We start from the raw sequence: 105,855 nt of genomic DNA on the forward strand, positions 1-105,855 counted from the left end.
TTCATGAGGTTAACCAATTGCCTTTTCCCCTCTCTGATTTATATTTCCCGCCCCTTCTTTTGGATTTGGTAAGGTGGTTTTAGAGGTGCTTAGCCGTTCGCTCCAGCAATTCACTGGACTTTAAAAAAAATTATTCCTTTTATGAATCTTATGTGCAATATTATATAATATTTTGGTAATTCTGTGGCAGTGAGAAAGTGCACTATCCCGAGAGCGTGTGAGAGGGAAAGTCCCGACCGTCGATTGATAGCGAAACAATATTGACATTGGGATTTCATCCGTATAGTGCATCGACTTCGCCTCTTGTGGGTTGACTAAGTATTGTTGGTCGAGGGAACCAAAAAGATCGATTTTCATTGTCTAAATCAATATAAACATCTCAAAAAAAGTAACTAACCCCTTAAATAATGGCCATTATTCAAAAATGGGTAAATCCGTAAAATGAGTTGGAAGCAGAATTTATTTCTGCACATTTTGACACCTCATTTGTAGCAATTGACTAAATATTGACGTCACAGCGTACATTTAAATCAATGTAACCCAAGATTTGAAAGTTGCAGTAAATTGTATTGATTTGTATTCAGTATGGAAGGAAATCTGTGTGTGTAATGATATCTGTGTTTTTGTATTGTTGTAAGTGCAACTTTCAAATCTGGACCTCATTACATTAAATTGACCGGTGTTTTATTGTTTTCTGGGCTATCGTATCAAATGAGGTGTCAAAATGTGCAGAAATAAATTCTGCTTCCAACGCATTTTACAGATTTGTAATACAATAGCCCGTATTTGAATAATGGCCATTATTTAAGGGGGTTAGTTACTTTTTTTGAGATGTTTATTATTGAAAAAATAGCACCTTGATGTTCAGTTTGCAGAAGTTCAGCCTACAAATCATAGGCTTTGAAAACTTGGTTGATTTATTGTTGTTAATAAGTTATGTACGTTTTACAAAGGTGTTGTTGTTCCAGCCCTCTTTACAACATAACTCAAGACCCACAGGACCTACAAAAGTATATCCGTGATATTTGAGTCCTTCTATACGCTCGCTATGAAATGATCAATGCAATTTTTGACAAAGCCAACTGCCATTCGCAGGATGCTGTGAACTACCAAATCGCAACATTTGAACATAGTTACTAAACCTTAACTGAAACAAACGCTTCATACACGGGCATCAAGTTTAAGGGTATAGAGCCTCAAACTGGCAATTGAACCATTCATTTAGTACCAAATCGTATGCCAAATATTTCCAGAATTTACCCACCCATGAATAAAGTTTTTATTCCTATGTATAAGATAATAAGATCTTACTCAATCGATAGAATGTGCCCTTTTCATAAATCAAAATTTAGTTTTATTGGTAATTTGTCATCAAATAATATAGGCAAATTATTAGCCAATTAGGTAAATAGTGGTGAAATGGTAAGGTTTTGATAAGCTTATAAGCTAGTGGCATAACATGTAGTCCTAGCTCGATGCATGAACTTTAGAAATCTAATGATGCACTTAAAGTGTTTGTAGCTGGGAAGAAAAGCCGTCTATTGTTAAATATGAACATATCATAAAAGACCTAAACATTTTGGGTCTTTTGGGAAATTTCATATATATCTTCAATACGAAAGGTCAAACTTTCCACATGATGGATCATGGACGGCTTTTCCTCCTAGCTAGATACACTAAGTACATACCATAACATTTGTATTATATTGCGAAGTTTCAAAAAATCCAAATTATTTGATATCAGAAGGACATTTCGCGTATTCAAAATGCCATTTTGTGTTTATCTGGTGTGTTCTCAGGCCTCACAAAACTACTGTGTAAAGGTAAGGTGGGTGACCGACCTCTTAACGGATCAACCTACAGTAAAACAAACAAACAGTTGCTTTTATCGACTAGCCTCCTTTAATGTCAAAGATACTATTCACCTTATTAGAACCTCGTTTAAAAATATTTAGCAAGATGACGATTAATTTTGATGAAATTCAATCTTCAACCAAAATCTTATGTTATAACAGCTATCCGTTCTTTTAATTGTCCATTGGTATGTACCCTATAGTGTGAGACGCATAGGGTAAGGAAGCTCATAATCCCTCATTTGTATCTTCCCCAAATTATCATTATGCGCTCTCTCACACTAAGGGTAAACCTGATGTTGTCATTAGTTGGTACCCATTAGTTGACATGAAGTACGTAAATTAAAAGTAAAGAATAACTTGAACTCTGTATTCAAAATTATCGGTGCATTACATCCAAGGTGACTCGTAGATTTTAAGATTTCAAAAACTGTTCAAATTTAATCATGTGAATAGAAATACGTGACCGAGCAAATTAGCTACATTGAGTTAGCTAAACTTGTTCATAGTGTTATTCCTTTTACAATGCTGTATCCGGAACTACCTATAGTATTAGAAAATTCGGTTAACATCCGAACTAGAAGTAATACATATTTTCTCTTAATTACCTATTAACATAAATTATACTTAATGGATCCTATACTCTACTACGCATGAAAGATATAATATGCACGCTATATATCAAAATTATTTTTTCCAAAGTAGTCAATACGTTTGAACATCGTTTTTGTTACCATGGTTATGCATATCGTATAATTTTGTATAGACGAATCCAACGAGCCAAGTCATGGTCAGGATTTGGTCGGCCATATTTGGGTACCCGCATGCACCAAACAGGTGTTGTGAGTACCCAATTGGGTGGATTAAACCCGCTTAAAATTTGATGTTATATTATTTTGTGTTAACTGTCCTCATTCTTTTGTCTACGTGTTACACGGGTGATAGAATGCAGTTTATAATACCCTTCAAGGCCGCATTATCCCACATTTTAGGTGGGATAGTTGGGTATACCCGTCGCGGCGAATGGTTGCCATTGAGGAGTAGGAATGCGTGAAATTGGATTCATAAGATCCAAATAATTTGTAGATTAATTGTCATAAACTATACATTCTGAACATTTTGAGCATATCCAATGTTGGAAGAGGCAGACTTTTCAATAAACATCAGAAAATTGATGGGTATACCAGTTGATACAGCTTGTTTAGTATATTTTGGACACTAAATGCTTACATAATGCACCGCCAAGTATTACATGTCTTAACTTGAATAAGTCATTAAAATTGCCATTAGGTGTTTTTGAAATGAAACATTTTGGCAAAAAATGAGAAAAACAGCAGTATTAACAAAGTTGAAGCCCCATACATGTAGCTAATTTTCTCTACTTCAGTACAGAAATTACAATTCCATGTAAAATGTCCTATTATGTCTTTATTACACGGCTTTCGACTTAACCACTATCATGACTATAGTACATCATTTGAACAAAAATCCACGTGTCTATGATGCTTGAGATGTGTTTCTTACATGAATGAAAAAGCTGTGGTCGGACATTTCGGAGGGAGAGTTCTTCATGTTCTTCGGTGGTCTTATTATACATTCTAGAAAAAAGCTATAACTGCCAATGTTCAGATTTGGAACGAAATGTTGTAGTTATCCTGTAATGACGTAGCCGAAGGAATTGAATTCAATGGGAGCATTGGAATACGTTAAAACTGCTTCCTAAAATCACAGGCCTCAATGCATGACTATTCCGGCGTCCGAGTACGCGTTCGCGATTATGAGTAGCGTGGATGAAAAAGTCTGTTTTCTTGGCCGTGATTATTCAAAGCCATTTAAAAACAATTGAGTTAAAGTATAATTGAAACAATAGGGTCTTTGAACACGGTAAGTTAAGTTTCAGTGAATAACACGTCGCCCATGACATGCTAGTGGTACGGTATAGTATCCATTGCTGGTTTTGCCAGAGATAAAAGTTACGATAATAGTGTATGAAAGTAACTGTTGTCCAAATCACGTACAAAAAGTAATCATAATTCTGGAGAGGTCGAAACAAATCCAGTTCAAACTTTTAGTTCAATGCTTTAACAACGTACGTTAGTGTCTATTTACGAAGGTGTAAGACCAATTCGCAAATGCGTAAAATCTGGGTAACATAATTAGCGGTTACAACAAAAGTAAAATGAAAACCATGTATAGACGGTTTATTCCCTTGCCATAGATTCCCCAGCTCCAAGTGACACATCCATTTCTTGAGCTGATTGCATTATGACACATAATGGACAAAAAAATGGTGACAAGACAATCACCAATAGCACTGCCTTCTATACCTTTCTGCTCTCGGACTTTTCCACGAGTGCTGCAAACAGCGTAAAGATTCAGGAGCGGGATAAGGAGTGCCAGACCACAGAGTATACACGAATCGCCAACAGCTTCGGCTGTTTTACCCTGTGTGTAACACGGGATAAAATACGTAACGATGCAAAGACCGAAGTTGTTGAAGCAACCACATAATCCATTATTCCATTCACCCATTTTTCCTCTTGTTGGTACTTTAACTTTTGATTAAAGTCAGAAGTTCCTATATGGTCAGGTCTATAATCGTATAATCTGCAATATAGATGTGAAACGGCTTGGTAGATACATACCAACTTTGCAAATGGGTGTGTTCAGGAGCGTGCGTACATGTACCACCAGTTTATTCACTCGTTGCAGAGAAGTTCAAACTTGTGGAAATAATAATTCTAAGGTGTACAATATATTTCATTATTCATGCTAGAGTGAACATCGGGAATCTTTAGTATTGACTGAGTAAACATTATTGGTGACATAATGACCAAAAATAGACTTTAGCCTTGGGATTTGAATTACTATTGAAGGTTAAATGTGAGTCTTGAAGTCAGGGCGGTTCAAAAAAAAAAAAAAAAAAAAGAAAAGAAAAAGACGCTCGGTATTTTAAATCAAAGTAATGTAAACTATAATAAGTTAAAGGTAAAACCATAAAGGTCTAGAACCGTGGAAGCCGGCGCGGCAATGACAGCATGGAATTGAATCAGAAGGATCACGATGAATGCCGTTAAAGACACATACATTGAGATGGATCTGATGCGTGCACAACTTCTGACGCAGTCTATTCCGAACTTAGATGGTTTATGAGTAGGTGTCAAGTAGGTTCAACTGGTGGCTGGGTTGTTGGTATTACATATTTTGGAGGATGGAAGATCTGTTACGTGTTACCCATGAAAGAACCTCTGGTACTCCTGCTGTGGTCTCACTCCTTAGAACATGAAGGTACTAATAAATGTTTCTGTCTGCTCTCCAAATAACCACTTCCAGTCATTTAATACGGCTCGTATACCATTGCAGGTATACCAAGGTCGTCGTGAGAGACTCGCTGAAGGGTTCCACCAGGAATGTAATATGGAATTCTGGGGACCAATGATCTTCGAGATGTCATTAGTTATAGACATCGTAACACTCCTCACTGACTCCTCATAATACACTTCTTAACTTTGAAGCTCATCAGCCAGGTGTTAGTGAAACAGATGAATTGGCCTCGGTAGTGCAAATGGGGAGTGGAGTTTAATGCAAATGGGAGTGTTGCAATTCCATCAAGTGTAGCGTGCCGAAAGTTTATGCATGGTATAATGTCTAGTTGATGTTCATGCTATATAGTGCGAAGTAAAATGTATATAGCATTGTGAAAGTTGGGTTACGTGGTTTAAATCACATGAAAGTGAAAGTGAAGTGTTAATGAAAGTATAGAGGTGTATAACCGTTGCCAAATAGTTTCAAACATAAAGTTTTAACCGGATTAATAACAATGTCGAAAGAGGAATAAGCTAGTCGTATAATCTACAGATTAAACATATAAGCACTTGCATCAGTCTCATAAAATGTTTGCGATATTAATGGTTTATTCCCTTGCGATAGATTCACCAGCTCCTCCAAATGACACACCCATTTCTTGAGCCGATTGCAATATGACACAGAATCCGCAACATATGGTGGCGAGCAAATCCCCAACACCACTGCCGTCTATGCCCTTCTGATCACGGACTTTTCCACGAGTGCTGCAAATGGCATAAATATTTAAGAATGGAACCAGGAGAGAAAGACCGCACAATAAACAAGAATCGCCAGCAGCTTCGGCTGTTTTACCTTGAGTGTAGCACGGGACAATGTAAGTGATGATGCACAGGCCGCAATTGTTGAAGCAACCAAATAATCCGTTTGACCATTCACCCATTTTTGTTGTTTTTGTTGATCCTTCACTTTTATAAATTCAGAAAAGTTGTTGCAGTGAAATCTCCTGCTCTGGTAACGTCAAACGTATCTGCGATGGTGAAAACAGTACACAGATTTCCAGAATGGGTGTGTTCAGAGGAATGATATGTGCAGAAGTGAGCGCGTATCGCTATCACTAGCTTTGTCCCGGGTTCCTCGTTTATATATAGCACGATAAAATAGAGTTTCCGAGGTACCGGATAGATCATCTAAAGGAAAGCAATCAAAGAATTTATTTCCGACACCAATCAGGAACTGATCTCAAGAACTGAAGCAATAAAGTTGAACTTTGCCATTCTTGAATCAATACCATGGTCACTTCAGAGCCAGTGTGTTTCAAAAGGACTATATAGCAAGTCTTTATAGTCATTGATTTCTCATACGAAGTTCAAATTCTTTTTCAAAATAAAAGTATTTTGTGGAAAGTAAATGGGACAGGACTTTTGCCAAGGATATTGGAAGCTTGAAATAACTCAAACTGTTGTGACGTTTACATGCGTGAATAACGAATGATTATACTTGTTGGAAGTATGTTTTAGTGGGTTTTTATTTCGTTTTGGTCTTGCTTATGATTCACATTCAATGTTACACATGGTAATCAAGGTATAGAATCTGGCAAGAATGCATTCAATCACATACAAAGTGAAGGCCTCATATCGGATCTCTCGAAGGGGCAAAGTTAGCATAGCAGATCAGTGTCTTCGCTTTGCATCACTAAGGTCCCGAGTTCGAGCTCTGGCTGTTCCCAGACGACTTGACGTATATTTGATTTCGAATTTCCACTCTATACTCGCTCTCGCAGGTTTCCTCGCCGGGTTCTACGGTTTTCTCTTGCATGAGTATATTGATCCGCCTTGTCTCCCGTATATTAAAATATGATAGGTATTGGGAAATGGCGCAAATGGTCTGGTGATTTGGTTTTGTTTTGATATATTATTTCTTCTTTAACCTGGGCCACTTCAAATCAATTGAAAACACAATCATCTGTTATTCCTTGAAGCCAAGGGAAATAATTATATCCCTGATATTAAAGCGCCAATACGGCTTGAAATCATTAGCGCCAATCCGGCTTGAAATGTGGAGCCAAAATTGACAACCGGCCAAAATTGTTAAAAGGTTCATTTTGCCAAATTAATTTTGTCAAGTAAACAAAGAATTACATGAGGAAGCGCATTACAATGGAAGGATCACACAATCGCAACAAATTTGGGCGGTCTCTTTCTATCACAAAATGAGATTAAAGACACTAGCAAACTTTATTGTTTAAACAAAACGCTCACTGTGACATGTTCAGATAAGTATCTTGCTTGAGAAAACACAACTGAATATTTGGTGTGTCCATCTCTTGCCAGCTCAAGATCATGATCGCGTGGCATTCCCTCGACCAGGGTTAACAAGGTTCCTTGTGGAATATCTCACCAGCAAGCAATGAGGGCGTGTCTATGTTCCTGCAGGGTGCTTGGTTGGTTACCCATGTTACCTAACCTGCGGGATACTTCTGCCCATAAGTTCTCTATAGGATTCATATCTGGGCTCAAAGCCGACCAGTCAAGGTGATCTACATTCTCATTTTCAAGGAATTCCCTCAACACCATAATCAGCAGTAGATGGCTACCTTAGAGCCAATGAACAATTGAAAGCTTATTCATCAACACCAATATCAGTAGTAGCTGGCTACAATCGGCAACAATCAGCAATTGGTAGCTACTTCATCAACCCCAATATCAGCAGTAGGTAGCTATCTTAGCGCCAATGAACAATTGAAAGCTACTTCATCAACACCAATCAGCAATAGGAAGCTACTTCATCAACACCAATATCAGCAGTAGATGGCTAACCCAATAACAATCAGCAATTGGTAGCTACTTCTTCAACACCAATATCAGCAGTAGATAGCTAACCCAGCAACAATCAGTTGGTAGCTACTTCTCAACACCAATATCAGCAGTAGATAGCTAACCCAGTAACAATCAGCAATAGGAAGCTACTTCTTCAACACCAATATCAGCAGTAGCTGGCTACAATCGGCAACAATCAGCGATTGGTAGCTACTTCATCAACCCCAATATCAGCAGTAGGTAGATATATTAGCGCCAATGAACAATTGAAAGCTACTTCATCAACACCAATCAGCAATAGAAAGCTACTTCATCAACACCAATATCAGCAGTAGATGGCTAACCCAGCAACAATCAGCAATTGGTAGCTACTTCTTCAACACCAATTATTAGCAATGGCTACCTTAGCGCCAATGAACAGCGACATCAATTGAAAGCTGCTTCATCACCAGCAATCAAGAATAGGAAATTACTTCATCAATGCCAATATCAGCAGTAGATAGCTAACACAGTAATATTCAGTAATTGGTAGCTATTTCATCAACACCAATATCAGCAGTAGATAGCTAACCCAGCAGCAATCAGCAATAGGAAGCTACTTCATCAACACCAATATCAGCAGTAGGTAGCTATCCCAGCAACAATCAGCAATTGGTAGCTACTTCATCAACCCCAATATCAGCAGTAGGTAGCTACCTTAGCGCCAATGAAAAATTGAAAGCTACTTCATCAAAACAAATCAGCAAAAGGAAGCTACTTCTTCAACACCAATATCAGCAGTAGATAGCTATCCCAGCAACAATCAGCAATTGGTAGCTACTTCATCAACCCCAATATCAGCAGTAGGTAGCTACCTTAGCGCCAATGAACAATTGAAAGCTACTTCATCAACACCAATCAGCAAAAGGAAGCTACTTCATCAACACCAATATCAGCAGTAGATGGCTAACCCAGCAACAATCAGCAATTGGTAGCTACTTCTTCAACACCAATATCAGCAGTAGATGGCTAACCAAGCAGCAATCAGCAATTGGTAGGTATCCAGCAAACACAAAAACGTTTTAAAAACGTTTTAAATAAGTTATATTTTGGCTTTTGGTTTAGGTAAAAACGTTTTAATAACATTAAAATGTCGGGTTATATAAAGGTAATAATAACGTTTTAAAACGTTTTGTATGAAAACACACTACAATAATATTTTTAAATGTTTTCACAAAATGTTATTGTAAACTATTTTCACAAACATTTTTGCCAAATATTGTGTCAATACTTAAATAACATTATGTTAAAATGTTTGAACCCAGCAAACACAGAAATGTTCTTAAAATGTTTTTTTCAAAACCTTTTAATAACATTTAAATGTCGGGTTATACAAAGGTCATGAAAACGTTTTTAAAACGTTATTGAAAATATTTTGGGCAAACATTTTTCTCAAAATATTTTTTTCAACCCCAAAATAACATTCTGTTTAGAATGTTTTTTATTAAGTTTTCAAGAATGTTTTTGAATGTTATTAAAACGTTTTTATACCCTTTATATAACCCGACATTTAAATGTTTTCGGTAAAACATTTTTGTTTGCTGAGCAGTAGATTATCAAAAAATGTTTTTAAGGTTATGAAAACGTTTTATACTCTTAATATACCCTTTATATAACCCGACATTTAAACGTTTTCTGACAACCTTTTATAACCTTTTGCGAATGATGTCGAAAACGTTTTGTGTTTGCTGGGTACTTCTTCAACACCAATATCAGCAGTAGATGGCTATCCCAGCAACAATCAGCAATTGGTAGCTACTTCTTCAACACCAATATCAGCAGTAGATGGCTAATAAACCAAGCAGCAATTGGTAGCTACTTCTTCAACACCAATATCAGCAGTAGATGGCTACTTAGAGCCAATGAACAATTGAAAGCTTATTCATCAACACCAATATCAGCAGTAGTTGGCTATAATCGGCAACAATCAGCAATTGGTAGCTACTTCATTAACCCCAATATCAGCAGTATTTTTATTTAATCATCTTTATTAACAAAAGAAGAAGAACATATAACCCCAAGATCAACTGAGATCCATACCGATCTCAGGCAAGGGTAAACACTATTACAAACAGCAAATATACACATAAACAGTGAGGAAATACATCATGGCGGTGAGAAAAATGTTATATGACTTCTTGGACATTCCACTTTGGCTCATGTCTTGAGTTGAAGATTGAGTAAGATGACATGAGAACAGATTTGGTAATTTGGTCTTTCAATACCTTGAATTTTTTTTGGGTGTTACTGTTAAGTTGTTTTGACAAACGAGTCAGCCTATTTTTGTTGTCGGTGTCAATCAAGCCTCTAGAGCCGACTTCGATGGCAATTATTAACGAGCAATCATACCAGGCGTCGGTAATGTCGGAAACAAGGGAAGCGTACCGATCATGTTTGATAGAGTTGGCTTTATCAATGTTCGGCTCGAATGGCACCGACAGTTCAAATAGAATGACTCGTTTGTCTGCCGGCCAAAATAAAACAATGTCGGGTTTTGGGGATGTGGCAATTATGTTGGGTGGTATTGTACCGCCACCGATGGTACTATTTTCAATGTCGGCATATACTTGTAGATTGCCACACTTAAGGGCTGGGGTATGAACGTTTGGACAGTATTTATTTTGGGACATTAGAGCACATCAGACATATCGAATTGCATTCTGAATACGAAGAATATCATTCTGATATCAAATAATTTTGATTTTTGAAATTCGCAATTTAATACACATTTTATGGCAAATCATTAAAATTGATATTTTTGATATTTAACAGTACTTGAAGTAAACTTTGTAAATCTGATGATTTATACTTAAAGTGTATGTAGCTGGGATGAAAAGCCGACGATCAATTGAAAATTTTGACCTTTCATATTGAAGATATGGATTTTTTTCCCAAAACACCAAAAAAAATTAGGTCTTTTTGGGAAAAAATCCTTATCTTTAATACGAAAGGTCAAAATTTTCAATTGACCGTCGGCTTTTCCTCCCTGCTACATACACTTTAAGAATATATCATTAGTTTTATATAATTTACTTCGAGGACTGTTATATATCAAAAATTTGAAAATATCAAATTTTTATAATTTGTCATAAAATTTGTATTATATTGTGATTTTCAAAAATGAAAATTATTTGATATCAGAAAGACATGCTTCGTATTCTGAATGCAATTCGATAGGTCTGAGGTGCTCTCATGTCCCACAAAAAATACTGTCGAAACGCAATAAACGCTCATTTTAGATCCCTTAAACGATTCAGCCTCTTTGAATGTGGATAAAAATATAAGAATAACATTATTATGTCTCCATAAGTATCGATCTAGCATATTTTGGCAATTATTGAGTATGTGCAGTAAGGTACCTTTACCCTTACAGAGGGGACAGGTGTCAAAAAGTCTTTTGCCCCAGCGTTTGAAATTTCTAAAGGAAGGCAGGGTATCTATGGAGGCGTTAATAGCGAATTTTAACACACCTTTGGGTAAAGAATATATCAGCGATTTCCAGGTTAAATCGGTTTCACATTTTTCCAAGAGGGGCTCAACAACAGATTTCCAATAGTTATCAGTTTCAACCTTCAGATTTTGTTTAACCTGAGGTTTGATTTTACCCCAAATGGTATTTTCGGGGTTACTGATAGCCAGGGAATGGATGTTTTCACATTCTTTAGTGATGGAAATTTTACGAACCCAGGAAGATTCACGTTGGAGCTTAACAACATGCTTAAGGTCCAGAGCCAGGTTTGTTATTTGATCAGCTTTGCATCTTGATCTACTGTATGAGGCACAATGAGCTTGGCGATATACATCCGAAATACGTGGGATGTGAAGACCTCGTGACATGTGCAACAAGGCTGTATTAGCACCAAGTTTTGGAATCCCTAGCTACCTTAGCGCCAATAAACAATTGAAAGCTACTTCATCAACACCAATCAGCAATAGGAAGCTACTTCATCAACACCAATATCAGCAGTAGATGGCTAACCCAATAACAATCGGCAATTGGTAGCTACTTCTTCAACACCAATATCAGCAGTAGATAGCTAACCCAGCAACAATCAGCAATTGGTAGCTACTTCTTCAACACCAATATCAGCAGTAGATGGCTAACCCAGCAACAATCAGCAATTTGTAGCTACTTCTTCAACACCAATTATTAGCAATGGCTACCTTAGCGCCAATGAACAGCTACATCAATTGAAAGCTGCTTCATCAACAGCAATCAGCAATAGGAAGTTACTTCATCAATGCCAATATCAGCAGTAGATAGCTAACACAGTAACATTCACTAATTGGTAGCTACTTCATCAACACCAATATCAGCAGTAGATAGCTAACCCAGCAGCAATCAGCAATAGGAAGCTACTTCTTCAACACCAATATCAGCAGTAGGTAGCTCTCTTAGCGCCAATGAACAATTGAAAGCTACTTCATCAACACCAATCAGCAATAGGAAGCTACTTCATCAACACCAATATCAGCAGTAGATGGCTAACCCAACAACAATCAGCAATTGGTAGCTACTTCTTCAACACCAATATCAGCAGTAGATGGCTAACCCAGCAACAATCAGCAATTGGTAGCTACTTCTTCAACACCAATATCAGCAGTAGATGGCTATCCCAGCAACAATCTTCAATTGGTTGCTACTTCTTCAACACCAATTATTAGCAATGGCTACCGTAGCGCCAATGAACAGCTACATCAATTGAAAGCTGCTTCATCAACACCAATCAGCAATAGGAAGTTACTTCATCAATGCCAATATCAGCAGTAGATAGCTAACACAGTAACATTCAGCAATAATATTGGTAGCTACTTTATCAACACCAATATCAGCAGTAGATAGGTAACCCAGTAACCATTGGTAACAATCAGCAATATTGGTAACTACTTTATCAACACCAATATCTGAACAACAATCAGCAACTGGGAGCTAATACAGTAAACCCAGCCCCAATCGGTAATTGAGAGCTACGTCATCAAGCTACTCTTAGCAATCGTATCATTTTTTTTGTTTGGAGAATCTCCTGGAATTAATCCTTTTACAAAATTACTGAATATGATTAGATTAGTTGTTGATCTTGGAGTTGGAACCTCGACTGCTCAGTGTCAGAAGTGGGTAAGTGCAATAGCTGCCATGTGTAGCTGCCATGTGTATATGAGTACAATATATATTGCCAAATGTTCACAGGACAGGTATTGCACTTACCCACTTCTGGCACTGAGCAGTCGACATGTTTATCAGGAGTAGTAGTACTACTTAGGCCTGGATACTTCTTGTGTTTAAGCAATAGACATGTCGTTGATTATATATAGTGTCATTATTGATGCCATATTGAAAAAGCGCCCTCACCACCTCACCCACCCACCGCTGGCCAATGTGAAGGCAAGCGGATCTCAAAACCTCATGGCTGGAATCATTGATCACCACAACACGGGCATATGGGGCAGAGACATGCTCCTTAGAGCCTCAAACGACTGAGATATAGGCAAAATTGATTTTAAATGGCAGCCATTTTGAAATTCAGTGGCAGCCATCTTAGAACTTGGTGTCCTGGGCTGTTCTTAGTGATTTTATTGGACTCCTTGACCCTACATTGACATCAAAATTATGCTTGCAGGAGCTTCAGGGAATGAGATATAGGTAATTTTCATTTTATGTCGGCCATTTTGAAATTTTGGCAGCCAATTGACCCTAAAAACATGGGTGTAGACATCAGAATGCTGCTAGGAGCTTCACTGGCCTAGTTATGTTGATTTTTGTGATTTTGGCAGCAATTTTGAAGAAAAAAAACGCCCACACTGCCTCACCCACTGCTGGCCAATGTGCAGGCAAGCGGATTTCAAAACCTCAATGCATTAGGGTCCCAAAAATACCTGCCTCCAAAATCCCCCTGGGGGAGGGGGGTTGAGGGGGTTTGGCATAGCCCACAGATAATAATTCAGTGTCAGAAGAATTAACAGACAGAAGCTCCGTTGGACAGATGGAATCAAAGAATTATTTATTTATTTATTTATTTATTTATTTATTTATTTATTTATTTATTTATTTATTTATTTATTTATTTATTTATTTATTTATTTATTTATTTATTTATTTATTTATTTATTTATTTATTTATTTATTTATTTATTTATTTATTTATTTATTTTTTTTTTTTTCTTATCCATGCTTTCTCTATTTATCAAAGTAGGCATATTTACTAAAGAAAAAGTGGCAGTTAAGAAAGGAGATGGTTTCTGAGAATGAAATACTAGTATGATTTTTCGCTTACATTCAGTCCAGATCTTGCCCTTTGAACCGAAATAGGCTACTTTGAAACATAGCAAATGCATTTGCTTTGTTATCATTAAAATGATTTTGCAGGATAATGCATAGTATTTAAGTATGGATCTGCAGGCTACTAAAGTAACCTCACTCACCATGACAAAATTCATACAACTATATTCAGCAGTGAACACTTTGACTTTACCCAGGGAATGGGTGGAATAGTAACCTCATTCCCCATTATTCATAAAGCGGTTCGGTAGCCTATGGTAAAGTTATTTTTTGACCTAGGGATGATGTTTTAATATGAAAGTTGACAGGTGAATGTGTGGAAGTTTAAAAGAGGTCACTAAACCATCAATAATTACCATGGTAACAAATTCATGAACTTGGATAGCTGGCTAGCTGACATGGTCTGAGGTCAACTTCTTAAACATCCATGAACTTTAATGAATATACAAACATAATTACGAATTTTGTTTATTATAAACATCCTCGTACGTATCATTGGACATTACTTAAATTTTATTTCCACCAATTGCACAAATAGCACAAATAGCGCTTGCTTGAAGCAACTCAGATTATTGGACCAGCAATATGAATATTGACCCAGGTCTTATGTGGAGTGTTACCCCCGCGGACGTGGGGAAAATATTTTTATTTTTACTGTTTCTCTTTCATTTGACACTACTCGGGAGTCATACCTTCTTGGGATTTCGAGATATGAAAGGACTCAAAATATAACTAGAGCCGCTGTGGCTCTCGAGCCACATATATCGTAGGTTTTTTCTGTGATGGCTGTTGTAACTGTGGATGGGGACGGGGATGAGGTGGGGTTGGGGCTTGGTTGTTAGGATGTTGGTGGTTAGTTGTGCCTAATGCCCTACCAAAGGCTGATATCCTTCCCAAAACCTTTCCTATTGCACCACCAACTGCAAATTAGGTGTGTTTAGACGGTAGCCTACAAGCAAGCGGGCAATTAAATTATGCTGCAAGCGAGTGTGTGTCCACACTTACTTGTAAGCCAACTCAAAAGTAAGAGTGACCTTCACTGGTAAATTATGCCATGATTATGCACAATCAGAATATAATTGGGTCATCAAGGTCATGCTTACATGCGAGTTTACAAGCAAGTCTTGTTCACACTGGCCTTATATTCGAATGTAGCTCGCTACCCCGGGGTGGGGGCACTTCAATATGAAATGGATATAGGTGTATGGCTGGCACTTTCGCAGTAAGGGGCATTTGGTGTGAGCAAATTGTAAAAAATATGGGGTCATTGGGTGAGAGCATGATTTTTGGCATTCGGGGGGAGCAAAATGTAAAAAATATGGGGTCATTGGGTGAGAACATGACCTTTGGAACCTTTGGGTGAGAGCCGAAACAGCGTCAAAAGAACCTCAAGAATTTTTAGTTCAAAAAGGCTTAAAATTTCTTTGTTTTTTCAATAATAGGTAACAAAATCAGTGATAAATGAAAATTGCTGTTCAAATTGAAAAATAAGGGTCTTTGGGTGACAGATCAAATGGAAAAATAAGGGCCTTCTGGTGACAGAACATGTGTTCGTAAAAAATATGGGGTTTTTGGGTGAGAGCGACGCTGAAAAAGGGGTCTTAACCCGGGGGCACTCCAACTTTGGAGGTGACGCGTATGTAGGGCTGTTAAGACCCCTTTTTCAGAATCGCTGTCACCCAAACACCTCATATTTCACGAACACATGCTCTGTCACCCTAAGACCCCTATTTTTCCATTTGATCTGTCACCCAAAGACCCTTACAAGTTCAATTTGAACAGCAACTTTCATTTATCACTGATTTTGTTACTTATTTTAAAAAACCAATGAAATTTGAAGCCATTTAGAACTAGAAATTCGATGTTCGAGGTTTTTGTGGCGCTGTTTCAGCTCTCACCCAAAGATTCCATTAAAAAAATGGTCATGTTCTCACCCAATGACCCCATATTTTTTACATTTTGCTCTCACCGAAAGCCAAAACTCACGCTCTCACCCAATGACCCCATATTTTTTACATTTTGCTCTCACCGAATGCCCCTTAGTGCGAAAGTGCCAGCCCTACATCTATATCCATTTCATATTGAAGTGCCCCCCCGGGTCTTAACAGCCCTACATACGCGTCACCTCCAAAGTGGGAGTACCCCCCGGCTCGCTACATGTAAAATATCTTACATGTAAAATCGTCACTTGTAACTTGCATGTAGCTACATGCGAGTGCGTTTAGACGGGCACGACATGCAAGTTTACATTTGAATGTAGTTACAAGCGACTTTACAAGCGATCGTCTGAACAAGCCTATAGATGGGCAGTCGAGTGCCACAACAGCTTTGTTATTATATGGTTTACTTGGGGGCCAGAAACCAATCACTCCAGTGATGACCTATTAACTTGTTGCTTGTTTATAAATACCAATTTTTTTTTTTGGCTAGATGCCCAAACCTGAGATATTTTCCCCAATATTCAGAACTTATGAGTTCGTTCTGTCAATAAGAACTAGCGATCTTGAATGTACTTATCATTTCCCCATTTCATTCTGATCAATAGGCCTACTGCTGAAAATTCTGATCAATCAGTAATGTTGACAATTTTTAGAATGATTCCCTCAATTCATACTACATGTTCCATTGGCATTCATCAGTTCAAACTTGGTTCAGAAGCTTACCTTTTCCACCAACACAACTCAAAAAACACACCACGAATAGCAAAAATTACAAACACAAAACACCCAACAAATCTGTCCAAATCCATCAAAATATTATCCAGTTCCGATGAGAAGACATATTTAATAACATTGTTGCAATACCTCTTTATCTCAAACAAAGGTTCATATATAAGTTGTTACATCAACTTACATCATAAAACTGGTTTCAAAAAGGCTTATAATTGTTTGATACAATCAAGATAATTGCACTATGATCATTTTGTTCAGATATCTCCCTTTCGCACTGAAACAATACCATAATATGTTTTGACAGAGAAAGTCACTGACCTGGTCAAGTTCATATATACCCTATAATCTGTGGGTATGTACAGTGCAGTGACACCATCTCGGTAAAGGCTATCTTCACCAGCATAATACCAATCATTGCTCAAATTTGACCTCATCTTTTGGAATATGAGTTTTGTACCTAGCACATTCAAAGGTCATTCAATTATTGTACAGATATATTGGGCAAAAGAACTGGTGCGATGGGGATTGATGTTAGTGTTACTACGGAATATTAAACAGACTCTCCCAATGGTCACCCATTCTTACGGGGCCTTCTCCTCTAAGGTTTACTATCTCCCGGGTACTATCTATACCCTGATGAGTCAAGCAAATGGTTAGTGACATGTTCCTCAAGTACTAGTAATATCTGTCTTTAAAGCTCTTAAACAAACGTTTTGTAATGAGTCAATGGGGTAAGCCTACAGTACCACACGCTTACCACAACTGGGCACTTTACTCGAGGTATAAATACCCAGTTTACTCAAGTTAAATACCCCCTCTCGCAATACAGCCAGTGTGAAAGTCCCTTCGCATACTTACAACTGAACACCCCTTAGCTAGTGTGAACACCACTCCCTTCATTATAAAACAGCCACACCAATCCTGCCACTAATATAACAGCTGCTTTAAAACAAACGTCCCATATTACACACAATTAAGAATAACACAAACAGCACCCACTCACCTTACAGCAGCTATACATCACACAAGTCATCTACAAAACTTTCTGAGTTCAAAGTAACTAAATTATTTGGTTACAACCTCCTACAACCTTGAACTCGGTTCAAGTGCATTCAATCAATATCACATTACTTGCTGCACTTAAAACTCCTAAAATCACTACTGGTATTTCACTTCCAGTAAACAGCTTTCACTACTCCCAAGGGATCATTGTGCATTCACAACTTCATCAATCCATATGTTAATGCACTCTCCATTAATCTCCATCAACCGAAAACAATTTGGCCAAGTTCAACTAAACAAACTTAACAATTCCCACTGCAAATTCCAATTAATATTAACCCTTGAAACTCCACAAAAACCAGTCCAAACATTCATTAACACCACATTCATTAAATCATCAACTCTTCCCAAAACACATTTTCCTACCCTGTCACGCTCCACTACACAAATCGCAATTGAAAAAACAATTCAATATCCATTAATTACTACACTACCATTTATCGAAACCTAATACCATGTACCCAAGCACTCACACTATTTCACTGACAATGAAGTAAGCTCGTGGCCACGTACAAACTCAAGAATCGTAGGAGGATAGCCTCCCTACGATATAAATATTGACCCGGGTCTTATGAAAACTGTCTTCCCCGGTGGGGAAATTATTTTATTATATTCTTTACTTTTTTCTTTTTCTTTGACACTACTTGGAGGGTAATTCCTTCTTGGCATTTGGAAATACGAAAAAGACCCAAAATATGAATATTGAAGTAAGCAAGCAGCAAGCAAGCAAGCATAGCAAGCAAGCAAGCAAGTAAGATCTTTCCAGGATCTGTGGTATTGGCTGATACTATTAATCATGGTTCAGCAAAAATATTATATGGCAACCATTGCGTACAACCAGGGATAGATTTGCCAAAATACATTTACAACTTCTTGTAACGGTATTTGTATACGTGGGCGACAAATGAATCTAAGATCATTGTCAACGTATAACAATATACTTCCTCCAGGGTATGTGTACTATTCTGAAAGAAATAACAACTCGATTCAAAATTGAAAAGACAATACCAGCTAATATATGTGGTGACGTTGCTATGGAAATAAGAACAAATAAGTAACCCTATTTTAGTAAAATTCGTTTGATTATTATCATGAACTTTCTGGTATAGGCCTACGGCAAATCCCTGATCAGTGAAGTGGGTCGATCCTTCATGTAATTATTTCGTGTAATCTAATCCTAACTCTAACCCTAATCCTAACCCTAACCCTAACCCTAAGCCTAATCCTAATCATAACCCTAATCCTAACCCTAATCCTAACCCTAATCCTAACCCTAAACTAACCCTAACTCTAACCCTAACCCTAACCCTAATTTCGTGTAAAATTACATGAAGGAATAACCGTGAAGTGGGATAATTATGTAGGCCTAAAAGCCTATACAATATCATGTCTAACTTTAAAACAATAAGTTCAAGTTGTACTAGTTGACACCAACTGACGTTGACTACGTTGACCGAGTTGTGAAGCAATTCTCTTCATATTCTGTTCACGTTGTCCAATTGCATCAAGTGTTGGGTTCATTATACATCTTGATTATTCTACTTTTCAAATATGTTTCACAATTTGGGATTCAAATTAGTGAAAAGTACTAACATGTTAACGAAGATAAACCTGGTGAATAAGCTGTTGTGGATTAAACGCGGTATGTACAATGTGGAGACATGATATCTTTTTGAATTTTAAATTACATCATTGCCAAATTGTGTGCTATATACATGCAAATCATATCTCAAATGAAAGCTTGTTCATTCATTGTTCATATTCAGCTAATGATTTTATATTTCATGTTTGCAAGTACTCACTGAGAACACTCACAAGAACCACACCTTTCCGTATTCACCACACATGCAAATGCCATGATTTTCAGTTACAACACAACATAACATGCATTTTGGCTTTAAATTGTTGTACTATCTTGAGAATTCAGATTTTTCCAATTTTCGAAGATTTTTCCACAGGAATCCAAAATACGTGGTTCAAATAAATGTAGGATACACTCTGAAAAAATTATTTTCAAAAATGTAACAAACATTCGGTTCATGAACTTACTTCATTTTTTTTTAGATGTAAGTTCAATGCGATAAATTATCTACTTTAAAATCGGTTGTTTTTTTATGATTTCACCCTATATATTTTTTACACACCCTTACCTCACCATATAACGAATGTGATTATGACACATGACCATAAACATTGCACATGGGTGCAGAATAAAGGAAAAATAGATCCATTGATGCCTCAAAATAATTATTGGCAATGACTTCCTCTTCCCTAAAGTAAAGTATTCCATTTACGTTATACATGACAAAAGAGTATAACAATAGTACGGTATGTCGCAATTAGGTCAACTTTTCCTGATGAATGAGTTGGTATGCTTTTTAACCAAATTTGAGGAACTTTGAAATTTGACCTCTATGTTGACCTTTTGATCTTAAATATGGCCGGAGTGCAGTGCCGCTAACTATTCTTTGTTACATCTTGAACATTTTTAATGTGTTTTAGACCAGAAAAGGAAGCTAAAAAGGTTGGGTTAGTAGAATTATCAGAATCCTGGGGATGTAATAAAGGGGTTGTACAATAATTATGACCCCCCCGACAAAAAATTGCTTTCCCCCATCGATCTGCCCAAATTGCTTGTCTCCCCCTCTCGGCATGCCAAAAAATCTTTGCCCCCTCCCCCTTTTTTGTTTGTTTTTTGATTCAGTCATTATGCAAAGGTTCTAATAAATGGTCTAGATATATGATGCTCAGTTTCTGTAGTGGCTAGTGTAGCCTTTTAAAACTTTAGGTACTAGGTACCTCGTCAATGTGTGCCAAAAATTGCTTGCCCCCACCCCTTTCGACTTGCTAAATTGAGTAAGATAATAAGTTAAAGGTGGGTAACCTGATTGACAACCTCATCCCCTCACTTTACCCCATCAAAATGCTGATTTTGGTATCAGGTGAAAGCTCATATTCCAATTGGTATATTTCCGGAGAAATCATCAAAAAACTGTCGAATTTAGTCTCAAATGTGGTATACCATATTTTAGACTAATTCAAAAGTTTTTTGATCATATCTTCGGAAATACACCGATTTGGAACTCCTAATTTCAATATGTTAATGAGACAAATAGGATCTCTCATTTGATATCCCTTTATTACATGATCATGATGATTATCATTAATAAAAACGCTGTTGACTACCAAAATCATGCTGTATAAAATGTCAGTAATTCCATTAGGAATTAGTCACATTTACAAGGAACATTTACATGTTCTTTATGCATGAATGTTTGAAAGGGACATTTTATGTTATAGGTAGGTGGCCTAAGTTTTTTTGATTTTCCAAATATATCAGGTCACCTTCCTTTAAGACTAATATAGGTTCAGCAAAAACCAATACAAATACCCGACAAACACGTCCAATGTCTTTCTTCACACAAATATATTACAATAATTGAAATCATACTTTTATTTGTTCTTTTCTCATACATTGATCATTCTCATTCTACATGTATATTGTTCTACGTAATTCTACAATAAATGTATTTCTTAATAGTTCCACGTTCAGTACACAAACTATAAATACCAATATAGATAAGAAATATTAAGAAAACTTAGTACCTCTTTAAGCACCATTTTGAATGAGCTTCTGCTCTGGTAGTTGATTATACCGAAAAAAAATCTTGGCATTCTGTAAAACATTGTACATGTAGTTATGTACGTGCACGAATATACCATGCCAGCTTCCCATAGTTCCCCAAGCTACAAGTATAGCATAAGGTCACAAAAGGCCAAAATTTGACGTATAAAGTAACCATGGCAACGTATCAAATACACAAAGTCAACTTTCAAGTTCAACAGGTGCCTGGCGACCAAGGTGATGGTTCCCCGGTCAGCTGTGACGGCGCGTAAAAGCAAATCTCAGCAAGTTTTACCCATTTTTGGTAATGGAAAACGTTTAAGTGATGGCGAGAGACCATCTTTAATACCTAAATTGCCAATATCTGTGATTTGAATGGTATGGCGTCTCACGACGTGACGCCTTAAATTGGCCGTCGAGTGAACTTGGAATAGATTTGAAGTACAAACATTAATTTACAATGGCAAATTTGAATTACACGCATAATATCGTGCAAATAGGCCTTCGTTTTGACAGATTCTTTCTTTTCTATCGTATACTGTTTAGCCGAAACGTTGATTTTGGAAACTTGGAGAGTTGTATACTTGTTCATCTTGAAAAATGACTTTGGTGAACTTTTGTTTTAAATCAGCCTCTAATGGTTGGAAGCTTAATATACCGTACGTGACATGCATGGACCCTTCAAAGAGTGTAAATAATGACAATTAAACAATATATTACGCCATTTACCCGCTTTCAATTTATTGATTGAATTTGTCAGTATTTAAAAATAAAAAGTGGTTGATTCTTCAAATATCCTTATCAAAAATAACCACAAGGTAGGCCTACGTAAATACTTTATGTTGCTTCCAGTTTTCAACCTATGTTTGATTTCATCATTTCAATATCTTCATTCAAATTCGTTACTGCAATTGTTTCATCATTTTCAATCATTTTCCAATGGAAGACCCAATTTTGATTACTTGTTGTTTCATTTTTCCCACAATTAGTCACCAAAATCTCGAACATCCCCTTGCATACTTTTAAATATTATTTTCAAAAAAAATCCCTGATTATAAAAATCTTACAAGACACGAGCCCACTGCTATAGAGGCGTTGTTTGATAACATATACATGCACTGATTATTGTTCAACATTAAAATACTGTCACCTTTATAAAGTTACTGTTTCACGAAAGTATTATCAATTACAAAATTACAGTAGATAACTATATATTTCCACGATCACAATAGTTTCTTAATTTTAGAAAATGATTACTGTCTTTAGTATACGATATAGTACTCTATAGAACTTGCTACGTGTATAATTGTTTTATGACTGATTGTCTAACCAACACGAATTCAGTCAAATATGGTCAAATGGAAAGTGACCCAAACCCCAAATACGAGTTCAATGCATTAAAGTTCGGCAAACTATGTACCACGTACAGTTCTTGTACGGTATTAACCCAGAAAAGGGTGGTTTGGGCCTCAGGACGGGTAGTTTCCGTAGTCAAGAAGGCCTTGATTGGGGCCCGTGCATGCAACTTATCTATGCTCATCAACCCCTAATAAATCCTATGTAACTATAAAAGCTACCCTTACTGAGGCCAGGAACGACCTGTTTTTAGTTGAGTGTGAATTTCTCAATGCGTGCGCATCACTCATTTGATGCTGACACCATTCGCGGTTGCAGAATTACAAATATATACACATTGTACTATTCGAGTCAATTGTTACTGTAATTTTATCCATTTGTTCTTGAAACTATCCTGACTGTTATTTGTTTGTTCTAAGTCTCAAACTTGGGAACAAAATACTATGAAAATATTCAACGGAGTATACAGACGTAGATCTGATTCTGATTGACCAACTGAATTTTGTCTGATAGTGATAAACATAATAAATGAACACAAAGGGAAAGAAGTACAATGTACGAATATAATTCAACCTGTTTGATAAAGCAGTATGCACCAAAGTATCAGATTCTGAAAGTTAATATAATAGACACTTCATGACATATACAAGGTTCAAAATATAAATAGATACAGATAAATTATGAAATTATGAAAACAATAGTCGATAGTTTTTGAAAAATAATTGCCACAGTTCGGTATAATTAAATACCAAACAAAATAGAGAGTGTTTGGTATACGTAACTAAGGCAACGTTAATAAAGATACACGTAGCAGATATTTCTTTGGTGCATTTATATGATCGGTATAAAAAGTTTCAAAACGTTTAATTCGAGCTCTTGTACACTTAGCACTTTGCTGTGGTTACCATTTGGTATTACCATTAAGGCCCTTTACTGCATATTGCAATTACTAAGCAATTTATAAAGCAAGCTATTATAGCATTTTGGTGGATTTATTCGTATGGCATGGCATGGAAGCGTTATTACTGTTACACTATGTATGTACTGTGTTAGCACTACATTTTTGTCATGTAGATCCGGAGATCGCAGATAGCAAAAATGTTTAAAACAGTGATGAGATACACGCATTCCCACATGCATGACATGTAGCCTAGACCTAAATGGTTTTGAAATATGACTCCGCGTACCCGAAACATACACGCTGGGTAAAGGTTCTACGGCTGCAGCTCATATGTTTCAATCAATTTATACCTCACTAATGCGAAAAACACTGCATACAATATATGAAATAATGAATAAGTATTTAAAAAAATATTGTTATATTCAGCCAAAGTACAGCCTAGGTATAGCGTACATGGAGCGTACACTAATTAAATATAGAATTGCAGCCTATCTTGCTTTGTTAATGTTATTAATGGAATACTTCTTGAATATCATTCAGCCATGGGAGTAAACTCCCGAAGTATCTTCTTGTAGCTAGCTATAAATATTTCTTTCATGTGATGATGTTCAGCCATATTCATAAAGTGGGAAGACGAAACAAATATAAGCGATTGTATGTCAGTGGGTGAAGTATTTTAAAAACAGTTGCATAAATAATGTCGATTTTCCTGATGCTGGAACACAACAGATGATAGCAAATTAACGTGTGTATAACATGTGATAATTGAACACAGATGCGCATTTAATATAGATGATTCAGTGATACATCAAAGTATAATTATTATAATGCTAGATTTATATTTATGTTTTTACCGAGGTGTGGTCGTTAGAAATAACATCGGCGGCTGGGTGGTGGGAATAGATGACTTGGCATTTCGATTTAAGTTCAGCCACTGATTTTCAAATGTCGACTTCTCTCCCAAACAAATGACGTGGCTCATGTTTATTATAAAGCAAACTATAAAATTTCCACACGGCAGGCAGTGCTTTTATTTTAGTAGACACCATCATCGTGATTGAGGTCATACAGTCATCGAAATCAGCTTTAAATGTCAAATGCCGACATCCCGCACCGACGACGAATAGCTTCCGATTTTAAAAATTTTGATGCATATTGCAGACAAGGGGTTAAAAATTAGATGCGGAGAATTGCTAGATGAACTATGATGAAATTCAAGCTTGTGTAGTCCAGCGCACATAGACTCAAATCGACGTTCGCGAAGCAAGCGATGACATAGCAGCGTGGATGACACACTTTCGATTCATTGTAAATTACAAAATGGCGGGAACGAATATAAGTTGGGATATATATTCAAGTTGCAATAAGGTGATGTTTATATAAGGCAATATACTCCATAACCAAATCCCGAAATGAAAAAAATGTCAATCAGTACCATAGTAGTTCGTTAATATGTACAAGTAAGTCATTTGAATAGACAGAACATTATTTTAAAAAATATGGGCGTTGCCAGCCGATGTAAGTTCGCCAGTATAAAAAGAAAGTAAATAGTGTTACTGTCTGGCAATAGATTCTCCGGCTCCAAATGGTGTAGAAACTGCCATTTCTTGCGCTGCTTGTATTACAACACAGAATGGACAACACCAGGTAGCGAACAAATCCCCCACAGATCCTCCTTCTATGCCTTTATTTTCCCTCACTTTTCCACGGATGTTGCAAATGGCGAACAGATTCACGAGCGGGATAAGGATGCAAATACCACATAGGCAGCATCCATCACCGACGGCTTCGGCGGTTTTACCGAAGGTATAGCATGGAATAAAGTATGTGAAGATGCACATGCCGCAATTGTTGAAGCAGCCACAGATTCCATTTTGCCATTCACCCATTTTGGTAGTAATTTATATCTTCGATACTAGTTGACACACACAAGAAAATTGGTAAATTCTTGCTAATTCAATCTCAGTCTGTTCAGCTCACAGTGAATGCTCCCGGAGAACGCTGTACGCTTAGCAATAGGGCGTGTATTTGATTGCAAAAATATTAATAAGCCTCGTACTTCGTACATGTTTCATACAGCTTATATAAAGTGCGCATTGGTTTTAGTCATTCGTTTACTAGCCATGAGGTTGAAATTCCGCAGGCCCTGGATGACCGTGGCCGTGGATGTTGTTGCTCTGTAAAGTCGCTAGGGGTAGACAGACGCGGCGCGGCTGTTGTTATTTTTACTGAGAATCGCGGTCAACATTATTTGCACCAATCAGAAAGCTGTTTTTGAAGCCTTGACATTAAAGTCAACATTCTTGTCAAATATATTTTAACAAACTTCTCCAATTACTATGTGCTCTTTTCAATAAAAACAATGGAAGTACATTTACTAAATACTCAGACAAAAGCAGAAACGCACGCACAGCCGGATACAGGAAAAAGCGCATTAAGAAAGAAATTAATCAATGCGTAAAAACTTGTGTGTGGGTAATATAACTTTAATTTTGAAAATGATGAGGTTCTCTCACCGTCAAACTGAAAATGTTTTGAGGGCATTAGTCTCACTTATCTGACACAATTTTTTAACCCCAGTCATGCAGTATAATTTTTACAGAATGTGTAGAGTACAAAAATTCATACTCAACAACGTGAGGTCAAATGTTGAGCCATGTTGTTGAATGAAGGTATTGAACTATGGTTGTATTGAAGGAGTATTTCGTGATCTTAGCATCCTCTTTTTGTGACATTTTTCAGTAGATATCCACGAAAAAAGCTATTTCCCAAAATTTCAGTTGATTCCAATTTTGCATTTGATGCATGATGATTATGTGTTACAATACTCCATAGACAATGTGTTTTAATTTCTTTCTGGTGTACCAAAACGTAATTTAAATGTCACGATACTTTTGCTAAAGGAATAATATTAATGTGCAAAAAATCTCATTAAAAAAAAAAAAAAAAGGAGGGGGGGGGATGATGCTGTGGATCACGAAATGTCCTTTTAAGGAGACTAGGGGAAGTATGGTGGGGCACAATGATTTGGAAATTCACGCGGAAGAAGATGTTTAGATGATGTTATCATGTTTATCGGAATGAAAATAAACGTAAAGGTTGGGATAAAGAATGTGCAAAATGAAGAATACGGAGGAAGATCAACAATGGTGATTTGGAAAGGTCGGGTGTGTATCATCATATCCCTGACACTATGACCTCATCCCAATGTCTCAGTTCAATAACCTCAATTAAACACTCATAGTGCAAAATGTGATCTCAAGTTGCAGAGTATGAGTTACCCAAATTTTCAAAATGGTAATTTTACACAACTTGGGTAAAATTGTACCCTAGTTGGATAAAAGGTCATTTACCCAACCGCTGGGTAGACTACCATAAGACCAACCCTCATGGGTTGGGTAAGGTTTTTGCCCAACATTGGGTAAATTACTGAAAATACCCCGATGTTGAGTAAAATTTACCGAATGTTGGGTAAAAAACATTACCCAACTGTTTTTTTAACCAGTGTTCTAACAGTGTACCCTATCCTTAAACTTCACTAATCTTACAATTACCTAAGCCCTAACCATGCTAACCCCTAAACCGAACTCATAATCCTAACTCCGGCCCTTGTCTCACTCTCAACCTTGCATGGAAAAATTTGGGTGCCAACTGCTAAATTGTTGGTCTTCTCTGATGTAAATCCAAGTATGCATGAATGAGAAAAACTTGACATGTCAGCTTCACCAAAAATGGTTGAAATTTGGACGAAAGTCAGGCTTTTTTTGTTGTTGCAAAATTGAGCATTTTTGGTGGAAATTTCTCCAAGTTGGTCAAAAGTAAACAAAACAAAACAACACAAATGGTTGAAATTTTGACGAAAACCAGGCCTTTTTATGATTTTATTTGTTGGAATATTGAACATTTTTTGACCATTTTTGGTGGAAATTTCTCAAAGTTGGTCAAAATTTAAAAAACAACAACAACAAAAATCAACAAAAAAAAGATCTTATATCTAGTTCTTCAAAACTAACTTACCAACCAACGAATTTTTAAAAGTCCTATGAGCATTTTTGCCTACATTTTACCTCACAGATTCTAAATATAATATACTTCTATAACTTTACACCCACAATTTGGCTATGAGGTCAGAAGTTTACATAAATCCTGGATTAAGACCAACCTTAACACTAATCCTATAACATGAAGTGCCCTACTAATTCCAGAAAAATACAGTACTAATTTTTTTGAATAAAAAAAATATTATCCTGTTTTGTCACATGAAATATAGCTAAATCCTAATCCTAGCGATAAAAATCAAATTTTAATATTTAGCCAATTTTTGGAAATAAGGGCCAAAAACATAGGTTTTTAGGGTGTTTTTCCGTATGCTGTGACAATCAAGCCCAAAGACTTGTACTAAGACTAATTTCAGTGTATGCATTCTAATTTTTGGAAAAGATATGTTTCATTCTTATAACCAACCATTTATTTAAGTAACACAAAAAATTGAAAATTAGAGCAAAATTTCGGCATATACTCAAGATTTTTAATGCTTAGTCTTGTTCCAAGTCTGTGATTTTTGTGACTCGATTGTCAGAAAACATGCCGAAAATATATGTTTTTGGCTCTTTCTTCAAGATATTAGTAAAATAGTGAACTTTTTCTTTTATCTCTAGTTAGGACGAAATGAATGATTAGGATTGAGCAATGTTTCATTTGGCAGAACTTGATAATAATTCTTTAATCCCAAAAAATTAGTGCTGTATTAGTCTGGAATGTGTAGTAAACCCTACTAAGCATTTTCGGACTAATAGTAATGACCCTACCGACTAATGGGTTTTACCCATTAACTTATACCTCACCTAATTACACAAGTCATTCTACTTTTGTCCGACTGAATGCACAAGTCGTGTTAAAAGCGATACAGTGAGCCAATGAAGCAAATAATTTTACAGTATTTGAGCACGGAATCATTTTAATTTTGGTGTTAAATGTGCCACAAAGAAGATGAGCATGTACTAGCACACAGCAATATTGGAACAGGGAAGTGAGACTAGGACAGCCTGATAAAGCCATCTTACTCCACCATTCTGTCCAGCTTAACTTGCCACAGGTATCTTCATATATCTACGTACAAAATATTAACTGTCAAATTTTTTCCTTAGGATATAATCTCTAGGTTCCTCTATCCCTTCTAGATTTGGAACATATCTATCTAAAGTAGAACAAGTAAAACACTGAAAAAGAAAACGAGACAAACACCTGTAGTATTACCTTTTCCTTAGCATGCTTTTAGTTCATGATTTTATTATTAACAAAACTTGGGTGACAATTCACATTGGTGGGTGAAATCCACATTGGTTTAAAGAGGAAGCCCCACCAGAGCAGTTATTCTGGGGTGAACCAAACCTGCCTGGTTATCAAAATAATCAGTGACAAGGTTGTCGCTGATTGATGCAATAACATTATAACATCAATTAGCACCTGTCAAATTCAGAGATAACCTTGTCACTGATTAATTTGATAACCAGGCAGGTTTGGTTCACCCCAGAAGAACTGCTCTGGTGGGGCTTCCTCTTTAAGAAAAAATACATTTCAATTTACTAAACTATTAGGTTTTTAAATTTTAATTTACATTCAGTTGCAGTAAATTATGTATATAATTTCAAAAGTTCACTTTCTTTAAGGATGCACGCAAGATTAGGGAGCATACCCATATTGAATACTGCCGTCCTATTAACTGTGTATGCCATGCTTCGAAAAGGCTAACGGTAAATCGAACGCTGCGTCTCCATAATAGTCCATTTGGCTTCCTCTGGACAGGAGGGACTGCATGATCTATGATGGTGTATCTTGCAGGGCGCAGTCACTTTGCGCCGCACAGAGCACTACAGAAGCAAAACATTTGCGTCCGTCTGTATCGCACACAGACACCACTCTCTGCAGTTGAGAAAGCCAAATGGATCACTGTAAAAAAGACAGTATCAGTTTTGTAATTTGTTCACAAATACTGGGCAGAAATATACAGTGCCAGAAGTGGGTAAGCTGCCATGCTTAGCTGCCATGTGTAGCAGAGTACAATATACTGTGTGTAAATTGCCAAATGTTCACAAAGCAGCTATTACAATTACTCACTTCTGGTAATGAGAAGTAAAGTATAAGGCGCTCACTGACAGCATCACTCACAAACAATCTGTTGATGAGGTACCATATATGGCATGAATATCATGGAAGTCACATGATTCTTACACCCCAGGATTCTCACATGATGAACTGTTAAGGGGTGGGGTATGAACGTTTGGACAGTATTTATTGTGGGACATTAGAGCACATTAGACATATCAAATTGCATTCTGAATACGAAGAATGTCCTTCTGGTATCAAATAATTTTGATTTTTTGAAATTCGCAATGTAATACACATTTTGTGGCAAATGATTAAAAATTTATATTTTTGATATTCAACAGTACTCGAAGTAAACTTTATAAATCTGATGATTTATACTTAAAGTGTATGTAGGTGGGATGAAAAGCCGACGATCAATTGAAAATTTTGACCTTTTGCATTGAAGATATGGATTTTTTCCCCAAAATACAAAAAACTAGAATTACGCGGTTCGTAATTAAGGTGGCCCCCACATAACTATACACCACATGAGGCCACCATATACTATCACAATACCAAGTTTGAAGTTGATTGGTGATTGCGTTTAAGTGGAGAATGGAAATGAAGGCAAAATATGCAAATGAGCTCATTAATATTCATAAATATGCAACTAATGCGACACAAAAGTATACAGCACATGAGGCCACCATATACTATCACCATACCAAGTTTGAAATTGATCGGTGATTGCGTTTGTGCTGCAGGGTGGATTAATGACAATGTAGGCAAAATATGCTAATGAGCTCATTAATATTCATAAATATGCAAATAATGCAACACAAAACTATACAGCACATGAGGCCACCATACCCTACCTCCGTACCAAGTTTGAAGTTGATCGGTGATAGCGTTTAAGCTGGAGAGTGGATTAATGAATTTGCTTCCGCCCGGACAAACAAACAAAGAAACAAACAAGGGAATAGGCAAACAACCATCTGGATGATAACATAAGCCCCACATATATGTGGGGGCCAAAAATTAGGTCTTTTTCGATAAAAATCCATCTCTTCAATATGAAAGGTCAAAATTTTCAATTGATCGTCGGCTTTTCCTCCCAGCTACATACACTTTAAGAATATATCATTAGATTTATAAAATTTACTTTGAGGACTGTTATATATCAAAAATTTGAAAAATATCAAATTTTAATAATTTGTCATAAAATTTGTATGAAAATTATTTGATATCAGAAAGACATTCTTCGTATTCAGAATGCAATTCGATATGTCTGATGTGCTCTCATGTCCCACAATAAATACTGTCGAAACGCTCAAAACGCTCATTCCAGATCCCTTAATGTTGCAAATTCTGTTTTCACAATATTTCAACCTTTAATAGGCATCAATGGGATAGATTAGTCACTGAAATGGTATTTGTATCTTATAAATAATAAAATTATCTATTATCTAAGACAAAGCTCCAGATACTACTTTATAGTACTAATATTTTCCCACTTAGGGGAAAGCAGCCTACGGTCTAATACAAAACAATAAAAATATATAAAGGTTTCAACTGCTTTCTCTCTCTTTAGCATATTATAATACACATTATTTATATATAATACAAAGACATCATTATTCATAACAGTGCACCAAAATTGTTTAACATCCATGTACAGCTGCCTTCTTGTGAACTGATTAGTCGACAAAATGATCATGAGATCAAGATGCATACCGGTATTATTATTTTTTCTGAATAGATACTCCATATTTTGGGTGTCCCCTGAAAATTTTTGTTGTTCACAAAGTGAACTTCTGATTCCACTTCCACCCACATCTCATATGCACAGTTTATCTCTTACATACAATGTGTCTTGAATAGCTATTGTAGCCCACCAACCCTGTGGTTAAGAAGAGGCTAGGAAATAATTCCTAATATCTCATACCCTCGTTTGTATGCCTTTTTCTAATCCTGCCTCGCATGTCAAGGACTATTAGCCCATTTAATTGTGCAATGAGGCTGTACAGTGTATGAAAATGTGAGCCTTTTTTCTAATCATGTTTGCTATTGGATTCTGGCCATCACATGATTATAACGGGCTTTACTGATTGGTGAACATTTATTGACAAAGTGATAAGGCTGGGCATATAGGGAAATTATACTGTAGATTACACTACAACCAATTTACTACCAAAAGCCAAAGTTACCTCAGAGCTACTACAATTATTATTTTGGCTAATTCTGTGGTGTAGCTATTTTCCTACATTGTATAAACACAATGACTTTAGCTGAATCCATTTTAAGGTGCAAGTCTGTTTTACAGACCGCGAGCCACCAACATGTTCAGGACATCAACAAATTGCTCTCGCTGCGCCCTCGTTTTGGGCCTTTAGCGTGGACCCCTTTGGGCCCCCTCCCAAGTGTCTTTGACAAGATGTGTAGGCCTAAACATTTCAAATATGCAAAAAAAATCAGGTTTTGGAAAAAATTATTAATTTTACAAAAGAACATACAATATGGTTTATATAGTCTATAAATTCACCATACGGCTGCCTAATAATAATAATATTGTGCTTTAATTCTGTGCTGGCTTTATGAATTACTTTCAGTGAATGGTTTTATTATTGAGAAGCCATGTGTAAACCTCCGATCAGTTTCAAGTTGTCAGAATCCACTATGGACCACAATGGCCTCATCCCAATGGCATAGTCCAATAACCTCAATCAAACAATCAGAGTGCAAAATTTGACCTCATGTTGTCGAGTATGAGTTTTTGTACTCAAATTTTCAAAGGTCATTCAATGATATGTGCAAATGTATTGGGGTTATAGAACTGTGCCCTGATAGATGAGCATATTGTGGATCCTAGTGACTTCTACTGAATTATTATCAGAAACTTATTTTGCTTGCACATGTACATGATAAACTGTAAAAGTGGAAACTTTTGCGCGATTTCTTTTGCACTTTGCCAATTTTTAATGTTTCACTTAATTGTTTTGAAACTCGCAATTCTGAATTTCCTTATATTTACCTGTATAGGCCTACACAAAAGGAATATATTTGCACTTTGCTATTTTTGCGGTCGCAGCTTGGAGCCCAAAAAGCGGAAGAATAAAAGTAGCACGAAATTTTAACTTTTACATTAAATCTGACAGTCTGCGCAATTGATGCAAATTGCAATTTATTTAATCTATAATTAGCACACCTGGTGCTTCAACTACATAGAAATATGTAAAGGGACTTTCAATGAAAAGTCCGAAGTTTCAAACAGGCACATAGCCAAGATTTTTCTCATGAGAACTAAAAAGTTGCACATTTTTGAGAAAATTGGTTTCGTGTACAGGGCGGACCTGAACAACACAAGTGAGCATTTTTTACACATTTGGGGTAGGCATATATATTAGCAATGTCCACAAAAATGTTCGATAGATTTGGGATGTGTGTGTGACTTTCCCTGCACCCTTAGCTATGGGGCTGAGTGAAACAATGGTGCAACACAATGCCTGATACCAAACAACGTCAATAGTACAACACAGGATAAATCTAGTGATTGTATTACCAAGGTCAAAATCATTGAAACTAAAAACGGTGATTTTTTTTCCCTCAGTCTAAAGAATACTGACCCAATTTGCCAGTACGAGCACTATTAAAGTAATATAAGTTATACAATGTATAGGAAAGTTAGGAAAGTCCACGGGGTAATATAATAATAACAGGGGGAGGATCATGCATGGGTTGGAAACAGCACATTAATCACTTGATCCATCCACAACATATTCTCATGTTCAAGAACATAAATATATACATACAGACTCATAATTCAATTATTGTATATAAACATATTAATATATATCCCATGCACAGAGTGGCAACAAAACACAAATCATTAGTGAAACATGAGACAAATCATGTCCATGTCAGACATTATCATGATGTCCTTATGTGGGCAGTACTACCAGGCCTGTAGCAAGGGGTGTGGTGGGGCAACACCCCTCCATAAATATGCAACAGGTTTGTTTTGTCTGTAAATAATAGCAAAATTGGGCCAAAAATTTCCAAAAAAAATTAAATAAAGGTACCTAAAATCATTATTTTTTGTGGAATTTGTTTAAAAAAAATCAATTGCAGTTAAGTTATCTCTTGAAAAGGTCTGCATTTGGAACATCTGCACCCCCATGAAAAAAATCTGGCTACAGGCCTGACTACAGCACTACCCATGTACTGTAACATTAAAAGTAATACTGAGTATAACGAATACAGCATTTGTTTTCCCTGATAGGGTAAATCTATTAAATAATTACATCTCATATACCAGATTATCAATGTTTCAGTTTATACAACAAAGTATCATTTTTGACACCTGGATTTTGCTATTTTCAACATGATTCAAAAAACCTGATGACATCTGCACTGAAATACAATGTCAGGATTATTGCCATAAGTATTGTTTGGTATATGATATGCTAGCAGCTGCAATTCAATAACGGCTTTTTACCATTCTGGATAGGATAGAGGTGGAAAATATTGACTACTTGGTGTGATTTAGCCATAATTAAAATTTTGTCAATATGACAAACATGCCTTCCACTTGCTTAAAAAAGCTTACTAATTCTTAATTAAAGGCTAATAATGGTCCAATCAACAGCCTTATCCCCACATCCGACTATAGACTTACCCAAAGTGATCAAAATGTTGAAAGCAGCATAAATTTTTAAATTTTTAAAAGCTACAATTTATCTCATTGACAAATGAGTGGGCCATTCAATCAAGGTGAAAACTTCCATGATAAGATCAGGTCATCCTCCTTTAAACAAACCAATAATTAAGTTGTTCTTCACATAATGTTATTCAAGTGTAACATTTTATTCCAAGTTCTCGCTGTCAATTCTCATTAAAAGTATAAAACTGTGGAATGTCTATGAGAAAAGTGTTAGTTTGACAAAATATTCCTTTTTTTTAAATCATACTTTTACTACCACTTACCATAAACACATGAATTAATAAATACAACCGTTGAAAGAAGAAATAATAATACTTGTGGTTTAGTACAAATACCTTATCACTAAGACAGAGCTGGTACTGTCACAGTAACGTTTCAGTATAGTTGCTGTACAATATTTTTACATATCGTTTAAAAAAATGAATTCCTTTCAAACCCTGTGCTATCTATATTAAAGCTGCAATTATATTACTGAAAGTACATGTACAAAAAGGTCATGATTTAGAGGCTTTCAGCTGAATTTTGAACACAGGGATCCATGTAGACCATTGTATTGAAAAAGGGCAACTTTACAAATTTTTACAAATTTCGTCTCACAAAATATTATGGATCCATAAAAGTACATTAACATGTTGTAAATGAGCCACAAATTAATTTTATTGATGATGATAGTGATGAGACAACAGTAATAATTCATACATTATGGATATCTATAATCATTATTAGTTCACTAATTGAATCAAGCTTTCAGAGTGAATCAATGTCATTTGCCCCTATTAAATACTACTTGAATAATACCATACTCTTAGTAATTAGTACGATTTGAATAGAACTCATAAGGGATTTGATTTTCAGAGAGGGCGTGGGAGTTTGGATCGGGCAGATTTTTTTTTTTTTGCCACCAAAGGCAGGCTTTTTTTTCCAATTATAATGCATATGTGACCCCTCAGCACAACTGAGCCCGGATGTCGCCAGTGCCACTATTGAGATATGCTCCATCGAACTTAACAATAAACAATAGGAAACAAAGGGTTTATTGACTGTTTTATTGATTTTTCACTACTTAAATGTCAAGTACTATAGACATGATCATTTTAAAGCTAATTTCAAGCAGAATATTTTGGTTGAATATCTCAAAAATGATGATTGGCGACTTCAGGGCTCAGTTGTGCTGAGGGGTCACATATGTGATGCGATCAAGCAAAATGAGTCTTGATGACGATCAAAATCATAATTCAGTTTTCAATTTCATTATATGAGACATTCTCAGAGCTTTATTTTACTGAAAACCCCATCATAATTAGACGTATGGTTCCAGAGATATGACCATTTTAGTGTTGTTCAGAACAATAAAATACAAAGGAAGTTGAATATTAATATTGATTATATCTCAAAATCAATATTCCTGACATCCGACTCATTTTGCTTGATCGCATCACATACATCTTTATTTTTTGACTTTATGCACAGTTGAGTGAGGGGAATTTTCAGCTTTTTAGTGACACAAAACTACACAGCACCAGAACCCATCTTGCTGTGTCACCTTGTGATTTGAGTGGAATAGTATTCCTCCCTCCACCAATATGGAGAGATGGTAGAAGATCAACCACCATCCCTCCAATTATTTGTCTGTGTAACATAAATATATCATTTTGAGGGTCAAACAGTACCTTAAAATTATGTCCACTTCATTTGGCTACCCTAAACAAGTACATTGCTTTAAATATACTATAATTATAGGTGCTGACCACCACTGCAGACAAATAACTGATTTGCCAATTAATTTCTAAAATAGATGTAACATTATTGGCAAGAATAACGAACGCCACCTCACGGGATTTGGTTTAGGGTTATGTTAGCAGTTTTGGGTTAGGATCTGAGTTAGGATTAGGATCTAAGTTGGGGTTAGGGCTGGGATTCATATACATTTGTCATATACTTTTGAGTACTTGAGAAAATGTTAGTACACAAGTAGTACATAAACGTCACTTGCCTGCTTTACAATAAATACAATATCTTAACTTGTTCAAAAATACATTATTTTATAATTGACATTTTCCACAAAAGGGATACACACCTGTAAAAAATCATTATTATATACACCAGTAACCCTGTACATTACAAAAAAATACAGAGTTCTTTGTTTAGTACCTCAAAGCAGCACCTTAAGTATTTTATATCATTTGCCTCAACAGTGATGTCCCATATAATAGGCCTAGTAACCAAAATCTAGGCTTTTGTTGCATACCTTATTATAGTGAATAAAAAAAATGCAATGGAACCATAATTATTAGTATAGTTATATAACTAAATTTCATTATTACATGGCAGTGCATACTGAATCATATTTGTGAATGAAAAAAAACACAACAACATTGGAATGATGTTTATCCGGGAACAACCAAAAGAACAATGTCCTATAAACGAAACTAGGAAGGAGTGGCTTATAATGATGATTACCATTTTCCTATGTTCATATAAAACATTATTACACAACCATATTCTTATGCTCAGTTTTGGGGTGCCACAGCAGAACTACTGCAGGGCTACTCCAAGCTGGAGTGGCCCTGCAGTAACTTCAAAGCTATTCCACAGCTACTCCACCGTGAGCTACTGCATAGTGGGGTAGCTGTGGATCCTCTGAAGCTACCTCAGAGCTACTCCAGCTTGGAGTCATGTAGCTCTGTAGTAACTCTGCTATGTGCCACCCAATAACTCAATATTGGTGTGTATGTTTATACGACATCATCGACCTATCGGGTTGTTCCCTCAACGCCCATCTTATCTCATACAAGAACTTTGGTAAGAAGCATCTATGTACTTTAGGTGGGAAGTGACTGTTGAAAACAAAATAGTACTAAATACTAATTAGAATTAAATATAATCATACAAACTTGTTGACTGACTTGCAAGATAATAAGTATTACCATATTATCAGTCCTTTATACAATAACATATGCCCAAATAGAAAGCCATCTTTACTGGACTGGCCAAACAAAAAACAAAATAATATAAACTATATTTTAATAATTTGCATACATTTTCAAAGACAAGTTATTTCAAAACTTAACATACATTACAAGTAAAGGAACAAAACTGGGGCCAGTTTATGAAACAGGCTTAGTTGCAAGAAATTAACCATATCAAATTTTATCCCAGTACTTTAGATTTCCTGTCTCACATGCCTGTATCATTCTCCTTTTTTTCTAGTCAGTTTCTTTCAATATTATAATGGCTCAGTTCATATCTTTTGCATTGCATAACATTAATTCTTTGTACAATATTTCTGTATTAAATAAACTCCCATTGTAATATTTAAAATTTAAAAGACAATGAAGAGCTAAGGTTTTTGAAAATCCAATTAAGTTATGCCTCGGAAGCCATTTTGCATCCAAAACACTTGGACACAGCCAAAGTTGATATATTTCCTGGTACTTCAATTCCTCCTTCTTTCATTGCTATATAGCCAAATGGCAGACATTAAAAATTCAAAAACTCACTGAACATCTGGGACTTGAACCAAGAACCTTCATCAGTTATGCTCTTCCACCTCAGATCAGGTAAGAAATAGCAACAGTTTGATCTTACAGGGTGAACCATAATCTCACACCAACCAAACCTAGCATTTTCATTAAGAGCAGCACCCGAACCGTCTCCGAGGCGACTCCATACTACCAAGCACCACCCACTCATCTTTCTCGTCTTCGTACCTCTCCACCGATCTGAGGTACTCGCTACCGTCGTACCCTCCTAGTACGTACAAGCGCTTACCTACCACAGATACGCCCATTCCGCTACGAGGGTGGTTCAACATGCCTACTTGAGTCCAGATATTGGTTGATGGGTTGTAGACTTCAACAGATGAAAGACTGTTTAAAAGAAATGGAAAGAATAAAGAATACTCTGTTATTTTCAAATTGATTTTGCATAACATAAAAAATACCTATAGAAGGAAATTGGACCATGATGGATTGGCTTTTGAAAATGTTCAAAATCTACGGGTCAGGCGGATCAGGGAGTATATCTACGGGTTGGGTCGGGTCGATGTGAGTTATTGCCTAGTTTTAAAGGACCAGGGTCCTATCTGCAGGTTCGGGTCGGGATCAGCAAAAACTATATGCCAAGTATTAGTACAAATGAACAAAAGAGTGGACATTTCCATCCGCGATGTGAGATCTGAGTGAGAAAACTACGATTGTCAAGTAAATTACAATATAGGTTCACTCTTTATTAAAACCTTCAAGTGAGTGCAAGTGCGCATGGTGCATACAGCTGTACAGCATGCATCGGTCATCCAGGGACTGCCTTTTGAGGAGAGCAAGAGCAATCACTCTCTACTGCTCTCCATAAATCTGATATAGGAGAGTGATTTTTAGCTCTCCTTAGTTGACCATTCCCTCCCTGCATTCTATTGTAAGTGTAAACAGCCCCAGAAGAGCTATTTAATGCTCTCCTACAAACTCCAAAAGACAGTCCCTGGTCATCATTCCATAGTTTTCAAATGACATTTTATCAGATCTGAATTGGGAAAGGCTAACAGGCATTGGGACGAGGCTAGCAAAAGTTCCGATTGGCAGGTTCGATATGCCAAAAAAATCAAATGTGTCCGGATGATCCGCTAGAGTGTTCCAAATAGTTCAGGAGGGGTTGGACCAGGTTGGTATCATGCCAGGATCAGGGTGGAAAAAATCTTGCCCTGCAGGCCATAACTTGGGAATGACCAGATTGGTATAAATATCTGTGTGCATAAACTTCAACAAACAAAAATCCAGGACAAAAATAAACTGATGACAAATACCACTTTCCTCCCTTCCCTATTGTACCCCAAATAAGGTCAATGGTCATGTTGTAATATTATGTCTTCAACATGGGCCTGTCAGTTTGGAATGCATTCCAACATGTTCCCCATATGTGAGAAAGAAGGAATAATTTTCTCTGAGTAATTCTGTTTGTGTGCTTTTTCAGGTACATATTGCTTTCATGTATGCAATTATTTTCTCTGGTGGTGAAACCAAACAATTAACTTCTGATCTGCTTTATGGTTCAGCCATGCATGGTTCAGCCACTGGAACTTCTTGAAATTCCAATGGTAGTTTCAGCATTTCATGGGAATTGATGTGGACATGTGGAACTAAAATATTGCAAACCATCTTCTTCCCTGAATATGCTTAAAAACTCAAAAGCTATGTTCATAAGGGGTGGTGCAATAATTATGTGTACCCTGGGGTGGGGAATTATAAGAGGGCAAAGTTTTTTTGGCAAGCCAAACATGGGGGCAAGCATTTTTGGCAGGTTGAAAGGGAGGGTCAAGTGATTTTTGCCAGGTCAAAAAGGGGGGCGCAAGCAAATTTTGGCACAGATGTTTGGGCACCGTTTCTATTATGCCCCCAAAAAGTGTAGGAAAACTTTAGGGACACGTTCAAATATGCAAAGTTTCCTGCTCGTTGCACTTGCATTATATGATAAGACAAGTAAAATGGCAGACCATTTTGAGAAATCACCACCCTGGGGTACATATAATTATTGCACTGCCCCTAAATAACTTTTAACAGACTGCGTTTGCTGGGTAATCAATTAGGCAGTCATTTGATTTTTCAAGCTGTTCAGTTTTATTATACTATTTCAACATTCAGTTGATGTTTTCAACATACATTCTTCCCTGGACCATGCAGTTGAATTTGTTAAGTCAGAAAACATATAACTATAGACATCAAAATCATTGAAATTGAACAAGTTTGCACTCAGCCGAAAGTGTGTTGACCTTTGTCACTTTTCTGCTGTATTTAAGGTTGTAGATAGGGCAAACTATACCTTTTTGGATTTCTTATGACAGACAAGTAATTTGGTATACTTTAAAAAAAAATTTGGGATATTTTATAATTTTGACCCCTGTCTGACCATAATTGACCCCTACCAAAAATACCTGAAGAACACTTTGAAGAGGGCAGCCCAAGCCAAATTTGTTCAATATCCTTCAGACATGCCAAAAACACTTTCAAACCTTTATGCCAAAGATTTGGTCACCAAACATTTGCACTGGTCTCTTAATACTATACCTGATTTTCCCAGGTATCAAAATCTGGGAAATATTTTTCTCTATGCATGAATGCCATATTGAACAAAAAGCCTATACAAATAAAAGTGACTACCACAATGATATGGGAATGGTAGGTAAGAAGGAAGAACATCGATCAGACTTCAACCATCCACACAAATTACCGACTTTTGTTACTATCATCTACTATTTCCATGATAATACATTGCTGTTACTAATTAGCAATAGTAATGGACCATATAAAATATTATTCTCACAGTACCATAGTCAAAATACTGATTATATTGAAAAATCCTGATTTATGCAGTCGCATATCAAGTATAGCAATTAGCAATGCATTTTGTGGTCCATTCCCAATGCCATTAGTGAAATAAATATTTAGAGCTACCTTGTAAGGGGATGTTCAATAGGCTATGAGTCCTGGGGGAGGTCAAATTGGGGGTGGGGCAAGAATTTTTTTCGCACAATCCCTGATTTTTTTAATGATTTTGCAACACATTCAGATTCAGAATTTTTAATTGACATGAAATCTATTGTTTGTAAAATATTGCGATGAATCAAACAAAATGAGTCAGGTCTGGTAAACCTCTATTTTGAGACCTAGCCAAACCAAGCATGCAGCTTCTATTGTTTTCTATTGTTTAAAAAACACCATCCTGCACATTTCTCAGAAACATAAATGCTGTGACACATGGTTATCGGTAACCAGAGATGCCAGTCAGTGATGTCAAAAAATCCTGAAAATGAAATGGCAAAAAATTTCCTGCAAAATGTACATTGCCTATACATTTGTACTAGGATAATCCGAGTAAAATTTCCTGAAATCAGGAATAATGGGTAGGTGTAAAGGTGTAAATAAATTTGGTGAAAATGTCCAAATGGCAAAAAGCCTACAGTATGCCATCTTGATAGCCTTGTACTTGATAGGTACTTGATCCTGATTTGTCAAAATGGCATATTTTTGAAGGAAAAATAAGAAGAGCTGGCTGCTGACATAGCATTTAAAAGGTAGACCCAAATGTTGTACAAAACAAAAGTCTGATATCAAATCTACATCATCGCGACATTTGCAGTCATGCAACAGTAGAACGGTATAACGGAAGAGCGTCTCAAGTGTTGCATTACAAGATGCAGTATTATGGGAGAGAACTGACATTATTTATTGTTCATTTTTTTTGTGCTGCACATTTTATGACAGTATATGCCTGATATGGCAAGAACAGCCCATTAGTCCACCAGGTCATTTAAAGGAGGATTTCGTGATCCTAGCATCCTCTTTTTATGACATTTTTCAGTAGATATCCACGAAAAAAGCTTATTCCCAAAATTTCAGTTGATTCCGATTTTGTGTTTGCGAGTTATGCATGATTTATGTGTATACACTGCTCCATAGACATTGTGTTGTAATTTCGTTCTGGTATACCAGAACAAAATTCAAATTTCACAATATCTTTGCCAAACGAATTAATCTGCAAGAAATATTTTGTACATAAACATCATGTAGCCAGAGGTTTCCAGTGATATAAAAATCTCAACTTTTTTTGAGAAAAGTGGGGGATGATGCTGTGGATCACGAAATGCCCTTTTAAAATGCAAAAAGAGTTTAAGTTAGGGTTTAGCGCAATTTAGGTTCGGAATATGACTATAAGGTTAGGATTAGGGTTAGTGTTTGGGATAGGGTTAGGCTCAAAGGTAGGATTAGAATCAGGGTATGTTTAGGGTTAGGATTATGGCTTAGATTATAGTGTTAGTGTGAAAAAAGTCTAGAGTTAGGATTAGGGTGAAGTTACGGGTTAGGTCAAGATTAGTATTTATAACAAAGTTTTCGGACTAATAACCCTTTGCACCATTGACCTGTAACCGAATACTACCAAAATCTTTCAAAGAGGGAGTCTGTCCCCTCCACGCTGTTTGGGAGCAGCGTGGCCCGCAGGAGCTCTCCCCGTGGCTCATCTGGTAAAAACCGTAATGGCGGGGCAGATGACCCATGACAAAAGACCTTGTTACAGTCGGTTCCAATCAGGGTAACAAGCCCGATTGTGGCTCATCTGGTAAAAACCGTAATGGCGGGGCAGATGACCCATGACAAAAGACCTTGTTACAGTCGGTTCCAATCAGGGTAACAAGCCCGATTGTTGGCTACACTTGACTGTCCTGCAAAAATTCCCCGACCAGCTATCTACGGCGACCCCCTTCGTTCACCAGGTCACTTGTGCCTGGCCGAAGTTTCGTCAGCGTTATCTCCTAGATTTCAGCTGTTAATGCCTACATTGTACATATGCTCGACATAAAAAAAAACCCTGCCCTTGTTGTTTTCACCCCCTGTTGACCACAGAATATATGCAAGGAGAACTTGCATTACTTGAGGAAACAAACAACAAATACATACCTTAGACTGTGATGACATCCGCCAACGACATAAATAAGATCCTTGTAGACTACAGCATTGACCATGGAACGTGGACTGTGCATGGAGGCTACAGTCTCCCACTGATTGGTCTGCAAAAATAAATGCAAAACAAACAAAAAGATAAATACAAATATATCGTATACATAATATGTCTATTCCAGGGGTTCTCAACTTTTAAATTCCTTAAAATTAAATGCAATTCAAAAATGTAGAGAATTTGAAGTTCCATTTTATCCATGAGAATGGAGGGGACTGACTAAAGGGTGGAGGTTCATGGGGGAAGTGCCCCTGGAAGCTCCTGGATTTTTAACCTTTTTATAATTAAATGGCGTAAGATGGCTTTCCTTGGACATGATTTATTGATTTAAAATCAAGTTATATAAACTTTTCCCCCCTTCCTAGCCGACGTGCACCGTTTGGAATGCAGCAAGCAACAATGCACCACAATTGGCGACACATGGCCAGTTGAAGATTCCTACTATCATTGACTATACAATGATGCAACAACAACACATGAAAAACATTACACAATACTGATGTGCCTTGCTTGTGATCTTTGAAATAATCCATATAATTATCACTGCAAGTGTTCTTTTAAAGCCATATTATAACATTTTCAAACAAAATGGATTAGCATTTCTTTGCCTTAAAAATGTTAGCTTTTACTGTCAGATATATCCCCTTTTAATTTTGAGCCGAACAACTATGGCAAAGCAAAGAAAATTGGAATTTACTACCAGCGCACATGTCGCCAATACGTACCACTCCTTCGGTCATGTTATGGTACGACCCTTTGTTGTGTATATCACTGTCCCGCACGCCGTGTACGTACTGTGTGTTATGAACATCGTGTATGCGTTCGACTAATAATTCCATCGTAATAATAAAACGCCGGTTCCATCGTTTTATTCAAAATCTCGGATTTTGACAAAACTACAACACCTATAGTCTTGATTTTTGCAGGGTATATTGGTTTAATAAAGTACAATATAATTAATCGTGTAAAAAAAAGAATTTTAAAAATTCAGTGAGGGCGTCCTCCTCAGCAAATGTTACAATATGGCTTTAACTAGATCTGCAAAGTTCATAATAATTAATATAATTTTTCTGAATGAGAAACCAAAAAAAAAAAAAAACACACATAAAAACATGGGAAACAACTTAAAAATGAAAAGTTCAAGAGCTATGCGTGCAGTCACCTCAGACAGAATTAATATTGAATCATAAATAAATTAACAACCAAATAAATTATATAAATAAATTTACAGAACAAAACAAAACATTGACATTTGCTAAAAAATCTCCATCTTTTCTCCACTTTAGGCATGAATGCATATCACGATAAATTATGCATCTCCGTTATCAGACTGCTGTAATTAATGCTGCCTAAAGGCATACTGTAATCCTGTAGCTTGTTATTAATGGGATCGTGCATTACATTAGCTTCCATCTGTGCTTCCATGCATACAATTATGATCATCAGACCTTCATTAATTAATTCTGATTAGCTATGGGATAAAACAAGTTTAGGAAGCCATGATTATAAATTGTGCAATTTTTTTTGTATCTACAGCTTCATTACGAACATAATAAATAATGATCTTGAATTGATGTTAGATGGCTTGTTTTAAATCAGTTTTAAAAGCATTGCAGCAATGAGGGGCGGTCAAAAAGTTCCTAGAATAAGGTATGCTACTTCGTCGCACGGTAATGAATTTGGTCTCAAACAATTAGATGTATCATTCAACAAGATTGGAGAAATTTTTATTTTTTACCCGAGTATGACCTTTTGTGACCTCTATCAGTCAAATCCCAAAATGCCTTCACATCTTAAAATAAACTTTGGACCGTGTACTCCATGTAAGCAAATTATGATGCTTCTATCAGAAAGTGCACAATTATTTGGCTTAGCAACTTAACTAGTGGTACGGTAACTGAGACCATTAGGTACAATGTATTAGGTCTCACGATTGGCAAAATGCTGTACCATAAAAAAATTTCAAGCTAATGAAGTGAAGAGACACATCAATTGATGGATCAGATTGACAGATTCACTTTGGTTATAAGCACATTAATGAAAAAACAGGATGTATGTGTATATATCTCTTTTAGGGTGTGGCAGTACCACTCTCAAATATTTTATGTCAGCTTTTATATAAATATTAAAAATGTTAGCATTATTCTTGGTTTCTTGCTGGTGCATGCTTCTACAACATGTTTAGTGACATAATCGCCTTTCTTCTAAAAAAAACCAACAACAACAATAAAATGAAGTTTAATACGGCATACATTTGCTTCAAGAAAACAATGCAATGTGCGTATAGCACATATATTAACTTGCTAATTATGATAATTATAGATTTATCAAATTTACACTGAAAATGGTGGGGTGTTTTCATATTTGTTTTTATACATCAATGCATGGAAGGGATGATATTTGACAAAATTTAGAAGAAAATGTATAAATCCTAAACCAATAGGGTCACCCTCTTTAACGTCCCATATTACTGAGTTTTTAATTAAATTTTCTGTTTTCCATAGTTTGCATCAGTGACTATCTCAAATTTCATGTTCATAACATGCTGTACACATTTTATTAGATCATTTTTATTTTCAGAGTAACTGTATCTTCCAGACTTCCACGCACATGTAGTCTGACGAGTAGGACTTTTTCTCTTATTTACCAGATTTTCAGCTCAGACAATGATCACTATCTCATACAGCACAAGAAAGACGAATCGCGCGCGAAAGTCCGGTGACCGTGCCTCCCCGGGCGGGGCAGTAACTGGACTTTCGCGGTCAATCTTTCTAGAGAGATCAGAGTCTGCATGAGTATAGTTGGTAACTAAGAAATAAAAGCAGGTCCTATTTGTTGGACTACGCACATGTTAATATTGTGTTAATATTTTCAATTTTTGTTTTGGCATAAAATAAACTGATAGTATAGGAACCTTGCAAACTGATATTAAGGATACTGCAATTTTCTTTCTATAGTTTGATCAGCTCATAATGGGTGGGAATTGTTCTCTACTTCTCTAAAAGGTTAGAAATGTCACCTCGGTTTGACTGACAAATTTTCCAAAAAGTAAAGTTATTGCCAAAACAATAAAATACACTTTTTCTATTGTAAAATTTTGTGCAGAATCTGAATCTGAAGTCAAAAATGCCTACAGTGCTTTTGTTTTCAAAATCCAAAATTCCTATGGCAATTTCCTATACAAAAAAGTGTGACCAGGGCTCTAAAATGGGCATATCAGATTGTTAAAAAAATCCAGGCTTTTTTAATATAAACAGTGAGCACCAATAACTCCGGGGGTACTTGTCATTGACAAGGGGGTATCATGCGTGACCACAAAGTTTCAAATAGCACCCTAAACAAGTATTTACGAGGTCTGAAAATGCACCCCTAAACAAGTATGACAAGTGCAATTTCATACCCTAAATAAGTATTGACATTATTTTTGCCCACATTAGAAGCAAGTAAATCAGTCATATATTTTGACTCTAAAACCCTTCATGATAACTGGGAAAACAAAAATTCAAAAGTTCATAACTTTTATTAACCTTTATTACATATACATTTGTCTCAAAGGACCCTAAACACTGATTTATTGTACAAGGTATACCAATGGCGTAGCCAGCTTTCTTGGTCAGGGGGGGCAAAATAAAATTTTTGGGGCACAGACGAAAACAATTGCAGTTGCATCATACAATACATAGTGACTGTATGTCTTCCAGCTTCCCGAAAAGGACCTTATTGGGATGATGTGAGCACGTAGCGCGAAAAAAATGGTATTTTACACTATTTTCGCCCATTATCCGGCTAAAAAAGGGCTTTATTGTTACAATATGCGCGCGTAGCGCGGAAAACTTTGTATTTTACACTATTTTGGCCCTGAATTTTGCTAGAAAAGGGGCTCCTTGCCCTTTTTCTTTTCCTTTGCCCTCCTGATTTTCTCTTTCATTTTTTGTCAGAGGGGCACTTTTTCTCTCATTTTTTGTCAGGCTCTGAAAAAAAAGTGATAAATGGATCATCATTAAAGGTTAAATCAGCAGGGTCATAGCTAGCCACCCGTCTGGCCGTCATTTTAGACGGCCAGTTTGCTCCTGGGATGGGCAAAATTAATGCCTTTGACAGATGCTATATTATAAATTGTATGTTTTGAGAAGCTAATTGACCTTTTTAGTAGACCCAATTTGTAGAACAAGGCCATATCAGCACATATTTGAACTCTTTGAAGCCCCAATGGGCTATAGATGTCTGGTAAATGTTTTAGAGGTCAAATTAGGACAGGCAATTTCATTCAAATGACGGGCAACCCTCAACCCTCAGTGATTCTAAATGAAGGCTCCAAAATTTTGTCACACAAAAATGGTGTTTTTCGGACAAAAATGACCCAAAATCAATATTTTTCTCAAAAACTATACTAGAGACAAGGTTTTAAGTGGTAAAATTAGAAACTACATACAATTTTACCCCAGAAATGACCTATAAGCATAAGCACATGTATGTTTTATTGTTATTTTCACCCTCAAATATTTTTTTCACGCTTGTGTCAGTCAAATCGGGGTGAGTTCTCTCGGATGCTGTCTTAGGCTTTTACCACTGTGCTGAAAAGTAGACCCATGTTAAGAGTGATATAGTTGTCCTGTCTGGTCTATATTTTGTATATAAAATAAAGTAGACTAATTATAGGACATGAATTAATGATTTGTGTTATTTCTGGCGAGATTCGACAATTCTCGAAATAAAATATATTGATATTAATCCACGATGTTAAGGCCCGCCCATTAGGCCCCTAACAGTCAATTTTGAGTTTCCCGTCACATAATATAATTTCTGAAAACAAGTGAGGTAACTTTTTCATTATTCATTATTCATTATTTTTCTGCCTTTCATTATATGACCAACACGCATGTAAAATGTGTTGTTATTTGCTGCTCACTCACTTGAAGATGGATCTTTAGCCCAAATGAGATTCATAAGTATATTAAAAAGAGTCTGCAAGGTTGACAGCAAAATGTATGTTTTGATTTTTCTTTTTCCACAAAAAATAAAGGGATATTCATAATTTTTTTGCAAATATAACCAGTTTTTATCTGTATTTTTGGGAAAATCACAATAATGAAAGTGAGGGTCAGAAAATGAAGTGAAGGCGGGTGACGGGAAACTCAAAATCGACTTTCCTTGGCCTTATGAGCTGATCAAACTGTACATATGATATAAACTGATTACAGGTGGGTTGGAGATGAGCATGCGGTGTTTGCGCTCAAATATTGAAACAAATAAAGATGACACACAAATATGGATTCTATTTTATAAGAGATCACAAGGCTACATTTGTAAGGGGCGTCATTTCTGACCCATTGTTCATGATTTTTCTCAGGATGGAAAAAATGTCGTTTTGATATAGGCTATTTATTGGCCCATGGAAGTCCATGATTGGTATTAACTCAAGAACTGCAAGACCTATCTAGGTGGAACTATTATGCAATATTTGGCTTCCTTGACTCATTTTAAATGGCCAAACTAGACAAATATGGCTCCTGTTACCACACTCTATTTAGTATTAAACTGCACAAAAAATACATCACTTTTAATATTCACAATGTTAGACAGTGTAACAGCTGTGGCTATATTAAACACATAGGGATAGCATACAGGGATACAAAATGTAGGCTGAGCAATGAACAGGGTATGTGTCTCATTAGGGAAGTGGTCTCATTAATATCCCATTGCAGTACTCTATCTGATAATGCACAAAGCACTCACTGTACAGGGTGTGTCACAAGTAAAATCCCACTTCATTTATGATAACATGAACAGAGCATTGCACAGGGTGTGTCAAAATATCCTTTCTTAAATGTATGACACTGTACGAACAATGTTGTATGAAAATATCAGGCTTTAAAAGTAACATGAAGCATTGTTTTTAAAATAATCCAAATATCTAATTTAGTGATTGAATTGGATTATTTTCCAAATAATGCACATCTTAAATGGGCATTTCATGATACACAGCTTCATCCCCCCACTTTTTTTTAAAAAGTTGAGATTTTTATACCACTGGAAACCTCTGGCTACATAATGTTTATGTACCAAAAATTTCTTGCAGATTAATTCGTTTAGCAAAAATATCATCAAATTTGAATTTCGTTCTGGTATAGGGTGTAGATTTAAATGGAGTCACCCCTCGGATTAGTTTTCACCATATTCACCGGGTGAAAGACCCCACTGCAAGACCAAGAACACAAATATGATAATTATTGTACCAAAAATGACTTTTGAAAATCAAAAAGTCACAGTCACATTTTGTTCTATTTTTTATCAAAAATTCCAACAACAAAAAGATGCATGGGCATGGATCGAATCAGAAAATATGATACCCCTTTTGAGACTAGAACAGATAAATTTGATATCCCTAGCGGGACTAGGAGAGACTACAATGAACTTGATAGCCCTTGTGAAAGTCCCAAGACTAGTGCTAGACTCCCTATTTTTGGATCCAGCATGGGTACCCAGCCCATAGGCCACATTGACCCCCATTTATCAACTCCCTCTCACCCATGACCCACTGACCCCCTTTTTTATTTTACTGAACTCCCTCTCACTCAATGACCCCCTTTTTTGTTTTCCTGTCACCAAATGACCCCCTTAGATTCTCATGAATTTTGGACACATTTCTGATAATCTCTCATTGAATGACCCTGTTTTTTCATTATATTTTCTTGAAATTTTTCAAATTTTTTTAAATTTTGATGACTTTTTGAAAATTTTGTATCAACTTGACCCAATATTTTCCCAGTCTCACAGAAAGACCCCCCTTTTTGGTAAAATCTTCCCCAGTCTCACAAAAAGACCCCCGTTTTGGGGGCCTTCACTCCGAAAGACCCCCTTTTTGGTGTCTAGCCTCTCACCGAAAGACCCCTAGTCTCTAAAGACCCTAGTGTCTGCACATCACTTCTTAAGTCGAGTGCCCTCCCCGGGCCCAGCCAGAATTCAAGTACCCTCCCCCATGGCCCCAGTCACCCATTCAGGTAACCCCATTTGAAATTCACACTCCCTGTGTGGAAGATTAAGGTCATGTCTTCCATAGGGGTAATGGATTTCAACTGAAATAGACCAATTCAACAGTTGGAAGTGGTTATATAATATTAGGCCAAGGTTTTTACTTGGCCTTGCTACATAGGCCTATGCATTAGATCTCTTCCTTCCAAATTACCCACTATAACCACATTATCAACCTCAAAAGGTGGTACAACCCCGGTCCCCGCACTCCGTGCATCCGCTGAGCATTCATGCTCGTCGAAAATTCACAAATAAAGGGGTGTATTCAGATGAAGAAAGCGATTCAAAACACACACAAAAAATGGGGTGTTTTTTCAAACAAAGTGTTCGCGAAATTAAAAAAAAAGGGTATTTCCATCGAGCAGCCAACGTGTTTCTGCCAGAAAAGAGTATATTAGAAATATCATTCGCATTTTAGCGAAAATAGGGGTATTGTCGAAGGGCAAATAATTCGCGAAATCGCTAAAAAAAGGGTGTTTTTCCCCTAAAAATTCGCGAAATGAGATGCAAAAGGGGGTGTTTTTAAAGTTCACCGACAAGCATGAATACCCGCGGATGCACGGAGTGCGGGGACCGGGGGTACAACCGGTTGACATTGACATGGTTAACTCCCATTTCTGCACCAACCTTCTGATCTGTTTCTGCTGGGGCTATTACCACCATTTGCTTGGTAGAAACATGTTAAAAACTCATTATATATCCATTTTTGTCAATTTAAGATAAGGTCAATATTAAGGAAATAAGAAGAATGAAAGTGCTACTTTTGTGATCCCATTTTCAAAAATTTACCTTGGAATCTTTAACTAGAGAGTCAATGTAAAGCCAGCATTATTGGGCAGATTGTGCCTAACACAAAAAGATTGCATCATCACGTTTTAAGTGACTAAACTGCCTGCTTGCTAATTAATGCAATCTACCAACAATTTTCTTACCATAATAAACCCTCCCCCTCCCCTGGCACATCATCAATTTTTGATGGGTATGCTCCCTTGGAATTCTCGGGGGTGGGAGTTCTTTGGGAGCTGATACAAGGCGGTTCTCGAACCACGAGTCTCGCCTGCTTTTGTGACCTCCTGCTTTTGCGATAACTGTTGGTAGAGAGGTAAATGAATTTGGCGGTTATCGGCTGGGCACGACTATCTGGCCGATGGTAACTGTACCCACCAAGTTTCATGACCATACGACAGTTCTTACTAATTTGATCTCAGATGACCCCTGGTGACCCCGAAATGACCTTCCAAAAATTTGGCTTTAAATGTTGACTGTACCCACCAAGTTTCATGTCCATCCAACAGTTTTTACTAATTTGACCTCAGATGACCCCGAAATGACCTTCCAAAAATTTGGCTTTAAATGATGTCTGTACCCACCAAGTTTCATGCCCATACGACAGTTTTTACTAATTTGACCTCAGATGACCCCTGGTGACCCCAAAATGAACTTCCAAAAATTTGCCTTGAAATGTTGACTGTACCCATCAAGTTTCATGCCCATACGAGTTTTTAATAACATGACCTCAGATGACCCCTGAGTGACCTAGGATTCCCCCGTAATGACCTTCCAAAAATTTGGCAAAACCAAAGAACTATTTCATCAAATAAATCAAAACAGAAAGATGCTTCCTTTACGAGTTATCATTCATTGAAAGTGCTACTTTGCTATACTTTACATGGAAAGCGACTATCTTAAAGTCGTCATATTTCCTTAATTACATGACCGATCAAGCTGTTATTGGGATATGTGATGCACAGTTGAAAATTAATTATTAAAAGATTTGGTGACCTCAGTTGACCTTTGACCTTGTATGTGACCTTTGACCTCACGAAATTGGATAAAGTATGTTGCGCTGAAAAATCAAATTTGGCAATACCAAAGAACTATTTCATCAAATAAATCAAAACAGAAAGATGCTTCCTTTACGAGTTACCACTCATTGAAAGTGCTACTTTGCTATACTTTACAAAGAAAGCGACTATCTTAAAGTCGTCATATTTCCTTAATTACATGACCGATCAAGCTGTTATTGGGATATGTGATGCACAGTTGAAAATTAATTGACCTTTTCGGTAAATCCCATAACCCTTTGCGAGTACACCTGAGAACTCGTCATTTGACGTCACGCCGACTTGCAATGCGCCAGTAACGATGTTCGATAAGCGATGTGCGCATCGGCGCGAGCGGCGTGGCGCAGAATGACGAGTTCTTAGGTGTACTCGCAAAGGCTTATGGGATTTACCGAAAAATCAATTATTAAAAGATTTGGTGACCTCAGTTGACCTTTGACCTTGTATGTGACCGTTGACCTCATGAAAATCTAATCAGGTCGAGTACCTCTGGCCACGCAACTCCCCACCAAGTTACATCACTGTACCCCATACGGATCTCCAGATAATCTGTTCACAAGGTATTTTGCTTATTACGCATATATTATGCAAATTAGGTACTTAATTACCATATTTTATGCTCAAAATCTAATCAGGTCGAGAACCTCTGGCCCGCTACTCCTCACCAAGTTACGTCACTGTACCCCATACGGATCTCCAGATAAGCTGTTCACAAGGGTTTTTTGCTTGATACGCATCAAATACGCATAAATTATGCAAATTAGGTACTTAATTAGCATATTTTGCGCTGAAAATCTAGTCAGGTCGAGAACATCTGGCCACACTACTCCCCACCAAGTTCGTCACTGTACCCCATACGGATCTCCAGATAAGCTGTTCACAAGGGTTTTTTGCTTGATACGCATCAAATACGCATAAATTATGCAAATTAGGTACTTAATTAGCATATTTTGCGCTGAAAATCTAATCAGGTCGAGAACATCTGGCCACGCTTCTCCCCACCAAGTTACGTCCCTGTACCCCATACGGCTCTCCAGCTAATCTGTTCACAAGGTATTTTGCTTATTACGCATAAATTATGCAAATTAGGTACTTAATTACCATATTTTGCGCTCAAAATCTAATCAGGTCGACACCCTTTGGTCATGCTACCCCCTATAAAGTTTCATCATCATAGCACTTACGGTTCTCAAGATAACGCGTTCACAAGCTTTTTCCGAACACACACACGCACACACACACACCCCCACACACGGACACACACACACCATAGTGATTACTAAGTCTCTCCCTGAACATTCAGGCGAGAAAAGGGGGTCTTTCGGAGCTGCAAACAGTCAAAATCAAGGGTCTTTCTTGGCTTTCTGGTTGAAAATCAGTTAGGAAAAACCGGAAATGTGTGGAATAAGCAATTTAGGGGTCTTTTCTAGAGCTGAAATTATAAAAATCTGGGGTCTTTCAATGCTCTGTTTTGGTCAACTTCAGGGGTCTTTCAGAGCTACGCTGTCCAAAAACAGGGGTCTTTGCGGGGGAACATACCCGTACATGGTCATTTGCATTAAGTGCCCCCTGCCCTGCCCCATGGCATTGGCAGGGCTTCAGATTCAACAAGAATCACAGAATCGAGTCTCGTAATGATTCTCGTAACATTTCTTGCGAGAATCAACTTCTTTCATTGAATCATGCAGCAAGTAATGTGACTCGGATGTTTTTGATTGTTGCAAATTGGCACAAAATTGAAGCCCCTGAATGACATGATTGTATACCTTGTGCGTAAACTAATTTTGACTTTACTCTGCACAGACAACATTCATGTTGTAAACATGAAGGTGAACAACTTGCCAGAGTACTGGTAATGATAGACCGCCAAGGTCAAATTTCACTATGTGGTAATATCATGAAGCTCAGTCACGTACGTCCACCACACAGCTACCTGTTTGCCGCACCTATATGTATTGCATACTTATTGTTCCGGGTTCCGTAAATAAGCCGCACAAACTTTTCTCATTGCTCGAGGAATTTCCCTAATATTAAAGGTACACTAGACGACCCAATTTATTGACAGCTTCATAAAATTGAGATACTGGAGTTATTCACAGATTTTAATTATAATGCATATTATTATTTCACTCACAAATGATGCACATTGTACAATGTAAAGGGTGATATAGATATCTGACTACACATCTAAAACATACAATCCTCTTCAAAAAATACAAACCACAGGAGGCTATTATTAAATAGATATGTACAGAAACATTAACATGTTCACAATCCTTGCATTGCTTACATGTATGTCTGAGGACATGAAAACTTATGACAAGCCCAAAAGTAAGCCCAAAAGTTCTCAGTAGCATTGCATGTCCAATGACCTGAAAAAATACTAAAGCCCAAAAGTCCTCTGTATGTCTGTGTGCTGACATGTCAAGTCCTCGCGAGGTTAATGCTCAGCAGAGGATGTTAGCTATAGCAGGGGGGTAGTAGGACATATGACCTTGTTTTTTCAACGTTTCCTTCCTGAGGATGAGTGTCGAGGTCCTCGTTGTGTTGTTCAATTGAAGTATGGAAGCCAAACACAATCAATTTTACATTCCTCCTTAGGGTGTTAAAACTTACAAGTAAGGTGCTTTGGAATCAATGCACTCTCTGAATAAGATTAAGATTACTTTTCATAGCTTATCATGGATGAAAGAACAGATTATAGCGATTTCACCTTATGTGAACTATGAATTGTTAAAGCCAACAAATTTTATTGCACAAAAATGTACATATTCATACCCCAATCAGCACAAACATCACAATTCTGTACTTCTGGGTTTCAGTCAAAACCATTTCCCCTTTTTCATTTGAAATGCAGAAATATCAGCATTAATTATAAACAAGAAATGTCTTTAAAAAAGACAATGCCATGGTCTTTCATGACATATCAGCATTAAATTATAAATAATTATGCTGATTATAATTTGACCATGATTTGATATTTTCCAAAAAAACATTAATTATTGTAAACTAAATCAAATAGTAATACTACTGGTTATAATATTTCAAACATAATTTAATACAAATTCAATAACATTACTTTAATACTAATATAATGCCTCCAGTATCCTTTTAGCTTCGGCAAAGTAATATTTTAGCACCTTTAAAAGTGTGGGTGTTCACGCTAGCTGCCTACACCTCATGCAGTTTCAATTGATTTATCAGCATGAACAATATTCAATAGACAAAATACACAGACCTCTCAACCTTACCAACAAGCAACCCAGCCCACACAGGTTCAAAAGACTTTGCCAAAAAAAAAAGGGTATACATACATATAAGGCTAAGTAAAAAATAAAACATGTTTCACGTCCGGGTTTTCAAAAAAAAAGGAGGAAGAGGGGCTTTTTATTTTCTATTTTTTATCGCAAAATTGGTGTAAATACCCATACTTAGAGCTGTTTTAGCGTACAATCCGTACATACAATAATGCCTGTAAAAAGGAGGAGGCCCTTTTTTATTTGTTGTTCTGAGAGTTACACCCCCTCTAATGATCACAAAACCTTCCTAAAATGTTTCTCGTGTCTTAACAAGGCTATAGAAAGCATCCCAACTTCCCAGACATATTTTTTGAAAAGAAAAAATAAAAATTTATTTGAGAAAACCTCAAAAAAGGAAGCGGGAGGGGACGTGAAACATGTTTATTTTTTTATTTGGCCTAATGCTTTATTTTCAATTTAAATGTCCTGCATAATTTATAGTATAGTTCAAGAAAGCTGGGCCTCTTTGAAAATATTAACCAAACAACACATTGATTGTGGCAATTTCCAGTACACATGGTATAGGCATTGCAGGGCTGTAGCAAGGTTGGGCCAACATTGGAATAAAGCAATAAAGAAAGACATAACAAATTTCTCAAAAAGTAGGGAGGCCATGGTCTCTCCCCTTGCTCTGCCCAAGGCATTATATCATCCTAAATTTACCTCAAATATTATTTAAGATTCGGCGAAACGCCAGGCTAAACCAAATATTAACAAACAATAAATTGGAGGTACGCCTATTCGTGAATAACACCAAAGTCAAACAAAGTGAATAAATAAAACACAAAAAAAGGTACAAAAACATGACAAACAGACAAAAGAAGCAAATTTAAGGAAATAATAGGGAAAATACATGGAAATATTGGCTAAATGAGGTGGGATTGGATAGCCAATTTGAAGGCCAGAAGGGAAGTGGACTTGACAATATATAAACCACAGAAGAGAATTCTATAAACACATCCTTTTGGAAAATGCACTGCATGTTAGAGAAAATTGGGTACATGTACAGTCAATTTTGCACACACAATTTTAAACCACACATGACAATTTAGCACTGGCAATACCTGTAGTGTTGACTGAGAACTGTACAAATGTATTTGACCTAAATAATACAATGCTCTGGTAATGGGGTCAATGAGGCACCTGGGGCCTATTAATCTACTTTTCATACAGTTGTTCAAAGAAGTCAAAAGGATATTTTCCATACACAACAAAATAATGTTGCATGGGGCTGTGCAATATTTGGGTGTACCCCAGAGTAGTGAATTCTCAAAATGGTCTGCCAAAAATTGCTTGCCCCCCCCCCCCTTTGGCCATGCCAAAAAATCTTTGCCGCCTTTTGACGTGCAAAAAAACCTTTGCCCCCCCTTACACATGTAAGATTTTGAGAACCCAAATTTAAAACCTTTAGGCCTAATTAATTGTCTCATCATATAATGCAAGCGCAGTGAGCAGGAAATGTGGCATATTTGAACGAATTCCTAACGTTTCCCTACACCTTTTTAGGGCGTTAATAGAAACGGTGCACAAAATGTGTGCCAGAAATTGCTTGCCTCCCTGCTTTTGACCTGCCAAAAATCACTTGCCCCACCCCCCTCCACTTTTGTCCTGCCAAAAATGCTTGCCTCCCCCCCCCCCCCTTTGGCCTGCTAAAAAAACTTGTTTCCCCCTCTTATAATTCACCACCCTGTGGGTACACATTACATCACCTAATTCACAGCAGGAACAAGAGTTGCACAAATCTCACATACATTGCAACTCAATGCCCAAATAGTTTTCCTGTGATCAAGTTTAAAAAACAAGTGCACTCACAGGGAGCCCTTGAACACACCTATCCTGGATTTCTCTACCAGATGTCGATTTGTACAAAAATTCCTTCCCACAATACAATATGCATATTACATATCAAAAAAGATGGATTAACCTCTGAACTGTAACTATTGTTATGCAATATGCCTATTACCTTGTGGAAAGGACTTTCGGTACAAAATGACTTTCAGTATAAACTGACTGGAACAAGAGCTGCACAAATCTGCACAAATCTGGCATACATGTACACTGGCATAACTTGCACAGGAAATAATGGGACTAATAATTTCCTATTATGTATGCACTTTTGCATACACATTGGAGAAATATAAAACTTCAATTAAATAGAGGGCAGTATTTTTGTTCACTGCTCAATGACACTCATCAGGCAGAGGGTAGGACATGGGATATATAGATTTTCTTTCAAATCAGGGATGCCAGTGGTTGATGACAAAATTTCCTGAAATGGTTGAAAATTTCCTGAAAATTTACCTTTGAGTATAATTTTGCACATAAATATCTGAGCAAAATTTCCTGAAATCAGGAAATTTCCTGAAGTCTGGCAATGTGATTCAGAAAATCTTAATTAAATTAATCCAACATGATGATCCAACAAGTGATGCGATCAAGCAAAATCAGTCGGAACTCGGCAATAATAAATTTTCAGTTTCCTATAGGATAGTAAAAAGCATTTACAAAGGTGAATTTTGCAGAAAATCCCATTGAAATTGAACAACCAGTTCCAAAGATATGAGCAATTAAAGTGTTTCCAAAACAAGAGGAAACAAAAGGAAATATTTATTTTGTTTGGCTATATCTCAAAATCAATATTTCCAAGTTCCGACTGATTTAGCTTGATCGCATCACATATTTATGATCATGATGTTGAGAAAAGTCAACCACCTTGGATTTTGTGAACAGGCTAGAACTAAAACAACACTCAATAAAATTGAAGCTCACCATCATGTGTCTCACTCTCATTTTTTGTTAGTTTGGAAGCAATTATATGGTCTTGTAAGCTATGGCTTCAAGTGTATCACCATTGGAAGTTGGAGTGACCATGACTGAGGTGGTTAACCCAAACTCAATAAAATATTACAAACTATTACAAAGTAAAACCAATGTGCATGCATGCATCCCATGTGATGGCATGATGCAAAAACTCTAAGTCAAATACGCACACTTTCATCGACTGGCCAGCGAAAGACCTGTTGCTACTAGTGGGTGATCTTGTGCTTGGCACCCAAAGGGTCTGTGGTTCGAATTCTGGGGGTGCCATGCAGTACAATACCACAGATGACACGCCACCTCCTTGAGCGCTTGCAATTTGGGCATCGCAATCAGAGGGAACTGAGCAAGTTTTAGGGGTGCAACTGCTTTGTTCATCTTTTTTACTTTTTGTTTATCCTTTTTTGTTCCTTCTTTTCTTTCCGATCGACAAAAACCCCTTTTAGCATCAGGGTTAAACTAACGTTTTGTGTCAACATTCATATGATATATGTGATGTGATCAAGCCAAATGAGTCTAATGTCAAACAAAATCAAAATTCAGTTTTCAATCTCATTATATGAGCAATTCTCAATTTTTGCTGAAAACCCCATCATAATTAGATTTACGGTTCCAGAGATATGGCCATTTTAGTGTTGCTCAGAACTATAAAATACAAAGGAATCAATATTCCCAACATCCGACTCATTTTGCTTGGTCGCATCACATATTAAGAAATACATTGTAAAAATGCCTCACAAATTGGGGCAGCTTGATGTCCCCCTTCCCAAAGATTATTATCACCAAGTATGTTAGAAGCAGAGTTATGACCATAATTAAAGATTTTTGGGTTAACATGTTTTAAACATCCACACAACACCCAGAATAAGAAAAGTAATTACAAAAGATTGTAAAAAACATACTATGCTCAGATATAAACATGCACACATAATGTACTCACATGTGGAATGTATCGTTCTACCGACTGCAAATCTGTCGCTCCATTATAACCTCCGATAACGTACACATATTTGCCATGGGAAACGGACGCAGCCATACTTCTGGGTGTTACCATATCTGTATAGAAATAAAAGAAACAATTATCAAAATTCAAAAAAAAAGTTTGCAACTTCAAACTTAAGAGTATACTTGCTATCTGCCATCTTGCTACCAACACAAGGTTCTCCCAGCAAATGCATGCATGCGCGAAAAACATACTTATGCGCGAAAAACACATTTTTGCTTTTCACACTTTTTTGCAATGTATCAAGGCTTTTTCAAACCGTACGTGGTAATCAAAGCATGCGTATGGAATGTGTATGCACTCACGACACACTCTCTTGCTATAGAACCTCATTTTGAGATGACCGTACGAAGAGTCAATTAGCATCATAATTTGTTATCCAATTTTGATTTGATTTGTTCGGGTTTTGACAACCCTGGATAACCCAAGAAAGCCTCTATTGAAGCTTATTTCCATTGGGGTCCATTTGAACACCGGGGCGGCTTAGGAACAGTCAGGGGTTAACACCCTACTCTTTTTCGAAACTGGCTGCGAGATACATGTACAGGTATGCCTCTCTGCACACGGGACCGACGGCTTAACGTCCCCTCCGAAGGGCGGAGTACTTTCATGATTCATTTACCCAATTCTAAATGAACCATGGGGGAGAGCGGAAGTCTGAATTTAATCTACAGATGTTGCCAATTAATTTCAGACTTTTTTTTTTTCCAAGTCAATATCCCAGCAAATCGCCACCGCCGGGAATCGAACCCGGGACCTCATGCACTAAAGGCAAGTACTCTAACCATTGCGCCACGCTCTCCCAATATACCTTATCTTTTGCAATAAATTTGTATACTGTACAGTCATCAGATCCTTTGTTACAGGTGCCTACAAAATGATGATTCCCCAACCCAAACACATGGTATTCCATTCATTGTGAGAATAAACTACTCCTTGTACCATACTTGGTATAATGTGTAATAATGAAGTCTAACTGCCCAACCCAACAAAATTTGTCAAATGTGGGGGTGATGCAAATTAGTACCATTGCCCTTTGCCAGTCCACAAAGTACAGTACAGGGTTAATGGTCTTCATCAGTTTGATGCATAAAGCATAATATGTTTGTAATGATGAAAGTGTCATGGTTTCAATGGTATGAACTCATCAACACAAATGTGTACCAATTAACTTATCAAGAATTATTGTTACTACAGTTCTTTGTACCTAAACATCGACAGCATCCATCCCTTTCCATCCTTCAACACCAACCAGTCAACTAATGTTAGCCCTACTATAGGGCCTTTTAAACACACTACACCCAAGAACCGCTAAAACCCAGTGAGCTCCAGTGACTGATTCACTCTAGGGGTCAGCATGGATCTAAAGGCCCAATAGTAGGGCTAACCAAAGTTAGCAAGCAAGTCTTGTTTTGCAGACTTGCTGCCAAGAATGTGTTATCAAAAGCGGAATTACGGAATGGGGCAACAATTCCAAAGAAATAATGCCAACATTGTTTCTTTGATTACAGAATGTCTCATGCTCAAAAGTGTACAGGAATGTGTTGACAGAGAAGTCCTGCTAACTGCATTTTACTCCCAATTGATCTGTTATGCGAGGCCAAGAAAAAAACCCAATTTTTCCGAAAATCACATGCATTGAATGTATGATATTGCATGTGCAACTAATAGTTTGGCAAATTGTTTCTGAGGTGACTTTCATAGCTTGTACCAACTTGGATATAAGGTCAATAGATCTGTGTGCACCTGCATTACAGGCATGCATATGAAATTTCCAACAGGTTCCCCATTACAAGAGTTCAATGATTTCACAGATCAGTGCTCACCTGGTATGTACTGATAATACCCTGGAGATGGTTTGTTGACATGCCACAGAATGACAACCAAATAGGAATATATACCATTCCAAGTGGTTAAGTGAGAATTTGTATTTTTCCAAACAATTTATTGGTTGCATTATTGTTAGGCTTCAAAAAAGATGTGCGTGTGCATGTTTTAAAGTTTCATCACTGACAGGTATGAGAAGTACATGTGTTGCGACCGCACCTCCCCAAATTTGCTAAAGTATACAAAAAGTCCCAAAATTTCAGATTTTATACGCTTTTTTGGTCAAAAATGGTCAAAATTTGGGGAAAAAAGTCCACTTTTCACAAAATTGCCAAGTCCACTTTTTCAAAATCAGCACCCCCCAAAAAAATCCTCTGTATGGGCCTGTGTTGTGACCATCTGATGACAGGCAGCACATACATTTCTTGGAAAAGATAAGGTTCTTTTGGATAATTGCAATCTTTGACTAGCTTTGGCTACACTGCCCCGGGTGTTTCAAAAAATATTTCAAAAATTTCAGAAATATAAATTTTCATGACCATATTTGGAATCAGCATGAAAAATGCATTAAAATGAGTACAAACAAGCCTAGTATTGGTTCAGTAGTTGTTAAGATAGCTCTTGATATTTTGAGAAAATATTTCAAAACTTCAACTTTTTCCGTTGAAGCGCATGGCTAGCACACAGAGCATTAATATACTTTTATACCTACAATATTCAACAGGTGAATAGGAGTTCACAAGTCCATACCCTAGAATGCAGTGTGTGTGTGCCCCTGGGATATGAGGATAATTTAAGTGGGGTCATTCACCCTAGCATTCTGCACAAGGAACCACCCTAAATTTACTCAACTATATCTCTCACAGGATCAGATACCAATTGGAATACATTGATACCATGCTTATTGCAATTTGCTGGTTTTGATAAGTCATATATGAGTGGTTCAGATGCATTGTTTAATGCACTCTATATGCAGGCAATTCACTTCATCCATTGAAAACTGAACTTTTTTCTCTGGGGAAATTTTTTGTGTCAGTTCCTGCAGAACTGACACCTTTAGTACAGGTTTGACATCACGTGACCAATCGAATCTGTGACGTCAATATTAATATCGATATCAATTTAAGGCTGTTCTAGTTAAATTACATACCCATTGGCATTTTGGCTGTTCCATTTAATTTACATACTCAACATTTCCCTGTGCACTTAGTCCATGAATTGATCCTGATTTGCATTGTCGTATAGAGTTATATTTTTGTACACAACAGGGATGTTACTATTGTTTTAACTAAATGAAGCATACTTTTGCTTTTATCTTTCTTTGTCCTTTATTAATTATAAATTAGGTGATTTAATTAATATAATTCTTTGTTTCAGCGACCCAGGGGTAAACAGACAAACAAAAACATAGGTCAAAATCCTTCAATTTCTGTGAAAATTGAACAAAAAGTACCCAAATCCCTACATTTTATATCTCCCTGTGTTATAGACAAATTGTATACGTCACATTTAAAATCATTTAAAATGACTTATAAATTGCCTTATGCTATAATGGGGTCTTATACATTTGTATTGTGTGAACTTTGTTTTTAAATGCCTTTGGCTTCCAGGTTAGTTTCTCGGAGCTGGTGAGGTGTATCTGGGTGTAACTTGGTAGGGTGGTGGCAAGTGGCTGCCCTAAGACTTGATGCATTGTTTGGCGCAAAATAGGGAAATTAAGTGGCTTAGCTAATTTGCATATTTAACTTAAAATTGTTTTTTTGGATTTTTTTTTGTTGCCATTTTGAAGAACTGGTGAGGCGTATAGGGATATAACTTGATGAGGTTGTGGTAAGCGGCAGTTTCACGGAGCTGGTGAGGTATATTGGGGTATAACTTGGTAGGGTGGTGGTAAGTGGCTGCCCTAAGACTTGATGCAATTTTTGGCGCAAATTAGGTAGCTAATTTGCATATTTAACTTAAAAATTGTTTTTGGGTGTTTTTTTTGTTGCCATTTTGAAGAACTGGTGAGGCGTATAGGGATGTAACTTGATGAGGTTGTGGTAAGCGGCAGTCGTAAGATCCGATGCAATTTTTGTCGCAAGATATGCAAATTAGTCACCACATGTGCCTATTTTTATTTGTCAAATTGCTTTTGGCCATTTTTCGGAACCATCTTTAACATTACATTCAAATAATAATTACATTGTAAATTGGAACTGACACCAATTTTTTTCAGGAATATCTTGTTTTATATTAATTACAACTTGTAAAATCCAATGATAAATTACTGCAATTGTCACAATACATTTCTTTCCGCTTAAATGTACAAAACTTGTGCATCCAAAGGCTATTTTTGAAGCAACAAAATGTTTACAACACCACTTTAAGGGTGTACTACACCCCTGGCCAATTTTGTGCCTATTTTTGCATTTTTCTCAAAAAATTATAGCACATTGGGGACAAGTAAGATATCTATATTATAGGGGCAAGGACTACAACTACACTACTGCACTGGAAATTGTATTTCAGCGCAGACAACAGTTGTGGAGTTACAGTCAAAAATGAGGGAAACCCAATATTTGATCAATAAATCAATAACTACTTGCTTTGAGTTGCTGAATTTTCAGTACAGTAGTTGTAGTCATTGCCCCTATAATATACATATCTTACTTGTCACCAATGTGCTATAATTTGCAAGAAAAATGCAAAAATAGGCACAAAATTGGGCAGGGGTTTAGTACCCCCTTTAATGTTTTAAAACACAACTTGCAGAGTGCAGCCATTTCTCACATGTGCTCAGATATGCTCATTAGTTTCCAGATAAAATTATTTCTATCACCTGACCTGAAATTTCAGAATTTACTTGCATTCACAGTTTGACTGAAAACATATATACATGAACTGCTCCAAGAAAGTATCCTTACACTCGAAAAAATAATCACAATTTCAAAACTGAACCATATTTGGGTACATTTGGTTTTTTTTAAAGATGCACTATCTAATCCGGCACATTTTGACACTCCATTGAATCCAATGTGACTCCAAGAAGCAAAGTTACAAGCATTTGATTAGACGATAGCGCCCCGCAAGCACGCGATTGTGACAGAGAGACGGACGGACACGCCTTGATTAGTATTATGATACTGATTAGAACTTTACCTGGAATGTACTGCCATTCGTTAGCATTGGGATTATACCTCTCTGCCGTTCTTAGACTGCTCACTCCGTCATATCCACCACATGCGTACAGATACCCTCCCACAGCCGACACGGCCACGCTACTCCTGCACTCGTGCATCGGCGCTAAAGTGCGCCAACTGTCCGTTTGGAAGTCAAAGCATTCTGTGTTTTTGAGAGCTGTGCTGTTGGCGCCGCCAACTACGTACAAAATTTGGTCAAGGATTACAACACCAGGGGCACGGCGGGATGTAGGCATGGGCGAGACAGTTGTCCAGTTACGTATGGCTGGTGTGTATCTCTCAACACTATTCAATGTGCATCCGGGAGCCGTTTCACCACCTGAGGGAAAACAAACACCAGCATGTGACAGTATTAGTGATTGATTCCACTTTTTCAACTTCATCAGCAACCTTTGGTTCTTATTGTAAACAAATATAATGTTCTCTGTTTCCTCATTTGTTTCAAGCCCGGGGTTTCAAGTGTCAAATTATTCTCCTGTCTAACATGTGCAGTACTAGGAATTTAGGAAACTAACATTACTCACAGGGTTAGAATTCTCCATAACAGATAATTTGCAAGTGAAATTCTACTGTGAGGATCAAGAATAATTCTGACTAAAGGATGAATTGCACACTTCCCTACATGCACTATGCTTGGGATATTTTACTAAAAATGAACCCATGCAGCAGAATTTACTCACCCATTGAATTGTACACTAAAATGATAATTTTCAAATTCCTCCAATGGTGTAAAACTGCAATTCTTGATTTCTGGGTAGATGAACATCACATTGTGTCTAGATTTATAAACTGAGCTCAAAAAGAAACTTATAATTTTTCACAAGGTCATATCTTGAAATCCTGTCCATCAAATTGAACCAAAATTACAAACAGGTTTACTTCAATACTCTGCTCTTAACACATGTCAGTAACCAAGCAGTTATCCAACTGACACAACAGCAAAATGCATTAACATGGAACAGCTTCCTGGACCACATTCACAGCCCAGCCCTGTTTCATGAAAAACATGTATGTAAAGCAGAAAGCAGCACCGTTTTATCATCTGTGCAAGGATCTTGTGTGCATTCTCACAGATTTTTTGTGCTGGGTGCCAAATGTTGGGCTGTGAAAGTGGAGGAAGTCCAGGAAGCTGTCCCCACTCCCATGACAGTGCATTTTGCTGTTGTGTCAGTTGGACAACTGCTTGGTTACTGACATGTGTTTTGAGTAGAGTATTAAGGTAATCCTGTGTGTAATTTTGGTTCATTTTGATTGACAGTATTTTAAGATATGACCTTGTGATTCACAAGTTGTAAAAAATTATAAGTTTCTTTTTGAGCTCAGTTTACTTTAATGTATAATAATCAAAATGCTGATCTTGACCCATGTTTGTTCAATGTTGAGAGATAAGGTGCAGAACCATATTGCCTGCAAGGGTATGCAAATCATCCTCTGGATTCTGACTCCACAGCAGAAAATCCGGTCTTCAGGGGTAGCGTTAACCCCCGATTGGGGGTGAATGACCCCCTAAATTTAAACATATTAATTTTTCACCCTCTATATTGGGAATATGTGCAAGCTCGGGGTGAACTCTGACCCTCTACTTTTGGACCTTACTCCTACCCCTTTTTTTTCACCCCCGAGATTTAATTTTCACCCCATGTATTTGGATTTTCTGCAAGCTCGGGAGTGAAAAACATGGGAAAACAACCCCTGACTTTCGGGCCTTAATATGCTACCCCTGCCGGTCTTCCCACAATGCATAGCAGGAAATTGAATTAAGGTCTCTTCAGAATACGCTGCAATTGCTCTGCGGTGCGGTGCATTGTAACTTTTTACCGCAACTTGTCGGATTTCCAAGTTAAAATGTATTCAACTTTTATATTGCGATACCGCAATGCAGTACTGCATCAACGCACCACACGGTACATACGTAGCAGTTTCTCCTGTCACACATTTCATGTAACAATCGGCCCTCATTATCGGGTGATGCTGAGACTTCACTGCTTGTACACGGTCTGTTATCTTTTTCGTCCATGGTTTAGATCACACATAAGCCTCACTTCATAGATCATGATCATTGTTCATAAATAACACATCAATGTCAGTTCAGTTATACTGTAACCTCAAATCTCATAGTCAAAATAATTACTATAACTTGGCAAAATTTCAGATTCAAGCTGGCAATTACAATGGCTCTGAAGTAAAGCATGATGGGAAGGCATGCTTCTCTATCTACTGTCATTTGGCTATTCCAGTCAAAATCCATACACCCCCTCTGGAAGACATGAATTTAATCTTCCACACAAGGATGTGAACCTCAAGTAGGGTTACCTGAATGGGTGGGACCTGAATGGGTGAATCCATTTGAAATTCACACTCCCTGTGTGGGAGATTAAGGTCATGTCTTCCATAGGGGGTGTGTGGATTTCAAGTGGAATAGCCCATTATATTCATTACACTAATCTTGTAATACTGACCTACAACATAGATAAAAGGTGACTGACTGAAGGAATGTCTCGGAAGAGTCCTGACGTTGACCTCCCAGTGCAGCCCAGGGTAGAATTCGCTAGCGTGATAACGTCTCGCTTCGTCGTAAAACTTCATGCACTTCTCGTCCGTCAAGACAAGTTTGTCTCCCACCACCTGGCTGTTGAGGAACTCCCATGCGAGCAGCGGCAGACGGACATACTCAAATATTTTGCCGACATTTGCTATGCGTCCTTCTCTATCGTGGTTGAGCCACGTCATAACTGCATTGTAAACCTGTATGTAACGAGACAGAGACAAAAAAACAGCACATTGGTATCAATATTAACACCATGACATTGCATGTACCTTGTCAACAGTTAAGTTTTAAATGTACATTTAGCTAAAAAAAAGTTTTACAGATTTATCTTAACTTTTTTTCCACTTCTGTAATGACCTTTTTTTTCTCCATAATTTCACTTGCAGTTTTTCATCTAGATTTTTGATATTTACTAAATTCTGTACATAATCATACAATATTTGCTCAACTTTGTGAAGGAAATTTATGGAAGCTTATTTTGATTGCGTGCCGGTCAGCAACTGCTAGTGACAGTTACTGCTGACCAGTGCCGCCCGGCGTAGTGACAACCCTGCATGAGTTCACTAATCTGAAAGTTAAGGTGGGGAGTTAGGGGTTAGCTTAAGGTTTAGGGCAAGGATTAGACTTAGGGTATACTAGCAAACTTTTAGGACATTTGGACCTCAGGACCAGCGGATGAAGACCCCTAAAACATTTAAATTTCTATATAAAGTTTTGTTGCCAACCAACCTCCTCCTCCTTAGGAACATTGAGACTGTCCGTTTCGATCAGACTAATAACCTCCTCTGCACTCAGCTGCAAGAACTCATCCTGTTTGGCTACTTTGGTAAAATTCTGCTGGGCATAACTATCAGCAACCTGTAAAAATATTATCATCAGAAAATGTTTCAGTTGAAAAACGATGAAAAGAGAAGAACAGAAGAATACCAAAATATGCATATGAAGAGTTTCATCGCAAAATGCTATAAAATAAAAGCCACTTTTGCCATTTTTGAGTTACGATCAACATCATATGTGTGTACAGCACAAAATGGTGCTTTTAAAGTGACACCTCATTTATTAAACTTCAAAGTATACTTTATGAGATATGGTCAAAAGTGTCACATATTTTCTTATTATTTTCTTTATATTTTAGCAGCTTAATTTGCATGTATCTCAAATAGGTAAAAATGGATATCGTGTTTTGCGGTGAATCTCTTCATATAGAAACAGTGGTGATTTACAAACACTGTGAATTTTAACCTTGAGCGTTAGCATAATGCTGACAGTTGAGTGAAAGTTGGGTAATTCTGAACAAAACACAGATTATGAAAATCACCTCCTTAAGTCCTAATTCTGGCAAAGAGTTGTATTTCCTGCTCTCGACCTTTGATGCCCATTCTATTGGTCGGATTAGGGCATTATATAATGAATGGAGCTCAAATCCTTGATCACGGTTGAGCGCTGGAGTGTGTTTCCTATCTAATGCTTCAAAGCTGCATACAAAAAACATCATTACACTAGATATGCCTGATTGCCAGTTTCCTGAAGAGATCAATAATTAATAACAAAATGAAAAGGTTTATCTATAGATGGGTTCATTTGCTGTCCTCATTTTGATACTTTACTAGCCACAATGTGACAGAGTTCATTTGAAAGATAGAAGGAAAAGTTACAATTCCAAAAATAACAACAAGAGTCAAAATTAAAAACTAGACAATCATGTAGCTGTACCAATGTATGGAATGTTGTGCGACTCTAATGTACCATGAAATTTATTAATAACGTTCCAGTCACAGGCAGAGATAAGCTGAGAATGTTGCGTCTGAAACCTCATCAATAACAGATGCAATATTCTCAGTTTATCTCTACCAGCAAATATAGGAGTCATCACTTTTTGGTCATTTTGAGAAAGTTTTTCTTAGTATCTCACCTGTTGCAACTCAAAGCATCCGTGTGCTTCAGCAAAGGACCTGATCCCCAAACAATTCGAAGAGTGCAGCTGCGTTTTTAGAAACTCGCACGATATGTTTACGACCGGCTCAATCTGCAGAACACATGCTGCTTTCATTATAGCCTGTACATTCTCCTCATTGACATTCATCTTTGCACTGTACGCAAAGTTGACAATTTCCTCCATGGCAACCGCATCCATGTCCTTCATAGAAACCACCTCCTCGTGGCATTCTCGTAACTTACTGGTGAACATCGCATTGAAATACGGACTGCACGCAGCTAACACGAGTCTGTGCGCTGGAATCCTATGGCCCTGTACTTCGAGGATTACATCGCATAGTTCGCGGCGCTGATGCATAGCTTGCATCAGCGCCAACATGTCCAATGCATGTTTGTGACGCATCTGAATGAAGTCGTCCGTTTCGCTGCTGCTCACTATCTCGTCCTGGATGTGGATGCGTTTAGAGAGGGCTTTCTTTCCACATTTTGGATGAAGTTTTGGAGTCTCATTTTCTTCAATAATGTTGTTATTTGCTTCATGTGCCATTTCTCTTCATTTATTTCAATGGTCATTCAATTAACACTGCCATTTGTCCTGTAAAATATAAAAAAATGGTAGGAAAAGTTTTATGAAATGCTTGTCTTGGCTACATACAATGTTTGCTCAAAATTTTACACACTATGTGATATTTTATTCCATTCCTTGCAAAAACAAATTTGTATGTACTGTATACATCTTGGCCTTCACAGAAAATGCAAACAGAACCAATTAGTATATATTTAATTAAAATACTCATTAGACACCTGGTTAACTTATTTTACAAATCATCAGACCAGGCGTAAATGATTTTATTAAAGACTTACCTGTACATGTATTCAGTAATTTTTTCTCATATGAAGAATCATAAAAAATCATAAAAATTCAGAGTTTTTTTTACCTTTCTTAGAAGCATACAGTGCTAACATAACCTGCTAGTAGCTAAGCCAAAAGCTGTGTTAATGTATTACTAAAGACAAAATATAAATTTTACATGAAACTGTAATGTGTATGGCCTTAAACTTTGTCAATACTGCTGTTTTCATTGTTTTTCCACTTCAAAAATATACCCAATGACAACTTTAACAACTAATGATATACTAATCTTTCACTTGTAAACAATTTATACCGGAACACAATTAAAATTTATTTCCCTAGGATCACTGAATGGACCTTTGACTGAAAATCTTCAACTTAATGGGGTATGGTTGAATAATCATTCACCTGGATATGTCAGGGATTCAAATTCGAGAACCTGGGAACTGGTTCTCTTAAAGGTTCTCGCTGGATTACAACTAGGAGAACCAAAAAGTCTCAGACCGCATGTTGTGTTATATTTTACCTTTCTGCAATGGAAATATGATTTAATAATCTCATTAATCCAAAAATATAATTCTGAAATGTTGGGAAAAGGGCAAAGTTTTCATCATTCTAGCTGTCAATTTATTGTAGGATCACGAACGGGAATCCATGGCCCATGCATGCTTGTTCTTTCAATGTTTATATTACTCGACCATCCCATTATAATAGATGTGACCTTGCTAGCGTAGTAATGAAAGTGTCTCCTTTGCTTGGTTGTATTCGCTGTAGAAGTGATGATGTAACAGGATTAATTACCATGGCAAAAATTAATAAAATTTTTGAATATATCGCCCTGCACTACAACGTTCGCAATAAGCTCTTTGCGCAAAACCTAAACAGGTTCCCGCAATTGATTGTGAATTTGAACCCCTGTATGTCTGTGGTTAACACTGGTGTCATATCTAATGATCCCCTAACCCTAACTCAACACAAAAGTGGGTTAAACCAATAGCATTGAATGCCCATTCTCCAATTTTTCAAAGCCCCCTTTGCAATAATTATTCATCAAATTTACCCCCACCTCCATTTTTATGCAAAAATGACCCCCACCCCAGTTTTATGCAAAACCAAAGACAAAATTAGGGGCAAATACCATTTTTTGTGGTTTTCAATGACTAGAATTTCAAACATCCCATTTCAATGAATCAGCAAAATAAATCAGCAACATCATGCCAATATTGAAAGATATTGGGGAATCCCGGGCAAGGAATACTGTACTCACTGCATTGCTTTTTGTGAAATTGGGAAACAATCTGAAAAAAGAAACCATTGTTCACTTGAAGTGACTTGTTGTTCAGATTGCATGTACAAAACCAATGTATTATAAATATACTGTGCCAAAAAAGTATCCTTACACTTTGAAAAATAATCACAATTTCAAAACTGAACCATTATTGGGGTAAATTTGTTTTTGTAATAGATGCAGTATTTAATCCTGCACATTATGACACTGCATTGAATCCCATGTGAGGGCAAGAAGTAAAGTTTACAGCAATTGAATAGACAAAGGTCCGGTTTTAAAAGTGACAAATTGGCTTATACAAGACGCAAAAAGATTCCAACAAACGCAACAAAGAGACTACACAGTTTCTTCAATGAAGCCTTATTTAAGCATATTATTTATTGTCAGCACTTTCCGTAGCAAAGTTACATCTAGTCAAAGATTGACTTTCATCAAAAAGATTCAGCTAGCAAAATTCCCCCAAAAAGCATTTCGGGGGTGTTTCTAGATCTTAGTCTCGATGACGATAGCAGCTTTTTTCAGTGGCGTAGCCAGTGGGGGCCAGTGCCCCCCCTCGTCATGGCCGTCGGTCCATGTAAGTAATTATTGTGAATTACACATAAAAATAATGTGTTTTTATTTTCCTATTACCCTTTCTTTTTTTTTAGTACCGCCTATTACCCTTTTTTTTTTTTTTTTTTTTTCTTCACTTTTTCAAACCAAGCAAACAAATTTTGGGTCAACAAATCACAACTTCCGTCGGTAAAAAATATTTCCGTCGGTACATTTACAAGTTGTGCCCCCTCGGTTCCAAAATCCTGGCTACGCCACTGGCTTTTTTTAATGGAACTGCTATCAAAATCCCTCTGAAATTCCATGTGCGAGTCTCTCATCACCAAAAAAAATCATATATTTGGGTCAAGTGAAGTATAGACAACATATTTATGTAGGTTTCCTTGAGCAAGCGGTTCTTTTAAATTTCAATGTAAATTTGTATTGCCGGTTTAGACTAGCAAATGTGTTAACTGACGTTTCCCTCTCATACCTACATGTACATGTACATACCTAAATCATGTAACAACTAACATGCATGCATGTTGAAATTGAATGTCAATGTATAAATGTTTTGACGCGTAATCTATTCATGAATCAACCAATCAGATTTAGATTAATTACCGCTTCTGCTGTTATGATTGTCAGACGATCAGAAGCAGAACCCCACTTCCGTGTTTACGCTGTGCAAGCTCTCAAAATGTAAACAAGTGCCGTTCTTCTTTGACAGAAACTGTAGTCGATCTAGTGCCGTACTATTACGCTGACTTTCGTATTCGGCGAGGAGGACGATTTCGACCTCCTGGTTTGTTTACAAACAGAGAGGTAGACAAAAACCGCTCCGCTTGTCCAAACACTCAAGTATCAGAAGGATGGTCCACAATAGCGCGATTCACGTAACATGAATAGGGATTAAAAGCTGTCACGTAGAACCATGTGCTTCTATTGTCCAATTTGCCATCAAGATTTCATATGGAAACAGTTCAGACCCAGTACAGGATCATGTCAGAAATTAATATTTTGTTCTGGGTCTGATTATTCGGACTATAGTCGATCATGCATGATATGCGTGATCGCCGTGTGAAGCTTCCGAATTTGGCAAGCTTGGCAACATGATCATGAAAACCTTTTCTTCCGATGCCATTATCTTTTTTCTTTTAACATTTCAGCTTAACTAATTGATTTGCCTCGAGTGTTAGGTAGTAAAACATGCTAGGATTCTAAAAAGATACCTTAAATAGTAAGGGGGAGTGGCTCACCTTACAGCAAAACATCCGCATTTATGTGAAACGGTACCGGCGATTTTATGTAATACATGGGCGGTAAGCAATATGGCAATCATGACAGAATATGCAGAACGCCCAGCCTTGGTAGAAAATGAAACAAAAATTTCCTTTAAAGGGATTTGTAATGCTTTGGACCCTTGGGTTGTTCTGTCCAGGGGGGTCCAGGGTAGTATACACGGAACTTTAATATGCACACAAGAAATGTCAACAGGTGTTGTCTGTCTGCATTCAATAAGAGGGGGCAAGGGGTGAGACTTCTCACAGAAGTCCCCCTTGGCTACGCCACTGATGTTGGTGCTATGTGGTGTGGTGGCCCCCTCACAAGTAGGCCTACCGTAAAATGGGATAACTTTGGGCACTTTTCAGAGTTTTTAAACCACTGCTTCCAAACAAAACCAATTTTATTTCTAATTAACTCTTTTTTGTGACATCAGGGTTCCCTTCTACACCTTGAAGTTGAAAAAGATTCTTTAATAATTTTGTAAGGGTGCCCTAGGGGTTAAAAATGACCTGACCAAAGTTACCCCGCCTTTGGGGCAACTTTGGTCACAGTATTACATTCCATGAAGGAAAAAAATTTAAAAATTGATCTTCGCTGAATATGGGCAAGTTGTTGTTTTTGTGACATTTGACACCTTGCAAAATTAATCAAACACACATCCTTGCTCACAAATATTGATTTTTATTTTTTGTGAAAAAATGTAAAAAAATGCTGATTTTTGGTCAAAAGAGCGACTATTATTTCTTCCAAACATATTTCTTAACAAATTGACACCAAATATGACTAAAAACAATATTGCTGTACGAAAATATGACCATTTAAAAAAATATATTTGACCGATCAAAGTTACCCCGCTGACCGAAGTTACCCCCATTTTACGGTAGCAATTATGCCGGTGTGCTTAAACTATTGTGCGGAAAAAAAACATATTTTGAACAAAGCTGCTTTGTAATTATGCCTACTACCCGGGCCCGACGACGTTGCATGCTTAACTTCGGTGATCGGACGAGAACCGCGTTAACCGGTGTACGGGCATGGCCGTAGACATCTGAAGCTGCGATTTTAGCTTAGTTGTTCACCCTTTTCACCGAATCGTTTCTATATTAATGGTGCAACAATTTATTGCTCCTCATGAAACTTACAACTTAAACTCTAATCAAATTGTTCTGATAACATCCCAGTCTTTTCATTTTTAGGAACTATAATAAATCACGGGTTGCACGTCCGGTCAGCGTAAATTTACAAATTCAGTGCCACTTTTCCAAGGTAGGCCTATAAACGGGTCGTCTTTGGCAAGATACAGCCGATTTACTACCGATAAACGATTCATATATAACCTCCATTGACTTTCTGTATACAAATAGGTTCCGGGAAAACGTAATTTTCTTGACTTCAGCGCTAGCTCTTCAAAACTCAAGTTACACTTTCTGCAAGTTGAAGGTCAGCTGAAGACCTCCAGTCCAGAGAAATCATACGGAGTCCAGCGGGTTTTTTTCCCAGAAAATTGCTGACTAGATCACCCTATATAATATACAGCTTACGCCGGCTCACAAATAGCTTGGTGTTTCTGAAATGTAACACATTTTGAAAGCTTAGCCAAATCTTCATAAAAAGTCGGATCCTGCTCTTTTTTCACAGACAATCTATTTCCCAGGCCTAAATGAGAATTAAATATAAATCAGGGCCTAATTATATGTTTTAAGCCTTTCCTCGTTTGAAACACTGTGACTTTTCACTTTCAAACAAGGATATAGGAGATTCCTATTTACTGGTGTGCACTCACTAGCAATTCAACTCGCTGATAGATGTATATAGGCTTATATGGCACCTCGGTACCGTTTGTCTCGAGCTATCTTCTGTAGATAGCACAAATTAACATCAGATTACATCAAAAATCAGCCGGTTGGTCTCACACTGTCACACACCACAAGTATAGGCTATATATGAACGACCATACCATTGAAATTAAAACAGACTTTAAACATACTGTACTGGTGCAATTTTATTTTAATTTACGCTCATCCAACGGCTTAGCTACTCGCATATGAAGTGTAGGCCTAGTAGTACATTACTTGCGCGCGTCTACTGTAGATGTGTATTGATCATTGATGAAGTAGTGCATTGCTCACATTAATTGTAGGTCTATGTGTGAAATAATATGTTATTTGATATTTAAAATAAACTTGTTAATTAACCATTTACTAATAATAACAAAAACGGGAATAAAATGCAGTAGACAAAATATTATTTAGAATGTCCCACCGTAACATTTGTAGCTGTTCCCCCTGGTAAGTTGTGTGTTTCTTGTCAGGGAGAGCTCATCGAACTCAGTGCACACAAGAAATGTCTTTAATGCAGACAGGTGTTGTCAACATGCTTTATACTGTTCCACTTCTGCAAGGATAATCTCTTCTAGCGTTCTACTTTAATTATATTAATCCTACTGAAGTGTACTGGAAGATGAGCAATTAACAAAGCCACAATTGATGTGAATATTTTAATGTCAACAATGTACCCTTTATGACAAGAGTGGTGCCCACAGAGACAAAAATGTGCAACTTGTCAGGGGGGACAGCTACTTACCAGAAGTGGGTTAACCAATAGTTTCAAGTTCCTCTTGTGTGGAAGGCAAATAATTAAGTAACTATTAATTACTGATACATAAATGAATGAATGAATGAATGAATGAATGAATGAATGAATGAATGAATGAATGAATGAATGAATGATAATTATATAACCATATAATGAAATAAATCGATCTATATACAAGAAGCCTAAAAATCGTAAATATCAGGGCAGCCAGAATCCCATGCGGGGAGGGGGGGGAGCAAGAGAAGAGGGGGCAAGGGGGGGGGGGCAAGATTTCTCAGAGAAGTCCCCCTTGGCTACTCCACTGATGTTGGTGCTATGTGGTGGCCCCCTGGTAGCAATTAATTTCAAGTTATGCCGGTGTGCTCCAGAAACTCAGTTAAATAGTGAAAAAAAAAAATCACATTTTGAACAAAGCTGCTTTGTAAGTAGGCCTACTAACCTGGCCCGACGACGTTGCATGCTTAACTTCGGTGATCGGACGATGTATTCAACGTGTGGGATGGCCGTAGACATCTGAAGCTGCGATTTTAGTTTATAGTTGCTCACCCTTTTCCCCCAATCGTTTCTATATTAATGGTGCAACAATTTATTGCTCCTCATGAAACTTACAACTTTTAAACTCTAATCAAATTGTGCATTGTTCTGATATAACATCCCAGTCTTTTCATTTTTAGGAACTATAATAAATCACGGGTTGCACGTCCGGTCAGCGTAAATTTACAAATTCAGTGCCACTTTTGCAAGGTAGGCCTAAACGGGTCGTCTTTGGCAAGATACAGCCGATTTACTACCGGTAACCGATTCATATAATAGTACCACTAGGGTGAACACCAGTAAATAACCTCCATTGACTTTCTGTACAAATAGGTTCCGGGAAAACGTCATTTTCTTGACTTCAGCGCTAGCTCTTCAAAACTTACACTTTTTGCAAGTTGAAGGTCAGCTGAAGACATCCAGTCCAGAGAAATCATACGGAGTCCAGCGGGTTTTTCCCAGAAAATTGCTGACTAGTTAGATCACCCTATATAATATACAGCTTACGCCGGCTCACAAATAGCTTGGTGTTTCTGAAATGTAACACATTTTGAAAGCTTAGCCAAATCTTCATAAAAAGTCGGATCCTGCTCATTTTTCACAGACAATCTATTTCCCAGGCCTAAATATGAATCAGGGCCTATGTTTTTAAGCCTTTCCTAATGTATTATATTCAGTCGTGTTGCACGTTTCCTCGTTTGAAACACTGTGACTTTTCAAACAAGGATATAGGAGATTCCTATGGTGTGCACTCACTAGCAATTCAACTCGCTGATAGATGTATAGGCTTATATGGCACCTCGGTACCGTTTGTCTCGAGCTATCTTCAGTAGATAGCACAAATTAACATCAGATTACATCAAAAATCAACCGGTTGGTCTCACACTGTCACACACCACAAGTATATGCTATATATGAACGACCATACCATTGAAATTAAAACAGACTTTAAACATACTGTACAGGTGCAATTTTATTTTAATTTACGCTCATCCAACGGCTTAGCTACTCGCATATGAAGTGTAGGCCTAGTAGTACATTACTTGCGCGCGTCTACTGTAGATGTGTATTGATCATTGATGAAGTAGTGCATTGCTCACATTAATAATGTAGGTCTATGTGTGAAATAATATGTTATTTAAACTAGTTAATTAACCATTTACTACTACTAATAATAAAAACGGGAATAAAATGCAGTAGACAAAATATTATTTAGAATGTCCCACCGTAACATTTGTAGCTGTTCCCCCTGGTAAGTTGTGTGTTTTTTGCCAGGGAGAGCTCATACATATACCTCCTCTGCGAACTCAGTGCACACAACAAATGTCTTCAATGCAGACAGGTATTGTCAACATGCTTTATACTGTTCCACTTCTGCAAGGATAATCTATTCTAGCGTTCTACTTTAATTATTTTAATCCTACTGAAGTGTACTGGAAGATGAGCAATTAACAAAGCCTCAATTATTGATGTTAATATTTTAATGTCAACAATGTACCCTTTATGACAAGAGTGGTGCCCACAGGGCCAAAATGTCCCAACTTGTCAGGGGGATGGCTACTTACCAAAGTGGGTTAACCAATAGTTTCAAGTTTCTCTTGTGTGGAAGGCAAATAATTAAGTAACTATTAATTACTGATGAATGAATGAATGAATGAATGAATGAATGAATGAATGAATGAATGATATATAACCATATAATTAAATAAATCGATCTATATAATTAAAATTAAATTAAATTAAAAAAATTAAATTAAATTAAATTAAATTACGTTAAAATTAATTAAATTAAATTAAATTAAATTAAATTAAATTAAATTAAATTTAATTTAATTTAATATAATTTTATTTAATTTAATTAAATTAAATTAAATTAAATCAAAATTAAAATTAAAATAAAATAAAAATACAAATACAAATACAAATACAAATAAAATAAAATAAAATGAATATTGATAATTCATTTTGACCAAAGCATTCGTATAATTATTATATGATGGACATGCCGAAGAAGAAAATAATAGTATCCAACAGCGCGTTCTGAGCAGGTCCTAGGCCTACTGGACAATTGGAATGTAACATCAAATTTAATATACCAAAAGACTAAAAGGTAGGGAAACATCCACCATCTAAACATCTCATAACACCAACACCCCCTTGTAGAAGCACAGATAACGCAGAATGTTAACATGGCTACGGTTTTTTGTTTGCACCTGAATAGCAATGCTGTAGCATGGCTGTAGTGAGCCAGTAAGGCCAAAAAAAGGGTTTGTTTACCCAGACTCGACCGACCCAAAAAATTCGAAAAACATCAAACAAGTTGGTTTTTTTACAATGATATAAAATAAAGAAAAGGATGTTTTTTTCCTATAAAAATGCCAAATGACACTTGAAAGTTAATATTCCTGGCAATCACAACTTTTATTTTTCCCATTTAGCCCTTTACAATCAATCAACATCAATTGACCTTTTCGGTAAGTCCATAAGCCTTTGCGAGTACACCTGAGAACTCGTCATTTGACGTCACATGACGAGTTCTCAGGTGTACTCGCCTCGCAAAGGCTAATGGGATTTATCGAAAAGACCAATAGAACCAAGCATGACGAGTGGTCTGGGATTATGTAGGCCCTACTACAAGCTCCCAGCCCGTCACCCTTGCAACAAGCATCTTTATCAAGGTTTTGTTGCCAAAGAGATTAAACTTTATATGGTAAGGTTGAAATACATTAAAGTTTGACACACGTACAAAATGTAAGGCTGAATGTCGTATGTTTACTCTTACCCCACTTGCTGCAACACGTGTACAGATACACAAAAAAAGAAAAAAAAAAGGAACTTATCGACCTACCGAAGCCCCCATGTCACAAGGGAAAACGCGGTAAAATGAGCAAAATCGCTCAAAAACGCTAAGATCGCCAAAATTTCCCACAATTTCTGGTAAGTAAGCTTATAATCTGAAAAAAGAGGAGAGATTCTGCAAATAATGTGCAAATAATGTGAAATAATGTGCGATTTACCGCTTTTTCCCTTGTGACATGGGGGCTTTACTTGCAGATGATTTTACATGCAGAACTCAAACAGGTGATTAAACCATTGGGCTATTCCAGTTAAAATCCATACACCCCTATGGAAGACATGCCCTTAATCTTCCACACAGGGAGTGTGAATTTCAAATGAAGTTACCTGAATAGGTGATTCCATTTGATATCTACACCTCTGTTTGCGCGATTGAGGTCATGACCTCCATCTAGGGGGTGTATGCATGTCAAATGGAATAGCCCATTGGCTGCAAGAGTGTGGCAGTCAAATTACACATTGAGTATGTACAGCACACAGATGTGGAGCAAAATTACCCCCCCCTACGGATTTTTTTATTTTTTTTAAGGTGAGTGATTTCAAATTTAAAATCATGAACTGAAACGAGCTAAATATTGAAATCCTTCAAATCCTACAAAAGAAGAAATGTTGGGCTATTCCATTTGAATTCCATACTCCCCACCCGGCAAAGACATCTTCCACACAGGGAGCGTGAATATCAAATGGAGTTGCCTGAATGGGTGACTACATTTGATATCCACACTCCTCCGTGCAAGATTGACGTCATGAACTCCATCATAAAAGAGGGTGTAAGGATTTTAACTGGAACAGCCCATTGGCTGCATTTCACACATTGGACATATGCAGGTAAGGTGCTGTATCATTGTGTAAGCACATTGTGTACTTTGGATCTGTGGAGCAAATTTGATTTAAATTTCCCGCTTTTTTTTTTTTTTTTTTTTTTTTAAGTCAAAGTACGTAAGTAATATGTGCGTTCTCGAAAAGAAACTTTAATGTGCGATCAATTCTATTTTTTTGACGACAGAGGAAAAAAGCACTTGAAATTCCGGAAAAAATCATTTAAAGTTTGAATTCTCCCATTGAACCCTGTGGTAAAGCCACATTTTGGAACTCAAATTGGGCAATATCCTATATATTGACTGCCTTCAAATTGCAGGGGTTGAAAGTATGGGCAATTTCGAACATTTTATTTTTTTGGACCCCCCAACGCGCCCCCCCACCCACAATGCATTTTTTTCCCTTCAAAAAATTTGTTGTAAGGCGGGTGATATCAGGGGCGGATCCAGGAATTTTCAATAGAGGGGGGCGCCGAGCCACCGCCGCCGCGGCTCGGCGCCCACACACAAAGTCAGGCGCCACTCTGCAAAAATACACAGAGTCAGGCGCCGATCTGCACAAAATAGAGGGGGCGCGCGCCGCGTGCGCCCCCCTCTAAATCCGCCACTGGATATAGCCCCCATGTCACAAGGGAAAACGCGGTAAAATGAGCAAAATCGCTCAAAAACGCTAAGATTGCCAAAATTTCCCACAATTTCTGGTAAGTAAGCTTATAATCTGAAAAAAGAGGAGAGATTCTGCAAATAATGTGCAAATAATGTGAAATAATGCAGGGGGGGCCGGCCAAGATTGGCTGAATTTTGACGTTGTCATTGGTTTTACACGTAAACACAAAAATGTCTCAAATTATTCCAAAACTGTACGTATGTTATTAAGCACTATTTTATCAGTCTAAATCCGTTGAGGTTCGCCAGTGAACCTCATTGTAAGTACTGTTTTTTGAATGTTTTGTATGAATAACGCACGGTATGTTTATGATATATACCTAAAATTTCCCCCGTTGTGTATGACGGTTCGCTTGGTCTAATGGTAACGGGTCTCGCCTGCGGTGCATAGGGTCCCGAGATCGAGTCCCGCTCACTCCCGGCTATAATTTTTTTTTTCTTCACATTTATTTTGAATCCAAAAATATTTATTTATGTGAAAATTTATACATTCACTGAGAAATATATTTTGTGCATTTTTTTCTGTAACGGGGCCAATAGAGCTAAAAACACAACTCAGCACGGGGCGTCCAATGTCCAGGCAGTGTTGCCGTCATATTGTCTGTTTTGTTTACGATATTGGCTGTTGCCACAGTGAATAATGTAGTCCACCATCGTCTGAAATAATGTGCGATTTACCGCTTTTTCCCTTGTGACATGGGGGCTTACCGACCCACTCCTTTCTACCCCATGTCTGGGCAAACAAACACTTTTTTTTGGCCTACGGTCAATGTCCAAATCTTATTATTGTACCATGTAATCTGTAGAAGAAGAAGTATGTTTGGTAAAAATCACAGTTTTAAAATATATTTTAAAACTCATAGCGAGACCAATAAATTTGTAGTATTGGGTGAACAAAAACCATCCAATTTTATCATTATGTTTTGCAGAATCTTTACTTGTCTTGAATCTCTTAAATGAAAATTAGTTTGTGTTTATCGTAGAACTCTACTAGGTTTGCAGGCATGCAGCTTCCAAGTTCATGGCCAGCAAAATACAGTAACATTCGGTGCAGCTGCAACATTTAAAGGATTTACCAATTGCTAGCTAGAGTCTAGAGAGACTGACAGTGCTAACACCTCACCTGTACGTCTGTACGTGGTATACTGATAGCGCTTGAGAATTATACTTTAACATATGAACACGATGTACATGAACCCCATATGTCAAATAGCATGGGCCCCAGGGCTCAAAATGTTAAAACAAAGGACCGGCCGTTTCTCATTAAATAACGCATCTTTCGGGCTTAGAGTTTGTACACAGATTGCACCTGAGAATTGGGAGACCTTTAACAATTTGTTTATTTTTTTAAATAAAAGTGCTACGAGAGTGCGACCAACATTGAATTAAAGCTTGAATTGGACTTTCACTTTTTTACATTTTTTTCCGCCCAATTAGGCGAATTTTAACAATTTCTTTATTTTTAGTGCTACGAGAGTGCAACCTTCATTTAATTAAAGCTTGTGAATTGGACTTTTCTGAAACATAGTGTAGCTCATCCCATTTCGTGGTTTGCCCAGCTGCAATACATTATGTCCTACTGCCACTAATTCTCCACTTTGATTCAGAATTGAGACGGCAGCGTATGCTAGCGTGTTGCCTTTCTTCAGTATGTCTGCAGTTATTGTAATGACTTGGCCTGGTGCTGCAACGCTAAGGTAGCTGCATGAAAAAAAGGCGAGATATAGAATAATTCAAAATTTTGCTAGGCAAATCCATTGAAAAAGTAACTCACTACTTTAGGTTTCGCCGCACATCGCCCACATCAGGTAACTATTTTGTACAGGCAGTAAACGAACCAATAGAAATACGACCTGCAGCAAAAGCGCATAGCTATATAAAATGACCCGCCAGCCCGGGGGTGTCACTCCCATTGTGGCCTGTACACCATCCGCGATAATAAAAACGCGTAAAAAGGGCAGTTTTTCGTGGGTAGGCACGATACGCGCGTATCGTGTTTAGGGTGTCAATAACATGAACAATTGGAAAGAAGGGTAGCAAAATTGCAATTGCTAATACGCGGAAATGAAATTTAGGGTATGAAATTTGATGCAAGGAATAAAATCCTTGTTTAGGGGTGAAAACAGGCGCGTGTTACCTGTTTAGGGTATCGTTTTAGCCAAGGGTTAAATCCTTGTTTAGGGTGCTTTTCAAAAGTTGATTATCGCGAATGGTGTACAGGCCACAATGGGAGTGACCCCCCGGGCCAGCCAGCTGCTGAGAGTAGGTGCTAAGTTACAAAATCAGCTTAATTTATTCTCCGCACTCGGTGAGCAATTGGTATTTGACCAATAAGGTAGCTCGTTTTTCCCGGAATTATACCTCATTGGCTAACCAATCGATAAATTCAGTTACGAGTTGTCTTTCAAAATAACCAGGCAAAATCCTATTGTTGAACGTCGGACAATAAAGCTTGTCTGTATAGAATTGAAAACTCAGTGACAATAAGAGCACATTCATCAAGCACATAGTTGCATTGACATGAATGATATGAATTGAGTGACCGCCACTTTAAATCATTTCTGGTATTTATTCCTAGCTATAATGAAAAAAGTAACATGTACGGGCTCGTATGGAGGTGTATTTACTATTGATATTCAGTGTATGATTACATCTATGATCTCAAATCCTTGAATATATCCCGTTATTTTTGGTATTTGTAAAAGCCTATATCGCAAGACTTGCAGTTGAATATATGTGTTGATCGAATATGGTAACCTTCGGTCAGGGCCTTGAATGCTCAGCGTTGCAGATGCGTAATTAGCCTGCACAGATTGTAAAAATGAGTCATTTCAGCTGATGAATGGCAGCGGTGCATTCGTAGTGGGAAGGAAACGTATCTATATGTCGCACAGGTGTTGTGCTTAAACTGCGTCGTCCCGGGTGCGTCGTTCAGTCCCTATCTCTTAAACACGGCGGAACAAAATCGCCATGCGTGGCTGTTGAAGAACTAGTGGATTCGCCCTACTATCTGGACTTTTCTTTTCAAGTAATGATGTTTTGTTTTGAGCAGTGGATCGTAAACGTGATCGAGAGAGACGATACCTTCGTCGCTGTTGATTGCTCTGGCCCCCTTTTTACGATTTTGGCGTATTTAAACTTCCAGACTCAGCACTCCTACACCAAAAACAATAATGGATAGAATGGAAAATATAGTAACAGAAAAAAAATACAAGAAAGATTGTTGTGCAATATTTGTTGATTGCCCCCCTGAAATTCACTTTGCCCCCTCAATGCCCCCCCCCGGAAAAAATTCCTGGCGCCGCCACTGTCTACTGCTCAAAACAAAAATATTATCACTTCCGGTAAATGTGCAAGCAGGCGCGAGAAAAGCAGAGACGGCGAAAGCTAAAGTAGTGAATTACTTTTTCATTGGCTTTACCTATGTTTCAATTGTTTTATAGCTTTTTATCAACAATACTACAAATGCATCTATATTAATACCGATACCCCCACCCCATGAATCATATACATGTACAGTATCCACACCGACATATTACCTGATATTGCTGTGAACAGTGAGAGCAGGTATATCAGGAGAACCATCTTTAAGGGCCGTCACATTGGCTAATCCGCCGATATCATCTATGAGTGTAGCCATCATCCCTCCATGAAGAGTTCCATGGCAATTACAATGCTCTTCTTCCACTAACATTTCACACCTCAAATGACCTGGACTACCATCGACAACTCTAACCTAGGAAAAGACATGCAGTCACGATGATAGATTAACGTCGAATAAGGGCGTGGAATCCAACAACATTTTATCTTAACCCTGGATTTATGGAAACTTTTGGGCCTTCTGAACTGTTGGTCTGAAGTATATAAAAGTATACATATTTAGTATGAAAATGACTCGGTGAATCCATCTGTGAGGCCAAATTTGGGCAAAATTGATCAGTTTTGGAGAAAATAAAAAAACGGGGCTTTTGGCCCAAATTTCTTTTTATTCAAAATTTCTTTTTATTAATTTTTAAAAACTAAATAAAAATATCTACGAACGGTTTTTCAATTTCTTTAAATTGTGACCAACTTTGAGAAATTTGCACCAAAAATGGTTAGGAAATTTTAAATTTGGCCCATAAATCATTAAAAAAAGCCTGATTTTCACTTAAATTTCAGTTATTTAAGTGAGCCTTCTTTATAGCTATTATAGAAACTAGAAGGACCCAAAACTATCGCCCTTTATCATTTTAATATTCAGCTAGGTATGCTCCCATCAATTTACTCCTTGATATTTTACAAATGAATTTGAAGATTAAGAGCAGCAACAGGATCACAAGCATTTCATTCCAAACAAAAAAAGGGAATATATTCTTCTGTTGACTTGCTGAAGTCTGGATTATAAAACAACACATCTGTCAATGTATAAAGTGGTGACTGTGCGAGAAAAGCCCGGAGAAAGTGCTTAATTGGAACAAGCAGCACCATTTTGGAAATTGTCATCTGTGCGAGGAATGTATACACAAAGGATAATTATATAAATTCAAGCCTGCAGTGGGCTTTGCTGAACAATGATCTCCGCAGAAGTTGTCCAGAACATTGAGTGCATCATAACCATGATAACTTTGTTATCAACCAGCATGACCAGAAGACTGCTGGATAAGTATGACTATTAGTGTGATTATAAAGTGCACATATTTAAGTTTATGTGCAAAATCATAATATCTTTTAACAGATTTGCAAAGAACAATAATTACATCACTATACTTCGGACAAAATCTAAAAGTACGTTACAACAATGCCCAACTTGGTACAACCAGGGTCGGATTTACCTTTTTGGGGGCCAGGTCAAAATGTCAATTTCAGACAATTTTAGCCCAAAATGAAGGTGAATTTTGCTATTTAAAGGGCTAGTGCGCTTTCGCGCATAAAATTTTACCATAATTTAGTCCAAAACATGGTGTGTTCGAGTTTTAAAAAGGGCCCATCCGGCCATGGGTACAACATGTGAGAAACAAGACACAACTATATCTACGTCGTATATTTAAGAACTATAACATTTTACCATACCTTGTCTCTGACTCGGTGAAAGTTCACGTTACTGGATCTTGTAAGTCGAAGAACATGTTTGGCAAGTGATACCGTTGACGAAGCCATTTAATAATTCAATTTACAGATGATATCAACTGCATTTACAGTTTTAGGGATGTAGTAGAGTATTTTGGTCCGTATGGTCGACGCCTGCTCCGATTTGTGATTATGAATATCATTAATAATACTGCATAATGCATCTATATCTCGCAAAACCTATAATAGTGAATTATATTTTTGCTTGAATGACAATTACACAGATGGGACAATTCGTAGAAACGTTTTGCAAGTTAAATGACATATGTGATGTGATAAAGCAAATATCAGTCGGAACAAAGTCAAACAAAGGAAATAGTTTCTTCTCTTTCCTATTGTTTTGGAAACACCTCAACTGCTCATATCTTTGGAACAATTTGTCCAATGGGGTTTAACGATAAAATGCATATTTATAACTGATTGTGATATTTGGTTACACATTTGATGTTGTTTCAGTTATAATCTGCTACACACAGAAAAATCGGACCTTCATTATGTAAAAAAATACCAAGTATAATGATGTTGTGTATAATTTCGACAATTTTTTACACAGGTTAAGTAAAATTTCATCAAAATGTTTTACCAGTTGTTATGTAATTTTAAAATGCACCTATTCGAAAGGCAAAACATACATTGGCCAGATATTTTGCCGAGTTTATGTAGTTTTTACCTATTTTAGGTAAGAATATAGCGCCGACCGAAAGCAATCATGGCGGACACGACGTGTATGTGATCGTGTAGCGCATGCCTCCTGAAACATCATTCAAATAGGTAGGTTTCGAAGTCATAAGTTGGAACCAAACTGGAGATTCGTTCGATAAGCTCATGTATGGATATCTTTGAGACATTAAAAATGGCTATTTATGGGTTCATTTACTAGATTTATCAACATTGGAATTGACATTGCAGCGTACTTGCCGCCAGGGGCGGCGCCAGGGTATTTTGATAGGGGGGGCAAAACAATTTGTGAAATTTGTTATGCGGCGCGACAGCGCCGGCCGTCGCGCTTGCGCGACTCAGGGGGGTGTCTGAGGGGGGATGTGCCCCCCTCAGAATTTGGAAAATTTTCAAAATGAAAGCACAAATGAAGCCATTTGATGCACCATTTTCACCCATTTTAGGGTTATTTATTTATTTTCCAACCTCATATTTTTATGGATTTCATTCACGGGCCCGACTTTCAGCCCGCTGGTTTTAGGTATGGACCTACTCTAGTGAATCCAGTACCTTTTGGCAACAAATTAAGTTCATGGTACAAATGTGCACGAATTGAAATATGCTGGAAATGTTAAAGAAAGTCGCGCGAAGCGTGAAAAAATTGGCACATTTTAGGCTAAAATGGCCAAATATGAGGTTACTTTGGTCAGAAACCCATACAGGCGTCAACATTGGGGAATGATTGTATGGACCATCGACCATCTACCCTATCAAAATATTGGGGGGATTTATACCCCAGCACACCCCAGGCCGGATCTAGCCTACGCCTCTGGTCGCAACGCGGTGTGTTAAGTCAGTTGCATGTATATGATATGCCGTTTTTTTAATAAATTGGCACGATAAAACGATATGAATGGGGGGTGTCTTGAGGTTGGAAATATTTCAAACTGAAAGCCGAAATCAGGAGCGTAGGCGGGAAGTAGTCGCCCCCTATGATCACGAAAAGCCGAAAAGGTCCACTTTGCGAGCGTAGCGAATGAAAAAAAAACCCAGTTCTGTATGCTTTTTCAGTCAGAAAAGGACAACATTTGCCCACCATTTGCGAGCGAAAATATTAGGTCCTAGTATGAGGTTCTAGTAATTAGGTTCTTGTAAAATGTGGCGTTCTAGTATAGGTTTTGGATATACAATGTGATGGGACCCCGTAAAAGTTGTGTGATATCGGACTGAAAGCAAATTGCTGCATGACACAGAAAAGTGACGTATAGCCATGATTTTTAAAGTAGTTGGGAGAAAAGGCAAGAGAGGCCATGTGACTTTTATGGGGAAAAATTACCAAAATGGGCCCAAAATATAAAAACCAACAACTTTAAAACCTTGTAGGTCAGCATTCCACAAAGGGCAAGATGTCCGAAGGGGGGAGTTTCCTCCTTCTAACCATGGCCATGGAGGGAATGGCTCCTTTTCTACTTCTCCTCCTCTCTTTCTCTCCCTCCTTTTCTCTCTCCTTCTTCTCTTTCACTTTTCCTTCCTTTTACCTCTTTTTTTGAAAATCATAGGGGGGGCAATTGCCCCCCTTGCCCCCCCTGTGGCGCCGCCCTGCTTGCCGCGATCATGATTACGTGCTACGACATTCATTACAGTACGACACTGTACGTACTGTATACTGCGCCCGGACACTGCGTGTATACATTAGGGTGATTCACAAAAAATGAAATTGGTATTTTTCAACGGGACACCCCCTCATTTTGTTCATTTTGGTAATAAAATTATACCTGCAAAATATGAAAAAAATTCAAAAAAGTTTAGGGGGTGCTACCGGTCAATGAACTTTTGTACACAAAGTCAATGGGATTTTTTGTCAAAAATTTCAAACGCTTATTTCAGGGCCTAAATATTCTACCAGGCTTGCAAAACTGAAGTAAATGTTCAATGATATACCTAACTTTGTGAAAACATGGGTTTTTACCAAATTAAAGTTCATAGTTGACTGTAATAATAAAAAATGTTTCAAAAGTGACAGAGGGAGTGTAGCTCAAGAAAAGAATACCCTGGAATATCCCCTGGAATCCCACCAGGCACCCCAAATTTATACCTTATTGAACTGAACTGTTGATAAAAAAAAAGATTAAAATTCTTCACATATTAGTTTACCCCAATGGTGATACCAGCTTTTGAAATCTTATGTAATAGTAACTATCAAAATCCATACATCTGTATCAGGGGTGGTCATTATGGCCATACCTGATGAAGATTTGTATTGTTTGAATTGAATGACCACAGGAAGGATTAGATTCACCATGGTTGAAAAGAAATGTATATAAATTGGGGTCACCATGATATTTTGGCTGTTCCAGCAACTGCCTTGCCCCAAATGTAACAGTTTTCACAAAAATGCAATTTTCTGGAAAGCGGGTTAACATTTTTACAATTTTCTTTAGCATTTATTTTAAGGACATTACTCACACTATGATCAAATATTTTTGGCACAATCAAGGAAAATTAACATGGCTTTTTTGTGTTGTAAAGAAAATGGCTCATAAATCCCATTGACTTTGTGTACAAAAGTTAATTGACCGGTAGCACCCCCTAAACTTTTTTTGAATTTTTTCATATTTTGCAGGTATGATTTTATTATCAAAATGAACAAAATGAGGGGGTGTCCCGTTGAAAAATACCAATTTCATTTTTTGTGAATCACCCTAGTATACATGGTATAGCAATATGTGTGTTGAGATAGATGGCGATGTAATACGGTGTAGACGTGATGGAATTAGGCTCGAAACATTTCAGTGGCTAAAGCCTCCAGCATACTTTCCTGCCGCTTGCCGCTGCGGCAAGCGGCAGGGCGTTTCAACCAATGACAAACCTTGATTGTGTCCGTTTGTCGGCAATACGCGTGCGCCACGCCGCTCAGCGGCAAGCGGCAGGGTAGTATGAAACCAGCATTAGTAGTATTAGTGTATTATTATAGCATTGTATCATAATACATGCGAGAGAGAAATGCTTTACAAATTACATTGAACATTCACTAGATAGCGGGTTGAACTGATAAAAGGAAAACAAAACAAAATAAAATATTGCATGCATGAAATTGTATTGTTGAACGAATCTGACAGTTGACCAAGAGCTGATGACTTCAAATCTATCATGAATTATGTTTCAGCGTAAAATAAAACAGAAAGAAAGAAAGAAAGAAAGCCCCAATCCTACCTAATAATGAAGTATTTTTTTGCTTAACTGGTATGTTTTTAAAAAAAAATTCAAGGTTGTGTGAAAAATACCTATTTGTTATGGGGTTCATATGCTACATAAATGTTATGTATGTTTTACATAAGTTGTTTAAAAAATACATAACAATTATGTAGTAAAATACCTAATAGCCGAGGTAAAAAATTCTACATAAAAGTTATGTAAATATTTTACTTAATAGCCATAGTATTTTTTTTACTTATCTGCTATGTTATTTTTACATAATTCATGGTTATGTAAAAAATACCTATTTGTTTGGGAGTTCATATGCTACCTAATGTTATGTATATTTTTTACATCGTCGTCGTCGTGGTCCTATGGGTCATGACTGACCCTTTGTGACCCTGTTGATGATGGTATTCCAGCAGCTTCTGTCTTGAGCCAGACGGTGGGCTGCGACGAGAGAAAGGCCTGTTAATTGTTTAATTCCATCAGTCCATCTAAGCTTCTGTCTACCTCTTCTACGACTGCCTTCTATGTGACCTTGCATAATTATCTTCTCAATGCTGTCACCATCTCTTCTAGAAATGTGGCCAAAATACGCCAATTTATCTGTCATTCCAACCGCCCACGTTTCACAGCCATACAAGGCAATCGGGAAAACCAGAGCATCCATAATATGAATCTTGGTAGCTTTAGAAATACCTCTGTCTTTCCATATATCTGTCAACGCAATTGCCGATGATCTTGCCATGGCTAGGCGTCTTCTGATTTCCTGTGAACTGCCCCCTGCATTGTCTATTAGTGATCCCAGAAAGTTGAAAGTGTCAACTTGTTCCACATCTTCTCCATTCACCTTCACTTGCTGATTTGTATCTCCTCCACAGATCATTATCTTTGTTTTCTTGACATTGAGATGCAGCCCAAATTCCTCACTACTTGCTTTTACTCTGTCTATAAGGTCCTGAAGCTCATCTGATGACTTTGCAATAAGGGTGGTGTCGTCAGCGTATCTGAGGTTGTTAATCTTTCGTCCTCCGACTGACACCTGACCTGTAACACCAACAAATGCTCTCCTCATGATGTACTCTGCATATATGTTGAAAAGGTACGGTGACAGAATGCATCCTTGACGAACGCCTTGGCCAATAGTGAACCACTCACTGTCTCCACTCTCTGTTCTAACGGTGGCTTCTTGGTTGTGATATAATGAGCAAATCAGGTCAGTCACATGCTCGGAGAACCCCATTTCTTTCATTATTCTCCACAGCTGCCTATGCCGCACACAATCAAATGCCTTTGAGTAGTCAATGAAGCAAAGGTATAATGGTTGCTGGAATTCCCTATTTTTTTTTTTTTTTTCCTCAAATTGCCAATTTGGTTTCTTGTCCCTCTTCCCCTTCTAAAGCCAGCCTGCTCTGGTGGTAATTCATTCTCAAGATGATTTCTAATTCTCTCAGCAATGATATGGAGGAGGACTTTACTAGCATGTGAAATTAAGGCGATGGTGCGGTTGTTAGCACATTCCCTTGTGTCTCCCTTCTTTGGTAAAGGTAGGAATACAGCCTTTTTCCAGTCCTCTGGCCATTCTTTACTGTGCCAAATCTTGTTACATAGTCTGTGAATTATTGCAACACCTTCCCCTTCCCGCTCTTTCAACAGTTCTGCCTGGATGTTGTCAATTCCTGGTGATTTACCATTCTTGAGCCTCTTCATTGCTTGGTTAACCTCACTCAACAGGATCTCTGGTTCACTGTCAGTGTCTTCGCTTTCAACCCCATCTTCCTCCTCTGCATTGTCTTCTTGAGATGCATATAATTTTTCACAGTATTGTTTCCATCTTGATTTAATTTCTTCAACCTCCGTTAGGATGGTTCCATTTTCATCCTTCAGTACGTTGAGTCTTGGAACAGGTTTGGAAGTCAGTGCTTTGATATTTTTATACATATCTTTGGTGTTGTCTGATACACTATCCTTTTCCACTTCAGCACATTTCTTGGTGATGAAAGAAGTTTTATCTCTTCTGATTTGTTGCTGGATTTTCCTGTTCAACTCACGATACTCTCCACGTTGATCTTTGTTCTTCAAACCATTTGCTTTAACCTTTCTTCTTTGATCAGCCAATTTGAAGACCTCTTCTGTGAGCCAGGGTTTTTCTTGCTCTTACATCTGGGAAGAGTCCCTTGAGCTGTTTCTGTCACTGCTTTCTTGATGTTTTGCCACAGTTCTTCTGGAGTAGATTCTTCGGAGTCAGTCTCCATTAGACTCTGGAACTGGTTCTTAACTTCCACTCTGTATTGGTCATTGATCTTGCTTACATCAAATCTGGCTGGTTTTCGCTGTCGCTTGATCCTCCTTAGTTTCATTTTCATGGTAGATATCAGAAGTTGGTGATCAGATCCACAGTCCGCTCCTGGGAGGGTCTTCGCAGATATGAAACTAGATTTCCATCTTCTTTGTACCAAGATGTAATCAATCTGATTTCTGGTGCTTTGATCTGGTGATGACCAGGTATATAGTCGTCTTGGGTGTTGTTTGAAGTAGGTGTTGATGATTGCAAATTTGTTCTCTTGGCAAAAGTCAACAAGCATCTCTCCCCTCTCATTTTGTTCTCCTAAGCCATTACTGCCCATCACATATTTATATTGGTACTCCTTGCTCCAACTTTAGCATTGAAGTCACCTGTGACGACAAGAATGTCTCTCTTGTGAATGCTGTCTATGGCCTGTTGTAGCTGGTCATAGAATTGTTGGATTTCTTCATCACTTGATGCAGAGGTGGGTGCGTATGCCTGGATTACTGACATATTCATTGGTTTGCCTTGGATACGAATGGTATTAAATGATTCTTTCATTTATCGGGTTATAACCTAGAACACATTTGGCGACTTCTTCATTGACTACAAAAGCAACTCCATGCTCTCTTTTACTTTCTGTACCAGAATAGTAAACAACGTGTTTACTTAGTGTGGTGAAATGTCCTTTTCCTGTCCATCTCATCTCTGAAATTCCTGTTAGGTGCACATCATTTCTCTCTAATTCATTTGTTAGAATGTCTAGCTTTCCCAGATTCATCGTCCTAACATTCCAAGTCGCAATCTTCAATGTTGATTTCCAGAGGTTACGTCTGGCATTCTCCTTGGGATTATCAGCTTTCACGCCTCCTTGCGGCTTTAACGTGACAGCGTCATTGATGCCCAGGCAGATGCCATCTGTTACCTCTTCCCCAGTAGCTTTTGAGACACCTTCAGGCCTGGGGGTCTCACTATCCAGTGTCATATCTCTCTTTACGTTAGTTGTACTCATCATCATAGGTTTACTTGGCAATTAGTCGGTGGTGGTTTGCCGTTGCCTTCCACCATTGCGCAGTAGAAAGGAGACCATTCCCTAGACTCCAGCTAGTAGCTCTCCAATCTCTAGAAAAACCTGCCAGTAAGACCAGTCATTGACTTCATCTTCTGCCTAGTATCTCCTACTGAAATCTGCTGCTGCCCAGATCCAGTTGTGGATGCCGTTGGCTATTCCCCAAGAAAAGCTCATTTGGCTCTAGCTGACATTTCCTTCATCAGGGGTCCCACTACCCCACTCAAGCTGCCTGAGTTGGCCGGGGTTGTTTACCACCGCCCGGGGCTCAGTGGTGGCAAGATGTTATTTGCATCCCAAGATGTTAAAAACAACCTACTTATACTCTATGATTGGGAGAAAGAAAGAAAGAAAGAAAGATGAAAGAGATAGACACAATACCAGTTAGCATCCACACTGCCTGCTCCTGTAGACAGTATAACTGAACACGGTGTACAGGGGATGGCACATAAGAAGGTGCCCATGTGGCGCTCGCCTTCACCATCAAACTGGGGATCTGTATCCTGTACCCCAGAGTGATATTACAGTCGGTAATCGCCCCTGGGATTCGGCGCTCTACCCTATACTAAGGACAAAACCCATTGTCCTAGACAAAACCTGATGTTAAACATCCTACCAAGCCAACTAGTTTGACTCACCTATCCTTGCTAACTGGTTTGCGAAATGAAAAAAATTATAGCAAGAAAAAACAAATTTCTGTGTGTAGCATAATCATTACACTTGTATATCTAGCTGGTCTCGTAAGAGAGATAAATACATATTTTCATTAAAATGTTAAAATCATTTCCGGTATATCAAATCTTATTTTAGTTTTAGACAAAAATCTGGAAAAGGTATCAATATGCAACCAAGTGTAGATGATATTTCAATGTATAATTGTGCCAAGTTTGAAGAAGCTACCATTTACAGAACCAAAGTTATAAGCGTGGAGGTACTACTTTTTGAATGACCCTCGTATTACATTATTAAATAAAGCAAGCGCGGTAGTAAAGTTAACTTTCCATACGCTGGGTTTCCATACGTACACTTTTATTGGAGAAGAAACAACATTTTAGCAATACAAATGTTTATTGCTTTTGCCGCTTTTTTTTACAAACGCCTGTTCAAAAGACAAATGCATGTTATAATACTCGATATGATATTGACGTTAAACCGAGAAGCATGTTTTTCTTTGTTAACAAATTTGCGATTTAGTAAAATGAATACGAAAACAATATCATGATTTGAAACTACTTGATACTCTAGGTATGTATTTAAATAATATTTCCCTAGATAAGCATGCTCAGCGGGTGAGCGTTCAGTACTGTAGCAAGTGTCATCTTCAGAGCAACTAAATAAATAATGATGTTGGGCCTTTTTTGCCCTGTGCAAAAATATAGATCATCGAAATATTTCCTCCCGAGATTACAAAAGAATAGACACTCGAGTAATGTACACATGTAATTCATATGCATATCGCATACGGGAATTGAGAAAGGGGGAGAGAGGAGGGGTGGGGGTGTGTGTGGGGGGTGTGTGTGTGAGTGAGAGGGTTAGGGGAGAGAAAGAGAGAAACAGGGGGAGAGAGTGGATTAGAAGAGGGAACGTTAATGAAGGATGAACAGTATTTGGACCATAGTTGTTTTATTGTAGCCGTTGAATATACGAGTATAGACCGAATACACACTTATAGACGAATCCAACGAGCCAAGTCATGGTCAGGATTTGGTCGGACATGACGGGTCCCCGCATGCACCAAACTGGTGTAGTGACTGCCCAATTGGGTGGATTAAAGCCGCTTAAAATTCGATGTTAAATTCTTTTGTGTTGTACCCTGTCATTATTCTTTTGTCTACGTGTAACACAGGTGATAGAATGCAGTTTAAAATACCCTCCAAGGCTGCATCATTTCACATTTTAGGTCAGATGGAGCCGACGGGGACCCAACTTTGGCAGCCATTAAGGTGTACGAATGCGTGAAATTAGATTCGTCTATATTGCGTGTTTGAAAAAGGCCGGGCACTCTAGAAAACGCGGCAAATTCGGATTAAAATCCTGGCGACGCTCATCTGACACTCCTCATTTCGTCATCATGTTTGTGAGTGTCAGATGCATGGTGATGAATAATACAGGATTACTATGACCAGTATGCTGGTGTCGCGTAACTGTTAGCCGATGCGGAGACTGCAGTACCCACTTAATGACGGTTGATCCGAAATCTGTTAAGACCCCCTAAACTACATTAATCAATAAACAGTTGCTCGGGCAACTGCTCAAGTAGAAGAAGGACATTTCGCTGAATCGAAGAGATACAAGGGGTCTTTTTATCTTTTCAGTTTCCGTAAGTCTTTTGTTCAGATACGAAAACGCAAGGGATTCAGTAAGTTACTGTAATCTGACTTCATTGTTAACTCTGAAGTACCAATCATCTTATTTCAATAGAGGTGATTGCTTATGTCAATAAAATCTGGAGAGACAACACCGCTGTTTTTAATGGCCTAGCGCCCTCTCGTCTTTGATGCATGCCAATCCGAATGACAAAGTCCACTTTTTTCTGTAAAAACGTTGAAAATAAGCTCTAAAATCACAAAAGGCCCGCTTATGAGCATATCGCACCCCAATGCACTTGTGCAGGGCCACAGTGTCGCCCTTCCCTCGTATCAATGTCTATCGCCCTATTTTGCTTCCTCCTGCCCCCCCCCCCACCCCCATGATCAGTCTCCCCACTCCCTCCCCGGTCCCTCGGTCCCTACTCTCTCCTCTCGAGTTCTTCTCTTTCTAGTCTGTCCGTCTCTCCCTCTCCTCTCTTTCTTCCTCACCCCCTCCCACTCTCGCTTGTTCAGTCTCAACTTAAGTATCTCCCTCCCTCCCTCCCCCTCGCGAAATTTATGACTGAAAATAAGCTCTGCAAAAATAAACATTTAAAATAAACCCAAGTCTTGCATATAGGCCCAACCAATTATCAGATTAGCTTGCCATGAATAGAATAAATTATCTTTGCTCCAATGCAATTCTTTTGTATTGCATTTCAATATAAAACATGTTTACTAAATCACCACTTGTACGCGCCTCATTGGGAGATATTTGACTATTTTAGACGCTCGTTTCATCGCCAATATGAAAGACTTTTGCTTATAACTTGGCAACATGGTTAGTATATATTTCAATGCAAGACTTTTTTTACGAATCACTTACGTCTAGGCGTAAGTGCATCTACACCAAACACATGTCAATTGAAGCCGTACAATTTACCGCGAATTTAGGACCGTAAAATTTAGACTCTTCTTTTGTCTAGATTGGCACCCAACCGCACATCTCAAGGTTTTATGTAAAAAATCAATATAACTTACCAAAACGAAAACTGAAATTCACGAGCTTCAAATTTTCAGTAACTAACAAAAGGCTAGAATAAAAGATTGGTCATACCTGGGAGACTACCACTTCAGAATAACAATGACTTACAAAAACTATTACGGATACGGAAACAGAAACTGAAAAGATAAAACGACGGTTACCGTCATTTTTATCTTTTTGGTTTCGGTTCCTCTATTGTTCATAAACGAAAATGCAAGGGATTATGTGAGTTGATCTGTAATTTGAATTCATTGTTAGTTTGAAGTACCAATCAGCTTAGTATTTCAATAGAGGTGGATGGCTGCTGTCAATCAAGGCTGGATAAGACCAGATTATAGAACACCCACAGTTTGTGGAACACCGGTGTTTTTAGTGGTCTAGCGCTCCTCTCGCTTTTATTTCCTCGCATATAGGCCCAACCTATTATCAGATTACAAATTCCAATTGTAACGCCAAAGAATGAAATCAATCAGTTACGCTTCAACGCAATTCATTGGTGTTGCATATTACCACACACTCAAGTTTTAAGGTGTATTTTGGGACGAAAATAATTCCCCGTTTCATCTCTACATAATCATATGACCGATTTTTGCGCGATTACACGAACAAGTATACCTACATGCCTAAAACTACCCAATACTTCTTGGCAACACCCAGGCAACACTGGTTAGTGCATATTTTGATACTAGGCTATTTCACGTGCCTTTACACCAAACGCATGTCAATTAGGGCCGTACAAAATATCGCGAATTTAAGACCGTAAAATTTAGACACTTCTTTTGTCTAGATTTAATAGTACAAACCCTCTCATCTCAAGGTTTCATGTCAGAAATTAACATAACTCAACAAATCGAAAACAGCGGAAATTCTCTTCGTTAAACTTTTTAGTGAGCAACGTACAAGCTAACACATCAAAATAACAATGAGATCTGAAACTGAAACAGGAAACGAAAACAAAAAGATAAAAAGACCCAGGCCGTGTCTGGCTGGACAATGAATTTTACGCCAGAGTAATAAAAATAATAAGTAGCATTTTCATGTGCGGAAAAATCATTGCTTAGATAAAGGATGGTAAATGAATTTCATCGCACCTGTCAGGCAAGGTCCGTAAAATGCTCAATGAGGTGAAGCATGACCCGGAAGCACGAGTACAATAACGAGCGATCGACACACAGACCTTCTAGAGAACCAGACAGACCATAACGGTCTGATAGATCAATAAACATAGATGAAATCAAACAAGTACTGCATTAAAAAAAAGCAAGTAACAAAGCAAAATGAAGACGAACATTAGTGTAGTCAACTAAAGTCAACTAAACATCTAAAAAAAGTAACTAACCCCCTTAAATAATGACCATTATTCAAAAACGGGTGGTTATATTACAAATCTGTAAAATGCGTTGGAAGCAGAATTTATTGCTGCACATTTTGACACTTCATTTGCAGCAATTGACTAAATATTGACGTCACAGCGTACATTTAAATCAATGTAACCCAAGATTTGAAAGTTGCAGTAAATTGTATTGATTTTGTATTCAGTGTAATGGAAGGAAATCTGTGTAATGATATCTGAGTGTTTTTGTATTGTAAAAATTTGTATGTAAGTGCAACTTTCAAATCTGGACCTCACTACATTAAATTGACCGGTCTTTTATTGTTTTCTGGGCTATCGTATCAAATGAGGTGTCAAAATGCGCAGAAATAAATTCTGCTTCCAACGCATTTGTCAGATTTGTAATACAATGGCACCTTTTTGAATAATGGCGATTATTTAAGGGGGGTTAGTTACTTTTTTTGAGATGTTTATATTCACATTATCAACGAAAGTAATTGAGGAACATTAATTATTACTCAGCTTTAATATTTTTTTCAATAATGAGTATTATAATATTCTAATCAACATTGAGTTCATTTCAATCATATTGTTCAGGGGTGTAGGCAGCTTTCTTGGTCGGGATGGGGCAAAAAACAATATTCGGGGGCAAAAACGAAAAAATCTTGCGGTTGCATAATTTTGACCTGGTATTATCGGAGGGTATTATACATTATACAGTTTTTTAGAGAGAATGTACATGTTAAGTCTTTGAGCTTCAAAACAGGCTTTATTTGGGACAATGTGCCAATTTTTGTTGTTTTTGTACTTTACACTATTTCGGCCCGTGATCTGGGTGAAAAGGGCGTGGAAAATGGGCTCCTTACCGCTTTTCTATTCCTTTGCCTTCCCGATTTTCTCTTTCATTTTTTGTCGGATGGGCAATTTTCTTTTTCATTTTTTTGGCAGAGGGCACTCTTCACTCTTCCCTCCCCCTCCCCAACTGGCTACGCTACTAACTTTGTTGCTCTGATCCCGTTTTACTCAACAGTTGTGTATAATTATTTGTAGTGTTCATTCGGCCTGAATTTGAGTTTAAAACAGGACTAATATGCCGCTAAGAATTGATTGTTTTTTAGTGCTTCCCGATATTATTATTGCTAAAAAAACTTAATATTTCACCATGTCGGTAGATTAAGAACACAATAATAGTCGTTATAAGCCCTAATACTTACCCTAACTCCCCTAACTCTAAACCTCATCATGACCATGACCTAAAATGTAAGTTGTTATTAAAAACATTAATAAAAAGCTTTCTAGAGTTGAAACAACTGCAACTTCACTCTTCACCAGCGCGTGTGAACCCTTTTGATAGTGCACAACAAGAGGCAACAGATGGAATTACCTGTGTTTGTCGTAGCATGCACAAAGTGCAACAACGAAAATGGAGCCCATTAATAGGCTATTAAATTATTTTTTGCGTATATTGTTGGATCTATTATCATTATTCATCATTCATCATTTTTATTTCCATATCAGATAAATACATAATTATATACATCAAAATCAGACAGTATTAAATTAACAAAATCACATCAAAATCAGTAAAACGATTAACTTCCTCCCTATAGGAGTAAAAACAAAAACTAACAGAACATATTAAAAAACAAAAACAAAGCCAGATAATACAAATACGGAACAAGACAAGGACGGAGCTCAAAGAAATTTATAAGTTTGTTTTAAGTGCTCAAAAGAAGTTGAGTCGTAAGTTGAAATTAGCTTTTGCTTAAGTTGATTACGGAAATGTTTAACTGATTTAGATTTAGATAAGTTGATTTTCTAGTGTATTCCAAAGATAGGGACCACTAGTAGTACGAACAGAATGATCCAAAAATGTTTTCTTATTTTTGGTTATATTGTAGTTGTTACAGTGTCTTGTCGAATAGTTGTGGATATCGGACCGTTTCTTAAAGTAATATTTTTATGACAAGGAAGGTAGCTGTCATCTCGATTCCAGTCGCCCCTTAAGGGCAATCCAAATGTAACATTGGGCTATTCCTTTTAAAATCCACAATACCCCATGTGGAAGAATTAGCTAAAGTATTCCACAGAGGGAGTATGAGTTTTAATACAAATGACAATTGGGTAACTTCCATTTGAAATACTCGCTCCAGTTGTGGAAGATATAGGTAAAGCCATATTAATACAAGAGGAGTATGAGTTTTAAAATGATTAACTCTGACCAAGTACATTTGAAAAACATACTCCCTCTGTGGAAGATTTCCAAAATCTTCCACAGGGGTAGTGTTACAATGCTGACTATAAGCAGCTCGTGTACTGTTATAATTTCCTTCATGGTGTTTTCGATATTGAATCGGTTACTAACCAGCAACAGCTTTCTACGCGTACCTTTTAAGTGTCGTGATGGAGCACCCAAATGGCGCAACGTGGTGTTATCTTTTGTCCACGCTGCTTTAGAGACGGTTTTAGGAGCGTACTGGTATGTCGTTCACTTGTTCACTTTCATGTATAGACGAATCCAACGAGCCAAGTCATGGTTAGGATTTGGTCGGCCATATTTGGTTCCCCGCATGCACACAGGTGTTGTGAGTACCCAATTGGGTGGATCAACCCGCTTAAAATTCGATGTTAGATTCTTTTGTGTTGTAAACTGTCATCTTTCTTTTGTCTACGTGTAACACGGGTGATGGTAACTTCCATTTGAAATACTCGCTCCAGTTGTGGAAGATATAGGTAAAGCCATATTAATACAAGAGGAGTATGAGTTTTAAAATGATTAACTCTGACCAAGTACATTTGAAAAACATACTCCCTCTGTGGAAGATTTCCAAAATCTTCCACAGGGGTAGTGTGGATTTCAACTGGAATACCCATTGATAAATTGATCAAATCCAGTTGATATTTTGCATAATTTGGTCTCAAATTAGACCATTTTGTTTAGAATTCCAAAACCTTCCACTGTTGGTGGCTGATATTGGTTGGATCTGGAATAATTAAGTCGTTGAATTTGTTTGGAATTGTAAAATCATCCGCAATAGGATTGTGATTTAAACGTGTGCTGATTTTGAAGGACACTCCTCATTTCTCGCCATAATATATTATTTTGATCACTATATTATATATTAATTTATTTTGAATCAATGCGAATGTGCCCGCAACAAACCAATGCAAGCGTGATAGTAACGTTACCTTTCCCTGCGCCGGGTCTCCAAACACAAACTTTTATTGCGGAATAAATAATATTTTAGCGATAAAATATTTACAAATAAGGCTAAACAAATGACTCATAATATTTGATGTTGGTAATATTTTATTGATAATTATATTCTCTCGAGTATACCGTAGAACATCATATGTTTGAATTTAATTTTCAACTTTCAACAACTTGGATCATTTTGCAGATTTTGCAATTAACCCTTGTCAAAAAGATAAACACTATATTTATATACATAAAAAATTTAATTGTTACGATTGCATCGTTACAATGCTGACTATAAGCAGCTCGTGTACTGTTATAATTTCCTTCATGATGTTTTCGATATTGAATCGGTTACTAACCAGCAACAGCTTTCTACGCGTACCTTTTAAGTGTCGTGATGGAGCACCCAAATGGCGCAACGTGGTGTTATCTTTTGTCCACGCTGCTTTAGAGACGGTTTTAGGAGCGTACTGGTATGTCGTTCACTTGTTCACTTTCATGTATAGACGAATCCAACGAGCCAAGTCATGGTTAGGATTTGGTCGGCCATATTTGGTTCCCCGCATGCACACAGGTGTTGTGAGTACCCAATTGGGTGGATCAACCCGCTTAAAATTCGATGTTAGATTCTTTTGTGTTGTAAACTGTCATCTTTCTTTTGTCTACGTGTAACACGGGTGATAGAATGCAGTTTAAAATACCCTTCAAGGCCGCATCATTTCACATTTTAGGTGAGATAGCTGGGTCCCCGTCGCGGCTATGGCTTCCATTGAGGTGTAGGAATGCGTGAAATTGGATTCGTCTATCTGTCTATAGGCTATATGCTGTTCTTGTTTGTTTGCATTCTAAACATGTAATTACTATTGCCATTGAGTTAACAGCACTATGTTTGTCTACTAAGTATTTTCGTTCTCACATTTTTGACAGTATTTATGTGACACCTGAATACTTCCAAGATAGAGTCACAACCCATACGGATCTAGGAGACACTATTCTGAGTATATTTACGGGTTAGTTTCATCGCAAAATAATACAAATATTAATGCCAAAGTAACAAAAAACACAAAAATATTAACCATAAGTAAATGATGCTTTAAACATAATGTTTAAAAAAGCCATGCTTACGTCTTTTAAAATGCAGGATACTTACTTTACGACGCAATAGACCTATTAAGATACCAAGGATTTCTCGCCACCTGGCCCATTCTTGCACATCATGTTGCGTTAAGCAAGTATACGACGGACCGTATACGACGAATGAGCCGTAAATTCCTCCCCGGTCAATTTTGTTTTATTTCGTGTTTAGAGAATATATATCATACGCTTTAAAATGGTACCGGTATATCATTTGACTTCAAACGATATTCAGAAGCGGGGTTATGGTTAGTTGAACTTTGCTCCTTCAACAAAATGGTAGCTTTTTTTCGTTTCTACATGTGTCTCTTTTTCCACATTGCTGGTAATAAATATCAAACAGTCATAATTGGCGGTCATTTCTAATCATCCCCAAGTCAACGAGGTTCAAGAATGTCCTCTCATTGTTAATTGTTGGTTATACATACCTATAGAGAAAATACAATGCTTTGCAACCCACCACTTGAACAGGATTTAGCCAAAGCAAACAAAGATCAGAGCTATTAAGAATTCTATAGACATCTAAGGTAGAAGCTTATTATCCTCTTCAACAATAGGATTATCGATTGGTTTAAAAGGTATTTGACTATCAAAATGAGACTTGAGGTGCCGATGAATACGACCTTCATGCACATTTTACACTGTAACTCAGAATTTAGGACATTTACGGCTCATTCGTGCTGTACGGTCACACTTATTTATGCACTGCGCGATCCCTGTACCATAAAACCGTAACCGACAATTCAGTTGTTGGTTGGCCGTTTGTTGGGTTACAGATAGCCGGCCTTTCGCGAGTGCGAACATTCCTAAAAGATCTTTGAAACTTGTATTCAAAAATATATTTCACAAATAATAACCTCAACCGGGATAGACAACGCGTATTAAATAGTAAAAAATATTTACATGTTTCTTAAAAAATATTATCATTATTACGTTCTCTTATTTCAGTTGATTTCCATGTGGGGATATAACTTATACTTCCATATTCTTGTCTCCTACGGAATATTTGCTTGTATAATCGAATTCAACACTGTATTCCTCCACGCACGGATGCTGCTTCTAATGTACGGATACCCGAAGACATCTTTACCATACAAGGTCAACAACGTTATCAATGTTGTCACCTACGTTACCTGTCGCTTAGGATTAATACTGATATTGATGCATATGCAACTGGAAGATTGCAAGCTTTTGTCCTCAGTATATTGTGCCTGGATTCGGATGTCTGTCTTTGCTATATTCGTTATCAATTCAATGTTATTCTATAGATTAATACGAAGCGATTGTTTTAGCAGCTATCGGATTAAAAGATCTCAAACTGATATTATGGTTAATACAGATGAGTAGGCACTGAGCGGCAACAAGTATTTATATACTTTCTTATGGGTGATCTTTATAATTATTATTTTCGGTAGATATTGTATATTAAGCATAAGCAATACAAGTGTTACTTGCAATTACAAAGTAGTTAATCATTATATCTCATGCAGACATGACATTCCACTATAGACGAATCCAAGGAGCCAAGTCATGGTCAGGATTTGGGTAGCCGCTAGCACCAACCTGGTGTTTTGAGCGTCCAATTGTGCAAATAAAAGCCGCCTAACACCTAGAGAAGATGCAAGGACGAGGAGGGTTAATAGAATAATAGCTAATAATATATACAATGGAGATAATTCCGCAGGTAATCCCGTCGCATCTATTCATACATAATCCTTTTGTTCGCAAGTACATCAATGCATAGATACCGCGTATAGTTAATCCGATTATTATGTCACTTCAACAACGAATAGACCATGCTGTGTGTTTTGTCGAAGGAACTGTATCGTTATTCTTTTGTCTACCTGTGTTTTCGCGGAAGGTGTAAAACGGTGATGGAATGCAGTTTAAAATTTCCGCCAAGGCCGAATCATTTCACATTTTGAGTGCATTGTAGCCGACGGCTACCCAACTAAAGGCTGCTAGTCAGGTGTAGGAATGCGCGAATTTGGATTCCTCTATAGACGAATCCAAATACACGCATCCCTACACCTGACTAGCAGCCTTTAGTTGGGTCCCCGCCGGCTACAATACTTCCAAAATGTGAAATGATTCGGCCTTGGTGGACATTTTAAACTGCATTCCATCACCAGTTTTACACATTCCGCGAAAACACAGGTAGACAAAAGATTGATTTAAGTTTACAACACAATACAGTTCCAACAGTTGTGCAAATAAATTAAAAGCCGCCTTACACCTAGATAAGGTCGAGGAGGGTTAATAGAATAATACAATAGAGATAATTCCGCAGGTAGGCCTAATCCCGTCGCATGTATTCATAGATGTACAAATGGATGAACAAAATATGTATGAATAGATGCGACAGGATTACCTCTATTGTATATATTATTATATTAACCCTCCTCGTCTTTGCATCTTCTCCAGGTGTTAGGCGGCTTTTATTTGCACAATCGGGCGCTCAATACCCCAGGTTGGTGCTAGCGGAAACCAAAGATGGCCGACCAAATCCTGACCATGACTTGGCTCGTTGGATTCGTCTATACCATTTTCACTCTGATGTTTCAGTGACGTCAGTGCGCTATTCATACATACATACATACATCATCATTTTATTTCATTCAAATCAACATACAAAATATATATAAAAGACACAAAAATTTGAATGAGGAGATGCTCAAAAGGCCCAAAGGCCTGAAGCGAGCACCCCCTTACACTACCCTAAGTTACAACATACAAGTACACAAACTTAACAAATAAAAGAAAAAAGAAAGAGGAGAAGAACATGCATTGGGCGCAGCCTCAAATCGCTAAGCGTACGCTCACACTCGCTTAGTCTTAACCCTCGAATTATGGTAACTTTAGGGCCATAATTATATAACTATTCAATTGTTGGTCTAAAGAATATAAAAGTCAAATTTGGGCCAAAATGCTCATCTTTGGAAAAAAAATTTTAAAAAACATAACAAAAAATTCTTGGGCCAAAAATTCTTTTTATTAATTTTTAAAACTAGATAAAAATATTTAGGAACAGTGTTTTAATATTTTTGAATTTTGACCAACTTTGAGAAATTTGCACAAACAAATGGTTAAAAAAATGCTAAATTTTCAAAAAAATCATAAAAAACCTGATTTTTGCCCAAATTTCAAATATTTTTGGTTCGTGCGAATATTGCCTCCTTTAATTTAAAGTGTCTACAGTGGTCTATGGTCCAAGTAAATATAAAATGATTATCCATATACGGAAAGAGTTATCGGACTAGGGTGAGCCAAAGGACATGGAGAAGTGTGAGTTTTGTAGCCCACATAGAAAGGTAGTGAAATTGAAAATAATAATAATAGAAAAGGCCATTTTTGTACCATTCTTTTCGCCAAATCTCATTTATTCCACAATCATGACGTGTTTAAAAATAATCTAACCTTATAAATGTTTACAAAAAGGTTGGGTAAAATATAATTACTTGTATTTTGTCAACTTTATTGCTCGTTTTTTCACAACCATCTACATTTGGACTTCCCACTTTAACGGCTTCAGATATTCAGTATGAAATCAGCGCCAGTAGAGTGCAAAAGTGGGGGGTGAGGGAACATCCCCCACTTTTGTTAGTCAATCGGGGAAAATACACAATATGGGAAAATCTAGGGAAATAGCTGGAAATGCACCTAATCGGGGGAACTGGTAGAGAGTTGCTGCAACAAACAATAACAAAACAATACGGTAGAAATGTAATTAAGCCTAACAAGTCAGATGTGCATAAAACTATCGATGAGATTCGGCTAACAGAATGGTACATTGTATTTTATTGTTCAAAATAACAAATATCATTTTGGGAACCATATGCTAAAATTTAGAACCATATTTTATCAGCATCAGCCAACACATATTGGGCGTCTCAAAGTACCCTTATAATGATAAATCGCTGCAGCATAATATAATTTTAGGGATATAACCTGGGTGTTGTTTTTGACCAAAATATGGCCTTGTCTCAGCATATCACCAGTTTGAGTCAATACATTCACTGGCAAATTTGCAATATTTACAGGATTCGCAGATTCATAGATATTGATACTTGTGCTAACATTGATAGCATAGATATCTCATCATATCCTATCTATACTACTGGTTAAATGGTATCAAAGAAAAAAGATCTGAATCGTTTACAGAAGCTCCAAAACAAATGTGCCCGGCTGATTTACCAACAACAATTTATTTATTTATTTATTTATTTATTTATTTATTTATTTATTTATTTATTTATTTATTTATTTATTTATTTATTTATTTATTTATTTATTTATTTATTTATTTATGTATTTATTTATTTATTTATTTGACTTCATCACTGGTATATATAAAATTATTGCACATCAAAATATTGACAAATATAAATATAGAAGCTTATTTAAA

At 37.3% G+C, this 105,855-nt stretch overlaps 3 protein-coding genes across 4 annotated transcripts in view; all 3 read right to left on the minus strand.

Annotated features, from left to right (window-relative positions):
- LOC140148293 (uncharacterized) overlaps positions 1-5,769 on the minus strand; it is a 60,586-nt gene extending 54,817 nt beyond the window's left edge. Inside the window, exon 1 of the mRNA XM_072170190.1 lies at positions 1-5,769. This exon is cut by the window's left edge and continues 111 nt beyond it. The gene's annotated coding sequence lies outside the window, so the exon portion shown is untranslated.
- A 29,846-nt stretch (positions 5,770-35,615) lies between these two features.
- Positions 35,616-72,697, minus strand: LOC140148302 (kelch-like protein diablo). 2 transcript variants are annotated; one of them, XM_072170201.1, is made up of 8 exons: positions 72,640-72,688; positions 68,681-69,298; positions 67,498-67,626; positions 66,680-66,965; positions 64,180-64,539; positions 59,149-59,264; positions 43,159-43,268; positions 35,616-38,583 (listed from the first exon to the last, which is right to left on the minus strand). In XM_072170201.1, the coding sequence occupies exons 2-8, from the start codon at positions 69,248-69,250 to the stop codon at positions 38,346-38,348; spliced, it is 1,809 nt and encodes a 602-aa protein (XP_072026302.1). In that variant the 5' UTR covers positions 69,251-69,298; positions 72,640-72,688; the 3' UTR covers positions 35,616-38,345. The 2 variants fall into 2 exon arrangements, with proteins under 2 accessions (XP_072026302.1, XP_072026301.1); XM_072170200.1 differs by having other exon boundaries at positions 35,617-38,583; positions 72,635-72,697.
- A 19,024-nt stretch (positions 72,698-91,721) lies between these two features.
- Positions 91,722-92,394, minus strand: LOC140147166 (craniofacial development protein 2-like). Its single transcript, XM_072168945.1, has 2 exons — positions 92,052-92,394; positions 91,722-91,909 (listed from the first exon to the last, which is right to left on the minus strand). Exons 1-2 carry the CDS (start codon positions 92,392-92,394, stop codon positions 91,722-91,724), a joined length of 531 nt encoding a protein of 176 aa, XP_072025046.1.
- Between the last annotated feature and the right edge of the window lie 13,461 nt (positions 92,395-105,855).

The sequence above is a fragment of the Amphiura filiformis genome, chromosome 3 (genome assembly GCF_039555335.1).
Source record: "Amphiura filiformis chromosome 3, Afil_fr2py, whole genome shotgun sequence".
NCBI classification, from domain to species: Eukaryota; Metazoa; Echinodermata; class Ophiuroidea; order Amphilepidida; family Amphiuridae; genus Amphiura; species Amphiura filiformis.

Bases quoted from the DNA above. Each gene is read 5' to 3' on its own strand.
- LOC140148302 (XM_072170201.1), bottom strand. From the start codon at position 69,250: ATGGCACATGAAGCAAATAACAACATTATTGAAGAAAATGAGACTCCA. The intron at 43,269-59,148 runs GTGAGTACATTA...TTATTTTTGCAG, and splicing joins TAGAACGATACATTCCACAT to ACCAATCAGTGGGAGACTGT. The intron at 38,584-43,158 runs GTATGTATTTGT...TCTTTTAAACAG, and splicing joins GGATGTCATCACAGTCTAAG to TCTTTCATCTGTTGAAGTCT.
- LOC140147166 (XM_072168945.1), bottom strand. From the start codon at position 92,394: ATGAGTACAACTAACGTAAAGAGAGATATGACACTGGATAGTGAGACC. The intron at 91,910-92,051 runs GTAAACACGTTG...TTCGTATCCAAG, and splicing joins AGGACATTTCACCACACTAA to GCAAACCAATGAATATGTCA.